The sequence below is a fragment of the Drosophila erecta genome, unplaced genomic scaffold (assembly GCF_003286155.1).
Source record: "Drosophila erecta strain 14021-0224.00,06,07 unplaced genomic scaffold, DereRS2 tig00000000-arrow-pilon, whole genome shotgun sequence".
Classification (NCBI taxonomy): domain Eukaryota; kingdom Metazoa; phylum Arthropoda; class Insecta; order Diptera; family Drosophilidae; genus Drosophila; species Drosophila erecta.
The window spans coordinates 14114791-14252371 of NW_020825194.1; the positions used below are offsets into that span (position 1 = coordinate 14114791).

Genomic DNA, 137581 nt, shown 5'->3' on the forward strand with positions numbered 1-137581 from the left:
AACAGAAATTGATCAGATTTGTACATAGCGACATTTAAATACAACTACATACACGTAATTAAAATATTACTACAGTCTAAGCATAAGCAACCCCCAAGCCCACTCAGAGCCCCTGAAAAGGACATTCTGGCCATGGCCAGGACGATATTCACTCACAGCCTTACTGCATTGAAAATGCTCGCACTGCGATTTCCGTTAGGAGGGAAAAAAGAAGGAGTAGGGGATTGAGATAGGAGGTGTGCCAAACCCGAATCGGTATATATATCAAGCAGATCCCCTTTGGCAAGCCCACACACGCACAAAACACTGAAAAGCAAATCAGTCAAACTAACACGTAGGGTACATACTCCATGATAAATCAAAGCAACTCTATTCGTAACTTCAACTTCAGAGTAAACATAAGTTAGTTAAACATCCTTGGTTTGGAAAACATCTGATCACAAGACAGAAAGGACGAAGAAAAATGAAAAACACATAAATTTGCAGTTTTGGTATACATGAAAATGAAAAATTAAACGAAAAATCTTTTTAACGATGAAATATTTCCAAAAAAAGGAAACAATTGCGTTTTTTTAGTAGCAAGCGCGATTCTCAAAATTCCCAGCAACTTTTGGCCAAAAATCGAGTCACCGAACAATAAACAAAAACCGTTTGGATGTAAAATTTTTATCACTTATTTGGCGTAGGAAGAATCAGACAGGAGAGTGTAGAAGAGGAGTGTATGAAGATTAAGACGTGGTTCATCCAAGTGAACCACATCTTTATTTAAAACAAACTGCAATAGAGCAGCACACAGTGCGTATACTTTCGGCATGCACTGTGTACCTGCACCAATGGACTTAGTTAAACAATCAAAATTACTGCAATTATTGCAAAAGCAACCAGTATTACTAACAGTTTTCAGTTGATCAATCAGATATCAATTTACGCATCCTTATTTGTGAAGTTTATGAAGAAGAGGTTAAAACTTTTGGCTTATGACGTAACCCCAACTTTTCGGCCGCAATGAACATTGCCCATGGAAATTCCAAATTCGAATTGATATATATACAACAACATCAAAAAGCACATGAGAAAGTATAAAAATATAAAGAAAATGTTGCATAAACCCCTAAACAAATCGATAACCGAATAAAAACAACGATAACGATAAACAAATACCTTAGTAACCGATAAAAGTGAAGCAAGGGAGAATGAGAATTTGCAATTAAGTTTTAACAGCCAACAATAGCCAGGGAAACATACACAACTCGTATGTGATATTTTTAAGTTAATCTCTCACAGTTTTCCACAACCACAATAAATATTTTTACTCAAATATACAAAGCGAAAAAGCATAGAAAACAAAAAAGCAAACCAAAATCGAAATATGAAGGAGACAACAACAAGCCCAATTAGAAGCGACAATACATAAGAAATAAAGATTGGTATTAACAACAGCACAAAGCACTTCCAGCAGCAACTTTTTTTGGGTTGCCTACACATATCAAAGATAAATACGCTATATATACATATGGAGCGATAGGAGAGAGATATTTCTTTTTGTTGAGTCCTTAAGCCATCCTGAGTTCAAATTTTACACTGAATATAACTGAATATTTACCCATGATCGAATACAAATATAAATATATATACATATAAACCAATACCAAAACTAATCCATAAGTGTTTATAGTTGAATTTTGACAGGAGAGAAACAGCGGGAGAATCAGATTTTATGCCACAGTTTCATTTGCAATAGTCGAGCGTGCCACGCACGAACCGGGATAATTTATAGTACAATACAATGCAACAAGCAGACAAACAAACAAATAAACAATTAAGCAACAGCAACCAATAACTTTTTATAAAACGATTTATATTTTTATACTCAAACGAAATCAATCAACAACAACCGCAGCAATAGCCAATTAGCCAAATAAGCCAAAACTTTTAGTTCGTTCACCGAGATTTTCAGTTAACAATTAACGACAACAGCAACAATTATGTTTTCATTTACGAATCAGCAATCGAGCCGATCTGAGTGTCCCATTAGATCCCAACCCAGATGTGATATATCCGATCCCTGGTGCAGCCGAGCACGCCACACAAGAAATTGCCAATAGAGGTGCAGTCCAGATACTGCCACTGAAAATATTTCAAGACGAAGCCCCGAAGAAGATGCCTGCCTGCTGAACCCGAGGGAACCGAAACCAGAGGAGTAGCCACAATCAAAACTTTATGCATATCGTGCTTGGCCCGTCCAGGATCAGGATATATCTCAGCTGCCGACGGGGCAATCAGCCAAATGGGAGCCATACTCAGATCACGACTCACATAGACAACAAGAATAAGTGATAAAAACCCTTTGTTTCATAATTCTCTTACGAGCAGGCCCAAATGGGTCAGAAAACTTTGCGTGCGTTTAACTGGTACCGTTCCTGGTAACACAAAACTAAATCAAAAGTATATACAAGTACAATTGTATATCGCATATCTGGGGGACGTGCAACGCGCTGCGAAACGAACTGCAAAACTACTTTGGTTTACTCTCACACAATAAAGCAAACAGTTACAGATACAGATGCACTTGCAGATGCAGCAGCAATAAACAGGTGAAAATTGACAAATCGCAACTCGAGACGGGGGTCGGACATGGCCCCCAGACAATAGCCCAGCAATATTATTATTATTTCCCACTCGGCGTCCTTTGTAATCCTTCGAGGATTAAAGGTGCGCCACCAGCCGTCGTCAACTGAAGTACAACCAAAACGAAATCGCACCCATTGGCACCACCAAGAAGCAAGCAGCCGCTGCATTAGTCCCCACAAAGATAAACACAAAAACTAATTAAGTAATTTACCAGGAAAGGGGCCAGACGTTTGTCAAAATTCTACACGAAATTTTATGTAAAACAACTGTAGGAGCAAACGAAAAACGCAATTCCAACGAGCCAACGAAAGAGCTAAATAAACGATTTTCAGTTTCAAGTTTTTCCTTCTCGGCCATCGATCCAGGTTTCGATCGATCGCCCATCCTATAATTTAATCGAGATAAAGGCGTGCCACGGGGCGTGGCATGTGTACAATATGTAAAGTAATTAAAACGTAAACCATGTAAACGAAGGCGATAAGCGAACAAATGAAACAACAATATTTATACAGAGACTGCAAACAAATGTGATCAGATATTTTATAATATATAAGTTTACAGAGCAATCGACAGGCATTATCGACTAGCTATAGCCGATGCTACCGATCAAATCAAAAGCGAAGAACAGCGATAGCTACAAACACAGCAACAGCAACCACAGTAGGCGTTAAGGTAACCGTTAGCTAACCGTAACCCTAACCGTAACGAAACGAGAGCCGTAAACGTAAGCAACCGATAAACAAAAAAGTATTTATAATGATATTTTTTACAATAGCATATACAACTAAATATAGCAAAACGACAAACAAACCGAGCGGGAGCCGCAGCTGTCGAAAGTACCCCAAACCAACCCTTAACCCATACCCTGTAATCCCTTTAAGCCGCGTTTATCCCGGATGTCGAAGCTGCGGCCTCCACGCGCAACAGTTGCCTTTCACAGAAACAATTTACCGATTAAGTTACCAATAGTGAAATAGACAAGCCAAAACGGCGATCGCGCCCTCGCATAAACCCAGCAAAGGGGGCGTGGCGCCGCCAGTTTTTCCAGCCAGTTTTCAGTTAAACATTTCCTCAGTTCGTTCGAGTACAACAACAACAAAGGAAGAGGGTAGAGCAAAGTTCTTAAGTTCACGGTTCATACAAAGATTATACTTAGTTTTCGGAAGGAGTGGAGGAAAGTAGAGGAGGAGCAAGGAGCGAGGAGCAATGAAAGCGGAGACAGTGAAGCGTCGAAAAATAAGTCTTAGGATGGGGTAACCAGTAATACACAGCAAAACACATGTATAAAACAATCATATATATGTGACCAATTTGTTTCGATTTAGTGAGTAGAGTTCTTCAGTTGGATCAACCAAGTTTGACAGCATTTTCAGCCTGAGTTCAGCGATTCAAGCGTTATGGGAAATTGAACAATACTTGAGTTCTGAACAATAGTGCCGGTAACATTTATACGATAAGTGAAACTATATAAATAGACATATATATAAAATACATACTCTAGACGTCGTAATCCGTATTTCAGCATAGCTAACAAATGTTCTAAATGTACACTGAGTAATGAAAAACCGGAACCCAAGCAACAAACAAAAAAAGTAAATTAATAAATGAAGAGAAATCGAGCGAGTGAGAAAGGTAGAGGGTATTCGCCTGCGCAGCATTTTCATAGCGGAACATGCAGATCGAATATTACCTGGTATTGGCCGAGTGACCCCACAAAACTCCCTTAAACACCCAAGTAGCCCCGCCCCCCCACCACACGAACAACACTCAACCACATTACGATCCACAACCTTATAAATATATATAACTTATTACTTATATAAGGAAATAAACTCAAAGCAAGCAAAACAAAATAATAATAAAATACAAATACAAGATAATGGTAGTTGCTATTTTAAATATGTATTACAAAACCAACAAAAATACAAAAAAAAAAAACAAAGAAAACCAAACCAAATAAAACCGAATGTCAGTCGAAATAAAATGATCTTCAGCGCAAGCAGCAAAAGTCTCTAGTAAATGTTAAGCAGGAACCAAAAGCCAACCTAAGCAACAACAGCAGCAGCAGAAACCGATTCAGAAGCAAAAGCAGAGCAAAGCAAAAGCAACAGCAAATCAGTCAGACACACCTATATATTACCTTAATATATATACGCAGTTTGTTCCAAGCCAAAATCAGTACGAGAAACTATATGATATTTGTATGCTTTTTTACTCACACCATATAAGCCAAGTGGAAATTGGGACAGATCGGCCGGAGCTGTTCGCCAGGATACTCCGCCGCCTTTAGGTTTAATTTACGCACTCAGATACACGCAGACACAGAGCACAATCGAAAAAAAGAAAAACAGAGATACTACGAAATTGAATGTCAGCATAGGTATAATCGTAACAAGAATCAACTAAAAATTATACTCATAGTTTAGCAGTCGCCGTAATTGATTTATATTTTGTCAGCCACACGAAGCAGAATCAAGCCGACAGACGAGACGAACTCAACTAAGCTAGATACAGATACAGATACAAAGAATATCCAAAAGCTACATTAAATAGAACTCATCAGCAGCCACCTAAAACAGAACAACAATCACAGTAACTACAACAACTTAATGCCGTTCAGCCACCACCACCAACAACAACAACAGCAGCAACACCAATCGAGGAGGATCAGTTCACAGATGCAGCAGCTTACTTATAGTTTTTCAGAATAATAAAGATACATACATACTTATAGCCAAGCCCAGCCCAAAAAAAGGAACTCCACACCACAATCAAAAGCAGCACAGGTACAGATTTCAGAGCAGGATCAGAGGAGGATGAGGAAACATTTCAATCAAGTGGTAGCATTTCAAAGAACGTTTTAACATTTCGGCTTAGAAATATGTAGAGAAAAATTAAAACTTTCGGCTCAAAAGCAACGCGCTGCATTTTGCAAAAGAAAACCAACAAGAATGAGAATTCTTGCAAGTACGCAAGACTAAACGAACACCTAAATAAAGTAAACCACTCTCGGCTAAGACTTTGGCGTGAATTTTGGAAAATAAATGAAGAAAAACTCAGACGAACGTTGATACAGACGTAGATTCAGATTGCGACATCAAAAGGATATAAAACCAAATGTGACCAAAGACGCGGTGCAAGTGGCCCAGTAGTTTTCCAGATACTTTCAAAACTCGCAGACCCACAAAAAAAAATCATGTTTAGGTGTAAGTGTAAAATTATATATAAACGTATTTCGGTAATGTTCCTAATAAACATATGACACACATTCGCTCACAGGCAGACGTGTGCGCATATATGGATATGCAAAAAGGATATATGTGCGGATAAATTGCAGTTTCGGCCACACAGTAAAAATTCAGCATTTAACAGTTTGGCAAGTAAATTAGCGGGTATAACACAAACTAGGAAACAAAAATTGGTCCGCGAGCTTGATTTAGCTGGCAAAAACTATAAAAGACTGGGCTGCTTGCACAAAACATTAGAAGATGAAATAAGAAATTACCTTAATTGTTTACAGGCAGCATTTTATGAGAAGATTACCTTCAGATCAGTTGGATAATCTTATTTCCCGTTGAAAAGTGGACAACATCAGTGCTTTTCAATCAATGACAACGCGTTCAAAAGCCCAAAAACGAATAAAGAAATCATGCAAGTACGAAACAAATCACGAAATGAACTAAATTAAAAACCTCTCGGCCATGTTTGGATAATTCTCTCTCGGTGTAAACATTCAGGACAAATTTACAAAAAAAAACAAAAAAAAAACAAAAACCAAAAAGAAAAGAAAAACTTTAGGATTAAAAAAAAGGGAAAAATACGAATTCAAAATCCAAAAATTATACGCAAAATTACTGCATTTTGGAACACAAAATTACGTAACAAAAACTTAAGATGTAAGCGAAAGCAGCATAGAGTTGTATTTCGGAAAGCAGTAGACGAAGCAGGGAAGTAAGCAGTAGAGAAAGCAGCCTAAAATCAGAACGGGAAAATGGAAAACTTTGAAAGAAATTTTGAAAACGTGTTGGAAAAATATCAGAAAAAGTACAAGCTTATTTTAAGCACCTTCGCGCCTTATCTTTAAGAACGTAAATAAATCGATGCAAAATGAGAAAAAGTAACCAAACAAAGCGATAACAAAACACAAACTTAAATTAACATAAATTTAATACGAAAACATTGTACATTTAGAAAATACGAGCAAAATTGAGCAAAGTTTCGATACATCTCCGGGTAGTTAACCTTATCTAAGCTTAAGTTCGATTCGATCCGGCTAAATTCGGGCTCGGATACTGCAGAAAGCAACTTTAGTTTCCACTCAGTTCGGGTCTTATGAAAAACCAGTCCTAAATTGTATACACAAGCAAGGAAAGGATTATACGAAAAAGCAGTACATGAAAAAGCTGAAAAGAACATGACTAGTCGACAACCAAGGCACTGGCAGGAACTCATTGGAAAAATCAGTTCCGGTCCTAGCTGACAATTGAAACCGAATAAACAACAAACAAAATTCCAAAACATTGCAGCAGCAGACTTCAAAATTATAAAAAGATAAATAAAAAAGCCAACCAAATTAACTAAATTCATAACTGCGGTTCGGAGCACATAGGAAAAGTGTATGAAAGGTATGATAAAAATAAAAATCCAAAAAGCTAAAGCGAAGATTGAAAGAAAAAGTAAACTTTTGTGTTCCCCAAATCTCTGTAAATGTTTAGATGTATGAAAGAAAACCAGTCGACGACACTACTTGAGTTAGGTTTTGGTGGGGCTGAGACCGACTTCAAAATAAGATGTGTATGTAAAAAAAAACTAAAATGAATACTATAAAGGTAACGCTATGAATCCTAACCCCATTGCCCGAGATTAATTTTAGAACTTGATATGTATCTATACCTTATCCGCAATCCACCAGCTTACATTCGTGTATGTAACCCCATTTCATTATTTTGAGATTTGCCAAAGATCGATCGAGTATGGTTCCTTTTACGCTCTAGAGTTCCTTCCCCAAAGAACCACATTCAGACAGATTCGTTGTGATGTATGCACCGGGCCAAGGAGTGGCCAGTTCTCAAGCCTCGAAAATAAACCCAAACTGCCCGGCCCGGTAGCCAGAACACCGGCACTCGGGGGGTCGGGCAACTCCAGGACATCCAGATCCGTTTCGCACCATAGCACTCAAGGCAATACAAACAACCAGCGGCTAGAGAGAAGCAAAATGAAAAGAAAAGCAGAAGACAAGGCAAAGGACAAGTTTCGAACCAAGGATTTCGGTAACATTTCGAACGCAACTTTCGGCAGAGTTTCGAACAACTTTGGATTAGGCTTTTGTTGTTAATTTGTTTTTTTGCGACCACGTCTCCATAGCACTCGAGCAACATGCAATATGCAAGAGCAACATGCAACAGCAACACACAACACAGGCAGCAAGCAGCAAGCGGCAACGTGATACGAGAGTTGAGCAAGTGAAAAGCAATTTTTGAAATGGGGCCACAACGTCCGATCTAAAGTGCCTTCAAGTAACAATGAAAACAAAAGAAAACAAAAAGAAAATACCAAAACTAAAAACTGTTAATTTTTTATGTAACTAAAACCGACGCGGAGGAAGAAATTATAACAAAAAAATTGTATAAAGAAATTAATCGTGTAAAAAGTATAAAAAATTTAAACAAAAACTAAGCGATGACGATGGTGAACGCGAAAGCGGAAACGAAAACGTAAAAGAAGAGAAAAGGGCTCCAAATAGACCGGAAAGCAAGCAAAAACCAAAACTGCTCCATTTCTTGGCCTGGTCACACTATCTCTCCGAAGGAACTCACGCATGTTGGTTGAAAAAAGCAGAGGAAAATCGATCGCAAATCTCAAAAAACCTATGTCAAACATTTACTTTCGTATCCTTCCCTAGCAAAAAGTTGTAATTGACTACCTAATTAAGCGAAAAAATATGTATGTATTTAGTTTTAGTATGTAAGCGAATGGAAATTCACATAAAACTCGATTTAGACGAACATTATGTATGGGAAAATTAATGATTTAGACTAGCGAAAGCAGCAACAAAGGTTTGGATATAGACAACACGAGTATACCCCCTATACCCCATACATACGCCTATAGCGCTGAGTTGCTCCTCTATCAATGTACTTAAAACCACATGAACACAGCCACACTGACACTTGCATGTACTATGCTACATTTAATTTAGATTTAGATGCGAATAACTAAGTATTCAACTCAAAGTTAAGCGAAGAACGATGCGAGATGAACTGGGAACGGCATACTGAAGAGGTGGCAATTAGGTATAGAGCGAACTATATTTAAGGACTCGGAACTAGCGACTCTCAGAAAAAAAGAAAACGTGAGTGCGCAGCGACACAGGATCGCAGATAAACTATAAGACTTTCCAGAAACGAAGGGGAAAACCTGCCGTTTCCCACTTTTGTGCTTTTTCCTACCCCTAACACACTGCAGACACACACACAGGAGATCTTGAGTTGGCAGCATCGTAATTGTTTCTTTAGTCGACGATGGGAACGAACTAGCAAAAATTAGCAAAATTTAAAATTGATTATGTATCACACAGCACACAACACACCTCCCACTCATTCACACACACACACGCATGCACACCCTCACACACACACTCACCCAGATACTCCATGTATATAAGTATGTATATTCCTTTGAGCTGAACATTGTATAACCGAACGATTACGATACCACACACACACATGGAAAAACCAAAACCTAAATCATCAGAAAACAAGGACACACCTAGGTGTGTAAAGGGTTCTTTGCTTACAACTTTTCAAACGAATTAAACCGTTTCGGCCAACCTTTAGGATTGACAAAAGATCGACTTGAGGAACACATCCCCGCCCACTCTGCTCCGAAATTTAATGAGTGGGGGGCGGGAGAATGCATCGTTTCGGTTGATGGATGCAAACGATCAAAAATGTATTGGCCCCAGGCCAAATGAAACCAAATCGAGCCAAGAAATTGATTTATGTTCAATTAAGCAAGCAAAAACATCAAGCGAAAATTGTGAAATATAGAAAAATAAAAACTTTCAGTTAAAATACAACAATAGACCGGAATGATTTCCAAGCAATAGTACAAACAACTTTAGAGATAACTTTTATAATGTAATTGTAAACTAAGTGGTGGAAGGCGAGCTCCGGAAAATGAAAAAGGCGGGGATAAATGCCAAACTAAAGTAATCCTCGAAAATCTGAAAAAATCTGGAGCGATGTGAGAATTAAATAGGAGGAAAACCCCGCGAATGCATAAACGATTTACCCTAATTTATACTCAGTTGAAATTTTAACACACATTGATTTGCAATTTGATTAGTGCGAAGTAAGCGAAATTGAAGGCTATCAGAAGCCGATGACATTTTCGAAATTCCAACTTGACATACGAGCATGCAATGCCGCAGGACCTTCCCTTCCCCAGAAGCTGGAGGTCAAGTAAAACGATTGAATCAAGTCACTTCACACGCAGTTTAAATTTATAAGAATATGTACTAACAATAGGAAACGTCTCCCAATTTACCGATTTCCCGATTTACCAACACGCCCAGTGTCCCCTTGCCCCAAAACTCAAACACTACTATTTACCACAATATGAAAGAATGCAAAGAAAAGAAAACCAAAAGTATTGGAAAAATAAAATCAAGCAAAGCAAACAAAGCAAACATATATGAATGTAATACGCGGTGAAAACATAAAAAGTTGGGAAACGAGAAAATTTCACAATCGACTATGTCGCGTATACACTTACGATAGTACGATATACTAACTTTATATGATTAACTAACTCATTTCGAATGAACCATAGCGATATATGTATAAGCCACGTTTTGGTTTCGGTTTCGATTTCGGTTCCGTTTTATACTTTGGTTTGGTGTACACTTTTGGAAACTTCGGAAACGCATTTCAGGCCAACAAATTGAAAATAAAATAACCATTTTGGACCAGTTTTGTTCCCGCTAAATCGGATAAATCGCTCAAAATTGTACATTAAGCGCAAAACAAAAATTGCAATTATATGATTAAAAGACCCGAAAAACGGAAAATCGAAATTTGGATTTACATTTAGAGAATGCATTTAGCGCAAAGCAAAAGCAAATGACACCACACCACACAACACCATCACCACACAAAATGAATGAAAATATGTATGAGATAAATTCAATATTTCGGATATAAGCGAATATAATAACATACAAATTTATATTTATGCAAGCGAAAAAATCGAAAGACATCATACTAAAAATGTGTAATGGAAAGGAAATTGTAAAACAAGAGGAAAACACTAAACTACAATATGACATTTTTAATCGAAAAAAAACAAAACTTATTTTATTGAAAAATTATGTAAAATTTACTAAGAAAAAATACAAAAAAACACACAATAAAACTATATTGTTTATTTTCATCTTTAAAAATAAAGTTTTAAAATCGTATAAAAATAGTAAATGCATTGTTTTATCTTGGCAAAGTGAATGGTAAGTATGGCAAGAATTTTGTCATTTATACGTCAAAGTACTTACTATAAAGTAAACTAAAGTAAAGGTAGAAGTTTAAGAAAGATTTCTTTGTGCAACATGTCGTATGAGTAATTTTATGGCTACTTTGAAAATAAAATACTCCGGCAATCGGTGGTATTTTTCAGTATTTTTATAGTTGCCATACCGATTTATACATTCTACATTGGACTTATCGATTTTCCAATTGATCGAGGATGGACCATCGCTAGTGTATTGAACAGCAACAGAAACAGCTGTTCGTACATTACGCAAAGGTTTTTTTCACATTTGTTTATTAAAAATGTCGCTGCTGGGCGCCTTTGCCAGGTAAGTGCATGCACCTGGTCCTTGAATACGCAATCGCTTACTCTCCGCCTGCCTTCTGTCTCAGGATGGGTCTGCAGAGCAAAGGCGGCGTCGCCGGTGTCGCTGTTGCACGCTGCCTCCACACGACTCCTGTTCTCTGCGCGGAGCCCCTGAAGAAAAAGAAGAAGTTGGATCCGCAGATTGTCAAACAGCGCGAGGATCGCAAGAAGAAGAAGATAGAAAAGCAGATTCGCCGGCTGGAGAAGAATGCCCGCCAACTGAAACCCGTGGAGGAATTAGAGGTTCCACTGGAGCTCATCGATGAAAAGAAGTAGGTTTTTATATGGGTTACCCTCTTTAGACTGAGATGTAATGCTATCCTATCCTCCAGCAAACGGCAGAGGAAGCTAGCCCCGGTCTCCAGCGCTCAGTTGGTGGAACGTGCCCTCCTCAAGAAACAGTGGGCGCACTACAAGCATGACGAGCGCGTAGCAGACTTCCAGATTATCGACCGGCTGGTTCAGGCACAAAACAGGGCACTGGCGGAACTCCGGCGAGAGTCCGAGGAGCTCTACCAGGCGGCCATCGAAATCGATCCCCAGCTGCTGCCCGTCGCTATGAAAGGACCCGTTGCCACGCCCCCCATTAAGGATTACGTTAGTCCCGATGGCGACTACCTGCACCAATCCATGAAGTGGGAGGTCAAGTGAGGTGTGCGAGAGCCGGATGTTAAAGATTTGAAATAAACTGAACTCTAAATTCAAAATTTTTTTAATACACCTTACTCTCAATGAAATGAATTCGCCGTTTATTCAGTTTAGATGCCTTTTCAGAATATCCTTAATGGTACTTTCCCCAAAAAAAGAAAAAAAGTCAACTTTTGGGGCGGCAGTAGCCAAATTAAAATATTAGATTCCTCCGGAATAGGCACCTCTTTTGTCAACTTGATGCGTTGTGTTGCGGTTTTATTGTTATCAGTGGAGAGCAAGAATAAGCCAGTTGGAATTGCCTGCCGAGCCCTTGCGGTGTACTGTCGAAATAAATAATACGCGAGAGACGCAGCAGTGTCTGCTACCAATGTTTATATTGGGATTGGGATACGGGAGTGGCTTTTTAGGATGGAGTAGGGGCGGTTGTCTTGGCAGCGGCCTGCCGCTTTTTCACGCCCCAGTTGTATACCCGCGCCATATTTACCTCCGTAGTTGTGGTTTGATCTCTGAAAGATGAACATAGACAATAAATAAAGAGAACACTTAAATAGGATAACAGTACTCGAACTAACCTCAGAAAGTCTTGATCGTGCTCCACGGACTTCAGGTTGCCCACGGCCGATGTGATGTTCTGCCGAAGCAGAGCCTCCGCCTCGTCCAGCGGATACTCAAGCATCACGCTGGCCCCCAGCCAGAGGTAGACTGTTTTTGTGGGCGGCACCAGTGTCTTGATAAACACCTGGTCGCTGAGCAGGAATTGCGTCTCGCGCTCTTCGTCCTCCTTGCGAAGCACATTGACCATTTCCAGGGAGCGCTCCAGGTCCGGAATTTGGGACTTCAGCTTACGACGCCGCGCCTCCAGGTTGTACGCCATGAATCGGTACTTGCCGTGCTGCTCGTCCAGTCGCTGGAGCACCTTCTCGCAGTTTTCGTTCTCCGGCTGCGCCATGAACGAGTCGATCTCCTCCTGCAATTGAAAAAGGAAGCCTCCAGTGTCCAGCTGCAGGTGCACGCTTGTAGGTTAGGACCACTCACCAGGAACACGGCCTCCGGGATGCCGGCGAAGGTTTTCTGGTTTTCCGGTAATTTGGGCATTTCCACCGAGTCCATTATGCCAGTCATCCTGATGCCTTTAATCGTGCCGTCTGCAATTGCAATTTAATTTCCAGGAGGTCAGCCTGCCGCTGTAAAATTCGATGAGTCAAAATTGCGATGGAACAATGGATTGAAAAGCTCTTATCGATAGGTGGACAACTTATAAAAAAACTAAATTAAGCTATATTATAAGCCGCTTATAAAAAACGGTGTTCACACTTGGACAAGGATAAACATTATATAATAGCTAAATAAGCTTAAATAATTTTAGAATCCGATCGTTAATGTCATCTCTAGCTTAATCGATAACAACAGAATAACTCGCAGCGTCGATAAACGCGCCCGCTTGTGAAATTAGCGGAAAATTAGATCTTCAGCCATCTGAAATTGCCGCAGAATGAGCACCTGGAATCCAGAGAACGATGTGGACCTTCTGTCCGGTTCGGAGGACGAAGAGGAAGTGTCCATGAAGAGAGACTACCATGGGCGCGAGGCCATTCTCTTCGTTTTGGACGCCAATCTACAGACAGCCGGAGTGGAGCGCTTGTTGGAGGCACTGAACATCATCCGAACGGCCTTTATATCCGGAATGCTTGTCAATGACAAGGACCTTATCGGACTCATCTTCGCCAACACCAAGCACAGTCCGCCGCCGTTGGAATCCAGTGCCTTGGACAACATCGTAATGCCGGATAACTGCGCGGTGTTCCTGCCCCTGCGGCAGCTCACCAAACCCATTGTAGAGCACTATCTGGAGTTCATGGGCGGAGTGGAGACACAGTTTGCCGATGTGTATGGCTTGGCGGAGCCCGATGGCTGCGGACGGTTTGACCTTATGATCCGGCTGTGCATCGAGATGCTGGAGAAGTGTGGCAAGAAGCTAAACAACGCCAAGATTGCCTACCTCACGGACGTTAGTAGTCCTCATCCATCTAGTAGCAATCACTTCCAGGCTGCCCTGCAAAAGGCCAGCGATCTGGAGGGCAAGGAGTTCGAGTTTCATGTCATTCCCATGGTCGATGACTTTGACTACGAGCCCTTTTACAAGGAGTTCATCACGCTGTCAAGAGGTAAGTCCTCGAACTACAATTTTTCAGTAATTTCTTAAGGTTTTCAATATGCGAAGTCGTTCCCCTCATTGGCGTTCAATTTTCGCCTGTAAGGTTTTAAGACTCCGCAGAACAATTATAAGCAATCATTCACCCGCGTCCAAGTGAAGCTCAATTGGTTCGTGGTTTTGGATTTGCTTACAAGATTTTTACTTTTAATAAATAACAAGATACAATCAAAGACACTAGAATAATAAGATGCGTAACGCCATACGATTTTTTTGCACACGATTTTTTCGGGCTGGCTCCAGGCTCTGTCGAATTTTTGTTCGAGATTTGTATACGAATAAACATAAAAATATATATCCCTTTCAGTGTAGGGTAATCAATTTCTTTACAATAATTTTATATTGTATTTTAAAATTTTTTAAAAATTTAAAATTTTAAAATAAATATTATAACATTTCAAACACTTGTATGAATAACATTTGCCCGGTTATTTGTTCAAGAGGGATGACAATTTGATCTTGCACATTAAGAACACATACACTACACTTACACTTACACTTACACCGGTAAGAGAGATTACTTGAACTATTTTGCGACTCTAAATTAGAAGACGTGCCTTACAGTCTTCACTAGAACTAGTTGGGAATTATAGGGCTGCAAGAAAATATGTTTCCTAAACAAATATTAAAAGCGGCAATAACTATGTGTTCCGACAGTAAGTTAAACATTCTTCAGGTTTTATTTAAGACAATTTTTACTACTTTGTGCAAGTAACACAAACATACATACACACATACATATATACAGGCATACATACATACATACATGAATGCATACATACATACATACATGAATGCATACATACATACATACATGAATGCATACATACATACATGAATGCATACATACATACATACATGAATACATACATACATACATACATACATGAATGCATACATACATACATACATGAATGCATACATACATACATACACTACACCAAATATATATTTATATGAATACCAAAAAATACATATATTACAGATAATTAATAATAAAAATCTTTATATGTAAACGGTAGCTGATTCGAGCGGCGATTTTAGCTAAAGAATATTAAAACTTCTTTAAAAAAAAATAATAGCCACCAAAAAAGTGGCTGCATAGTGCAAAACCAATGTATGGCCGTTACGCATCTTATTATTCTAGTGTCTTTGATACAATGCTATAGTCAAGTTCCCCGACTATCAGACACCCGTTACTCAGCTAGTAGAAGTGCAAACGAGAAATTTCAACATTTTCTGAAATATCAGTAAAAATTGGGGAACAAAATTTAAAAAAAAAAGATTTCTAAATTTAAATGCAGATTTTTAGAGAATCGCGCCAGAAACATTTAGAGATATATTTAGATATTTAGAGACTTATAAAAGAAATTAAAAAAAATAGATTTCTAAATTTGAATGCAGATTTTTAGAGAATTGCACCAAAAACATTAAGAAGTATATCACTTAAAAATCCGATTAAGATAACTTGAGTTATGGAGTTTAGAACTTCAACCTTGGGACATTTTTTAATTTTTTTGAATTTCTATTCTACATCATACATCAGAAAAATTACAAAAAAAATTAAAAAAATTGATTTCTAAATTTGAATGCAGATTTTTAGAGAATTTCCCCAGAAACATTTAGAGGTATGCCACTTCAAAATCAGATAAAAATAAGCTGAGGTTTGGAGCTTAGAACTTCAGCCTTGGGATACTTTATATGGTCGGAAATGCTTCCTTCTGCCTGTTACATACTTTTCAACGAATTTAGTATATACTTTTACTCTACGAGTAACGGGTATAAAAATATAGCAATCTTAACATTAGTTAACATTTAATGAGACATATTTTTCAGCCATCGAACTTGACGCCTTTCAGGTGCCAGATGCCCAGATGCTGCGAGAGATCCTGGCCGATCGCAAGCTGAAGCAGGACTTCCTTCGCCGATGCCTGGGCCACTTCAGTTTTTACTTGGGCCCCAATCTATCCATGTCCGTACAGTACTACAATTACTTTCAACGACGTGCCTATCCGCGCAAAGTGCAAATTCTGCGAAGGGACAACAGTGTGGTGCGCACCAAGCGGGTGATTACGGTGCAAAAGCAGAAGGACGATGGGTCGCAGGATATCGAGCACGAGTATCAGATTAAGGTAACGGGCGGTTGGTATAGTTGCAACGTGGGCGAGAAGAACCTGCGCATCAGCACGGATCTGTTGAACAGGGTGCGCAATCTGCACAAACCTCAAATGATGCTGCTGGGCTTCAAGCACCGATCCTCCCTTCCAGAAGTGAGCTACAGCAAGCCCTCGAACTTCATGTATCCCGACGATCAGAGCATCATCGGATCGAAGCGTTTATTCCGGGCTTTGTGGGAGCGATGCTTGGCGCGGGACAAGATTGTCATATGCCTGTTCATGTGTAAGCGCAAGTCCATACCGCGCTATGTGGCTCTTGTACCAGTAGAGGCGCCTGATAAAGAGGAGGAGAAGAGCTATCGCTCACTGCTCTGCGGTGATGGATTCAAGATTGTCTACTTGCCGGAGGCCAAGCACATCCGACACATAGATATGCAGGACTGGAACAATACGGAAAACACTGCTAACGACAAGAAAGTCGAGTTTTTCCAAAAGATCATCAAGAAGCTGCGCGTTGACTACCAGCCCAATCTCATCAACGACCCAAGTCTGGACGCCCTGCAGGCAAATCTTCTGGCCCTTTCCCTGGACTTTTCGACGGATACCAATGGCCTTGATAATCTGCTGGACACCTCACAGCAGGACAAGCGCATTGAAAAGCTTCTGCCAGATTATGAGATGTTCGCTGCGGAAGCGGAACCTCCCAAAAAGCGAGCAGCAAAGTCCACCACAACAGGAGCGAGCGCTCCTAAAATGGTCAAGATCGACGATGAGAACCTCAAGGAATACGAATTCGTAAAGGGCCTAATCAAGGAGGAAGCTCTGGCGAGTTGCACGGCCGCCCAGCTTCAGTTTATTCTGCAGCACCACTTCGATGTTACAATGCCCAAGTCGTCAACGAAGCCAAAACTGGTGGCCAAAATCGAAGAACTACAAATGTAGTTAATTGATTCCATGCTATAAAGTGATAAATCTTTACCAATCTACTTGTACATACCATTAGTAAACATAGGATTGCTATTAGTTAAGAATGTTCTGTTGAACGAATTGTTAATTAAATTAATTGTTAACCAACATAAAAATATTTATAAAATAAATAAAATGTTTATGGAAAAAGATTTGAAAGAGAAAAATTCGTAAAAATGTTTTTACTTAGCAGGCTTATCACTTTTTGAAAATAGCTAAGAATACTGTTTAAAAATCGATTACTCGCCAATCAAAACATTGTCGTCACTAGATTTGCACGAAGCAGTGTTGCGAAACGCATGTTGACGACATGTGATAGCGCCGCGCCGGCTTCTTTTGTGCGAAATTTGACATTGCGAATTAATTTATTTCGAACCACTGCTGCAGAATGTCGCTGCAATTCCAAAACGACTGCGGGGACTCCGTGAAGCAAGCTATCATCGAGGAGCTGCAGAACCTCCTCAGCTCGGACACAAGAATCCTGCAGCAGGCGGAGAAAAGGACTAAGCAGCTGGAGTACACAGAAGGTGATTTGGCGGGCAGCCAGAGTGGTGTGGCTTGGGCGCGGTTCACATGTAGCCACATTTTAACCATCTCATTAATTTGCAGGCTATGGCGTTTACCTGTCCGAGATCATTATGAACCAGGCGCACGAGCTGCCACTTCGTCAAATCGCGATCGTAATGCTCACTCGCTACGTGGAGAACCACTGGACGGACGACGAAGATGTCAAAGGAAAAGCCAACGGCTGCATGGCCAGCGAACAGGCAAAGCGAACCATACGTAACATTCTGCCCAACGGACTGTACGATCCCAACTCCAAAATACGCTCCTCGGTCGCGCATACCATCTCCACCATAGCTGCCACGGATTATCCACATGGTTGGGCGGAGCTGTTCGATATAATTGTCAAATGTCTGGGCGGCAACGAGGACTCCATACACGGTGCCATGCAGGTACTGCAGGATTTCAGCTACGACGTGGAGCAGATCAAAGAACTTGGTCCAGTAGTCATACCCGAAGTCTATCGCATCTTTGACTCGGAGCAGAACTACTCTATCAAAACAAGAGTATCGGCTATCCGCATCCTGAAGCCACTTTTCGCTTCCATTGCAACTCTGATCACCAACAAAGATGAGCAGAGCACCATGATGAGCTCCATTTTGACAAATTTCATGGACAAGCTTATGCATTACCTGAGCATGAACAGCGGTGCCGGTTCCAGTTTCCTTCTTCGCTCGGAAATCATTAAGGGTGGGCTTTATTACGTCTTTCCTGAACGTAAACTAAACTTGATTATCTTCTTTAGTGTTCACCCATTTGGTCAACGAGATGCCAAAGTACATCAACCCCTTTATGGACCGTGTTCTGCCTATAGTTTGGCAGCTACTCACCCAAATAGCCGAGACTTACGTTAAAGTGTCGGTGAACCAGACTGAGACAAATCCCCTGGCTAGCGGCGACAGTGAGGAGGATGACGAGCAGACCAATTTCCAAACGCTGATCATCCAGATCCTTGAGTTCATCAATTGCATACTGGCGTGCAACAAGCTACGCGGCAGCATCAAAAATGTGCTGGCCGACCTTATATACATAACCATTGTTTACATTCAGCTGAGCGAGGAGCAGTTGGAGGACTGGCAAGATGATCCGGAGAAGTTTGTGGATGATGAGGATGATGGAGGTGTGGAGCTCACGGTGCGCATGTGCGGCCGCGATGTCCTCCTGGTGAGTGAGAAAACACTTTCCTCCAGACGTCATCATCACATTAATATATCTTTCTAGGCTATTAACGACGAATTCGGAGCCAACGCGATTCAGCCATTGCAAGAGGCATTGGGCAGACACTTTAGTGTTGCCGAGGCAGAAAAAGCAGCCAACAATCCCAACTGGTGGAAGATACAGGAGGCCTGCATGGATGCCGTTCACGCTTTCCGCGATGTCATCCTTGGCGGCGACTCTACGTTTGACCTCCTCAACTACTTGACCATTGTTCGAAACTTGCTTGTGCACCAAGAATCTCCGCCACTTGTTGGTCGTGCCCTGTGGACTTTGAGCATCTACTCTAAGTCGGACCTATACAATCCACAAATGTTGACCGAGATCCTTGATGTTACGCTATGCAGCCTCTCTCCGGAGAAGTCACACATCCTAAGAATCAGCGCAGTGCGCACCCTGAATGGATTCCTGCAGGCGAACGAAACAATCGAAGGAGAGAAGCGAACCTTGTTGGTTTCAATACTGCCGGGTTTTCTAGAGGGAATTATGGCTTTAGTGCCGGGCTGTAGGGCAACAGTTTTAGCCCTGCTTATGGAAGCCCTGACTTTTATGGTTAAAGTAAGTGATTAAAATGCATTAATTGTCTGGATATCTAACCAAATTATCTTTAACTTCAGTTCGATGCTGAGTTTGCTTTTGCTAGCCAGGCAAAGATTACGCCCTTGGCCATTGCTGTATTCCTAAAATACACTGAAGATCCTTATGTGCTCGAAACTGTCCAGGATCTTATCAAAGCTCTTTGTCAACGCAAGGAGTGCCTAGAACCGCTACAGGAGAAGTTTATTCCAACTATCGTGAGCATCCTGGGGTTGACAGGGGCGGCTTCCACGGAAAAGCAAGATATTGCCTTAGACGTCCTCAACACAATCGTCCGCTACACGGAGCCTCCGCTGAACAGTACCCTGCTAGAGACAGCCTTTCCTGCGATAATAAACTGCGTTTTACACACGGACGACCATGCTGTCATGGTAGCCGGCGGAGAGTGCCTGCGCAGCTTTATTAATGTCTCCCCGGAGCAAATCTGCAGCTACAAGAACGGCGAGGGCATCAACTGCATCATGCAGGTTGTGGCCACTGTACTACTGAATCCGATGAACAGCGAAATGACGGCGGCTGGCCAAATTGGACGCCTCGTCATCACTATTATCACCAAGATGGGAAGCATGCTCGGACAAAATGTGGACATGCTCCTGAAGGCTGTGATAAGCAAAATGCAGAACCTCGAGTGCCTGAAAGTAATCATGAATCTTGTTTTAATCTTTGCTCATTTGTTCCTAACACAAATGGACGCCGTGCTCAACTTTCTTTCCACCGTTCCCGGACCCAACGGAGAGCCAGCAATGCAGTTTGTTCTCACCAACTGGCTCTCCCGCCAGAACTCCTTTTTTGGCAACTATGAGCGAAAGGTAAGTGAACTTGAAATTCCAAACTTTCCTTTTTTACCTTTTGATTTCTACAGGTCACCACCATGGCTCTGTGCAAGCTGTTTGAATATGGTGTGGCCACTCAGGACAACCGTTTGACCACAATAACATTCAAAGAATTGGTGGACGACCCCACCGATACGCGCAGACGTACTCGCTCCGTGGCGGCTACAACCCAGAAGTGGGTAACAATTCCGGCGCTCGTCAAGATCTTTAAGGTTTTGATCTCTGAGTACCAGCACTTTCAAGAGAGCAAGGCCGACGAACCTCTTACGGACAGCGAAGAGGACGTCGATGATGAGGATGCGAATTCGTCCAAGCCGCGTTACATCTCCGATCTGTTCGAGGCAGACGAGGATAACGCCGATGACGAACAACTGTTGCAGGAGCTGCTTAAGGAGACCAACTACCAGGGCGACATAGCCGACAACCTGCAGAAGTTCCTTACTACCTTCACGCAAAACGAACACTTTCCCACTTTTTATGAACACCTCACTGAGGGTGAACGCGTAATCCTGCTCAGCAAGGTCCAGCAGAAGTAGGATGTAGTTCGGGAACCGCTCTTTTTGTGTATTGTACGTAAAATCGTGTTATTCATATTTATGTATTGTTGCTAACTCTTGAAATGAATATACATTTATATACATATTTTATTAAGAAGCCAGTTTTGAGTGAAGAAGAAAGTTAATAACAAAAACATGAAATTATTAGTGGGTAGTTTATGAGGCCTCAAGACATTAAACCTGTTTGCCTAACTTTAAAAATATCATTAAGAAATCCAAGTGCTTGCTTATAAAAAATCAAAAAATTTAGTTATATATTTTGAACTTCTAACATAGCAATATGGATCGAAATCGGTTGGGTTAAAATGGAAACGTTTACCCAGCTTTAGATTCAGCTGTAGCCAACTATGATTCGGTTCGCTTGATCATAAGGCCACCTCGTCGTTACGGAGCTTGTGCTGCAGTGGAATGTCGGGCCTGTAGGCATCCTGTATGATATGATATGAGTGAACTATTCGGCAAGTTCCATTTCACTCACCATGTGCTTCTCTGAGCTAAAAGCAAAGAACTTTCGTATGCAGGGCGTGAGTAGCACTGGATCCACTTTGTTGGGATTGTTTTTGCCAAATACAAAGGTGCCCAGCAGTGCCACGATTATCGTAATGGAGGCACCAAAAGTGGTGTACCACATGTACGAGATGCGATAGAGCGGAAAAATGTCCCTGTAGGTTTGGAGAGTGATAGGAAGTGCTCTAGTATGTGGATATTTCGTTCTTACTCTGCAGACGCTCCCAGATGAGTTGTGTTGGCCAGACTGGTGGTCATATTAAAGCTGTAGTCGCACTGCTCCACGTTTAGCGGCTTCGTGTTGTAAGTAATGGCTCCAGAGGCGATGGCCCACTGTGCATTAAGACTCACCCAGGACATGGCTATTACTCCCATAATTCCGCCCACCAAGGCGCTCTGAAAAAGGATGAATGAGATATAGATCCGCAAAATCCATTGGGTTATATGATATCACATTTCCATTGATCCAAGGCAAGAAGAGACCGATAGTAAAGATGCCAAACAGTGGACCGTTCGTGATCGCCTCCAGACTCATGGTCAGCTGGAGGACAGTGCCCATGTGCTCCACCACGTAGACCAGGCACACGCAGAGAACCCCTACTCCGACGACCACCAGCCGCATGATCCAGTTGATTGCGGAGCTGGAGAGCGGCTTCTTCACGTACGGCTTAACGAAGTCCTCCAGCACCACTGCGGACATGGAGTTGAGGCAGGTGGAGAGGGAACTCAGAGCGGCACTGAAGACGCCGGCAATGAAGAGGCCGGTCATGCCCGGAAGCTCACCCAGAGTCTTCATCACAAAGAGAGGCAGGAGCTGATCTCGGGCCTTTGCCAGCTGGAATCGAACGGATACTCCATTGGTTAAAGCAGGGGACTGATGACTGACCTTACCTTGGTGGTCAGGGGATCACAGTTCTGGTAAGTGGCGTAGATCAGCAGACCATTGTAGCCACAGAGCGCCATTAGGATAAGCACACCGGCGCAGAAGATGCAGAGCGCCTTCCTGGCATCGCCGAGCGACGGAAGTGACAGATACCTTTGGATCATATTTTGTGATACAGCGTTGGTCTGCGTCCAGTAGACGATCCCTCCGAAAAACAGGCACCAGAACGTGTGGCGCACAGTTGGATCGATGCTGAGGCTATAGGTATGAAACAAAAGCACAAAAGGATTCCCAATTTGACAACATGAACTATTATAGACTTACTCTGGTACCTCCAGGCGATCACTGTTCCAAGCCCGCTCCAGAACCACTCCGGCTCCTCCAATGTCGCGGGTGCCCTTTATTGCCACCAGGCATAGTGCACCCAGCATGGATATGGCTTGCACCACATCCGTCCAGACCACTGCCTTCAATCCGCCCAGACTCGTGTAAAAGACGCAGATGATGCACACGATCGGCGTGATCGTGTGTACTCCAATTCCCGTCACCTGGTTGAAGGCTAACGCCGGAACATAGATTACAATGGGCAGATAGGCCACCTGTAGGATTAATGGGTCATCAATAAAGTTCAAGTGTATAGAAACTATTTAGGTAAATAATTTATCCCCGAACAAAAGCAGTAGCAGATAAGTGAATAATGGTCTCGCCATCTCTGGCATATACTCACGTTCATTATGGCAAACATCACGGATCCGTAAAGGCGTAACCTCCGATCGAAGCGAACCTCCAGATACTGACCAGATATAATACAAAAAATAACTTGGCCATTATTATAATGTCCTTAAATAAAACTCACCTCGTATGTGGAGGTGATGTTTAGATCGTGAAATACGGGGAGATAGAAGACACCCATAACCACGCCCATGCCGATGACGCCGCAGGATACGTAAAGGTACTGGATGCCATAGGAGTACACCTCCGTGGGAAGGCCAAGCAGCGTGATCCCGGACACAAAGCTGGCCACCAATGAGAAGGCGATGGGAATGACCAACATCTTTCGCCCTCCCAACATGTAATCGTCCTCGGATACGGACTTGTTCATGAACCCAAAGTATATGCCGATGCCGATGCAGAGCAGGAACATCGAAACGAAGGCCACATAGTCTGGCCAGGCGAAGCGCTGCAGCTCGCCCAGCACCTCCTCGATGTTCGACATGGTTTCCAGCTACGTTTGTGGTCTGTTCCGGCCGCTGGATGGGATGGATGGATGTCCGACTCTCAGGTCGGTCGGTGGCTCACTGAGCCCAGATTTGGGTGCCTCTGCTTAGGCGGCTGTGATTCAATTCAATTCCGCTCAATTATCAATTGTGGGGTAATTTAGTTTTGGAGGGGCACGGGGCTGCGACTATCTTTAGTTAAGTCGGCGGTCGGGAGAATTACTACACCTCCGTCTCTCAGTTCCGGGAACGTTCCATTGATCATCGCTCCACTTGGCACTGGCACAATTCCCACTGGGATCCTCACAGATCCCCTTGTAGACAATTATGTCACTGTCACCCAGTACGCAAACTGATCTTTCAAAAAATCGCCAAGAGCACTGGCGTCGCACCTCAATCTCGATCTCGGCACCAATCACAGCCAAATCCCGGAGGTTGCACCACGGATCGGCATTGCCCACCGCCGGAGCCGGAAGTGTAACGCCTAATTTATACTGATGTTGCACAAGAACTGATAGGGAGCCATGCGCCCACACGAGGCTTACCACGTATATAGTCATTCACAGAACCACCTGGCAGAGAGCCAGGAGATCGGTCGTGAGGTTCGGAGTGGGATGTGGGATCAAGTGCAAGATCACCGGCAAATCGATGGGAGCTATTATCGAAGCACTAAAAAAAAACAGAACATTCGACAAAGTATTTTAGGGCGAAGAAATGAAAGATTATATAAAAGAGCAATTTTTTAAGTTTGGTAGTACAACACACATAATATCTTAAAGTATGAAATTTATTTTAAGACATGTTAGTAAAGTATTATTGAATTCTTTAAAACATTTTTTAAAAAAGTACTTAACTACATTGATGCTGTAAATGTTAACTCCTGGTTTCGCTCAGTGCGGTTGTCCCTCAACTTGAACGCATTTGCATCAATCTCCCAGAGAATTTCATTCATTTCGAATCGCCGGCCTGCAGTTCGCTCTTCAGAATCCAAGAGGCGGCTCTCAACGCGATGGCCACCACCACTGAGTTGGGGTTTCCCGAGATCGGACGGGGCAGAACTTGTAAAAATAGTCCAAAAATGTAATTATTAATAAGTTTAGACAATTTGCATGTGAATCACTAACTTTCATTATTTGCGATTATGATGAAATTTAAATTATGAGTGGAATGAAGTGGAAATAATTAGGACCTACCGCTAGCATCCACTACCCGCACATTGGATACCCCTTGTAGCCTGCGAAGAAAATGTTTCATTTTATCAATGCTTACATTTATGTGCAAGCGGGAATACTTTTACCTTAACTGCGAGTCCACGACGGTGCCGAGGGCGCACGTTCCACCCGGATGATGGGATCCCAAGCCAACGTGCCGCATCAGACACTCCAAGTAGTTATCCGATGGACGGTTGTTGAAGAAATCCCGCTCGAAGGGACCGAAGTTGGAGCACTCCTGCACGCGCGGCCAATGGATGCGTGGATGCAGTGGAGCAAAGGCAGTCGAGTTGACCAGCTGAAATGGAACCTAACTCAACAACGGGCTTAAAGAAATATTGAACAACTTACCTCGACCGCATTTCGAATGGCGGAGATGGTGCAGGCTACATCCTCTTTGCTGCTAAGATAGTTGGGATCTATCAGGGGATTTCTCCGCATGTGTCGGTTAAGGAGTCCCACAGATCCGCGCGACTTTGGCTGCAGGCAGCTTGAAATGACCACGAATCCCTCCTGGGAGGCATTGTAATAGCGTGGAAATAGCGCCCGGAATGCTGGGCCCTTGAAATTTGATATTGACATCAGAGCAGACTCGTCGATGGCACCAGCTCCAAAGAAGGTAATGCCGTAGGGCTGTGATCCTCCATAGCTGGCCACATTTCCCAGTACTCCAAAGTTTCCCAAGGGTCCAGAGCCCGAGCTGAGATAGTTAATCAAGGTCATGGGATTCAAGAGGTTATTTTGGTTCAGTGTGGGCCCAGTGACTCCCATTGATACGAAAAGTGGTAGATTAAAGTGGTCGTGCAGGTTTTGGCCCACCAAAGGCAAACTATGCTGAACGGGAATACCCATTTTCTTCAGCGTGGATACGTCTCCGATTCCAGATGCCATCAGGAGCTGAGGAGTTTGGTACGCTCCGGCGCACAGGACTAACTCTCTTCTAATCTCAATGCTGAATTCTTTCTCCCTGTTCTCCTCGTCCTTAATCCCCACGAGAATCGAGGTGGCTTGGAGGAACGGGCTTGGGGAAAGTTGAATCCGTTTCACCAAAGCATCGGGCAGCAGGCGCAGATTGGAGTGATGGATTACCCGGTTAAGGAACTGTTGTACCACAGAATGACGCATGCCATTCCTTATATTATACAAAGAGCGTCGAAAGATCCAATCCTTGTGGGCTAACTGCGCCTGCGCTTCGTCCAATGCTTCAGTTAATTTGGAGTAGTGACGGGGAATTTCGAGCATATCTGGGTTCTTGGGCTTGGCGGCTGACATGAAGGATCTCATTTGGGCCCAGCTCCAATCGCTAAGATTGTGAAGATCCCGCCAGGATTCGAAATCCGGTCCGTGACCATCGAAGTGCAGCATGTAGTTTAGATTGGCGGATCCACCCAGTCCTTTGCCCCTCGGGAGGCACTGCCTCCGTTCGATGAGACCTTTGGAGGAGTGTTTCTGTGGCACAGAAAGGAACGACCAGTCATTGATGCCTTTCTGTTGAAAGGTGGTTAGCAAAGGAATCCGACTTAGGAGGCCGAACTGACCACCGGCCTCGATGAGCAGAACACTCCCATTGCTGTTCTTGGCCAGCAGCGAGGTGAGTGTGCTTCCTCCAGTTCCAGCACCCACTGCATGCGATGCAAATTACACAATTTATACCACATAAGTTAGATAATAATGTAACTTCTAGATATATCCACACTAACCACTCACCAATCACATAGTCAAATGCAAAGTGCCGCTCCTCTGGTGCCAAGACATTGGGTACGGAGTTCTTCAGCAGAGTGCCGGCCAGGACAACAATGATGGAGAGAAATCCTATTACAATCCCCGCCAAAACCAGGATCCCTGCAAGGACAAACCCGCCAGATGCAGTTGTTTACAATACTTGGAAGCTTACTTTGGAATTTCAGGCCCATGCTGTTCCCTGCGATGACGAAATCTAACTAGTTAGAAAGCGAGAACCGACTGCCGTGGACTTGGTCTAATCCAATTAAAGCCTTTAGGGGGTGAGATTTTGTTTGGCGCCAAATTTGAATACAGTGCACATCGGATAGAGATGAGCTGTTCGCGAAAAATGGTCGTTCAGTGATGCGTATCTTTGAATGGTTGAAAATAGATTACCGTAAAATCTAGGTAATCTTTCCACATCTATATGGATTCTAAATTATTTGTTTTTACGTTTTGCATTGCTAAAATACTTTATTTCATTGACTTAAGCTTGATTTTGTTCGGTATAATTAAAGTGTCTAACAAAATCATATTCAGCAAATTAATCCAAATCAACACCAAATTTCGGCTATTCTACGTAAACATTTTATTTACTAAAGAAAACCCTTATTTTTAATATGCTTTTCCCCACCTGCTTTTCTAGCCCGTTTTCCGCAAAATCTAGCCAACTCCACTTCGATTTTCGGATTGCTATCGGTTTGTTCTCATCACTGGCTAGGCAACCGTAAGCCACCTAAATTCTTTGTTTTTGCATTCGACTGCTCCGGAGATCGACGGAGTCGGATTAATTGATCGACTTCAAGCTCTGCGAGATAATATGCAGGCCTCCCTTATCAGTCACCAGTGGAAGCCTGAAGCCAGAACAGCTGCTAGTCGGTCAGCAGTGGAAACAAAAGGCGAGCTGTAACAATAGATCCAGATAATCAGCAGCGGAAGATCACTTGGCAGAGAGACCAAAATCAGAACAGCGAAGTCCGAACAATGAACTCGCATTAGTACCAGTAAATCAGCCGAGCTCAGAAGAAAGTTGCACTCCCGAGGAGCCACAGGTGTCCCGCAATGGACGACCAGCAGGAGGAGAATATGCAGCAGCTTCTAAATTTGTTGCCCAAGGATCAGCGGCAGATCTTTGAGGTGAGCTGAGAAAACCAGCAGACACCCACTTACTTTGATATGAACTTTTTACAGATCTTTATCCAGTGGCTGCATGGCAAATTATCCGGGCCCATTCATTCCCATCAGAACGCCCTGCTAACTGTGCTTCAGGCGTCGCCCTATCCCGCTCTGCAATTGCTGCAGTTTCTACACGAACGGTCCAAGCTGCACATTGGCCAAATAATTTCCACCTTGCTTCGACAGCTTCTAGATAGCGATGTTTCATCGCCGCGTTCTCTTTGTGTGCTGGCCAATTTTCCAGCCAGCGTTTTGGAGGCGGCTACACTTCGTCAGAAATTGATGACTCGTCTTGTGGTTGATTCCGTAACCAGTGAGCACCTAATGCTGGCAATGTTAGCGCGCAGCGATGGAGAACTTCTGGATGATCTGCTGCATGAGCAGCAACGGAACATGCAGGCGCAGTTTAGTGAGGCGGCGCCCACTAAACTTTTGGTGCTGTGGCTGGCTCTCAACCAAAGGGAGCACTTTGTGGCCAACGTGTGCCAACATCTGAAGGACTTTCAGTGTTTCCAGGATGCCACATTGAGGAACAACCTGCTTATCCTGCGACTCGCCAATGAATTTGCTCTCGGCACACAAACTTTGGACGAGCTTGGATGCCTGGAAAAATTCCTAGCGGAATTTGATGTCAGCGCTGTTCCTGAGGAATTGCAGGAAGTGCACCGCTTTTTCTATGCTGACTTTCAACGCCTGTCTACTTTGCTCAATTTCCTGCGTCCGCGGGAGGTAAGCAAAACGCTAAGAGTGGATGCGCTTCTGCGGGCGCCGGGCGTGCTGCCTTTGATCCATGAAAATGGCATTACTTTCGAGCACCAAGAGCTACACCGTTTACTGGAGGATACTTACAAATGGCAACAGCTGACCCCTGCACTAAAGTGTCACCACCAGCAGGAAGTCGAGATTCTAAGCTACTACACCGCTCTCTGTCATGTGTACAATGTGGTTCTCGACCAAGGCGAACAAACGACGAAGACCAAGCTGGTACAGCTCTCCATGCAGTTAAGGCAACTGCATCAATTGGGCGCCTTATGCTCTCTGCTGGAGGACATCTTCCTATTGGTTTTTCTACGTTGGGAACAGCTTGAGCCGAACACTCAGAGGAAAAGGGAAGATGACGAGAATGACGAGGAAGATGATGAACAGTACGTCGATGACGACGTTGCCTTGACACCGCGACCAACCGCTGTTCACAGCCAGCGCACCCGCTATGGATTCATCTGCCGCTCTGCTTCGCTGCACGCACTGTTTACCTTCCTCAAGGCGTTTGTCACCAAAAAACTTCATTCACAAGATTATAAGTGCGCCCCGGAGCATCAAGGCAGATTTCAGCGTCTGGTGGATGCTATTAGCGAAGCTCTTTGGAAGCTGGGAGTTTTGCAAAAGATAGAGCAGTCACTGCTGAAGTCGGCGCCATCGATCAGCTGCCTACTAGAGCCTGATCAGCTGCTCCAGTTGGTTCAACTACATAGCACAGCCAAGGAGAAAGCCTCCAGCGACGACGAAAGCCGGGAACGCAGCAACCACGCATCCAGCCTTAACCGGAGGAAGGCTCGAAGGCAGCGCCGTGCGGTCAGCTTTAGTGGAGGGGTAGCTGGCAAAGCATCCGTGGATGGAGGCCTCACTATGGAGCAGCTGCGGGCACAAGCAAAGTTACGTAGTGGCAGTGACAGCAGGAAAAATTCTTGTGTTACCTCGCTATGTGAGCGGTCCATCATCCCCAAAATGCTTAGCACGCCAGAACAATTGGCCATCATGGCGCTGGCCCTGAAGAATTTTAACGATGTCAAGCAGATCATCGAGGTGAGTGGCTAGAAATCTTGTATAAAATATTTTGTGCGCGCATATTGAGACTTATTAATTATTGATTATTGGATTAATCAACAATACCATTTTTATTTAGTAACGAAATAAAATGTTTTTTTTTTTCAGACGTTTCATCTGGAGCAGAGCCAATTAAACCGTGAGCTACATTTCATGGAACAGCAGCAGCTGGTGAAGCAGAAGCTGTCTGCTATCTACGCCAATTATCAGATTTTAGAGGGGCAGCAGGCCAATTCTGGGGAGACCACCGTTGAGCAAATCAAAGGCGTGGCGGCCAAGGGTTTTGAGTTGTCCAAGATCATCAGCGTTGTGGACAACTTTGCGCAGGCTCAGCGTCTTCAGCAAAGCCCGGAGCTAAAAGCGCTTATCCAGCGACACAATTCAAGCGCACAACAGGGATTCCTACAGCAGTTCGAGGAGCGCAATCTGAACGCTCTAATCATATGCGATCTTATTGTGAACCTGGGATTCAATCGGGAAATCACAAGCAACCTCTTATTGGTCATTCGACGCCAACAGCAGCAGAAGAAGGGCAGCGATGAGGTGTCAAGCTCGCCTGGTTCGTCCGAGCTCGGAGCCATGAATCTCCTGCAGAATCTCTGTGAGTGCATGCGTTTGCTGGAGCGATCTGGTCAGCAGGCTGCGCTTAATGAGTTGCTCTCTCTAAAGAGTTATCCACTGAGGCCGGCAGTCTTGGCTCTGCAACTTCAACGGGAGGCTGCGTTTCAAACGCTCTACCAAAAGGATCCATCCGAATACTCGCATGGACAGGAGCTGCGTTCCAACGCTAGTCAGTTCCAACAGCTCCGTTCGCGCCATAACTACTACGCCCGCTTCTGCACATATGTCCAACAACTAGCCCGCCTCTTGCAGCTCAGGGATCCCAACCTGGAGTACCACACTACTCAGCTGCTTCGCAACGATCCCTACGAAGTCATTGGCGAACTGATCTACGAGTGTGGCATAACACCCTTGGAGATCGAGGCAAGTGTTTCGGCACTACACCTTAATCTCGTTCACGTGATTGCTCTAAACATTTGCCCCCAACTGAGCGAGGAACCCACAAAAAGATTACCACGTTTTGTGGCTCCGCAAAAGCAGGAATCTATTCACAACTATATTTCGCAACAGAACCAGTTGTTGGCTCAAGTATTGCTGGCCATACAGCTAGGAAGTCTTCCCGATGGTGAAGCGGGACTCAACTTCTCCTTTCTGGGTCAGCTAATTCATCTGCCTGAGGTGGCGGTTTTGGCCTCCATGCACGACGGAAACCGTGTGCTGGCCGCATTGAACCCATACAAGCTGGAAAATGCACATTTGGACCAGTTGGTGACGGATCAGGAACAACTCTTGCAGATTCTTCTCATTGGAATAGGTGGACAATCAGGTAGCCTTAACCAAACTATATTCTCTTTCCACCTCTTTAACCTTTCGTTTCTTTTAGATTCCCCAAAGCGGCTTAAGTCACGGATTGACCAACTTATTGGTGATCTTATTGAAAAGGATCCGCGAAATATACATCTCGTGGTCCACATGGGCAATATCGGACAGCGAGCACAGCTGCTCAAGGAGCACTTCACGCGCATTCCAAGCAGTCAGCAGGCCAAAGAGCTAATAGAACGAACCCTCCAGCACCGCTCGGCGGCTAAGGCAATTCCCCCCACCCTGCGCAGTGAGCTGGAGCACTCGCTGTCTGACATCACCATATACGCCAGAGTTTCGGCTCTGCTGAAATTCGAGAGCTGGCCACAGGCCTATGACTTTGGACGTCAGACGCCGAATGTGATCTTCGAGCAGTTGCTGCAGAGACGGCGATTTGGCCTCTGCTTGGAGTGGAGTAAGGTGGTTTATCTTGCTGGATCCGCGGGACAGCAGCGGGTGTGCTTGCTAACCCTGTTGGATGCTCTCTTGGAACTGAGGGATGGCGAGGAGCTGGATGAGTCCCTTCTGGGAATTGTGGAGATGTTTCCACCGAACCCATTGGTGAATTTCCTGGATACACATAAGGATAAGTTTAGGTCGCTGCCGCTTCTGCAGTGGGTAATTGACTACCTGGAGGGTCACGCCCGTGATCCGCGACTCTACAGGAACTATCAGCTATCCCTTGAGTTCCTACGACAAATGAATGCCACTGAGCGGTCTCAATTTTGGAAATTACTCCGACATCCCTTGCTCATTGTAGAGCAGTTAGTGATGAATGCTCGCTTTGAATTGCTGGGAAAGCTTCTAGATGCGGCTCGTTCCAAGTTGCTGAAAGAGAGACCATTAGGTCCATGTCCGTATTGTTTTGAGAAAACGGGCCATGTCTACGATGTCCAGTCTAATGCAGGTTTAGGAAGTGAAGCAGGACAAACACCCTCAAAGTTACGATTTCAACTGGGACAAACAACATCGGAAGCTTTTATTTTGCTAAACTTTAACTCCTACCAGCAGGATCACTTTGTGGGCCAGGATTGCTTGGATCTGTTACTACGAATTTATGCTAGCAAAGCTCTGGACTACCATGTGGCAAATGTACGTGCGGCATCTGAACCGAGTTCTCTCGGCACAGATGTGCATAACTCACTAGACTCGCTTTGTGGTGCGTTCGTGATGCCCAAGCAAGCACCCAACCGGCAGCAGTGGACGCGGGACGAGGAGGCCAGCCATTGCATGTGCTGTCGGCGAGCAGCCTTCACCATGCTGATGCGGCGACATCATTGCCGTAGGTGTGGGCGGGTAGTGTGCTATGCCTGCTCCACCCATCGAATACGCATCCCAGAGCTTTACGACGAGTTGGAGGTGCGTATCTGCAACGATTGTGCGAACAGCACTGCTGCTAAAGACCAAGGAGATGGTACTTCTAGTGAGCGAAGTGCTACCTCCGGACTAGGATCGAAGTCTTCTGGACGGCGTGATTCCTGTAAATGGCAGCTAAGTGGGATTATTACACACGATAAATTGCTGCGCGAGGAGTTCTCCTATGAACACGCTCCCAGTGTGGCCCTAAGTTTGTCCATACTTCGCAATCATGTCGAGCAGCGCAGCTGCGTTGATTTGCTGCTATTTCACTGCCGCAAACTGGAAAAGCTAATCGTGCCCAATCCAGAGGTGGACTACGGTTTGTTGGCCAAGATGATAAACTGTCTGGCTTTCGCCGCAAAGGTTGGTTGTCCGTCCATAACTAAAAATATTTATTTATATTTATGTACATATGCTAGGTTCGTGGTGCACCAGGAGAGCTAGAAAACATTCGTGAGCATTCGGAAATTATTATGTCAGTGGTGCAGCAGGGCTGTGAGTCGCTGATCCCAACCGGACCACTCAACAACCACAATCTGCGCAAGCTGGCAGACGCTTTGGTGGAAGCGGAACACTGGACTTTAGCACTGGAGGTGCATCTGAAGTGTGGTTTCGCCACCACCGGCGTAATGGCGGCCCACGGACTGGCATGCCTTCGTGCCGGTTGCTATGATGCAGGTAAAATCATTCCATTACAGTTCTAACACCCCAAATAAATTTGACTCGTTTATAGCCCGCGAAAAGTTTGCTCATTGCATGACTCGCCTCTCAAGTGAGCAACTGAATAGCAGCATCTGTAAGAACATGTTTGGAGTAGCTTCTACGGAGGCAGTGCTCTTGCCCAGGAAGCGGCCACAGCGCGGGCCAGCACTTCTTCAAGAAATCCTACAGTTGATAGCCGCAATTCCCCAGTTTCAACCACAACCGGAGACTCTTCACCGAGCCTCGCTTATTCGTAGTTCCAATTCTTCGCTGGCCTCACTCTTCACACGACGTCGAGAGCCCTACGTTCAGCAACGTCCGCTCCAGGAACCGGCTTTAAACATCATGAACGCGCTGGCTGGACTTAAGAACTTAGCAAAGGGACACTATGGTTGTCAAATGCCAGTTAGTGAGGAAAGTCGTCGGCAGGAGCGCGGCTTTGAGGAATCACTGCACTATGTACTTACCTATGGCAGTCACGGCGATATTCTCACCTTTCTGATGCGTCGTGAAGAGCTGAGGGCAGCACTTCGCTACTGGCAGCACCAGCAGTTGGACGCGGATCTCTTCATCCATCACATTTTCTCTCCGCAATTGGCCAACGGCGGTCTAAACGTTTTGATGGACGAACTGCAACAGCTCGACGACGCTCAATTCACTGCCTGGCGCCTGCCGTTGCTGCAGACCTGTCGCCATCTGGAGCAGCAGCAGCAGCTCAGTTCGCTGTACCAACTGCAGCTGCTGCTAAAGGATCCCATCCGGGCCAGCATGACGTGTGTGAAGTTCTACGCCTTACAGTGCGAGAACTTTCAAAAGCTGCATGCCAACGCCCAGCACTTGCTCGCGGCCCTTAGGCATCTTCAGGGAGAGCTGGATATGTCGGAGTGGGAGCACATGCAACGACAGCAGGGTCGCAGAAACAGTGTAAGTAGCACAACAAGCGTTCGAGGTGCCTGCTTCGCCATGCAAATGGATGCCAGAGCTCTCAATGGACACATCAATACCATCCGGCGACAGTTGGAGGTGGCAAAGTTCTTGGACAAGTGTGAGCGAGAGCAAGCGCAAGATGAGCCACTAAAAACTATACAAACCCTTAAGCAGGTACTGTCTTGAATTATGTGTAACCCAACGTTTACTAATACCAAGCTTCCCCTCCACAAAGATTCGACTAGAGTCCAGTCGAGGAACTCTGCCGACTCTGTTTGAAGGCGCCGCAGATCGCATACAAATTTGCATTCTGATCCTTATGTGCGGCAAGAACATAGACGAAGGTTTTGGGCTGGCTTATGGGTAAGCATATTTATAGCAAAAATAAGTCCACAATCCTAGTTAAAATTGTTTTAATTTTCCGAAATGCTTAGCATCATGCAGGACTACAAGCTGGCTGCAATAAAGGTGTTTGGAGCCACTGCTAAGTACCTGTCTAGAAATCAGCGTTTGGGTGAGGTAGAGCGCCTGCTGGACTGCATAGGAAGCAACAACGGCGGAGGCATTTTCACGGAGTCCGATGAAATACTCTCGATTGCCATAAATGCTGCTGTGCACAGCAGTGCTCCTGAGACAAAGCAGATGCTGGATCGGTTGATCAAACGCATCGGCAGCGTGGAGCTGCGGGTCTCCTCCTACATCTACATTGGGCAGCTTAAATCCGCCTATCTGCTGGCCAACAAGCACGAGCGATTGGCGGATATCCGGCGAATTCTGCGGCAGGCCGAGCTTACCGGTCAGGTTCACATCAAGAAACTGTGCGAGATGAAGCTCCAGCTCAGCGCCCCTCCAACGCCTCTGTGATATCCCAACCTTCCTGCAATAACATATTATTAACCCCTAGTTTCTGGGGTTTCACTAGCTGTGATAAACACCAAATGATGAATTCCTTTTTTGGAACCACCTGCATTCTAAAATACCGTTACATTTATAAGCGAATTCAAGCTCAATTTAATTGAGAATTGAATAAAATACTTTATTCAGAATTAGAATTCATCATTTGTGTATTCACCTAGTGAGGACCCAAGTTGTTTTGTAACTGGTCTAGCATAGATAATTTGTTTTTATAATTTAACATATATGTAGATCAATTTTAATCTTTCCAAAGGGCCAGCAAGTATTCCACCCTACAGCTCAAAAAGACTCTCCCAGCAATTAACCAAATTATATTATTGATTGTACTATATTTTATATTTATTATGTTTTTATATTATACTGTTATATGTTTATCTCGCAGAAAGGCGCGCGCTATTTTTGAATTATTTGGGCGACTATCAACACTACATGTGATCAATTTACCAGCACTGCGATAGACCGAATTAAGTTGTAAATAAATATAAAAATCAAGCAATGCGGGCGGTTATACAAAGGGTTAAGGCGGCCAAAGTGACGGGTATGCAGGATCAAGTAGTTTCTATTTTTGCAAAAGACTTACACAGCTTCCCTAGTGCTGGATGAGCTGGTGTCCTCCATTGGACCAGGTCTGTGCGTGCTGGTGGGGATCAAGGCCACCGATACCGCCAGGGATGTTGAGTATCTGTAGGTAAATTCCACTCTGGTGATAACCAGCCTAGTTCTAGACCACCTAACACCGCTCACCGTTTAAGTGTCCGGAAAATCTTGGCGCTCCGTTTGTTCGAGGAGGAGGGCAAGCGTTGGCAGAAGTCCGTCAAGGATCTGAACCTAGAACTGCTGTGCGTCTCGCAGTTTACATTGTATCACCGTCTTAAGGGCAACAAACCTGACTTCTCGGCTGCCATGAAGGGCGACGAGGCGCAGAAGCTGTACAATCACTTCTTGGATCAACTGGGTCAATCCTACAATAGCAGCAAGATTAAAGGTGGGTCATAGCAACAATCCAGCTGGTCTAACTCTTGTCTTGGTCTTAACTATTGTTAATCCCACTTACTCTAACAGATGGCAAGTTCGGAGCATACATGCAGGTGTATATAGAAAACGACGGACCCGTTACCATTAATTTGGAGTCTCCCGAGCAAAAGGATACTGACAGGGAAGTGGACAAGTGATTCGCAAATATAGAACGGCTATAGACAACATTTATGTACCACGGGGTTTTTATTTAGTGTATTTTTTAGCAGCAACTTAAACCTAGAAAAAATCAGCGTACTCGTCCTTAGGCTTCTAACATCTCCAGATCCTCGATTCCCATTCCCTCCTCGAGCTTCTTCTCGAGTTCGCGTGCATCCACGTAGGTGATCTTCTCCTCGGGCAGATCCTCTTCCATGAGGGCGGCCTCTTCCGCCGCCTCCTTGGCACGTCGTTCCTTGAGCCCGGCGGCTGGAGAGCGAATCAAGGACATGTTGCGCTGCACATCCTTGACGTCCATCTGTATCTCGATCTGGCGACCCTTGCGCAGACGCTCCATGACGAAGTGGCTGGTGCGTTTCTCCTTAATCTCCGTCACCCTCTTGATGGCCTCCAGCGCCTTCTGCCAGGTCTCGCGGCTGTATTTGATGGGCACGTTACGGCGCTTCTCGAACTCGAAACTGGGATCGATGGCCAGCTCCTTGCCGGCGGCTTTGCGGTGCGCCTTCGTCCATCCAACCTTGCGGGGATTCTTCTTTCGCTTAAAGGCCTTGTGGCACTTGCCTCGACAGAATTTGAAGATCTACGACGGAAAAAGGTGAATCAATATAAACATCCAAGCACAGTCAACAGGAAATTGATCGGTTTACCTTGCAGTCATTTCGCACGAAATTTACCCCGTGGCCTGGGTATATCTTGCTGGAGCAAAAAAAGCACGTTTCAATGCGCATTTTCGCAAATTACGACGAATAATTTGCGAAAAAAACAAAGGCGCAAACAGCTAGCACGTGTGCAGCTGAAGAAGAAGAAAGTTGAAAATATATCGGTAGCCAGCAGTGTTACCAGAGAGTCACTGCTTATCGATACCACTAGACATGTCGATACCACATGGAAATAGCTAGAAGTGGACAAAAATTTGAATATCCAAGAATAATAACAAGAACTACTGATTAGTACGTTTAAAATATGAAAACTACAGTCACAGGACAGGAATACTCAGATGTATTGTTCCCTTGAAATTAAATTATTTCAATTTCAATTACCCTCGGTCTTTGTGAAAATTATGTTGTTCCCAATATGTTTACATTAATTTAATCGAAATCGTTGCCTTTGCTAACCATCCAGTTCGCATCAGCTGTTGCGCCAGCTGATCTCCCGCTGCCGCGCTGGTCACACCGCTAGCATCCAAACAAACCGAGCAGACCCAGAAAATCGGACACATCACCGAGAACGAGATCTTGCTGACGTGCGACCAGATGCAGAGCCCTGCCTTCGCGTACCGGGAACAAGCAGAACACTCGCCGCGCGCCATGTACATGCGCGACTGGCGGTCGGCACTGCGGACGCCCACGTACCGGATCGGGAATCGGACGGTGCGCTTCAACTATCACTTCGCCCTGCTGATTGTTTGTGCCGTCGTACTCGTCCTGCTCTTCTATTTTGCGCGCCAGGGATCGCACTCCTCCTATGACGGTTACTGGCTGCGGCGGAGCTCTACGGATGCCCGGAGTCTGGAAAATGGAGCGGTGGTCCATGCATACAATGCCACATATCCGCTTACACCGCCTATGGGGCTGCGTGGCGGTGTCATAAATTACCGGATAGCCATGATTGCCGACCTGGACACAAACTCCAAGGTGACCAAAAGCGATGGCAGCAGTACGTGGCGTAGCTACCTGAAGAAGGGCTACCTTACCTACACGATGGCCAGGTCGGAGATCCAGATTAGCTGGGACGACGGTGCGCCTGCAGCCCTGGAATCAGCATTTGCTCTTAAGGGCCGCGGAATGGAGCTCTCGGAGCTGGTCACCTTCAACGGGCGCCTACTCAGCTTCGACGACCGCACGGGTTTGGTATACGAGATTGTGAATGACAAGCCCATCCCTTGGGTGATCCTGCTGGATGGAGATGGACACAGTGCCAAGGGCTTCAAGGCCGAATGGGCAACAGTGAAACAGCAAACGCTATATGTGGGCTCCATGGGTAAGGAGTGGACGACAAGTGCGGGCGATTTCGAGAACAACAACCCAATGTACGTAAAGGCCATTACTCCGTCCGGAGAGGTGAGGTCGCTGAACTGGGTGGACAACTACAAGCAGTTGCGCCTGCAGTCGATGCAAATATCCTGGCCGGGCTACATGATTCACGAGAGTGGAACCTGGTCAGATGAAAGGCAACGCTGGTTTTTCCTGCCTAGGCGATGTTCTAAAGAGAAGTAGGTATGAGTGACAGCCTTCAAATCCCTCACTTATCTATCTATTTTTAAAAGATACAACGAAACCAAGGACGAGCATATGGGTTGCAACGTTCTGGTCTCCGCCGACGAAAGCTTCACCAACGTTGAGACTGTACGGCTCGATCCTGAAAACACAACGCCCACGCACGGCTTCTCCAGCTTTAAGTTCTTGCCCGGCACCGATGACTCAATAATCGTGGCTCTTAAGTCGGAGGAGCTGAATGGCAAGACGGCCACCTTTATCACAGCCTTTGATATTACAGGCAAGACGCTGCTGCCCGAGATGCGGATCGAGACGGATTACAAGTATGAGGGATTCGAGTTTATTTAGCTCGCCATTCCACGCCCCCACACTCCACTCTACTTCAATCCAGGTGCTTCAGTTTTAAGCGTGTACATAATGTATTATTGTCCCATATGGTAAGCTTTATATTTATAGTCACCTAGATTAGTCCAGAGATGCTCATCTGCCTCATGAACCGTGACTCCTTAACCCGTCTTGTACCATAGCACAAATCAAATTTTAGTTTATTTTTATTGAAATTGAAATATAAAACGTACAAAGCCGGTGGCAAACTCAGAAATGTCCTGCATCATATTTCTTTAACCTTTGCATCCACCCCGGCCACTGCAAGATCGGCTTTATCGACGCGTCCTTCGCTGGCGCGAACCTCCAGTCGATCGGCGTTGTGGTTGACATTCCAGAGTTCGGGAAGGAAGCGCGGTTGCATGGTGTGCAGAAAGTGCTCCCGCCACAAGCGCTCCAGCTCCACAAGGCCGCCGAAATTATCGCGATATTGCTGCACCACCCGCTCGCCGTGCTGACAGTAGTCGGTGTTCTCCACACGGTATTCCACATCGGCTGCTTGCCGCAGGAGCTCTTCTGTGATGGCCGTTTGATTGGTGTAATAGTCGAGGAGAGTTTGCTGCATTTCAGCCTTTTTAACAGCGGGTATTTTCGCGCCATGGTATAGTAGGGCCTTGCCAGCAGATTGGACCCGTCTGTAAGTGAAGGTAAATAATAAAAAAGGGTTCAGACTAAGAGGAACATTATCATTAGTTCAATGAGCTAGGGTAGCATTAGGGTAGACACCTCTAAAAATAATAATGCTCGTATCATTATCAGAAATGTCTGGGAAGTAAGGTGATACAAAATATGTCTAGAAAGATAACTGATAAAACATTCTACATGCTTTTAATTTCAATGCTTTTAACTAAGTTAAAGAACAGAAATACTGATAAGGGTCGGAAAAGTACTTACTTGAGCTGCGGATCATCGCGGTACTTGACGGATCCGTCTTCATGCTTAAAAGGAGCTTCACACTCGGCGGCCAGTTTGCTACGAACACGCAGATCCGAAATGTTACTCAGCTGGTGGCATGTGGGGCACAGGAGCAGCACATCGTGGGAGGTATGAGATTTCATGACTATCGGGAAGTGCTTCCTGTATTCCCGCGGTACTACGTTCTTCCGAATGTAGGCATCCCGGTCACCGCACACCACGCACTGGTTTTCCTTGGGTGTCTGGTAGTAGCGGCCCACATCTGCCACCGCGCGACCCGCTGGTTCGAAGTTAAGGCGCACGGTAAAGGGCTCTTCGCTTATACGCGTGCCCAGATCTTGACTGAGATACCAGGACGCCTTGCGCCTGTCAATGGTGCACAGGAGTTCGCCGTCGGGCGCCTGCAGCAGGCAGTTGTCGTAGAAATCCTTAGTTCTGGTAGTCATTTGCCGGTACGGTTGCTTCTTGGGCAGCCATTTATTGCCTTTTGATTCGGTCGAGCCCTTGGAACGGGTCACTCCACCGCTGGTCGGGCTGAGTGAGAAACCTTTCGTAAAGTCTACGTCGAGGAAGGGTTCGAATTTGTTGCGCAAGCTATGGCTCCGTTGCCAGAAGTATTTTGGCTGCAGATCCCTGCACAGTTTCTGATAAATGGCTACCGCCATAAGTGCATCGTTGGCAGCATAATCAAGCTGTTTTGGCTCCAAATTCTTGGCCTCCCAGTTCGAGCAGGCCAGGCGCCAGTGCTTGTCCAGTGTGAAGTTCAGATGAGTCTTGGAAAGCTTTCCCAGTCCCTCGGGCTTGTGGCCTGCCATTACGCAAAGGAAGCGCAGATCCAATGTGCTGGCCACGCCCACTCCGTAGTCATGAGAAAGTTTGACGGCATCCTCCTGTGGTGCCACGCCCACTTTGATCACGTCATCGTCTTCGAGAAGGTCCCGCAGGTCCTTGGGTATTTGTTTCATATGGCAAAGGCGAAATAAGGCACATAGACCCCGATGGGAGCTCAATTGGAGCAAGGCCACTGGCCTGCGGCTGCTGCCCACGGTGATCCACTCGCAGTCGAATCCAAGGACTTTAAAAGTCTGGCAGTGACTAAAGGGCAGAATGTGAATTTCCATTGTTGTGAAATAAAAGTGTATTCTACTTACTTCTTCAGTTCATTTAAAACCCATTGCATGGCAGGATCCTGGACGGAGTTGACCACTTCTATGTGTCGCTGGGGCACTAGACTGCCGGAGGACCACACGCGACGCAGTGGACCCAGCAGCCTCTGCCTGTGCCGCACCAGGACGTATACCAAGCCCACTCCTGCGGCCAGAATCGCCCATTTTCTGTTGGTGGCGACTGCCGATTCCCGAGTCATTGTTTTCCTTTCGGAGTTCAGCAGCTGATCGACTGGCCTGCCAACTTAGCTTTTCACAACTTGTAAAGCCGGTCTAAAAAAGTAGGTGCAATATTTATAACAGTAATTTGAATGTGCTACGCCCCAATTAATAAAATATTTAAATTTAAATGTTAATAAACTTTTAAAACAACAATTTTGTAAACCTTTCAAATTTAGTAAAGTAAATCGAAATAAAACCGTTAGACCTGTCCCACTGCTTAAAAGGGTGGCAGTACTGGCTGGACTGAGGAAGTTCGGGCTGGCAACTCTGGTCCACAGGGTTTTCCGAAATCTCCGTTCGCAAAAAGGTTTAAAATGTTTAATTAAACGCAGTCTGGGCGTGAATAATGATGAATAAAACTCAGTGAAACGGGCGGCGGGGAAACAATGTGCAAGTGAAACCTGCGGAAAAGGCGGCAGCAGACAGCGACACAGCGCGTAAATAAGGAAGGCAGGCGAAAAGAATCGATTTTTCAGTGCAGGTGGGCCACCGATACACACACTTGCATACATATTGATGCAAATCCTTTTGCAGGATGCTGAAACTTTGAAGGAATTCAGACACTGTAGAGAAGACACCCCCAGAATGCCGGAAAACCTGGAGCTGCAGCAGTTCCAGGAGGGCGCCCCGCCCCCAGATCCCGCCCCCCGTTGGCTGGAGCGCCTGCAGTATCGATTGGGCGCCGACTGTCCTTACTTGGGCATCTTGCTGGCCACGCTTTCATCGCTGTTTTTCTCCCTGTGCTCGGTGATTGTGAAGGGACTGGTGGACGTGAACCCCATGGAGCTGGCCTCGTTTCGATTCGTTGGAGTCCTGTTGCCGACACTACCCATCCTGATATACACCCGACAGCCAGTGTTTCCGGAGGGCAAACGGGTGATACTGCTGCTGCGCTGCTTCATGGGCACAACGGGTCTGATGCTCAGCTTCTATGCCTTCCGACACATGCCCCTGGCGGATGCGAGTGTCATCATCTTCTCCACGCCCGTTTTCGTGGCCATTTTTGCGCGAGCCTTCCTTAAGGAGCCGTGCACACTGTTCAACGTGCTGACCATCAACATGACATTGCTCGGTGTGGTCCTGATCACGCGGCCACCCTTTGTATTCGGCGACACCGCGGAGAGTGAGGATGTCGCTGGGAAGACGTACGACATCTGGGGACCTGTGGCCGCCATATCATCCACACTCTTCGGAGCCAATGTGTACATCCTGCTGCGGGCGCTTAAGAACCTGCACTTCTCCGTAATTATGACGAATTTCGGTGCTATCGCTCTGGTCTACACTCTGATCGTTTGCGGATCCATTGGAGCTGTGTGCTGGCCAAGCTGCGGACGGGATCGCTGGCTGGTTGTTGTACTGGGCATGTTCAGCTTCCTGGGCCAGATCCTGCTCACTCTATCCTTGCAGATCGAGCAGGCCGGACCAGTGGCCATTGCTCGCTGCGCCGACATCGTCTTCGCCTTCGTCTGGCAGATGCTCTTCTTCGGGGAGACTCCCACCGCGTACTCGCTGGTGGGTGCCGTGATGGTGATGGGATCCGTAGTTCTGACGGCCCTGAAAAAGTGGGCAGGTACCCTGCCACGCGAGTCTTCGCTGAGGAAGCGATTCAGGCTCATCCTGCTGGAATAAAGTGGTTCCAGAGTGTTTCTAACTGAAGAAGTTCGCGGTTTCTCCCCGTCTTGTCATCGTTCTCACCCAATCCCGGCCAGCATCAGAGGCCGGCAAACAACCCAGTTCATTCATCGTAGACTCTACTTATATCAAGGCTCAGATCGTAGTTTAATCAAAATATATAAGAAGGGACGCGTGATATCCACTCCACTCATAAGTAAATACTCGTAGTGCGTGTTTAGTTTAGCCAATTTCGCCGATTTGTTGTTTTGTACATTGTTATACATGCTTAAAATACGATAATAAATACAACTTATGAGTAAAATAAAAACCAGTTATAATTTGAATTTCAACTCCGCGCTTTTCTGGGTAATTGTTTCTGACGTTACAGGCGCTACATTCTACGCGCTTAATACACGGCAAGTTTCAACAAAATTGTTGTATATATTTCATACATAATTATACAAAAATTAAATGAAAAATGATTCATCAAATTTAAAATCTACAGCAGGACCACATCCTACATTACATTGTAAATAATCAGGGACATGTAGAATGGAGACGGCGCGAAATCGATACATCGATTGCAAAATCAATTTTACTTCCACCACTAGTTTTTCGTTTGTTTGTTTATTATTGTTTATGTTTATATTCTCGAAGCACACACACTCGAAAAAAACAGAGCAAGGAACGGAAACAGAAACGGAAGACAAGCTGAAGGACTAAAAGCCCAAATCGGCAATAACCGCGTCCAGTTCGTCCTGCAGATTGGTGGCCCGCGATCGCACCTGCACAATTTGATCCTGCAAATTGTCGACGTTCGCCTGGAGCAGCACATTGCACTTCTTCATCGCCGCGAACCGGCTCTCGTGCTTCTTCACCCGCGGCTCCACATTCGCCTTCTTCGCGGAGTTGGGCGAGTCCTGCGGGATATAGTACAGGTGAGCTGGCTGAATAGTTTACAATACGCGGTGCTAACTCACCTCTGGCTCGGACTCGCTGCCCGTCTCCGCTTCACTTTCCTCCGATTCCGACTCCTCGGACTCGTCGTCAGATTCCTCCTCCTCTTCGCTGGCGTGCTCTTCCTCGGCCTCCTCCTCGTCCTCGTCCTTCTCCTCACCGTCCACATCGTCTTCGTCCAGCTTCATGGAGGCAGCCATCTTCTGCACCTCCTTCTCCAACTTCTTGAACTTCTTGTTCTCCTCCCTGGCATTAAGAGGTAATCCCAGCTTAAAACCAGCTAATATTTCAATTTGCCACGCCTTGTACTCACTTGAGGATCCCCTGGTTCTTCTTCATGGCTTGCTTGAGGGCGTCCTTCTCCTTCTTTGCCGCCTCCTCCTTGACCTTCAGTTTGGTGAGCTTGCTGCGCAGGATCTTTAGCTCCTTGCCGGAGCGACGCTCCCTGCGCTCCACCTTCTTCTCCTCCGGCTCATCAGGATCGCTTTCGCTGACTTCAGGCTCCAGCTCCGGCGAGCTATCCCTTCCGAAGTTGGCGTCGCTGGGTCGACGCGATCCGTCCAGCGATCCACCTCCCTGCATACGCAATGGAGCCAAAACGGAAAACGGGAAAGAAGATCGTACATACACAGAATGGATTAGTGAGGGCATCCTCGAGCGGGGCCTGACTTTACCTGGTGCCGTGCTGCATGGTAGTGGTCGTAGTGGAAGCAATCGTCGTAGTCGTCGTCGTCGTAAGCAAAGCAATTACTAATGTGCGGTCTGTTAGTGCTTGGTGTCGCCTTTGCAAGAGAGCGTGAACGGGTTAATCGGTTAGTTGCTGCGGAGTGCAAGAGCAAAGGGAAGGATTCCAGAGGGAAGGATTTGGGACCGGACGTGTCCCAGACGGGTCATAACACCGCTTGGGTCTGGGCGGAAGCTAGAAGCGGGAGTCTTTCATGCAGCATGCGTCCGGCAGTTGGAGTTTAAGGTCGTCTACGCACGAGATTTTTTATTTTCTTTAGAAATTCTAATTTTTTGTTCTGATTAAGATTACATATTTGAATGTTAAACATGGCATATCTGCTTAAAGAGCTTTTTCCTAGAAACTTGATTTTGTTTTGCTGGGAAATGTGTATCAGCAAACGTTAGCATAGGTAAGGGATGAACCCTCTATACTTTGAAAATTATGGCTTCCGAAATGAAATACAATTTTCAAATTTAATTTTTCGGTTGCCATTGTCAATAATTTTAATATTCATCTTGGCATGTTACACCAAGCTGTATGCTGCATTCAATCAGATTTCTGGGTTTTTTAATTGGATTTTAGGATTCGTATGCAAACCGTATTTAAGCAGGTGTTTAAGCACGAAGAAGTACGTTTTTGGGGAAAAACCAGGAGTACCCCAGGTAATGCATTCCCAGACCCATCCCGCGTTTGTGTCAAGTGTTGTCAGCTGATCTGTTTCTCTGGCTACAGTGGCTACTAGGGACAACTAACAAGGGATCTAAGGCGGAGTCTACTGATTGCGGTGGCTTCGTTAGCTGCTCCCGTCTACTTGCCGCCCTCAGCGGACGCAACGAGCCGACGCCGGCGACACTAAAAACAAGAAAGAAGGACTAGCTTCCGAGTCCGATGCTTGGCATACCCATGTAGATAGTTAGGTTAAACTGTACACGAATATTGAACTTAAATGGTTGTAATCCGATATCCTAGTCTCAACTGACAACACTTTGAGCAGCATCCCAAAACCATAGTGCCAAACCCGATCTCTAATCGGACTTACCTGTAGAGCTGCTGCCAACTTGCGCTCGAGCAACTGAATCTGGCGGCGCTGCTCCTCGATCTCCGTCTTGGCCTCCACCAGCTGCTCGGCGGTACTCTGATAGTTTTGCTCCACCTCCTTGGACACCTTGCGTGCGTCCTCCACTTCGCGCTTTAGGGAGTTTACGTATGTCTGTTCGGCGGTGGGCGTGGGATCCATGGTGGCCACAATCACATTGGATCCGTACTCGAGATTCTTTTCGCGTGATTTCTCGCGTTCCAGTTCGGTCTCCAGGGTGCGGATTTTGGCCAGCAGCTTCTTGTTCTCGCGATCCTGGGCCTCGCGGTTGCGCAATTCCAGAGCCAGCATTTGTTTGGTGCTCTGCAGATCGTCGCGGATCTTGTCGATGTCGTCCAGCTCGTCGGGACTCTCCTCGTCGATGGACATGGCCGATACGATGCTGGGCCGTGATCCTCCGGCTCCCAAGGCCGTGGCACTGCCCGGTCCGAGCGCATGGCTGCTGGGCGCCTCGCTGAGCATGTTGATCTTGGACTGCGACTTCTGTAGCTGCTCCTCGATGGTCATCTGTCGGCGGAACTTGCGCAGACCGTCCAGCACCGGCTTGCTGCGATCGTTGGTCTTGGTTGGCTTCAACTTGATGCCGCCCTGGATCTGCTTGAGCAGCTTGTTGTGCGAGTTGCCCTTCTCCGTCTCGTAGATGAACTTGTCGTCCAATTTGGTTATCGACTTGCACGTCAGGATGGGCTGAGATCTAAAGAGATTTGAATGGTTATTATAGAACATTTCTAACGATTTTTGTTTGCATTTTTGTGCAGAGCTATCCATGTACTATCCTGTTAGTTGGTTGCTAAAACGTCTGCGCAAATATTTTAACCCACCCAGTTATAAATTAAACTTTAAGTAAAAGTCATTAACATTCGACGGATGAAGTGGCGTTAGCACAGTAAATTGCTCAAGGCACTTCTGTGGTTTTAAATAACTTCAGTTTTCATTCCATTTTTAATTATCGGAAGTATTGCACTCGGTAATTACTGCACAGCACGCGGACACCACTCACCTATCGTTGCAGGCCACATGGCGCAGCTTCTTGCCGCTTTCCACCTCCTTCATCATCTCGGACCAGTCGGGGCGCCTTCGGGGTCGAGTCCTGCGAATCGAAGCGAATCGGAATTATGGCCATCCTGTGCCTTGAAGGGAAAAGCTATCCCGATGCAGGATATTTGGAGCTGCAGGGGCTGCAGGAGGTCAGGGGTCAGTCGTCGGGCCTTCCACTCACCTGAGCTTCTCGAGGGTCTCCTTCTGTGTGCTGCTGAGCACTCTCTTCTCACCGGGGGCTAGGGGCGGGGGCGGCGGTGGCGGAGCCTTGGGCACCAGCGAGGGCAGCGGCGGCGGGGCGGGAACTGCAACAATAAAACACGGAATGCACCCAAGTGGGTGGCGGTTATTCCCTGCCGGATGATGGGTGGGGCACTCGCTGCAAGTGGTGCAAGTGGGCGCGAGGTTTGGTCGTTGGGCATTAGAGCAAATCGCCGGGCTGCGCTGCGTGCACTCGCGGTTATTAAATATAATTTTAATTTAATGAGTTTGCAATTTGTGTCAGTTGTTTGTTGTTCTTTCGGCTCCCGCGGGGAGCTACCCCAGTATTTAGCAGTGCTTTGCGAGCAAAGTTGCTCCATACATATCAATACAGGACAAAGAGAATGGATGGGGTTACACTCCAAACATTAATGGTTATTTATACCTTTTCGGGTTTCCTAAATGGTTCTGTCTCTACCAATTCCCCAACTGTTTTGGTTAGAATCTATTTTCAAGTTTTCAGCTACTCTTTTAGAAAAATAGGAGACATTAAATCGCTTGAATGCCAGTCTTAGGCACTTTTAACATTTTCTTGACAAGACCAATGACTCAAACTATTTTGTCTACTGGATTATACTCGTACATTTTAAGGAATATATTTTAAGAATTGCCAAGTGTTTTGGAAAATGTCAGTTTATCATTTCCGCTTTCAGCTAAACACAATATGAAAAGAAAAGGCTTATAGTCTGTTTATCTGAAGTTTCGCCTGGTGTAGGGGCACCTAATAGGGTGGGAGCCTAGACACATGGCTGTCTCTGTCGGAAGTTGCAGCAGAGATTGAAAAGTTAGTGCCTGCCTCCGCTTCGGCCTCCGCCTCCGCCCCCGCACCCGCACCCGCCTCCGCCTCGTCCCGGTTCTAGTCCTCCTCCCCCGACACTGTCTTGTCCTGGAACGTGGACCTGGCTTTGATGGTGTTTTATTGCCTTAACACCATTCAATTCGGCTCACTGGGGGCGGACAGTGGTGGCACCAAGGCGGGTGGCACAAAAACTTTGATTGCATTTTTTACTTTGTCGGGTTTCGCTCGACTGGCTGCCGCACTCACTAGCCTGGGTTTTAAGTTAGTTTAAACTCTTCTGGCCGGGACCTTTTTCCGCCTTCACTTTATTCCTTGTTCGTGTTCGTCTTGGTGTTCTGTTAACGAGGCCAATTAGGATTGGCAGTGTGTGCGAGACCCCTTGCAGCCAGCTGTTTCTAATAAATTTCCGCTTAAATTGTTGGCCTAACAATCTTCACTTGGCGAGGCATTTCCTCTGATCCGGCGACCTCCTACCGCTCGCAAGCGGAGGACGTCTTCGCTACTTGGCCCCGTAATTAACAATTGAAAAAGTTGGCCAGTTTCGATTTCTTCCTAACTCACACACAGGCGTGCATCAAAATGATTTTCTTTCATAATTTTTTATCAAATGCTTTGCATTCCTTCATGCTTTTCCTTTCGGCTTGTTGTTCAAAAGTGTAAAAGTCAAACAACAAAAAGATGAGGAAAACAATGAAGGCACCACCAAGTGATGAAAAGCTGACAAATCTGTTAATTAGCTTTGTTTGAGTGAGTCTTGGCAGGAAGCAGGGGCAGAAGATTGGATGCTTTTGGGTGGATGGGTGTGTTACCAAGGCCACCCCGTGCTTTATCCTTTGTCTAAGCTACGGTTCAGTCTGCCTTCTCCTTTTTCGGTTTTTCGGTTTCTCGGTTGCGCCTGGCTGGATCTGCACTTAATCTTTAAGTGGTTGGCTGCCTTTTGCGGTGCATTAGTATCCGAAATACTTTCCGAAACCCCCTCAATCTGAGTGAAAAAGAGGTGGATAACGTGGCAAAACTGGAGAGGTAATGAAACTAATCCGAACTCGTGTTACTTTGCTGAATAAAATCAGAGCAAAGAACCAACTTGATTATTGTCTAGAGGTGCTTTACCTCAAGCTACCGATCCTGCTGCTGCTCATGAATTTTCCCCAATTCCATTCCCCCTATGTCTGCATGTTAATGAACTGTTTCTGGGGGGGCTCTGATTAAAATACGTGGTCAACTTTTGGACAGCCAATTGAGGACGCGTTTAGTGAGTTGCGCTCAATTCGGTTTAGTAATTTATGGACAAAAGCTCTCCCTTTAACCACTAAACCCGCCTTCGAACCCCTGGCAGTTATCCTAAATCAGTGGCAAACAAAAGTGGAAGCGGGCAAGAAACAAAAGAAAGCACAACAACATCACGCGAAGTGAAACGAGGGAAGGGTGCTGGGCAGATAAAAGTCTTCATTCATTCATGTCGACAAAATTATTTCTTATTTAAATAAAAAGCAAGCACTGCCACGACTGAAGATGAAGAGCAGGAGGTCCTGGTTCTCGGAGCTCCGAGTTGAGGCTACCCACTTAATATACCGCAAAGCCCGCACTTACGACGTCGCAGAATGAATAGCGGGGTATGTAAACATAAATTTTGCGAGCTCACTCTCGGTGTTGCATGGCAGTGTGGCACCCTCCTCATAAAGCCCCGTCCTGGCTCATTGTGTTATCATCAGCGGAATATTCTATGCATGCACAAATGTTGCCGTTGTCATTGAATCAACCCGGAGTGTGGAGTGCCGAGTCTTCAAAAACCCCAACTAACTGGAGTGGGAGAAAAAAATCTGCTGCTGCTGCTGCTGCTGCTGCTACAGGGTACTGGTTCCTGGTTACTGCTTGCTGGTGCTGGTTACTGAGAAGTGGAGTCCTGGTCATGGACTGCTGCCAGCCGCCCGATGAGTGACTTCCCAGCTTCAGTGCCTCCCAGCTTCCAGGCTGTGCTCATTCATTGTCTGCCGGGGCATGATGAAGCACCGCTCAGCCAGCTCATATATTTCATGGCGCAGAATGGTAGAGAGTCGTTCCCCTAAAGCTCCTCCGTATGATTAGCGTTTCTGCCTTGGCCAGAACGCTGTGCGAAGGGGCTGACAGGGATTACATGGGGCTTTTTGTAAACTATTTGGAGCCCGATTAGCTCGGAAATGATTCTGTTGTTTCACCATAAAATTCTAAGCGTTTCTCTATTATTTTACCTCAATGCAAAAACCATTTTCCTCCTTCCTATGTGGATTTTACCTATAGAATATTGGAAATCGCTTAGGTTTCAAACTCTATAATGTTTTTCTAAAATATAATCTGCTCAAGTTTGTTGATTTCGATTTTAAAACATAGTTTCACTTCTAAGGATTCCTAATCCAAAGATATTTTGTAGCATTTGAGTAATATAAGCTGTAAGCTCTTTATAAATTAGATATCATATTATCTCAGAGCTTGCTTAGTTTATGGAATACTTTTGCTGTTTCCGCTAGGCGGTAATCTTCATTTAATTTCCTTTGTGCCTCCGGAGACGAGCCTTAAGTCCAATTAGAAAATTCAATTTCAATTTGAATTTATTGTGGCGTCGTTTGGGGGACACTAATCCAATTATGCAGTCAACCATTTCATTGTCGCCCAGTATAATTATGGCCAACAGCAATTGGCCAATATTAGCAAGTGTGTGTGTGTGTGTGTGTGCCACTGAGCTTTGAACCATTTCCTTTTACGTCATTTTGACCACGCTATATCTAAATTTGAAAGAGCCTAATCATCTTTTATGCTTCGCTGGGTGGGCCACACACAGAAAACCCAAAATGAAAATCACCCTCACCTATTGAATGTCGACGTTTCTAATGACAAGCAGACCCTAGCCTGCACCACCACCACCAGCCATCAACCACCCACCCACCTTATCACCCATCGCTTGACCCTGGAAAACCACGCGACGAAGAAACAAAAAGGAGGGCTAAGAGTTTTCCAAAAACAAAAAAAAGAAGAAGGAAATATGGGGCGCAGCCGTTACATGTCTCGCATCTACAGAGGGATACATAGAGATGAGGCTCATTTAAATAAAAGAAAATATTTCTCGTCCTGCCGCTTTTTGTCCTTTGAAGACATTCGAGCCCCTTAAGAGGGGAACTTGCGGCCAGCGCCGTCTTTTATTTCGTTTTGTTTTTTAGTGGCGGATATTTGAATATAAATGGCGCATTTAGTTAGACTCTATCAAGCTCATTCCCATATATCTTTGGCTGCTTTCGGCTCGTCCCCCACATACCGCTCTCCAGGATTCAGTTCCAATTCGAGTCCGAGTTGGCTTTTATCATTCGATAGTTGCGAGTTTTTTGGGGCAGGAATCTTAAGAGACCAGCACGCTGGCCGGCCGTGTCCTTGTGCCTGCTCACCATTCCTCATCTGGCTTTAAAACATTCCATTTTATGTTGTAGTTTTGACAGAATGAGCAATAATTATGAATTTTGTCTTAGACCATAAAAAAGAACCCACTCCACTTCGGACCCTTCCTCTCAAGACTTCACCCGAACACATTAAATAAATGTTTCGCCCTCCTTTCCTTGTGTCCTTCTGTACTGCTCCCTTTTTTGTTATTTTTTTCTGTTTGATAGGGTGACAGCTTTAAAAAGGACGAACGATGCTCTGTTTTATTTTTGGCGGACATCGTTTTTTGGTCATTTTATTTAGTGACCTCTTTGGCCAGTCTCCGCCTCTTCGATCCTTTTGTTTGTCGGTCAAGATTAGGAGGCATTTGCGGTCACGTTATTGCCCACTGATTAGGTCGGGGACAACGGCAAGTTAACTGCCTCACACGTAGCCGTAGCCGTTGCCGTAGCGGTGGCCATAGCCCTTTCACCCAACCCAGTTCCCCCAGATCTTAACGAGCTTTTCACTTCATTTTAGTTGCCTGCCCCAGGGGAAAACTGGAGGCCTGGCCCACGGACAGGCTTTCTGCAATTCAATTTTGAGGCCAGGTGACAGCACGCTTATGCAACATTTGGTTGTTTTGTTTTTTGAATGTCTTGCCCCTGCCGCTTTGCCGCCAATTGAGCCCAGCCTCGCGGCAGGAAAGTCCATTACAGAATTACAACCTTCTCGAGTTGAGTGTGTGGCAATAAATACGGAATTAGAGAACATTTGCTCCGGCATACCTTTGTGCTGTTATGTTGAATGCCCTTTCGAACGAGCGGATGGATCCTCCCCGGAAAACGAGATGGTTGCCCAAATAAAACCCACTCGGAACTGCAGTCAGGCAGGGAAACACTTTGCGCCTCTTTCGGCTCAATGCACAACACTCACTAAAATTTAATAAATAAAAAATGATATTTATATTGCTTTATAGCCTTGTTTTTCCCACTGTTCCTCCGTTGTGCTCGTCCCTTGTCTGTGTGCGCTTTGTGGTTTTTGTTTGGGGCGAAACATTTTGATGAAATATTTTTTACACATTCATTTCAAGTATATAAATTCCCATATTCCTATACGAGTATGCGCCTTCTGCATACAGACACTAGCATATCGTATATTTTCCTGCGTTTTTATAAATGAGCGGACAGCAATGGTTGTGAGCGACAGGTTACAGACATTGATGGCAGCGTGAAGCTGTATCGCCCGTTGGAAATTAAATCTTACAATGGACATTGATATCTTGATCAAACTAGATCCAATGTTTTTGCCCAAGTGCTCACCGCTTTAAATTGTTGTGCTCGCCATAAAAACATTGCTCGAAAGCTATCCCTTTTAAAAAGCATCTCACTTTCAGCAGATAAAAAATTAATATTGAAGTGCGTCGCCTTTCATGGGGTATACGTAATTTTTTCCTGAATTGTATTTATGAAACAAAAGATAACTTGAATGCAAGCCATATCTTTTGTGTAATTACAAAAACACATTTTTAACAAAATGTAAATGAGATATTTGGTTCATAGTACTTTTATAGCTATGTGAAATAATATGAAGATATGTATATAACTCATACGCCCCGTACAACCCCTCTATTTTTGTTATCCTAAATGTTACCCCTATGCAAAATATGTACCAGCAAAAAATGTAACTGTGATACATTTAGTCTTTTAGAAATATTCTCACGATCCCATCACCAATGCAAATTTTTTTTTTCGCACATATCGCTCATCCGCCGTGGTGACGCATTATTTGTTTTGTTTGCTGCTCCCCTCCCTAGTGGCCTTGCCTTTTGGCCAGGGCCGACGAAAATCGAAAAGGCAGCAGCAAGCGCAAAAATATAAAATATATATCACCACAGCCGTCCCCAATGTAAATTAAACATTTCTGGTTAGAAATTAGACATTAAAGAAGCAGGGGCAGAAATTTACAGCGCTTGTTGAGTCGATCCATTCGCAGAGGTTAATCGGGTTAATCCAGTCGGGCATCGGGTTAGGTTCCATCACTGGAGTTGGCTCTGGATCCGGATCGGATTGAATCGGATCGGACAACTTACCGCTCTTGATGCTCGGCTCGCGCTTAATGGACGCTTTGCGTAGGGTCTTGGTCGTGAACTCGGGCTTGGGATCCTCTTTTGGCTCCTTGAGGAGCTCATCGATCTTGGGTACCTTCTTGAGCACGGGCCGGATTTTGGCCAGGTCGTCGGTGCTCTTGCTGGGCAAAGGCTTCTCCTCGCGCTTGACATGCCGCAGCTTGGGCTTCTCCAATTTAAAGCGGCGCCGCCGGTCGCGCTCCTCCTCCGTTTCGCCCTCCTCGGCCTCGTCGTCGTCCTCGGTGGCCATCTTTTTCAATGACTTATCCCGCTTGACCACCACGCTGCGTAATTTGGGTTTCTCCACGGTAAAACGTTGGCTCAACTCACTTTCCGGTTCCGGTTTCTTGTTGACGGTGGTGGGTCGCAGTTGAGCCGCCTTCTTCACGTGCTCGGGCACCTTCTCGTCCACGGTGGTGTCCTCTTCCTCCTCGCTCTCCTCCTCTTCGGACTCGCTCTCCTCTTCGCTCTCCTCCTCCTCAGACTCGGTCTCCTCTTCGGTCTCTTCCTCCTCTTCGCTCTCTTCTTCTTCGGAGGAGGATTCGGGTGGTGGTGTCGGCTCCTTCTTCTTTTTAAGCACTGAAGTGGTGGCTACTGGCTTCTTGGTCCCCACGGTGGGCGCCACCTTCTTGACTGGCTCCGGTGCTTTCTTGGTATTTACAGGTTCCGGTGTCTTCTTGGCCACCGTTGTGCTTGTGGCCAGTGATGATTTCTTTACAGGCTCTGTCGCCTTCTTGGCCGGTTCAGGAGTCGTGGTTTTCTTCGCGGCTGCCGTGGTGGTAGCAGTTACTTTTGGCTTGGTTGCAGTGGACTTTTCTCCATTTTCCTTGGTCGCCGGAGCGGCGGTCGTTGTCGTCGCTGTTTTCTTCGCCCACGGTGTGGCATTGGGCTTTGTGGTGCTGCTGGTGGCAGTGGTGCCGCCGTCGTCCTTCACCCATGGCGGACGGAATGTGGTGCGTCCGCCGGGCGCACTGCTTGCACTGCTTGTCCCCGCACGGGGCGTCACAAACGGCATTGTAGTCGCTTGAACTGCTTGCTGTCCTCCGGACTATTCTAGACTATTCCCTCTGGTGGTTTTTTTTTTTCCGGTGTTATTGCTGTTAAATTCTCCAGGGCCCGATGTCGTCGCCCGTCTGTTCGCACACTCTTTTTTAAATAATTTGCCGTGGATTCTTTGCTTGTTTTCTTGCTTCTCTTGGCGTTGCTGCTGATGAAAACACAAAACTTTGCACATTAGCACCGTCGGGGGAAGTTGTTTGAAAAAGTTCTTTCATTCAGATTTTCCGTGTTTTTTTCCGTTTATTTTTCTATTTGTTTTTGGAATTTTTTTTTTTTTTGCTTCGCCTTGATAATTCTATTTTACGCGTATTTCTTTTCTAATAGATTTTTATGTATTTTTTTCGTCGCGAATTTGTTGCTGGGAATTTTATTCGTGGTCCGCTGCCGACGATGAGCAACAGCTGTTTGAGATACTTTCAATCCGATTCAATTCATTTCAATTCGTGTATATTTGGGTATGTTTCATTTCGAATTTTATTTTTAACTGAATGCGCTCATTAGCTTGGCTAGCTCTTGTTCTTGTTTATGTCGCTGTTTCTACTAAGAGACAGAATGTAGGCCTTTGTGTCATAGTCATGGACAGGGACATTCATGGATGCCGAATGAGATGGAAATAGGACTGCCGAGAGGATGCGGGGAAGTCGGCATTGGGGACCGGGACAAATGCATCAACAAATCCCAACTGAGTGGAATGCTTTTGCAGGCTCTCGCAAAAACGCCTACAGTTGCAGCCAAATGTCTACATACGGGGTATATTTATAGTAATCGATCATAAACCTAAAGATACTAAGGTTTCCGTATGGGCTTTCAACTTGTCAAACTATATATGTACACGTACATATATAAAATTTTTAAACAAGAACATTAATATGCAAATACTTTGGGAATGTTTACTTTCCAGGAAAGTATAATATACGGAACTATTCAACAAGCATATTGTACCATTTGCTGGCGATTTCAAATATTTATTTCATATGAAAACCAATTATGATAGAATGAAAAATGTGAACATATAAAGTGAATTTTAAATCAATTACTCATGGTCGAGAAAAGTTAAACCTTAACTTTATGCTGATAAAGTAAAGTGCAGAAGATGGAAACTATTTCCTTTTGCTAAGTTTTCTTTGCTTCGCGATTTTCTTTTCCCTATGTATATATAATGACCTCATTCCTGCGAAAATTGTAAACAACAATTTGAAACTTTTCCTGTTATAATTGGGCAAAAGGATAGCAATTCCTCTCGTTGGCCTCTGCAACATTCTGTGACCACTATTATGTTGGCCGCCATTGTGCTGCGTGAATGTCCAGCTAAACGCCTGCGTATGTGTGTGTCCGTCCGTCCGTCCGTACATATGCACTCCAATAAACAGCACAAACAAGAACAAGAACTAGAACAACAACAGCAATAGCAACAGCAACAACAACGGCGGTGGATGGGAATAGAGCAGCAAAAACAATAACAGAAACGATTTGCTCTGCCACTGGCTGCGATATGTAAAAGGCGAAAATATTTAATTTTAGGTTCTTTGTGCCCGCCGAGAGTGGAAAAAGTGGAAAAAAAAGTGAAAGATTCTGGCGGTGAGAGGAGCGCCCAATTGGGAGAGACAAAACGGAACCAAATCGAAAGAATAAAAGGAAACATATATATCTCTGGCGCTTTCGTCTTTCGGCTCTTTTTTCCATACACTTTGTTTTGTTTTTATTCAACTGGCTCGTTTCACAAAGTAGACAGAAAAACGTACACAAAACTGGCTGTACGGAGAAAAAAAAGGCCAAAAATTTGGGATAGAAGGGGCTCTCGGGGGTCAGAATGAAATCCGAATACGTTTCATTCCATTGCCATTCCATGGCCTGGTCCAAAACCAGCCAACACCCCCCTTCAGCGAAAAACATCCCTCCTCCACCATTCCCCATATTCATTTCCATTCCACTCGTTTGGGGCGATTGCAAATTTTTTGGCCAGAGCGACGAACACTTTCTCGGTCTTTCCTGCATGGAGGCGTTAATTAAACATGACATGCAAATAAAAATTATACTTAGAAATACAGTCAGCCTTCCCAGTGGAGGCATTGCAAGAATAACCGGCAAATGTATTTTTTGCAACCGTTTCCTTGATGTCTATCTGCCTGTTTCATTTTGCTTTAAATGCATTTTAAATGGTTTCCACTCGCAGCTTTAGTGATGCTTATCGATTACTAATTGGGAATGGTTGGCAATTAAATCAGATCCATTAACCATTGAAATGCACACGAACCAAGGGAAATTATAGGGATGTACGACTGTATCTCAGAAATGGCAGAGGATTCCAGAAGAGAGTAAAGGAGAGGGCGAAACAAAAATGCAATTTCAATTAAAATTGTTAATGAGACTGGCTAATTTGACGCGGACTAAAAAGTTGCGCGGAACTGTGCTCGGAATGGCAACTAACAGCTAATTCCCGGCCATATTTCATCCTAAGATTGCCTGTCAACAAAAGCGCTACAAAATATCGGACGGGATATTTTGGGAACTGGCCATTCATAACGCCCCTCCATAGAGATTTATTAGATCGATTGGCCAGTGACAAGAGCTGGGCAACGCGCTTTCGCAAGCTCTGCGCATTTCGCCGCCCAAATGTACACGAATCTGTGGCGATGCTATATTTTTGGATATTTCACGGATTTTTAAAATTTTTCGGATTTTTATTATGTGTATTAATTGGTTCATTCGCTCGCTGCAGTTTGCGTGGCGCGCTCGCGTCGTTGTACTATATATTGCGCAGATATATATCTTTGGATGTTGTATATCTCTTTGAACTGTACGTGTGTGCTGGTTGGGTCAGACACCCGCACACCACCACAACCGCAAGCACACACCCACACACACACACACACCCGTACACACACTGCCACGGACTCTGGGAGTGAATTTTCAGCAGCGAAGGCAGCAGTGCCTATGACGGCGTTTCAAAAACTAAATTCATACATTTTCCAACGGCACGGCGATGGGTGAAAAATTTGAAAATTTTCCCGCTCGCTCTTCGAATTCCGCTCTCTTGGGATTTCGCTCATTATCTCTTCGTTTCGGTGAGCACAAAATGAAGTGAAATGAAAATTTTGTTGACCGACAGAGGCATATTTTTAGCATCTTTTTCCGATTTCGGCACGGGATATGGGGGTACGGGTATGGGGGTATGGGGGTGCCTTGGCGGATTCGATTGACCTTATGGCAGGTGCAGTTCAATGGAATTATTAATAGCCGGCTATGTGGCCCACACCCCAAGGATACCTCACGGCCCACAACCCCATCGATATCCGCTCATTAGGCGCCTCTTATCAGGCTCCGCGCATTCAATGGACCACAATTACGCAAGTTTCTCGGGCGGCGTGGGCGTCGCAGCTAATTTCAGAGGGAGTGGGTGGGTGGTGCGTCTTACCCTGTGATAAAAACCACTCGTCTAGAAAGTCCAAACCCATTAGTGCTTCTGTTCGATGGTCCGTTCTGTCCCAAATGCGTTACTTCTCTCCGTATCGCTTTCAATATTTACATTGTCTACCAAGTGGTTGCTTCCCCGTTTCACTCGTGTGTGCTTGACATTTTGGGGGAGCAGCGCAATCGATCGATCGATCTTTTGATCGGTGCGTATCTGTAAACTTGCACCACTTGGTGGCATATCGATTGGACTAGGGCTAGACTACGTAATGGATGATAAAGAACTGATAGTCCGTGAGTAAGCATCTTATCAACGGAATAATATATATTGCATTTGCATATGCAGTTTCAAAAGGAGTGCCTCGGGCTAACAAATTGAATTTGCATAGCAGTGGAAGCGCCGTCAATGAAAAGATTTACTGAGTTACTGCCGCCGAAATCAATCAAATAGCTCCAGCCGAGCGAAAACAAATGATTAAAGCTTATACCACTGCCGCAAATATTTATTTAACGTGCAATGTAGGTTATCAATGGCATGTTTTCAAATTTTTTATACACATCTGCGCGAAAGCACGCCACTAATTGTTTTGCCCTGTCAGCATCAGCCGAAAAGTATGCCACATTGAACGGCACATGCCACATTCCGGCGCACACAAAATAAACGGGCCATTGCGCTTTTTTGCTGTCCATTTTTTCCGTCCATCTAACAGCATTTCGGCAATATTAATTATATATTTATTTATTTCGCATAATACATCGCATATGTTGGGGGACTTTAAAAAGCGGCTTTAAATGCGCTTTGCGCTCTGCGCTCTGGGTTGGAATGCCAATATGCGACTTCCCCTGGGGCCTTATTAATTCATCAGTTGCTCCTAGATTGGTTGGTTCGTCCGCATGTGAGGATTGGGGCTTTTGGACCCCTAACCACTCCGCATCACCCGCGCGGCGAGTCAATGTCAAATGGCTGGAAAAAACCTTTCGACATGGCGGGGTCGCCGACATCCGACATTTTCAGCGCCGCGTGTCGACCAAAAACTTCTGCCATCGAAATCGAATTTGACACAAATTAATTGCTATTTGATTTGACAAGTGCGAACGCGGGCAGGGGGTCGATTGTGTGGACACAAGGAGCAACAGCGGGGGTTATGTTTAAGTGTTATCATCTAGAAATTGCTTTATTTGTGAAATGTTAGAAGAGACATCTAATGAATACTGAATGAACTCCTTGGCGTTGTGCGGGGAGCCGAGCTCGTTGTGGCTTCTCTTAAACTCTTAAGCTTTGCGAGGGCGATGAGCGTCTCCACCCACCCACCGTTGGCCCACTAGACCTTGGGCGCAGCTGGCGGGGATTTGGGCGGCGTTTGTTGTGTTGCCGCCTGTGGATGGACGTGGGGCTCGACCGGCGCCTTCGTACTGCTAACGCCTTCGGTGTCGTTTATGTGGGTAAAGTGCGGCCAGCTGGAGATCTCGGCAAACAGGCGGCCCCCAGGACACTCGGTATCCCGCACCTGTCGGTGGCCCAGCAGCTTGTAGGCGGGGTCAATGTAGCCCTTGAACACCCCGAAGGCGATCAGGTCCTTGGCCGCATCCAGCATCTGCTTGGGCGGAAGTTCAGCTGAAAGGAAAATAGAGATGGAGAAGTAATTAGTACAGAGTTAGGGAAAACGAAAACAAGGTTCATTAAAAGCCTAATGAGGAGAGTCCAATTCTTAAAGTTTCCAGGGCTTAAACTTCTGAAACGGTGGTAAAAGTTAAGAGCTTCTATAACTTACTTCTCCAATCTCCGATCAGCACGATGCCCACGCTCCTGTCATTGTACTTCGGCGCATGAGCTCCGATGACATTGAATCCCCTGCCTGCGTAGATCATGCCATCGCCGCCGATGCCAAAGCTATATCCGATATCGTTCCAACCGCGCTCCAGCTGGTGGAAGTCCTGCATGTCCCGCATGCTCTTCATGCAGTCCGGAGTGGAGTAGCACACGGCTGGCATGTACGAGTGGTGGATGATCACGTAGGGCGCGGGTCCTTGAAAGTGCTCCACGGACTTGGGCAGGCGGGCACCCCAGTCGGATCGGGACAGAAGCCGGGCGGTGCCCAGATTCGCCTGCTGCATGTGCTGACTATAGCCTGAAAAGGAAGATACAGTCAGCACGGATTAGTGGGGTTGTCACTACTTGGCACAAAAACTATATGTTCGTTGGCAAAAACACACAGTCAGTCAATTCACTGTAATTTTGAGCAGCTTTTGGGTACATCCCACATGGAAAATTTGGATTTTAAATTGTGTTTTGCGTGTGAGCTGTTTGTTTACATTTATTCTCGTGAATTTCTTAGCGTGGCGCAAACAAGTTCAATTTCAACTTTTGCCATGGTTTATGTCTGGGCCCGAAAACTCTGCCACTTCCAAGACAGTCGGCATTTGTCGGCCATAATTGCAAAAGGGGGGCGTGTGTACTGGGGAGGGGCAGGCAGTCGTGTGGTCTGCGGCTCCGCCGCCATACATCGCTCACATTCCATTGATAAATGATAGTAAGACTGGGATGCGTACTCGGATGCGGATTCGGATTCGGTTCGGATTCCCCACGAGGCGCTGCTGTCTGCGGATTTCGGCGGCGGTAACTGCGGTGGCTGCGGTTCCGACGACCCACGATTCTCAACTGACGCTCGCCGGCTCCACAGCTCCCCAATGACGCTGAAAATCCCCGTTACGGGCTGAAAAACAAGTTGCCGATCGGCTCCGATTGCCAATAGCGATCGTCATCAGTTGTCGCTGAGCGCGAACCAAATATGCTAAAATGCTGCTGTGATAGGTGATTTTTATTTGATTTCTCATCCATACATATGTATGGATATGGATATATTTGCTTGCCATTCCCTGGCTAAAGTTGGGTATATCGGTTTCTAGTGGAAAGAACTATACTTCTATCCAACCAAAAATAGGCTGCTATATAGTAGGTATTTTACCTTTTCAAATATAAATATGTGCGTGCAACTAGTCTCAAAAAAATGCATTTTATTTTAAAATGTTGGTAAATATTTACCAACGCTTTGGTAGCAAACGTAAATATTTACGCAGGCCAACGCAAAACTGTGCGCTGTGTTTGTTTACAAAAATCGCTGATGATATGCAGATAAATGTCTCTATTTGGCAGTAGGGCATCCTCGATTCGTGTTGGCCGGCGCCACATCACCGTGACTCAGCTAGAAGCGCTCAATGTGAAATGCTTTAAAGCCAAATGGCAGAGGAAGTGGCCGAGTCGCCGAATCGCAACAGGTGCTACCAGTCTATGGGTATCATCTATCAATGGCGTGAGCTTGTGGCCGTTGACACTGCGGAATGTAGAAAAGGCTGGAACCCAGTTCCGTTTGACCCTGATTCCCCCCGATCCATCGTGAGTCATAAATGCAAATTCAGACTCCAATCCGAAAACTATTTCATTCAAGTCTTACTGCATGCATGCTGCCTTAGCTGGCAAACATGGGCAAGCAAACGAGGAAGCAAAGTTCGAGGACTGCCATGTTTGCCGGCGTCTGCCAAAACTTCTCCGGCCACGCCCACAGCGGCCATACGCCCACAGCATTTATATGCATACGGAAAACTTGGCGGAGAAAGTGTGAGTGAGTGGGCCGCTGGCAACGGCGGAAAAGCGAAGGCGACGGAAACAGGAGGCGCAGCACTTGACTAAGTTAATAGCGGCAGTTTCTAATTAAAATTTACGGGCAGCGAAAGCTGTGTGGGCACACAGTTGTCGTCAACATAATAGCATCCGGTTGAATTACACTAATGGGTGTGTGACAAAAGGATCTAGCATAAGTGTTTCAAGTTTAATTCTGATACTATGACTGCATCAACCGTTTATATGTGGGTTATTTCAAAGATAAAATCACAATAAACAAATTGTATTGGATACTATTAGCTTGGCCTTTTGTAGACATCAAATGGGTTAATCAAATTAGCAAAGTGCTAATAAATGTTTGGCTATTACAGTATATAAATAAAAGCATGTGCGCTGTGTTAACATCCAAAAATAGGCAAGTTTCCTCAGGTGCCGAAGTAAATATTAATAACAATAGCTGGCCATTTACTTAAAAAAAAAACATTTTATGTTTTGAAAACTCTCAATTGAAATTTACATTTCCATAGCAACAATTGTGAGGATATCGAGTGTGCGGTTCTATGTGTGCGTGGCGTGTCGCGCCCGCAGCTTGGCACCTATCGGAGGTCCTGGATCCAGGATGCTGAGTCCTGGCTCCTGGGTCCTGGACTTCATTGGCGGCACGTGCTTGAATAATAAACAGAGCAGGAGTACTGAAACGCGGGATGTGAGGGGACTTCCAAATCGTCGGCTGTTTAATTTATGCTGCTTAGTTTTTAGTGTGTGTGTAACATGTTAATTACATTTATATTTACAGCCGAGCACGATGAACTCGAAATCAGCCCGCCCCCTAATTGTTGTCCTAATTACGCGGCCTAATAAAGTAAACACACTAAACCCGTTGGCCTAATCAATGTTGCAAAATTTGTGGCACCAATTTGGGCCACATTCACACCACCCCACCAGACACCAGAAAGCCAAACTAGCGCCTCAAAAAGTAATTTCGCTGGCGAAGGCGCAAAGTTCTTTGATAATATTCGATTAATCCCGGCGACGGTTTATCGGGCTCGTTGCGCTGCTGATTAAATTCTCGCATAATTGAAGTATTTAAATTACCAGCGAATAATTAGAGTGGCAGGAATTACTCACACTCACACTCACAGTGGCACTCAAACTCACATTCGCACTCACACCGACTGGTGGAATACAGTGGTCCCTTGGGTAATTGTTTGTTTTTAATCAGGCAAAGCACATAATAGAGACATTTCAATATTATTATGTTGACGATGCCGAAGAGGCCGACAGTCTGCCATTAAACAAATATCCGTGCAGCCATATACATACATTGTACATTGTTTCGGGGAATGTGCGAAATTAAGTCACGCTCGATTACAACAAAATTGAAAAATCAAGAGGCAAAAAAGCGACCGATACTACCCGTTCAACGTGAAAACAAAAAGTACCCGGAGCAACAAACAGAAAAAATTGCACAATAAAACCAGAAAAGAGCGAAAAAGCAACAAAACCAGAAAAGAAAGCACAGGTTCTGGCTAAAAAAAACCGAATACCTGATTCCCTTTTCATTAATGTACTTAGTATTTACTCTCTAGGTGTTTGCTAACCATTTTTATCTGATGTCCTAGATTGAATTTACTATTTTAAAACATGGAATGCGATTTTTTAAAATCAACCGTTTCTGATCATATTGTTATTATAGTATTATTATAATATTTTTCTATTCTTCAAAATTGCATGACGTATTTTCATTCACCTTCGAGAAATTAGCACATTACGTGCTTACTTTTCGCTTTGGACATGAACGCGGGGAATACTTTGAATTTGTTTTTTTAAGTTTTTAAAATTGTTTGCTGCTCATGTGATTTTAGCTCTCATTAATATTGTTTTTTCAGTGCATGAAAGCCGAAATTTTTTTTTTTGCTAAATAGCGACATTAAGCCGACGAACTTGATAAGCGACTCTCGTTGTCGGTTAGGGTGCGCTTATAATTATGAATATTAAAATCAAAAAACCATTTCACTCGCTCGCTGGCTGTCAGGCCGTAAATGACAATTTTGTTAAATGTCAGTAATTAATTGAAACAAAAAATCACATATCTGACAGCGAGCGAGGTGTGCATACATTGTATATGGAGCACCTATCACTGCATATATTATCTCTGGGCTATCAGTGCTCAGCTGACGCAGATTGCAGTTGCTTGGCGCTCAGGAATTCAAAGAAACCATTCTAATAGCCCCACATTCCGAATTCCGGGTACTATCTGAACATTTAGTGTTTTCAGGGGCATGGCGATAAGGAAAAGACTCCCTAACACCCGCACTCACCCATCATCGATAGCAGAACTAATCCCAGTGCTGTCATGTTGCTGCTTTTGGTTGCGAATTTTGCGAAGTTGCTGTTGCTGCTGTTGCGAAGATGTTGCTGCTGTTGCGAAGTAGCTGCTGCTGCTGCTGCTGCCAAGTTGCTGCTGCAATTCAGCTGCTTAGGAACTGTGACTTGGATTTAGGAACTTTTGTGTCGACTGCTAGTCACTGTCGCTCGATTGCTATTTGTTGCTTGGCTTGTTTTTTTCTTTGTTTGTTTGCTTGTTGGTTTGTTGGCTTGTTGGTTTGGTTTGTTTGCTGGCTGCTGGCTGGCTGCTACCGTTCGCTTTGTGGCAAGAGTTGTGCGAAATTTCGACAGTGTGTGAAGGTCAGACTTTGGTGCGGCAGCGCTCACATAGCGGCGTTATGCTTCGTATCAAGCGTATAAAGCGCGAATGTTGGCCAGCATAAGGGCGGGCCAGAGTTTATAGAAAATTTCATACACCGAATTCGCACCGCTGCTGCTGCCGCTGCTGCTGCTGTCGGCGTCGCTGCTTCCGTTGCTGTTACTGTGGCCGCTGCCGCTGCCGTTGGAGCAATGCCAAACAAATGGCTAATCGCATCGAACTTGCGGCCCCAACGCTCTCGCCGTTCGCTCTTTGATTTCGTTTTCGCTCGGAGTGAGCAAAAGCTCACTTTTGGCCGCCTCTGCCTGCCGTCGCTGCCGCGGTTACCGCCGCTGTCGCCGTCGACGCCGCAGCTGAGTTTGATAAAGCTGTTATCAGACGCCGAGTTGCGCTAAGGTCACGCTGTCGCCTTTAGGGAAATTTAATACGGGGATCGAAAAAGCACTTCGTGCGCGGTGAATTACCCATGCCTCCGCGAATTCATTGGCCCCATTCAAGCGCATTTCACCTCCTCCGATCGCCGGTACTTTTTCCAATCCGAAGGGTTCTTTTCAAGCTCTGTGGCTACGCGGGCTATCACACGTGTCACTGTGAGTCGGCTTTCCAAATTACAGATACGAGTGCAGAGAGAGAAAATATTTGCACTAGACAAACAGTACAACAAGTATTCGTTTTATACAGTCAATCGTTTTCACTTAAACTAAGCGCATTTAGGTCTGATCAGTTTGCATTGAGTGATTACTGTGCATTATTCATGTGTGAACTTATTTAAAAATCATTACTTCGCTACGCGTGCACGAAATGATTACACTTTGGCCCAACACTTAGATAACCAATTAGGGTTAATCACTGAAAACGTTGCATAGACTATAGGGCAAAACTCACGCCTCGCAATCACAACTTCCGACAAGCGTGAGTGATTACCAATTTCAACTGTTAGATGACCGTGATACGGATCGCTGATCAGACGGATCTGAATGGCACTCCATACATCTACATTTACGTCCATACATCCATACACATTCAAGCAGTTCAATATCGGTCATTCTCGAAGGTCGCCGCTGATAAGAACCCTCTATCGAGGGCATCAGCCATGGGGAACTTTTTTTGAGCAACTCTGAAAACTGTAGTTCTACAAATATTCACTCAGCTGCAAACTGATCTTAGCATTTGCCAATGGCAAAGGTTATGATATTTCTGAAACTCCCTGTGGCGATTTTTTATTGTCACTGTTATTTGCCAAATATGGAATCTGTGAGTCATTCGCGGTTTTAACCATCTCTTTTTTAAAATGGTAATATTTTGTTTTTGACCACACATCTGGGGTTTTACTTCTTGTGCTTTGATAAATGAATGAACAATTTCCATAGCTGGAGGTGGCAGTGTATTGTTAAATATATTTCGCAGTCAGGAAATTTGGATAGTGCCATCCAAAAAAGCAAAGTCACGAAATAGAGTTGAAACAACGGCTGACAGCTCGCAGATGTGATATTTCTTCTTCCGAAATTCCTTATTTGAAATGCAAATTTAAAAAACACTGTACATCAGTACAGTAGGTGGTCTCTTAATTAAATAGTTTCAGAATGTAGTTTCAAATGTTAATAGTGCAAATTGTAAATATTTTTGTTCTTATAGCCAAAATCCCAAATAAAGGCATTTTAGAATCGTTTCAATGGCTTGGACTTACTTTGTTTTCTTCCTTTTAAGGAAGGTATGATTTTAGTTTTTCGGTTCCTGAACTCGAAACCGTGACTTTTCTGTGACTTTTGGTGACAGCATCACAGCCATCGTCGTTCTCTGTGTCATTTGCTTTCTTTGACCACCGCCACCGGACATACTCTTTTATAATTTATATTTGTGTGATTTACTTTTTTGTTGTATTTTCGCATCGGGGATGCCCCTCGGTGGGATCGCTTTGAATTTTTTGGGGGAAGTCCGCTGCAAATGCGGCTGGTACTAAATTGCTTTAGTCAAAGTGCCGAGATCGGATGGATAGACAAATTAACATCGTTTTATTTTCCGTCGTCGATTTATGGCGAACAAGCACATTCCATCTTCATCTTCATCTCGATCTCAATCTGAATTAGTTTTGTTTTTTATTTTGTTTTTGTTTTGCGTTTTGTGTTGTGAGAGCGTGCACACAGGTTTTTCAAGTCGAAAATTTCGGGGGATAACCGCCAGATGCGTTCTGGCGCCTCGTCCAAAGGAAGTCCAAATCACCGGTCTCATTTTCTCCACCTCTGTTGTCTTATTTTATTTGCTGTTTATACTGGCGGCAAGGTAAACACGCAGACCACAACACACCACACCACCGCCCCCATAAGCATTCGATATTTAATACACTTCAAAAAGGGGAAATTTCTCAAACGCTCTTGGAAATTGTTGGATAGTTTGAGCAGCCAAATAGTTGTGGCGCTACTTACCCCAACTTGTGGCCAGCTGTTGCTGCTGCAAATGCTCTGTGTTCATAAGAATTGCCGGGGAAGTTGTGCCAGAAGTGGATACGGATCCAGACACCTTGTCGCCCATGTTGTGTGCCAATGTCTTTGACGCTAACTGAAATGAAGTCCGAAGTTCCAATGGACATAGCTCAGAAGTTTTCTATGTCCGCTGCCAACGGCGGCCTTTGATTGGGTCTGGTAATCTTGAGTTGCTCTTCCTTTCTCGAGAGGTCCACCACTTGGAACTTCATAATCCCGCAGCTTAAATCAAAGCATACGTACTTTTTGGGGGTACAACATTCATTTTCATGTGCATGGGCGTCAATTTCATGAGCCCATCCAGGCGGATACATCGCTAATAAAGATATTTTTACGAGCCAGGTGTGCAAATCAGATAAACACACAGCGCAAAATGATTATTTTTGTATATTGTATCTTAGAGCGTATTTCTGAAATCATTAGTACGAGGCTTGTTTGTTTAGAAAGGGAATCGAAATGCATAACTTAAAAAAAACCCCAAATAAATCGGGAATATAATTAAAGTGCGATAAAAATCAAATATTATGAGTTTGAAAACCCCCGGATAGAGCAAGGCGCATTCGACTTTCGCCAGCTGGAAGTGCTGACCATCGTGCTCATAACTTACCATTCGACTGGCTGCTCGCTAATCTCACATCTTATCAGGGTATTAAGTGCCGCTCACTAACTACGCCTTGGCACGCTCACCCACTGAAAAATGCCGAGGGGGCAAAAATCACACGCAAAATCACAGGGCTTCTTTTATTTGCCCCAACCCCCCATCACCAGGTGGTGGGGTATTCACCCAGGTAAGCATTATCGGGCCAGAAGCTTTACACTCTCGCACATTAGACAAATAAACGGGTGTCTCTGCGCTTGTGTGTATTACAATTAACAAAAGTAATTGCACTCGCTTGGGAATCCCCGGGGCCACAATGAAAACTCTTTGATGGGTTAGCCATGCAAGAGTCTATCTACACGACGCGCAAAGTACAACACTATAATTTCCACTCGGATACTGGCCCTATCTGTTTTCAATATTTCATTTTCACTATCGGCGTAATCGTAGTCGTAATAAATGGCTCCCAGGCCAACTGAATATCAGGCAATAATGAGAAGTAGTAATTTAATGATATGAATTCAGAGGGTCGGGTTCTTTTTTCCTTGTCATTCAAGATAACATAGGGGTTTTTTACTTTAACGTGCCCTAGCCGACAAAACTGACCTTATTTAATTTTGACATCAGATTTGAACTTATTGGTGTGACTTTTGATCATGATTGCATATACTACATGGCTTTTTTAAGAGTGCACACTCATTTCGACGTGTATATGCCAACACCCCCAATTGAAATCTTCGGCTGTGCGAACAATTCATCAGATGTCGCCATATCATTGCCTGTGCTGATTAGTTACGCCTTGCTGGTTGGCAGGGAAACGCGTCCCCCAAAAATGGGGGACTCCATGGGGTGGGGAGCGGGCGAAGGATACTGGTGCTGGTATCCTTGTAGCGGCACGCACATGCCATATATTAGGACGCATAAAATGACAAACGACTCGCGAGGCGCGTAAATTGAAAACTCGCTGAGCCTGTGCGAGATTGCCAGTGGAAAGGATCCCGGAGGGGGCGACTGGTTGAATTTGGGGTATTGGGGGCCTTGGGGGTCTTAAATGGCGGGGTGGTGGCGGGGAATTTGGATTTCGGCGACTTTTTGGCTGTTTGTTATTGCTGCCTGAGCTGTCTCACTCGCTTGCTGGCTGTCGGCCAAAACTTTGCCAAAGTATTCAAATTAAAATTTCAATTAAGGAAGTGAATTTGTGTGTGCCGAAAGTGTATTAAGTCTATACAGCGGTGGCATCTTGGCATTTCACTGCTTCTGTATTCCACGTGTGCCTCTCCTGCCACGCCCCTTTCAAACGCCCACTTCTGAAAACCGAACTGAACTGAGTTGAACCACAGTGAACAGATCCCATACAGCTGAAGCTGTACCGCCTACAAACAGCGTCGTCGCCTGTTGTTTGATTTATTGCCAAAGTTTGTCGTCTGTCATATGACATAAGGAGTACTTTGTTGGAATATTTTACATTTTACGCGCCCCCAGCTCCCTCATCCACCCCATCCCCCCACCCCTTACCCATGCACCTTGTCTGCTGACATTTTCGATTGAATTCGGAATGAGAACGAAAGAGGCTTTGATCGGGCCTCTGTGGGCATTATTAATAATGCAATCAATTTGTAAACAATTTGGCATATATCAATGCGCTTCGTGCTGGCCATAAATCTTTGGGAAATTAGCTCAGTCACTCTGCCCCTGCTGCCGCGAACTTTTGCACTTAAAAATATTGCCAGCTAGTGTTTCGCGTAAATAAAGTTTCGTGGCTTTGCGGGTTGAGACATTTTAAAAGTGGCCATAAATCACCAAGGCTGTTTGGCTGAAATATAGATGGCAGCTATCTACAATTTAGACACTATACATAGCTAATCAGAAGATATTATTTAGTAGAGTGTTTAAGTCCTTGCACTATGATTGTAGCAAGTTAACAAGGCCAAGTATATTTACGATTTTTTTGAAACTAAGCTTTATGGCATGTTAAATACTATTTGGGATCGTTGTGGGCAAAGACTCAACCCGTTTTAAATTGTTATTTCTTCGCTGTATTTTGAACCACAAGAACCACATATTTCGCTGGTATTTTCCAAGTACATTTTGCGAGTGTGGTCATTTGCAATCCCGCCCCTCTGACAGATTGCTGGGCCGCCCTCTTGATGGATTGGCGGCTGGTTCTGGCCTGGAAATATTCCGGGAGCAGGGTCATGGCAGCAGGCCCAGCTAGTTGGGAGTGTGGACAGGGGGCGGTTCCCAACTGATTTTGCCATATTTCTGCGTTTTGGGTGCTCCACTGCCTGCTGCTGCTATGCTGCTGCTTTGGCAGTTAGTGACAGCTGCGGTGATGGCTGCAGTTTGGAGGAAAAAAAAAGAAACCAGAAATGGAGAGCCGGGAAAACCATAACGCTTGTTCGGTTGGCAGCCATGCATTTCCTAGTAACGCGATGAGAATGGGGTAGCAGGCCTTTGACTGACCGAAGAATGGTATTTCTTTGGCGCTGTTTGCCCGAATATCTGTTATCCGATGGACGTAGTAGGCAGCTCACAAAAATATAAGTCAACAAGAAAGAGAAAATGCCACTCGTACAGTAAACTTCCAGCCTTCAGATTCCAGTATCTGCGGCGTGGTGGCAATACATATATCTTCTTTACAAAGGTAAGTTCAGAGTTCAACATCATCCAGCTAATTGAATGAAGTTGCCCCATGAAGTGTGTGTCCAGCTGAGATTCTTTCACTTGCGCAAGAGAAATCGCAAATGGAGGTTTCCACTTCCGCCGTCACTTGTTCCCTGTTCCAATCTTATTGCCTGGCTCGCCTTGGCCCCAATTTAAAAGTTTATGAACTTGTCAGCCAACTGGCGCCTCCACTCAGTCGCTCATCCCTCTCTTTTCGTTCTCTTTTTTGTGTTTCGGCAGGAGGAAGAAGGACCAAGGGCCAAGGATGTCGGGGCGACTCAACCAGCAGCACGCGGCGTATGCGCATCGCATGGAGCAGGAGAACAACCGGGTGCAGGCCACACAGGCGGTGAACAGCTACTACACTCACTGGGGTAAGGTCACATCGCGCTTCGAGAACTGGACCAACAAGGAGTACTACGAGAAGGCGGACCAACAGCTGCAATCTCGTCGCGATCTGCAGGAGAAGCAGGCGGCCCTCAATGAGCGTCGGTCCAGACTTCGCCAGCTTTTGGCCTCAGAGAGCGAGGAGTACAACAACGAGATGGAGCGACGTCGCCGCCCGCGGGAACCCGGTGGTGGAGACCTCCAGATGCTTGGTCGGGTTAACCAGTCGCTCAAGGAGCAGGAGCAACTACGGCGCAAACTCGAAATGGAGGCCAAATTGTATGGCCGCTGGCGTCATGGCGTGGACGATGAAAAGCTGCTCTACCAGTCGAAGTCGGACAACGAGGTTCTGGCCAAGCTCAACTGGTTGGACCGCCAGATCGAGAGTCAGCAGCAGCGCGAGGAGCAGCAAGCTCTGGCCGCGGAGAGGCAGCTGCTGTTGCAGCAGGAGATCAGTCGAACGGAGCAGGCTCAAAAGGAGCGCCAACAGATCCAGGAGCAACAGTTGCGAGAACTGCGTGCTCTGCAGGAATCCCACATGTCGGAGCTTCGTCTGCGACAGCAGGAGGCCGATAAGTTGAAGGAGGAGGAACACCACTTCCAGCTCTTCTTGGGGGAACTGGACAAGGAGCGGGAACTGCTGGAGGAGAGCAGTGCTCTGGTGCTTAAACAAGTCGATTCCGGACACGCGTACAACCTCAAGAAGATTAAGGTGTTCATCCGGCAGCGTAGTGAGACCAGTCGCAAGCAGATCTCCCTGTGCATCAACATGTTGCAACGCATGTCCAAGTATGTGGTCAAGAGGGAGGAGCTAAAGACCCTGCTGGACAAGTACCGCTCTCAGTTGGAGAACGAGGAACTAGCCTGCACCCAGATAGAAGCCATGTACGAGTCGGAGGCCAAGTACAACCTACAACGCTGTGAGGAGAACTGGCGGGAACAGCACTTGCAGCGCTACGGGGAGCTAAGCAAGTTCATTGACCAGGAGAAGGATTGCCTGGGCGCCTTGCTCCAGGAGAATGTGAGCCAGCAGCAGTCATTGGTGGAACTGCGCAGTCAGCATCTTACTGGGATCGAGCAGGCCAACAAACAGCTGGAGCAACTTAGCCAGGAGCAGGCCGAACAGGTAGCTGTACCATCGCTAACCAATCTCAAGGAGGTGGAATCACGATCTTCAGTTTCCGAGGCTTCCGTGGGGGAGAATCTGCTGCCCAAGGTGAGCGATTCCTTCTCCAACCTGAACCTGGATGTGTGGAAGGATCTGCCCCCAGCTCGCAGCGAAGTCGACATGCAGCGCCTGAACAAAACCCGCTCCCTCAGCGTGGTCACCTCGCAGACAGCCGCTCCTCCGAAGTTCGCACGCAAGCGTGTGGCCTGGACCTAACACTTGCAACCTATATCATCATCGTCGTCGTTCCAGTTTAAATTTCAATGGTATTATTAGACATATTGCTAGTTTAGTCCCAGTTTAGCAATAGTTTAACTTCTTGTGTAACCCCCCTCACACTTTACCCGCAATCCACTTCATTTCAATACACTCCAGCCCGATGAATACCACTCCGCCCAAGCGAACACCACTCTGTGCACTTGTAGTTGATAAGGCTGATATGTAGGCGCTCCCCCCGAGATGGGGGCAATAAATCACTCAATTTGTGGCCCAGCAGGAAGTAAGGCTTTAATTATTGTCAAGTGTAAAGCGGACCCAGGAAGGGTTTTCCAGCCAGCGGGTAGCTACCACATATGTGGTTTTGCTTGTACTGTGCTAACTCAAATAACATATTCATGGGGTAAGTACAAATATTGTGGTTGGAAAGAATTGGCTGGGGAGACAATAAGCCAAAATAACAAGCCGCTTAGTGGAATTCATCTAGGGAAGTACATGTGATGGGCGTGTCAGTGCAGGGTGTTCGGATTTCAAATTGTCCAATTATGGCACACACAACTCCCTCGCTCCAGATGCGATTAGCATTCAATCGAAATTAATATTTGTAGATTCAGGCAAGTCCCTGGACAGTTTCCGGTGGAAAGGCACTTGCAGAACACGAGGTGGAGTAGTACGGTTACACATACACATTATTTAATGCATGTTATTCATCATCTATTTGAATAGATTGCCGACACTCGCCCAATCTTCATTCCATCAGCCGTAAGCTGCTCCTAATGGCCAAAATGCTCGCAAATGATGATGAATACGTTTCAATTACTCCACTCGAACTCTCCACCATCAGATGCAGAGTCGCAATCTGAATCTGAATCTAAATGGGAATCGGGAGTAGTGAGCGCAATATTCTTGGAACGATATTTCAATATCATTTGATTACTGCCTGAGCCAGTTTTCAAGCCGGTCTGTTCGTTCATGAAATATTGGTAATTGATATCTGCATTTGTTTTCGGCCAAAGTCATGTCATTGAATGGCGCTTCACTCGATTTAATGGCTATAAAAGCCAGGTATAACAAGATGAGGCCACGTGCATAAAGGGGTTTTGCATGTGCATACATACATATATGTAGATGGAGGAAAATATGCGAAGCGCATCGCAGCGCCTTTGATTAAATTTCTTTGAGTGTTTGGGGCACACAAAATGCAATTTCATTTGCACTAATGGCTGGCGTCGCTGCCTCTGTCGGCTGCACTTCCGCTGCCAGCAACAATGCAGCGCCGCAGCAGCGGGGCAAACTGGGCAAAAAACTGCAAAGGAGAGCGAAAAAACAACAAAACGAGCGAAAAAAGATTGTTAAATTGAATTAAAACCAACAGCGGGAACGTTGGGTGGTGGTCGGTGGTGGTGCAGTGGGTGGCTGTTTGCCGCCAGCGGCGGCCAAGCGGAAGGTATATCATGATGCGAAGAATTGCATGCCGCTCCGAAGCAGAAGCAGCAGAAGAAGCAGCAGCAAAAAGCCTTCACCTTCTTTAATGGTGTTACTGCCACGGTGGCCATTACCAACTCTTTGGGCCATCTGCACAAGGTTTGTTCAAGCAATAAACGGAATTTGAAGGCTTGTTCTGCCAACCACCCACCCATCCACTAAGAAGCCCACAAAAGATTACAATGTTTGTCGGGCGGGAAAGAGAACTGAAACTATTATTTTTCGCCAGAGCCTTTAAAAGGGGTAACAACCTAGTTTAAAACAAGATAAATTGCTATAATCGAGTTCCCCGACTATCAGATACCCGTTAATTGCGCCACTTCAAAATCCAATTAAGATAAGTTGAGTTATGGAGTTTAGAACTTTAGCCTTTGGACATTTCATAATTTTTTTGAATTTCCACAACATCAAAACATCAGAAAAATTACAAAAAAAATTTAAAAAAAAATAGATTTCTAAATTTGAATGCAGATTTTTAGAGAAACGCCAGAAACATTTAGAGGTATGCCACTTCAAAATCTGATTAAGATAGGTTGAGTTATGGACAGGGCCAGTTCGACACGGCTATTATAATATATTATATATATGTAGAATATATATACTTTATATGGTCGGAAACTCCTGTTACATACTTTTGAACGAATCTAGTATACCCTTTTACTCTTCGAGTAACGGGTATAATTAAATTGTATCCAGGAAGGCAATCACTTTGAAGTTTCTAAAGTCTAGATTGCTATGACGATTTTTACACAAAATCAAAGGACTGTGAGCAACCGCATTAACTTAAAGTAATAATGTTGAATAATTATTAATTGAATAATGAATTGATTGTCCCACCGCGATTATTAATTAAAGCGCAATTAAAATAAATATATCTTTTGCTTTGCAATGTAAATATCATACTTATTTCAGCCACTTTTTAATTGCGTTGCATAGAGTTACCTATTACACTTTAATTTGCTAAATTATAAAGCTTATTTGCGACCTTTTAAGTAATTAGACACTCATCAAAATAAAGAATGTCTGGAATCCAGTAAGCAAATATATACTTTCAACTAAAAAAAATGTTTTCTTTCTAAATAAATGGATACTAATTGAGGATTAATAATTAAATTCTATACTATTTAATTTGTTTCGTGTAAACTGTGTGCGCTTCCCTCTTATGTGCTGAACTTATTGCAGCAATTATCATACCATAATAAACGATGATGATAACATAAATAAATAAGCCAAAATTCCGGTATTTGTTAATTTCATCATTCGCATTGTCAAACTATCAGTCAGTCAGTTAGCCCGGGAGGCAGTCATTCATTTGTGCTGTCAGTCAGGTTGTCATATCAACAGTATCTAAATTCGCACAATCAAGTTATTTGCTTTGGCAGCAGAGTGTATGTGGACTAGGCAACTAGCTGGCTTTTCAGCGACTGCCACAGGGCCGCACGTGGAAATGTGCGTGGAAATTCGGGGGAAATTTCCGCATCAAAGAGTTTGCGTGCGCTGGATTTCTGGCAACGTGTTGCCGTCAACGGATTACGGACTGATTACAACAGGTGCGGATTGACTGGGAATGGGCAACATACATACTCGTACATCCTCTCTCTTGGGTGGCATAATCTGTCAGCCAACTGTCCTTTAAACAAGATTAACATCGGATCCGAAAGCGGATGCGAGTGCGGATGGGGATGAGGATGGCAAGGAGCACTTGGGCCGCAAAGAAGCAATAATGCGATGAAGTCGACGCGTGCCAACGTCTGACACATCCCACATCCACATTCAGATCCACACAAACCGGCGACTCAGGATTCAGGACTCAGACAGAGAGACTCGGGCTCAGACGCACAGGGCCTTTTCATCCGGGCGACATTTACGTCAACAATTCAGCAAACAATTGGCAAATGTGGCCATAAAAGCATGACAGTTTTCACTGCCATAGTCGCTGTCCTTAACACCAAAATGCCGGCTCACCTCCCTCGCAAACCTCCTGCTGCTCTCGCTACTTTGAAATGCACAAAGCGGAAACGGAAGCGGATGCGGAAATACATGTATATATGCATGCATGTGTGTGTGTATGTGTGTGTGTGTGGGTGTGTGTTGTTGCTGGAGCTGCAACTTGTTGTATTTTCTGCCTGCTGCCAGTCATTTGTCTGCCCGCCTGCCTGTCCATTTGTACCACCGTGCGAGTGATGGCCGGGGCCAAAAGCCAACATGTCGCCAACAGACTAAGCCCGGCCCGGCCACACATAATGTTGGCTAAGCCTTCAGTCAATTGCATTCAAATAAGCGACCGACACAAGAAGAGGGAGAGGGGCCGCGCAGTGTGGGAAAAACGTCGAATGGGTTCTGGGATGGGCGAGGTGGCTGGGGGAAAATGGTTGGAAAATGCGCTTTCCTGGCCCCCGTTTACATATGCAGGGCTTTTGGCTTTCAGCTTTCAGCTCTCAGGCGGCAGCTCAGGAACTCTGGAATGTTCAATTTCACCCATGGCCAAGCTCCGGCATCGTTTCATGTATCACTTTATGGCAGTGGTTGGGGATTGCGTTTAAAGTTTAAACAACGTTTGTATTATCTGTTCGGCACTCGGTAGTCGGTAGTTGGATGGCAGTAGCCATGGTTGGCACACTTCAATGCCACTCCCAATCCCAATCCCAACCGCCAACAGTTTGCTTCATTACTCTCCACTCCCACCCCACTTTTCATTTCCACTTCCACTGCTCCGGTACCCGACCATGGGATTTCCCTGTTTTTAAGCATGCAAAAAATGCTGCGTAAATATGCCAGCAAAAAATTAAAACAAAAAAAGGAAAAACAACAGCGGCAGCCACAACAATAGCAGCGGCATCAGCGGTGTTCGTGTGAACCGCAGCAGCAACAGCAACAGCAACTCAAATCGGATGTTTTTGCTCTTTATGGTGCTGGTGTAACATACTTGCCATTACACACATCTACATGTGTAATTCAGTTTCAGTTTCATAACTAAAAAACCATAAAACAAAATTGTGTACACACCGCCCCGCCCAAACTACGGAATCCCACAGCTGAGTGAGCCACTGAGTGAGCGATCCCAAAACCAAAGCAATCCACGCTCCAACCACCCACGCACCCAGCCATAAAACCACCCACTCAAACACACTGAGCAAAACAGACATGAATGTGGAATTGCCAATGTTAACTCTCGAATCAGATCGTTTAAATGCGAGTGGTAATTTCAATGGGCTTGTCTTTTTTCTGTTGTGTTGTGTTCATAACATACGTGTATTTAAATAGTACCTATTTTCACTTTCTCAATTGCGAACTTTTTCCGAGTGTAGGCAATATCTAGCAAATTATTAGCCTTATATTACAGCTTCCGAAACTACGTTACATTTTTTAGTTTTCGCCGTGTAGTCGAGCGCCCACAGCAAAACAAACAGTGAGGATGAAGAGGCAGCATGGCAATGCAGGGATAATCAGAAGCGTCGACTGAGCGGCTACAGTGGAGATTAGCTAAATGAAAAGCCCTCGAAAGGCAGCTCATGCGCGTGCAAAGAGGGCGCAAGTTTGTTCTGCGGCCGAACTTCCCCGCAGCCACAAAAGGCCAACGCGAATGCAGCACTAACAATGGCAACCTTTCAGTTTCGGCCATGGCTATTCTGAAATTACCTACATACACACAGAAAATCTTCAATTTGATACCATTTCTCTCAGTGAAAATGAATGACTTAGCCGCTGACAAAGACCACGCTCGCATTCGTATTAGTCACACGTGATTAGACACGAAGGGCGATTAAATCATTTGATAAGGGCCCTGGGAACCATGTGAAATGAAAACCCAAATGCCGTAATCTTTATTGAGTTGTACTCAAATATTTAACAGCACAGGTATTATCTAGCACTCATTTGTTTTCCCATATATGCACTGCTTTAGAATCGAAGGACAAATAGAGACCTCAAACCCAAAATTAAAAAAAAAAAAATATGCGCAAACTCAGTAATCTTTATTGACTGGCACACAAAACTGTTGAGCTGAATTTAAATATTTATTTATGTAGATAAAATGCGTTAGGTCAATGTGTGCATTTCCAAATTGAAGAACAATTAGTATGCATGATTTGTTTTGGGTAATGAAGCCGAAATTTAAATAATATCCACAGATTTCCACTCGCTAATGCACTTTTTGATGAAAGTGGATGAGGCAAATAAATATACCTTTTTTTTTATACCTTTTTACCAGGAAACCGAATGGTCAGGCCCATTAACTAAGTGTAGTCATTTTGATTAGAGTCCTGCTCACTGACTGCGGCTTGTAAGTGGAGCCATTCGCTACTTTGCACTAATCTGCTCGCTCATGGCTGAGTTTGCATTTAGGCTGTCTCCACTGTCGCCACACTACAGCTTTAAAGTTTGTGCAAAAAATTAGAATTCATTTGCAGGGACGCAGCACTCGAAATGGCCGGGCAAGTGGTGAGCAAACACACAACCGAACTGAGACCATAAAGTACATAAAACTGCCCAGCAACAAATGCGACTGCAAACACAACAGCACACACACACACACACACACACCCATTCACACACAAGCGTATATATGGACCTCTCATTCGGTTATTTCGCATTCAGAAAATGGCACTAATTATACAGTTATACAGTTATATGCGGCTTGAAGCGCCGCTGGGTTGCCACATTTTTGGCCACGCTTCCTGCTTGCCATTATCTGCCACCCGGCATCCTGCAGCCACGTCTATAGTGTCGCCATCGCCATCGCCATCGCCATTGCCATCTCCATTCCATCTGAACCCAGCTGTGAACCTCTGGCTCCCTCACCTCTGGAACCTCACCTGCAACGGTAATTAACGTTCTCGAACGGAACCGACGACTTGAAGCGCTGCTCTGACACAGGTGCCACGCCTCCACTCCCCATACCTCCACGCCTCCGTGACGCCCACTTTTGGCCAAGTCAGAGTCGCAGTCCATTGGCAGTGGCATGCCAGTCGCAGCTGCAACACCTGCAGACAAACGACAGCGCCGAAGGACGCGGTGCACAGGACGTATACGTAACTTTTGTAATTAAAAGCATCGCACTGCACCAGCAGCAGCAGCAGCAACAGTGGAGCGACAGAGCGGCGGCGGCGGCAGCGGCAGCGCCGCGGCAGAGCTGTGGCGACAACAATGCACTCATGCAAAAAGCTGCAGCTGCAGCAGTGGCGACGACGACGGCGGCGGCGGCTGACGGGGCCAGCAGCTGCCTCATAGTTACTCGCCAACAAAAGGACAGAGCACTAGGAGCAGGAGAAGCAGGAGCTGGAGCGGCTGGGGGAGGAGGATCTGCCCCGAAGGGACTCCAGAAGGGGCAAACAAAGCTTGGAGGAGCGCACAATAGTTTTTTGGTCCTGGGGTCGCCGTTTGCCAAGTGGGTTGCGGCAAGTCGCACTCTCCACTCTCCACACTCAAAACTAAAACGTTCCTCAAGTGCTACAAATTCCAGCAGGGTAGAAATGGTATAAATGGCACAGATTCTCTTAAACGCAGGTTGATTTCATTTGTCTATTATGAGCTAAGTTAATTACTATACCCTAAGAGTAATACATAAAATTACTCACAATAACCTGGAGATATCATTTACCTTTGGTTGCATACCATACCACATGTAGCTTTAATGTTATACATTTGCCATCAGAACACGCCGTTTTCCCTGCGATATCGATTTTCTCCGAGTGCAGTGCATTTGTAATAGGCGCTGGGTTGGCGGAAGGCGGCAGGGATGAAAGTGGGTCCTAAATGCGGTCGCGGTTGCCAGTGACTCGCTGTTCTTGGAGGCATCTTAGCGGGTTGGCCTGGCCGCAGTAGGCGGATGCATCCGCAGCAGAAGACGAGCCGGGTGACACACAGAAACTAGAACTAAAGCTGGATAAAATGGCAACAGCAAAGAGCAGCTGGCATGCCATCGCTCATTTGCTAAATCAGAATCCTGGTCTCGGTGGCCCAATTTCACAGAGTGCCGCCAAGGGAGCCACCTGAACACCTGGTTCCGGCGAGATGATGATCAGCTGCCCGGCTCTTGCCACTCCATTCGAAGATGCATATCTGGATGCGAAAGCCAGATCTCCATGGGAGACATTCGGCTGGGGTTCGCACAAGTTATGGCAGCATTTAGCCTGGGGGTTAAACCCTGTGGCCGGATGGCCGGAAGGCCGGTGGAGCTCGAACTCTATCATTTAGTCGCATCTCTCGTCATTGTTTTTCATGGGCCTGGATAGTTGTCACTGGGCCTGGCTTGGAGCTGTACAGGACTGTACAAGGATGGCCTGCGGGTGCGTGGTCCTGCATAAAAAATGGCCAAGTTTAATTGATAAAGTTTCTCGGTTGGTGCCATGACGCCGCATTAAGCCACGTTGTCCTTTTTGAGGTTGGGGGCTAAGGGGAAAGACCTCACAGCTGCGTTGGGAAAAAAACTGTTTGTTCAGCTTCAACTTTAAGCGTTTACGTGTGTATCCTGTCGCATGTCCTTTGCTCTGGCTGCGTACTGATTCCCACGTCGCTCGTTTGCTCAATCGCAGCCAACTACTTTCTGGGCCCATATGGCTGTGCATGCTGGGCGAAAATAATTAGAGAATTATTTGATCTGCACATATTTCCATAAGTCATATGACTAGTTTATAAATTTATAAAAATATTAGGAATGTTTAGTATTTTGAAAAAAATGGGTGGGGGTTAAGTTAAGTACTTATATTAGAATACTAAACTAATATTTGTATTCCCACCATATGATTCTGACTTTCTGCCTATTAAGTTGCGTTATTTTTTATTACCTATTTGTTTGTATTCCCTCTCTTACTAGTCTCTCCCGTTTCTCTACGTGTCCTGATCCAGGGAACATGTCCTTCAGTCCCAACTCGTGTGATTTTCCCCTTAACCGGACGAGGCAATCAATGCAAAACAAAAAATTTCACTCCATCACTTCATCGCCGACACACAAATGTATAAGTTTGCGCTGGCTGCCCTGCGGCTCGCACACGTGGTGTCTTCGTCATCAGGTTGCTCCACGGAAGCAGTCCCGGGAGCCTGTCGTGGATGTGGATATGTGGATGCGTGGATGCCTCGCCTGGTCACGTCCTGTTTGGCCGAGCTTTTATTAAAAACGCTATGCAGAGCACATTACAAGTTAATAATTCCCGTGCCGATCTGTCGAGATGTTCGCACACGGACATTCATGGCGGTGGGGCCACGACCAAGCTGGTGGCATATGCCACACATTCGTCGTGTTGCTGAAATATTTTGCCCCTTGGCCAGGCGCAACATGAATCGAATAATTTTTATTATTCCCACGCCCACGAAAGGACAGTTTCCTCGTCCATCTGCTGGGTGAAACGGGCTTTCATCCATCCGGGCCCGGCATCCAGAACTCGCCCTACCAAATTGAGCAGCCAAAAACCCGCATCCGCATGGAATCCCTCTCGGAACGAACGAATAATGGTGTTTGTGTTCGAAAATACATTTATTTGAGGGCGTTGCCAGGGATTACGAGGGGCGGCAGTGGGAGTGGCAGTGGCAGCGGGTGTGGGTATGATGGGTGTGGGCATCCGTATGCCCTTTGCTCTGCGGCTGCGGCAGCGGCAGCGGCAGCGGCAGTTGACACAAATTGTCAGTTCATCAACGCCTACCGGGCGTATGCGTGATGTGGCAGTGGAAGAATTGAGGAAACGGCAGCAGCAGCAGCAGCAGCAGCAGCAGCAGCCGCAGCCGCTGGCAAACGAGCTTCGTTAGCCAACTGGGCCAACGGGGCGGATGGTGCGTATAAATCCTGCACGTTTAACCATAACCGAATCGAAGCTAAACGAGCACTACTCCCGCCCCCTTGATGCGGCCATGGCAAGTCCATTGTTGGCCATATCAGTTTGGTCGTTGCTTTTGTTGGCAATGTCATTGTTATTAACTTTTTATGGCTTATTACATAAGCAGCGCAAAGCCGTCTGACAACGCATACGTGACAAATCCCAACGAAGGGCCGCAAGTCTTGTGTATCACTAATTAAATATATAAAGCGAATGCTGGCCATAAATAAAACAATAAAAATCCAGCTGATTGCCCCGATAAATGCTAGCCCCAAAGTTGGGACGAAACCTAGAAGCGAAATCGAATCTCAACCTTTCGAACCCTTGACCTGGCTAAATCCCTATCAATCGGCCGGATTTGAATCCAATTCCCAGAACAATTAGTTCCGTCAGCTCCGAAAGAAAAAACCCAAACCGGAAGAGGGATTTTCGCACGCCGAATCAATTGACAAAAGGTATTAAAAGTTTCGCAGCTGAGGCGGAAAAAGTTCCTGCTCGTGCCGAAATCAGAGCAAATGCTAAACAGCAATTCCCCGACTTTGTGCCCCATTAAATGGCAAACCAATATGGGGCGCGGGAGGGGCCAGACGAGAGTCCATATCGTAAATTGTGCGAGACGCAAAATGAGATACGTAGTTCGCATACCAAAGGATTTGTAAGTAAAACATTTCTGATTAGCTGCCTGCCGGGAGGTCCTTCTATTTGCCTGTGTCTCTGTGTGTGCGTGTGTGTATGTATGTTTGTGGGTGTGTTTGTTTCGATGCCCACTGGCTATTTCTATTTGATGTCCTGTGCTGACCCCGCTGCGGTTTCTCGAAGGATCCCCTTCCATTTGCTGTGGCCAAGTTCGTTTTAGCCGACACTAGAAGTGCGCAAGCATAATAAAATCAAGATACAGATACGATTTTGGGAGGGGCGGGGCGTTGAGTCCGATGAATCCGGATCCGGAGATCCGGAGATCCAGAGACCCCGAGCAAACTGGACGGGGACTTGGTTTTCGCCTCTGTCTCTGCCACTAATTGAACTTGTGTGAACGTATTAAGGCTTATGTGTGCGCCAGTGTTTGTGTCTGGGTGAGCTTGAATCCTCTGCAGCAACTTGGAACTCGCAACGCCTGGCAGTGCTTAGGATGAATAAAAATATTGTGTTAACTTTGGAACAACTCTCGGTTGATATAACAGCCTGAGGGTGGGCGTGGCAAGTGCCGAGTGTCGCCCCCCGCCCCCTTCCACTCTAAGTGTATTTGTTTCATTTGCCCTGAATGCTAATGATGGGAAAATTTGCGAATTTGCGCCAGGCAAAGACGATGGCTGGCTTGCCGGCTGGATCGAAGTCAGCTTTTGACTACAAGACTGTCACTGAGTCGCAGACTGAAATGCTAATGATGTAAAAAGCTTTGCCAAAGCTGAAACAAACGACAGCCGTTTTGGGGGGGAAACGCTGTCTCGAAATGAGGAAACTGACTTAACTTAATTGAAGTTGCTGATGGCTTGGCCCCCACCAACTCCTCCTGCTCATCCCAATACTGCCCTCCATTACTACCCTATTTGGGGGCCAGGCCAACTCCGATCGGAAGCTCGCTCGAAGTGATTTCGTAATTAATGAATTAGTGGGGCTCTGCGTTAGTGGTTATCCCTGGCCATGGCCAGAACACTTACCACTTGCCCGGAGTTACACGGTTGCCCGAGTTCCTGGGGTTGAACAAGTTTGCTGAACTGATTACAAACGAAACTTGCCTGGCTAGCTGGATGGCTCGCTGGCTGGCTGGCTATTTCATTATCGTGCTAAGAGCTCATTGATGAGCTGCCCCTCCGCAGACGCTCGTTGAAAACACTTGCCGTCTGAGTTATGATTTCATTAGAATCTATCTTAATGCCCCACCCGCGGCACCTTGCATAATAACTCATTATGGCAGCTGCATTTAGCCGGCTTTAATCGGTTTTATCATCAGTTGCTTGGCTGGCTGCATTCCGCTCTGTGGCTCTCCTGTGTCTGCGAATGTAGAGCATTTCCGGCTCGTTAGCTTCACTGTACTGTTCTTTGGTGTGCTGTGCTTAGCTGTACTATGCTGCACTGTAGGTGTACGTGTACTGGCCATGCGGGCCTCTGCCTGTGGTCCTGCTCCACGTCCTGTTCCGTGTCCTTACGGCTACTGCTGGCTCCTACCGACTGCCGCAGACAATGCTCCATTAGCATGCAGCATATTTTAATTAGCCAAATAAATTCACCATCCCTCCTGGCCAAGTTGACTAAAGCCAAAGCTCTCTCTCTGGTCCAGCCTCTCCCTTGGCCAGGATTTATTGGAGCAAAGAAGCAGCATTAAGAGCTGAACAAGTCAGAGGGAAGTGTTTGGCGACTTGAGAATACCTTCTTAAATACAATATGGTAGATGTATACACATAACTTGTTTTGCCCCAAGAGAATCCGTTTTAGTTATATTAAATTTATAAAAATGTACGAGTATGTAACATTAGAGCCTCATGAGCGAGCTCTCATTTAATTTTAGTTCGTTCATTTTAATGAACATAAACTCGAATGCAGCCCATCGACCACTTCAATTACCGAAATTTCGATATTGGAAATGTAAAACACAATTGTTTTATTCATATCCGTAATATATTATGTTAATGTGGCTGCCAGTTACATGCGCCATTATGAATGCCATATACCATATACCCAAGGACACAGCTCGTAACGGGTATGAAAAGTATACAAAACACGTCGGACTCCCTGGCGCCTGTTTAATTTCACTTAACGTTTAACCTGCTGCCATTAATCGAGCGCAATTAACGCGCCTTTAATGGCAACTTTGGCCGGCATCGCAATCAGTTGGCTCACACACACACATAGACTGGCTGGCACACACTGTAAACACATCCGCACATACATGCATATTTAATTAGGGAAGTCAACGCTCAGTGCTCAAAGAAGGTTAACTGGAAAAGGGACGCGGGGGACGGGTGGAGGTGGTCAGGAGGCACCAATGCGTCGCTTGATAAATAGCCAATAATTCTTACGCAGCCGTGGCTTCGGAACTCCGCCACTCCTTACTCAACCACCCACTTCAGCCACCGCCCAGCCACTGAAGCACCCAACCACTGAACCACCCAACCACCCAACCACCCACTGAACCGCTGGGCAAGCGCTCCAGGCTCGTTGAGAACGAAATAAATTGCCGGCATGGCATCTAACCTTGAGCGTGTGTTGTGGCTATTATCATTCGTAATTTGCAGCAATTAGTTGGGGCTCAAAAATTCTAAAGCAAACTTTGTCGGGAAACAACAACAGCCAGAAAAACAACAACAGCCGCGGGGCGGGGTGGGGGGCGGGGCAGTAACTAGGATTGAAGCCAGCGCCCACGTGCTCCTGGCCGGAACCCAAAGTCCCGGCAGAAGGCAAAAAACAAACAGCGGCAAAAAAGAATTTATTGAGCTGGGACCAGCTTACATATTTATAAGGCACATTAAATTAATTTACGCATGTTTGTGCCTCTCCAGGCGGCAAGGCCAAATTGGCCAGGTGGTCGGGGCACGGAGCGCTGTTTACAATGACCACCGCCCGGGGAGGGGGGCAGCTCAGTGGCCATTGATGGGGTCTGATGCTCCCGGGACATCTGAGACGCCCCCCTAAACCTCAAGCACTCAAAGCGCCAAAGTGCAATTGAATTGGTAATTACGGTGTTGGTTGGAAAGCAATGCTCACGTAATTTGAGAGTATTTGATTCGCCAGTTGACGAAAACTAGTAGTGCCGCTCTTAGTGTGCGTTTCATTCGGTAGCTGTGGATGAAACTAGTTTTCAATTTCAAAAGTGGAAAATTACTGCTCTCCTTTGAATGCCGGCGAGTATTAGCTCCCTTTAAGGGATGTCAAAGTAATCAGTGGCATCCGCACCACCCACGAGTCCAAGTTGGTGCCACTGCAACTCGCCCATTCGAGTGTCGCCAACATATCGATTTAGCCAATCAGTAACAGCCATCTTGTTTCCCATTCAAGAGGATGTCAAGGGGATTTCGCCATCGTGCAGTCCGTTTCCCTTTAGCCAGGAGCTTTAATCTCTGCCGGAGTGCCTTTGGTATGGAAAATGCAATATGTACGAGTGTGTGTGTGCTCGCATAAAATCAATACAAGATGATAGCCTAATTCATGCATTCATGGCATTTTGTTGAACGTTCCCCCACGCAGTGTCCTTCCTCGCAAGGACACACACACAACACTTATAACAAACAGCCAGACCAACAACAATTAGTTCTATTGATGGAAGCAATGCCATAACACATATGTCCCAGCATAAATAATAGATTCGAAGCCGCCACCGCACCACATTCACATTTTACCATTGTTGCCAACCCACTGGAGGCACAGATGTACACTTGGAAAGTTTTTCCTGCATTCCGAATCCATTTCACACTCCCACACCAGCACACTCGCACACCAGCACACTCGCACAACTCAAGCCGAAGGCAAATGGTGTGCGACTTATGCTGATCCGTATGCCACTTCCACTGCCACTTTTCCGGCGAACGGAGTGCGGGCGGGTCTTGGCCCGGTCCCCTTGTGTTAGATAAATTGCAGTTTAAACCTACTTACATGCATGTGCTGGCCCCACCCCCAAATGCTACCAACTGCAGAATGGGTCCAAACCCCGAAACCGAGACTGGGTCCACGATTGCCATAAACATTTTGGGCGCAGTCAGCAAAAGGAATGTTTCCAGGGGCACGGAGTTCGCTCCCTGCACTCTGCAAAAAGACCGCAAAATCAATTTTTAATTGGCAAATGTTCCGACAAACAAGTTTTGTGCAGTGTGGTGTAAAAAATGCACTACATATATGCGCCTAATTGTGCTACCGTTCCAAATTGTGATATTAATATTAAATGCGCTGTTGTTCTAAACAAAATTAATTTCTGCAATTAATTGGCCTAAATCATTTTGACTAGCCAATATTCGATTTTGAGTAATTAACTTAGATGTACGTTCAATATAAATAATGCAAAACGTGATTATTTGATAAAAGTTTTAGAGGCTTATTGAAACCAACTTTTTTAAGCCCCAACACAATCGCCCCAAATCCCTAAGCTAACTATTTTTTTAAGCGTAGAGCTGGTTAAATGAAATGGGCTGCAAGCGCTGCCAATGTTGCATGCCACATGTGAATGCACTTCCCCACCTCTGTGCCATTTTTTTGACTGCCTGCCAAGCTAAAATTGGAATAGACTCCGGCTTAGTGTGCTGGCATTGTACGAGTAAGCGGCTCAATATATTTTTAATATACTTAGCTGGTTGGCGACATTGTGCCTTGCGGTGGGGAGACGGGGGCAAAGCGGAAAATCGGCAAATCGGGGGCAGACAGTCAATTGGAAGCTACAGCTACAGCGATGGCGGTAAAAGTTAATACGATTTAACCGGCTCAGAGGCCGCAGACAACGAGCAGCTGAAATATGTAAAATATGCTCGAACTACGCCACTCTGAGTGGGCCCAAAAATATGTATTAGGCCACTTGGCTGCGGCTGCCACTCGAGGGCGGGGCTCAGATTTGTTGAGCTCATTCGCTTCATGAATAATTTGCGCCACAGCGTCGGCATCCCGAGGGCCCTTTGCACCCACCCTGCACCCTGATCCCTCGACCCGGGGATCCGCATTCCCATTCCCATGCCCAGCCACATCCTCCCGCCCAGGGGGCTAAACAATAAACAAATGGGCAAAAACATATGCAAAGAGTTTTCGCCTAGGAGCAGCGTATTCAAATAGAGTTGACAGATAGAGTGACAAGTGGAGGCGTGGGTGGGTGGCCGGGGGCATCGATGGCGTCATCGGGCGGAGGCCTGAGTCCTTGGAGTCCTCGGCGTCCTCACAGTTAGCAAGTCATCTAGTCATCTAGCCATCAGGCGCCTCCGAACAGCAAACAAATGGTCTCAGGTCGCAGCGCGATAAAAACGTGTGAAAAGGCATTTGGCAAAGGCCGTAACCTCATTCCCATTCCCATTGCCATCCCTATCCTCATCCCCAGCGGCATCCTCATCCGCAGCCTCTTCCTCATCTCGGGACTGACATCCTGCGTCGTCCCGGTCCATCTCACTTCACCTTTGGCAAATGATAGTTTTTATCGCTCTGACCCCGGGACTCGAGTGTTTTTCGGTGCGATGAGTTATGGTAGCTGCAACCAAAAGGCTTTTGCAAGCGAAAAAACAACAAGCAGCAAGGAGCTGGCGAGAAGGTGTATATGTGGCGTCCACACATGACCATCGGCATCAGCAACGCCATCACCAGCCCCCATTTTCACCATCAACATCCGTCTTTGGCTGCTCCACACAGCTTTGCCGCTCTTCGAGGGACAAACGTGCGCTCAATCCATCACTTGGCTGTCATTGCCGTCTTGGCCAGCATCCTGGTACTTGGTCGTCACTATCCGCCATCATCCGGCATCCCAGCCAGCTCAGCATCCCCAGCCCCACACCATCCCATCATCCATCCTGGCTGCAGATAATGTTTATTGGCCTGCTAGCTGGTTAATTTTAATGCCGCACACAGCCTGATTTATGGCCCGGCGCTGGACAATTGAAGGTCCTTGCCAATGGCAATACAATAAACTGCACTTGCCGCTCCCGGTCCCGATCCCGCTGCCGCTGCCGCTGCCGCTGCCGCCGTCTCATTAAGTGGCCATCCCGCAGAAGGGCAACATAAAAAACTCGTTTACCTGCATTAAGCGAAACACTCAGCAGACGGTTCAGGCATAAAGGAAATGTGACAGCTTCTGTGGAGCAGCAATGGTTGATTCTTTGTGCTGGTGGCTGTGGGTGGATGGTTGGCTTGGTTGGTCATGCTGCTCCCGTGGAATCCCAGACAGATGCCACAAGTGCCCCACTGCTAGCACGTGAAGGGGAAAAGCTGGCATCCTGGCAACGCCGAAGCCAAGCTTCTGTTCGCCGCCTTTGTGTCCTTTACCACGCCCCCTGCAGCGCAGAGCCGAAAATGCAAATCAGCTGTAAGGCGGGGCACGCTAAAGGGCGTAGGGGGAATTGCCCATTGCCAAGTGGGGGCATGCCACCCAGTAGGAACCAGCCAAGCCCCACAGCCTCCATGTAATTGCGCGCACTTGCCGGTTAATGGGGACGACAGGAGCAATCTCAAAAGAAATGTATGAAATTTGTATGGGCCAAGGCGGGCAAAAGTGCAGTACCCCATAAAATAAAAGGAGCAGCATCCTCAGGGATGGAATTCTATTTATTCTTGGTCCTTCTGAATATCACCCTTGCAAGGTGGATGCCACGGCAGCTCCTGAACGTGTGCTATGATTTCGCAATTTTAATGAAGTGAATCATTTTATGAAAGAAAATTATGAAGGTTAGTATAGGACAAGCTGTGCTATGATTCTAAAAGTTATAAAAGTGAAAGCCCGGAAACTTACTATTTATGGTAATAACTTTTACAGGTTTGAGGTATAAATATCACACTTTTAACCTCTGTTTCCAACCCATGTAATGATGTTTCTGTCTTTACATACCCTTACCTTTCAGGCCACTACATATTTGGGCACTAATGCGGATAAGGTAAGCAATTTCAATCTTCTTAGGTGACCGATTGCCTTTGGCAAAGTCTTTCACTCGAGCCCAGATTGATTATCCATTTTGGTCATTCCTGTCCTGGCCAAGGAAAAGCTTCCATTTCCACATCGCCTGCTCCTTTTGTAGCAAGGTTTTCAGGAATCGGTGGACCTCCTGGTGCATTGTTTGCTGTGAATTATCCAGCCCTGGCTTTGTTTTCCAAGCCAGTCGACTTAACTCATCTCGAGTGGAGGCATCTCGTCACCTGCTCCGCTCCTTCGTTCACCACGGATGTGCTTCGGAATTATGCGTCAAATGCTCTACTTCAGCTCAGACCGCCATGTCATCGCATCCAAACCCTTCCAAGCCCGGGCTGCCGCCGCTCCTCTTATCACTCGACCCCTCTGCCGCTCAGATGCCATTGTTATTGTTGCCGTTCGGTGCAGGTTAAACGTTGCGTATGCGTGATTTACATGCGCTTTGTTTGGTCTTCCCCTTTGCTGCGGTTCATGTTATTGTTATCGTTTTCGCTCGGCCAAAGCCAAAGCCATATCCTTAGCTAAAGTCGGAGAACTGGAGCCTGTCAACTGTGAACTGTAACAAAAATTAGCAGTACACAAACACGGTGTTCGGCATGGCAGCAGTGCACAGAGCGAAATTCTAGTAGCTGGCAAGCCAAAAACTAAATGATCAGTTTGTTTCTGTAAGCAGATAAATATCTCTTGGTTGCCCTTCTCACCTTATGGAACCTATTCAGCATAGAAAGGAAAACAAATGCTTCTTTAACTTTAAATCAATGAAATCAAACCCTTTTGCATACGATATTTCGCTTATCGATGTTATTTTGCCTTGAAATGTTAAACAAAAACCAACACTAAATGGATGACCATCCATTCTAATTAAATCAGTTCTCAATTTTAATTAAATCAATCCAGGCAAATATATGTATACATATATTTATGGTTTTTATGCAATGTTTCACATATTACCTTTGGTGCAAATGTGGTGAATACCGAATTACCCCTATATCGGACTTGTTCTATTTCCTAATTAAAAAACCAGCATGTTTTCTTCCTGTGCATGTGTGTATGTGATGTGTGTCAGTATGTGTGTGTGCCTCACATTAGCCAATTATGCAGACGACGCTATAACGTGGCCAAGAGCCAGCAGTCAAGGCAACCAAGAGCAGTCAACCAGCCAAGCGACTGACTGCGAATATACCGAGCCGCTTTATGCCTTTTGTTGCCGTGTATCAACTCGGCAATTTGTAAGCAATTTACGTGGCACGAGCTAATTAACTCGCCATATTTTCTATGCCTACACAGTTTCAATGAGCCGGGCTAAGCCACCGCCGCACCACCGAATCACATTATCATCAGACAACATCTTCGCCTGTTTTTGGTGACCCACTGACTCGGTGACAAAGTTCCCTGTTGGCCCAGTGACTTGGCTTGGCCAAGAGAGCGGCATATCGATAGAGAGAGAGAGCTGGCTAAGAGAGCGCGCTAAGAGAGCGAGTGTCCTTTTTCCGACGTGGGAGAAAGTGCCTGCAACATTTAAGTAAGTTGGCAACATGTTGCCGGCCCTTTCAATTATCTATGCGATAGAAAATTAAAATAATGAACAGTGGCTCACACACACACACACACACACACACGGGCAAGCACACACACCTCACTGCACATGTGTGTGCGCCATTCAAATAGGTTAGGAAAATATGTAAATGCTGCTGGCATACCGTATATGGCAAATATATGGAATATGCGAGCGTGCGACCACCTATAGATGTATGGATGCGAGTGGCAAGTGGGCGAGGAAATTGCGGCATTTACGTGGCGGGCCAAGGACTCGTCTCTGTCTCTGCTTTTCCGCTTTTCTTCACGTCGCGTCTCGTCTCCGCTCCGCTCTGCTCTGCTCAGCTGAGCTCTTCTCGGTTTTTTGAAGTTTTCGCCTCATGCCTCATCGAGCACTCCCCTCCCCAACTGCGCCTTCAAACTCATTTTCAGTCACACCCCCCTCGGCAAGGACACCCAAAATAAACATAATCTGAGCCGGGGTGTGTGCATGGAAATGCTAAAAGCGTCTGCCGGCAACAAAACCAAGAACAACGTGGCACATTATTTAATCAAGCGAAGAAATTGAATAGGCCCTTAAAACTTTTACCCGAGGCACTTAACCCCCAGTGAAAATGGGAATTGACGACATCACCAGCCAGCCAGCCAACTTGAAGAATTCCAACCCAAAAAAGCCAATGTCAAAGCCCAAAAAATAAAAGGGGACATCCAACAAGTCCAATACGCACCCAGAAAGATCCAAAAATGTCAAATCCCCTGGCCAGACGAGCAGAAAAATGAGCTGATAAGAGAATTTCATGCAAAATTGGTAAGCCAACAACCTGATTACTTAATTGCCAGTTTTGCGGGCCCAACTTCTACACGGTGTGTCTGGTAGTCATAAATTTTACAGCTCGAAGATGTCGCTGCAAATGGAGCATAAAGTGTTTGCGTGAGCTGTGACCTGATAGTCGGGAACGGAGGGGAGAGCCCTGATTTGTGGGTGGAGGATGATGGGTGAATTGCGTCAGGACATTTGACAAGGGTCGTTGAGAGCATCAGACATCAAGAAATGCTGTGAAATGCATGGAAATGCTGGAGAACTCTGAAGCGTGGCTTTTAATTGCATAAAAATGCCTCATATCGCATAACCACTCTACTGGGAAACATCACATATTCAGTGGAGCTAAATACCCGTTGCAATTATGGGCTATACGCTTTTAAATAGATCTGAAATATCGAATTTTCAGCCCCAACCATTAGGCCAATTGAATTGGACTCTCATTTTCGGAATTCGCAAATGCCCCAAGTGATTTTTTGGAATCCTACTGGTTATGGATAGGTTTTCCCGGCTGCAAACTTAATTTTAATTCTCACGCTTTACCCCACTGCCATTACAGCGAAGCCCCTTGTCAGAGGTCGGAGTTTAGGACCGTGGGGAATGGAAAGTGGAAGCTTGCGAATCCTGGGACATGGGCGGGAACAACGGGGCGCCGGAGTCCCGGCCCTTGGCTGACCATTTCCACGGCTTCCGTTCGACTCGCTGGCTCACTCGAATTGCTATTTGATTTCAGCATTGATTTATGAGCGTGTCCGGTTCACGTAGACCCCGTACATAGCCTGTGAAGTCCACATGCCCGGCCATATTCGCATCCGCATCCGAATCCGCAGTTGTGTTCGTGTCCGTGTTGCGCTGCCTCTGGCAGATTTGCCTTCGCAGTACGCTCAGTTGAGCTGGCGACTGGCAGCTGATTGCCCAAAGTCAGTAAATTAAAGTTCATTCAGCAGCTCAAAAAGGTTCGAGGGATCGATTTCTGGTAGCTGGTTCCTGGCTCCTGGTTCTGGCTTTGACGCACATCTGTAATTTATTCGCTGGCAAAAACCACAAAAGCAAAATAGATATTTATTAACATATAAATTATGCATGTGATTGGCCTCAACGGGCAACATGATACGGATAGCCGAGATGTGAAGTGAGTTGAGTTGGTATAGGGTTGGGGTCTGGACAGCAGGTTCGATGATTAATGGTTTGCCTGGTGGCGGCCATTTAAAGCCAACTGCTAATTTTCGATTTTAAATTTTGCAGCGAACGTGTCCTGCCCCTCCCTTCGCTAAAAATACCCTTTTATGTCCTTAAACTTTTCCATCGGAGCGGAGATAAAGTAAAGGCGAGGATAGTTCTGCCTGTCACATAAATCGGATCAATAAATGATGATATTATGCTACCGCAGGGACACATTCAGCTGCCACACTGCCACAGAGACATTTACAGTGAGAAAAGTAAGAACAAAGGGAGTTTTAAATGAATAATTTACAATAATATATATATATTGCATGTTATGCCGCTTTAAATAAATGAGAAATTAGTTTTTATACATAAATATAAATTGGAATTTTCCTTTAATGTGTTAAAAGTCCAACCATTAACAACGAATAAGATTTATTAAAGTTTGTCTTATACTCATTTAACACCCCAAAATCTGAAAGCAGCACCTGATTTTTCCCGGTGCAGGGGATCCCGAGACTGCTGCCAAGTTGTAGGTGGCAACACATTAAGATAAAGTGACAACGCCTCCATGGAGCACAGTGGACGTCGAGGATGCGCGAGGATGGCCCAGTGGATGCAGAAAAGGGGTAGCTGAGGGCGAGGGGCGGATCGAGATGACGGTGGAGATGGAGGTGCCTGATGGGGGCTGGGTGCTGCTGTTCTGAAGGACAAACAGAAATCAGGCGGCAAACATCAAGAGAAGCGGCAATGGTTGGGGTACACAAATGAATTGTATACACGTCCCGCTTCGCGATGGAGCGCAAGTGTGTAAGTGCGAGTGTGTGCATGTGCGTGTGTATGTGAGTGTGAGGCGGATAAGCTTTTATTTTCGCTTGGCATTTTATGCGCATCACGCATACGCACTGTTACACACAGTCGAACGTACTGAGATGCCAGCAGATAGCAGCAGATAGCATAGATGTGTGCTCCGAAAACACAGCGACATGCACAAACGCAAACAGTCCCTCGCTTCGTCGTCAAAGGACGTAGGGGAGCGGGGGCGAAGGCGGGGGCGGTGGCAAGGGTTCTGGCTATAATGACATTTAGCTTTTGAAACAATGTAAACAGCAGCAGCAGCGAAAACAACGTCGAAGTTCAAAGTTGGCTCTTGCTGTAGGCCGCCGAAAGTTGCCCTAAGTACCAAGGCACACACACTCGCTGGCAAAACGAGAGGATGCAGGAGTCGGAGGCATAGACGATGGAGGCTTCTAAGGACTCATCCATGACAAAGGAGCCTGAGTTGTGTGCTATGGAATTTTGCATGAGCCGCCAGCCACCGCAAATAGTGAAGGGATACACACGCACCCTCCATCTCCCACCATCACAAACTGCCCAGGTAAACTGTCAAGTTAAGCCTTGTGAGGGGCCATAAATTGCCACAGGAGGTGGAGTTGGAACTAGTGAAACCGACAAGACGCTGACATTAACTAGGCCAGATATTGAGACAGCTCCGAAACGGATATGAGGCGCCCAAACCACGAGGCCATTCCTCACGCAATCGGACAACCACCTGCAAAGAGGCCTCTGCCACCATCCCAGATCTCAGGTCCCAGCTCCAAGCTGCCTGAGCGGGTCAAGTTCCATTGCTGGCTTTGATTAAGTGCGGCGATAACAGGGAGAAATCGTTATCCGGGGATGAGGCAGGGTATGCGGGGCACTTGGGGCACTGAGCCGGAGTTATTGTTGGGCAAATTGATGCTTTCACGTGCAGATGGATGGCCGCAGCCGAGGCCTTTATGTATACTTATAGGGCTATATTGCAGGCACTCTCCATTGTTCGCGCCGAGTATTCAAATGACATATTATATAACATTGTGAAAACATTTACGCTCGCTTGTAAATATTTCAATTTATTTAATGCCACCCAGAACCACCGAGTGGGTATCTTTTATGTGCATCTAGTCTAGCTGGCCTGCACACCGCGCACCGCACTCCGCATGAAGAAGGCATAAAGAATGGCCCGCCATAATCATATGCCAATAAAAAGTCGGTTAACAGGGACTCAGTTTCGGTCTTAGCACGGTTTTAGGGTTTTAGGTCCAGGTTGGGGATTGGGATGGCGACTGGGACTGGGACTGGGACACGTTATCATTATGCGCTACATCGCTTACACATGCGACCATGCCAGAGTAAATGGAAGGGCCAAGGCTTGGGGCTTTATAATACATTCAATTCATGGCCAGAACAAATGATGTGGAAATGTAAAATAGATGCCCGTCCAGGCAAGATGCCGCACAAACACACTCACGGCCAGACAAACTGGCGCAGCATGTGGCAGCCAATGCACAGGAGAAAAAAACCAATAAAGTTTTTAGTACGGAATAAAAATGCACCACTTTGCAGTGGAGTTTGGCTATTGCCAAAACATTTACGAATTGCAAATTGGAAATAAAATGACGATCTTCTTTGCTAACCAGGTAAAAATAATACCTAACTAAAGATAATAAACTATATACATATATCATAGTAAATAGCCGAAACATACTCAGTAGTATAAGTATGTAATAGAAATGTGCCAAGGAATAGAAGGAAATTTTCTTTGAGAATTTTGTAGTGTCTAAAAGACCAGTAGACTGCCAAACTTTCTTCCGCCTAATCGCAAGGAATATACGAGCTGTAAACGTTTTGCTGGTCCCAAATCTTTATTGCAATCATTCCTTTTTCTGTCTGTAGTATTCAGCCGGAGCGATAGCCATACAACATAATGGTGGGATAATCGCCGCCGACACATGCACACTTCAAATGTCAGTGGATTGCCAATTGCCCAAACCCTGTCACGTTCCGTATGCCCGGTCTGATGTCTACGTTGATGGCCAGCCGGATAGGATCGAATCGGATCAGTTCGAAGCGGCAGTCGAGTGGGGGGCAGGACTTCATTAGCTGCAACGGCAGCGTTTAATTTTTATGCTCATGTGCCTAAATGCAATCCCAAGCCGGGAGTCCCAAGTTTGCCAGTGCTCGCTTTTATGGCTTCGAAACCTTAACGAGCTCTAATTGAACTGAGGGGGGCCGTATCGAAAGGGTTGTGCAACTTTGAAAGCCACGAGCTGTTGGCAGTGTAATTGGCTAACTGTTATTGTTAAATGGAAAATGCCGGCGAGCAGACAGCAGACCGAAATCTGTTGGAAAATCGAGCAAGGATGAACCAATTCCATGGAAAGAAAAAGGACAAGCCAATGACAAGCGCAAGGTGACTGGAAGAACCGAGCATCGGGTAATCAAAATTAAGTCAAAATAACCGAAACATGACAGACAGGAAAGATGTTTACCCGGCCGAAGCGGGCAGCAGTTTCCTTTTGGCAGCATCACTCATACGCCGTGTGGCACTGGGAAAATGCGAAACTTACACGCATGTGTACGCCCGTGTGGGCGTAGCAACTGTCATTAACTGCCTCCTGCTAATGAAACGAAATCTCCTTCACGACATAATCTCATTATACTTATATATGTGTCCTCGCATATAAATAAATTCGCCCGATATGATGTGTTCGGCAATGGCAATCAAAGAGGTGTGGGTCGAGCCACATGCTCCGTGCATTGTTATGACTGCCTGGGCTATTAATTGTGCTTAGTTCGGTGGTGCGCACTTAGTGTCCCGGCACTTTGTTAATCGCATGATGGAGAGCTGGCCAGATGGGAGCCAGGAGTAGTCCTGATAAGACAGACAGGATGTGCCCCGATGTGCGTATTTGCTCGGTGTCTTCATGTTTCACATATTTCAGGCATTTATGGCCTGGTATTTGCCAGGCATTTGCCTGGTGCTAAACTCTTCCGGCTTCGCACTATTCACATCCCACAGCCCCCTTTCAGCTGACCTATGAACTAGATTTCAATTAAAAGTGCAGACACCGGGGAGGGGCGCTGAAGATTGCAGGATGCAGGACACTGAACGCTGGCCGTAGAACACAGGCTCTGGTGGGCTTTTTGTGGCATTTACTTAGCATTTACTTTTGTTTAAAACTATAACATGCAAGCAAGTTTCATAAATCACGGCTCTAAGCCGGCCAAAGTGAAAAATCGTAGCCCCAATTTTAATTAAAAGCGTGCAAAACACGATACCCTGCTTTATTCACACACAAGCACACTCTCTCACACACACTCACACACACTGACACACATACACTCACACACTTATACACCAAGTCGTACACAATGTTTTCCAAGGAAAGCCTGCAAAGCCTTGCCTGAATAATGATTGAAAAACAAGGCAAGACTGAGGCTTCCCCCCACCTTTCCACACCTCCTGGCCAACGAGTTGTATAAACTGAAGAATGAAGTTTGTTTAAAATAATTTGCAGGCTGTCCAGGCTTATACCCCGTCTTGAACTCCATCCCCCAAAAAACCCAGCGCCGCCGAGGAATCCTTTCCAGCTCAGGGCCAACGCCTCCGCATTGTTTACTTATTTGCAGAGCCCATTTGTTGCCGGGGTACGTGAGACCCAGCCGGGCTCGCCCCAAAACCCCCTTTCTCTTGACGGCGGCGACGAAAGTCTTTAATTTCTGGCCAATACCAACGGCAATGGCTACGGCAATGGCTACGGCAATGCCAACGATGCCAAAAGCTTTTCAAAGCCACCGAAACGGGGGCGTTAACAAGCGCCAGAGACAAAACTTGCCGTTTATTTCCAACTACAACACGGCTAGATAAAGACACACAGACAGATGCACTGGCAAAAATAGGCATGTTTTTCAAACGACATTCATCTACTGATAATGTCTCTTGCTCTAGTGTCACATATGAAGATGCCGTGATAAGGTTAATAAGAAATGTGTTTAGGAAAACATTCTTAAATTACATATATTTAATATATTATTTAAAGCAATTTCTGTTCTCTGTGTATATGTATTTGGGTAAGAACAAGGGGGCGTGGATCATAGTGGGCGGTGGAAGTGGGCAAAACGCTTTGAATCCTCTGCAGCCGCAGGGTATCAAGAGATTAGTTCTTGCACTTGAGCAAATATGCAAGGATCCCAAGTTTGTATTCTCCTAATGAGTCGTCTCCAGTTGGACAATGGGATGGATGGATCGGGGAAGTGGGGCAAGTAGCGGAGACCTGATTTGAAAAGCATTCCACCTGAAGGTGTGTTGCTATTCGAGCAGTTACAAATCCTCAATTTCTCATGTTGATTTAAAGGCAACATTTACAAACACGTTTTGAACCAAATAATTAGGAAAACAAGTTAATTGACTTAGAGAAGAATAAGCAAACTCTCATTAAGTCGACTTTAATGAATATAATATGATATGAGGGCTGATAATTGGATGTGGGCTATAGGGTACACCCCAATTCGAGTGTATCCGATGGACTTTCCAGCCTCTGCGGTGCAGATAAGTATGCCTAAGCACAAGTTGATATCGAGGTATGCGTGCCGCCATAGTCATGGCCTAATAGCGTTTTGATACCCGCACATAAACAACAATGGCGCAACAACAACGGCCGTGGAGCAGCGGCAATGAGAGAGCAACGACAATAAAATGCAAAAGAGCCAGCCGCCCACAAACGCTGCCCCCCACCCCCATCCAACCACCAGCCACCCATCTACCCCATCACCCCCTTGGCGCCACTGGAGAGGTAATCCCAACCTGATGCTGTCTGTTTTGTAGTGTCTGCGCCTGTGGCCTTCATCAGCGCGAGCTGAGCGGAGCGGGTTAATAGCGAGCGATGGCAGGGGGATAGGGGGATGGGGTGAAGGGGGGATGGACCAGGGGCTGGCGCAGTGGGGATTCCCGGGGATATAGCCACCCACAGCAACAATACTTTACGCACTCTTTTTGCCGATTACTGGGGGAATTACTTTTCATTTAAGGCCTTATTATTATCACAGTTGAAATACTTAATTGTTTTCCCCAGCATTTCTATTGCTGCTTTGCTCAAGGAATATAATTATAAAGCTATGCACATACATAAGGTTTACAAAAGCACAATAAATTCAATGAAAGCCCAGAATATTTTTCCTTTCTGAACAAATTCTTTGTCTATTTTGTTGAATACAATTAATATCTGATTGCTTTGCAGCAAGGCCATCTAAAAATACGTCATGTTAAGGGCTTTTGCCAGAAATAGACTCAAATATGCAGACATCCCTTATACAGATTACAATTCTATAATAACTCTGTTTTTCCAATGAAAACCCCCTCAAAATTGAATCATCCTTTGCCACTGAGGTGCGGGTAGAAGCCAAGCATTTTGGATTACGTAAAAGTAGGCACTTATTATGCTGGCAAGCACAGCGAGTTGCGATTTATTGTTTGACGTTAGCAGCCGCGTGTTGCCGCCGCTTTGAGGTCACGGCTTCGGCTCCTACTCCTGCTCCTGCTCCTGTTCCTGCTCCCGCTCCTGCTCCGCACCGATCCCCTCGAGCTCCGTTCGCTACTCCGGGCTTAGCACAAATGTTGATCTAATCCAGAGAACCAGTGACGGAGGAGGAGACGGAGACGGAGACGGAGACAGACAAACAACACATGACGTGACCGTGCCGGATGCGGATGTGGATGCGGATACGGATACGGGTGCGGATGTTGGGGCGGAGCCATGACTACGCCAAATGGCAAAACAAACTCGAACTGCGGCTCCGTTTCCGCATTTCGAGGTTGAGTTGCGGCCCTGACGAATTGCACCGCCTGCCTGCAGTCGGAAAAGACGGGAGAAGCCAGGAAAGAGGAAAGGCGAAAGGCCGGGAAAATGCGGAAAAAGGGGCCGCGGCGGTACACGCGCGTTAAGTGGTGCAGTCAGGCGTAGAAGTTTGCGAGCCAATCTGCGGAGCTCCGTTAACGCATTCGCACATCCATTCCCGTCTAGCCGCACTCCCATCCATTTTACTGCGTTTCATGGCGGGGATCTGGCAGAGAAATCCATTTCACACCATCTCCTCCAGACCGCCGCAGAAACGTTGTGAGATATTACCCAAATGACCTTTCATCTGGTCCCTGAAATGGCATTTCAATCAATTCATGGGCCCCACAAAATGGCTGAAAATAACACGAACATGGGGCCGATGCCGACCACTTAATGTCACAATAAAAATGTAACTAACCATGAAAATTACATGTTTCCCAGCAATTTGGCATTTTGACATCCTTCGTCTGACGTCTGCATATGACCTTCTGCCCCCTAAAAACCCCATTTCCCATTTACCCATTTTACCCATTTCTTGTCCAACCCGAAAACCCAGCAGGAACCCATCGTTCCGTTCCTCTGTGATGTTTGTCCTTTGAGTTGAACCAAGCCGAGTCTAGTTCGTTGAGTTGTGATCATGGGATGGGATGTCCAGCGGATGGGGTCAGGTCAAATATGAAATGGGTGGGAAAATGTGGGTGGGAAGATGTGGGTGGGAAAATCGAGGATGTGGCACAACCAATATTTATCAACAACGTAACGTTCGTGTTCGGCTCACGGACAAACTTCTTAAAACTGTTTTTTGCCGCTAGTCGGTTGCTTCGATTGCCGGTGTAGAATTATAGAAAAAATCAAATAAAACACAAATAAAGCAGAAAAACTGAACAAAGTGTGATGGGAAAAATAAAAATTGAGCTGGCAAAATCAAGCGCAATTCCTAGCAATAAAATTGACTTTTTTATTTTGTTTGTTGGCAGCCAAAATGAAAGTACTGCCGCTTATTCATACATGTCCCTTTATATATATATATATATGTATTTGGGGGTATATATATGTATTTATATATATATATATAGACCGATGTGACCAATACCTAAACCATACACATTATATAATGTATAAATGCGAAAGTTGTCAACGTTTACATTCTTGGGTCGGTTTTCTGGTGCTCGGTGAGCTCGCTTTGTGTGTGCTTTCTATTTTTATTTTTCCGTTTTTCCAACTACGTTTTTCACTTCAGCTTTGCATCGCAATTCGAGTGGAAAATTGACATATGTTTACTTTGTTGCTATTGCTGTTGCCGCTCCTGGTTTTCCCCTGTCCGGTTGTTGTTGCCAAAGTTTTCCTCCGCTCCTACAATCGGCCATTTGCTGAAAGTCGAGCATCATTAGATTGGTGCGCTGTTAGCATTTGAGATTCTGCAACGAGAGGTACTTAAAACTGAATGTGCAGATCCCTCTGGCTTGGAATCATGACCGTTCGAATACTCTAAGCTTAAGTGATAATTATGGCTTTTAAATCGGTGGAGTCTTAGCAGGGCCTCTCAAAATATTCATTTTTAAACATCCGTTTCCCTGTTTAAAGTTGGTTCCTAACCTTAACGCATTATGTTTATATTGAATGTACTGTTCTTGCGTGTTCCCATTTCCGAGTTTGCAGTTTATGATAGTCAAAACTGCAAGTTTCTTATTAGCTTTTCAATACCTTAATGTGGTCTCTGATTGATTGTGTTAAATCTGAGAGTTTCATAATAAAAACCTATTTGTTTGGAGAATTCCAGCAGCTGGCTGGTATGCATATGAATAAGCTTTTAATTTTATATCAGTTACTCACAGATCCGGCTTCAGCTTTCTCCTTTCCAGACGGCGCTTAACTGCCTTTGTAGCTCCACAAAGTGAATCATTGAATCCGCAGCCCCAACTTCGGATCCATCTCAGGCTCCACTCCATGTGCTGCAGCTGGCTTCGAGGTCAGGGTTAATGTTAATCCCTCTCCGGCTGGATTACAGCGCATTCTGCATTCCCTTTCAGTGCGTGCTCAACTACGTCTTCATCCGTATCTGCATCCGCCTCCGGATCCGCATCCGCATCCGTATCCGGATCCGCAGCCTCAGCACTGCTGTCTCGCTGTTTGAGCAGCTATAAAAAATAAAATTAAATTATTGAAGCATTTTATTACATATTTGTGCTGTCTTCTGCCGCATTTCGCCGCCCCTTCGCCTTTCTGCTGCTTTTGTATAGCCTTTCACTGCTTTCACTGCCATCGCCTGAGCATATTTATTAAGCTGAACACTATTGAGAGAAGCCCATCACGATAGTTGCTCCGCAACGGAGGAAATTGCGAATGGGTAAAGTCATAGGGGCTGAGGGTTAGTATCAACAATTGGATATCTGTGTTTGTCGGCACTGGGTTAAATTGCCCATTGAAAGGCCGCCGGGGGCAAACAATCGTAGATGCTTTTGCCGTAGTTGCAGTTGCAACTACCAAGGCCATCGAGTGCTGCAGTGTCAGCTCACCGATTACACTAGGCAACACAGGAATACGAGTATGTGTACTAATATCGAACATGCATAGACCTAATATCCAAATATTAATTACAAAATAATACGAATATTATCTTAAAAATGCATTCGATACATTATGCAGTTTATGAAACAGATATACCGAGTAAAAATGTATTTATTAAGAGAATACAAAATGTTTTATAAATGAGTCAAGATACAAATTGCTTTTGCACCCCACAAAATAAACTTTTAATGCAACAGATTTAATAGTTTTTCGCATATCAACACACATACCCGAGAAATTGTTATAAAAAGTTCTTGGAAACATTTTCTTTTTGAATAAAGCATGCCTCAGTTTTTGTTTGATTTGTCACGCAATCGGAATTCAGATGTATGACTGTATATATGTATATGAAATATGAATAATATACAAATATGATGAGTCGGAAAAACGGATTGGCCCGTTAGCTAGTGCTGCTATTATCCAGAGGCGAAGGGAGTGGAGAGGGGGTCGAACTGATGGCAGAAAGTTGCAAAGTTGCCGAAGGCTGAAAAACGAAAGCCCATAAATGATTAATGGCCAAAGTTGCATTCGCATTTTGATGGCCCAAACACTTTTCATAATTTCAAGCGTTCGAAATTAGTCAGCTCTTTTCGGTCGAGATGCATCCGCGTCCGCAGCCTTCCCCATTTCAAATGCACATTAATGGCCATTTATAACCATTTTTGGCTGCCAGCTCTCCAAACAGTCCAACCAACTGCCATTGCAAATGAAGTGTAAAGGAGATAGGTGCCGGAAAGAAAGGATTGCCGGGTTCCAGGGTTCCTGGGATCCTGCGTTTCTGGTCAAAATTAGAATCGATATGAATGCAATGCTGCTGCTCAAGTTGCCAACCAGGAGCGACATGAGCCAATTTACATAACCCAGAACAACAAATAGTTACAAATTGAAAACTTTTGTCTGCCAAGATTGTAAGCGATTGTCTAGCTTCCCACACCCCTCCCCCCACTTGTGTCACCAGCCCTACAGTTCTCCAGTTGCCATTGTTATAATCAAAGTAGTAGCTGAATAACAAGAAAAACAGCAACTGCGACTGACAGCCACCGAATGAAAGAGATACGTTCGCCGAGATACGAAAGAGCAAGAGCAATGTGTACGATGAGATTGGATGATGGCAGCCAGAACGAAAAAGTATCGACAAGTTTGACGCTTTATGGCATTGTTTAGTGGCGCACATTTCGCCAAAAAACGTTTTTCAACTTTCACACAATTGCGCCATTTGTGCCGCGTCTTCCAGATGGTGGGGGCATCCGAATACCCCTAAAAATAGCTATAGATTCACCCATGCTGGCTGTATAGCGAATAGAGAATGGCATGGAATCAAAGGGGCGGGTGCGGAACAGTCGACACAAATCTGCTGACGGAAGCTCCGGTTGGCCCACAGTGCTTTTTATACGGAAAACGTGCAGAAAGTTTGAGTGCCAGCTTAGGAGCTGCTGGCAAAAAGTTATAAAACAGTAGATAATAAAATAATAAAATATATGTATTTGAATTGTAACCGACGCGTCCCCACACACACACTCCCACACTCACACACTCGCAAAGTTTTTCTTTCAGGCGATAAAATTACATGTCAAATTGAATGTAACCTGCTATTTGTGCGCATTATGGTGGCTATAATTAAACCCCCGATGGCTGAAGAGAAATCGCCACACGATGGCTGGTCAATCATGGGTTTATGTGATGGCTTAAACTTTCTGCACTGAATCGGAATTGAAATTGGCATCGGATCTTGCCGGGGAAATGAGTTCCGGCGCCTGGCGGATGAGCTCAGCTTCAGTTTCAGACCAGATACCAGATGCGGATATGGTTAAAACAGCCATTTATATATGTGGTGTTAGCATTAAAGAGTCGGGAAATGCTATCATGAGTTATGGGATTATCGCTCCCCTCCGCAAAAATAATATTTAAATATTACTTTTCACCAAAGCGCGCCAAATCCTATAAATCAAACGAAAGTCACCGACTGAAAGAGATCTAGATAGAAAAGTTTCGAAGCGCAAGTTTCGAGCGAGGAACAACAAGAGAGACGCCTCAAATAAATTTGCAAGAATTGAGCAAACTTTAGAGGATTGCGATTTGTTTTCCATGAAAATGGGCAAATGCTAAATGGAAAATTGAAAATTGAAAATGAGAACCTGACTAGGGGTAAAGTCACCTCGTTATGTCTATGTCCTCCGCCGAATTGCGAATCCCTACAAGCGTTGAGTGCTTGGCTAAGCCGAATCAATGCGATTTTTATGCTAATACAATCAATCGGTCTAATCGAATCAAACGTTTTGACAGCCCAACGGCCTCAAATGGAGCGTTTTGGGGCTTGTCCTAGGTTTTGTCTTTTGTCCCGACGAATAAACTATCTGGGACACAACAAGTACGCAATATGCATAAAACTTTATATGGCCTTTAAATCGCTCCTGTGCGCTGGGTTATCACCCTCATTCGCCACCCCTTTTTCCCATAGCATCTGCTCCAAATCCCCACCCACCCACATCTCCATATCCATATCCATCCCCATTCCCATCCCATCATATCCCATCCCATTTGGCTGCTTACTTCGCCTGTTAACTCAAGCGTCACAAATGCCGGAAATCGAATACAATTTGTAATTCTGATGAACAGTTGAGCAAAACTTAAGCATCGTCTGTCCCGCCTGCTGTTACTGTTGCTGTTGTACTGCTACTCCCGTAACGCTTGTTACTCCTCCGATGAGTATGACCATGGCCATTGTTGATTCTACTGGTGATTCGGATTCTTATTGTCCTGGCTTTCCTCTTTCCTGCAACTACTTTTGGCATATTTGGCCGGCTTTCACCTAGCTTTCGCCAGACATTCTTTATCCTCTGGATCCGCCTTACTGCGAAGCTAAATTTGTATCTGTATCTGTAGCTCTCCGTTTGGTTTGGCTTCCATTTCGTTATCGAGTCCTTGGCAATCGCCATGTAATGCCAAATTGGGCGACATCGTTTTATGCTTTGTTTTTGCTTCTCGGGTACGTGGACCAGGGGATGCGATGTGTCTACAGGTTCACTCATCAGTTGGCGCTCTGTTAAATTTCGCACACGTAGCAGCATAAAAATTGACACCGATAATTCGAGTCGCAGTGCCAGTGTGTAGTCAGCGGTACGTATACGCGATATAAACACGCACACGCCCCGAAAACATACATCATGTCGGAAAATTTGTCGGTCTAGCATGGCGCACAGGGTGGGGTGGGAAAGGTGTGGGGCCACAGGATGCGGGATGGAGAGGAAGCTCCCTTGGAGGGCGATATGTCGCGTCGCTGTTTACACAAACAAAGTTATCAATTTTACACACGACAGTCGCCCACCCCCCGCACCCGCACCCGCACCCACACCCATCCGCACACCCATACCCGTTTCCCCAGCACGGCGTTTCCCAGCGGAAGGGCTTCCCAAAGTGGTTGGGATAAGGAGCAGCCAGGAAGGAGCAGCGAATGGCAGCGTTTCCATCAATTCTGTATGCAATCAATGTCCAAATCGAAGACGCAAAGCGGCGAAACCCCACAGTCATAACAAATACAGCGAGGATTCCCTATAGCGCACGAGCATGGAGTTCTATTCAAACATGAAATTAGCGTTCTGTTGCATTCATTTTAAACCATCATAGAAAGTTCTTGCCCTCTTGACTGGGGAGTAGTAGAAAAGTTGGAATAACACCATCATAAAAAACGCATTTCAAACTTTATAGTCTCCAAACAGACAGCATGTAAAAGCCATTGAGTTATCACTGTTTGTGAAAAGAAGACTACACAGAGTGGTACTTGTCGTTCCACTCCAGAAGTTTCAGCGAAAGTGATCCTTTCAACGGTCTGCTTTGAAATATTGAATTTAACATATTAAAGCATTCTTTTCGAGGCATCCGGCATCGGATCAAAAGTTATCGTGGCGTGGCCCACAACCACACTTTAAGCGCCTTACATTCTTGCAACAATTTCTGGCGACTTTACCCCTAAATATGTACTCGTATAGTAAACATTTTTCATAATTTTGCACCCCTATTCACCGAAAACCAGCGATGAAAACAGAATTCACTTTGGGCTAAAGGAGAATGATGGAGGGGCTGGCAAAATGTCGCCGCTTGTTAAATTTAAGGAATGTTTGGCTTGTTAGTGTAAAATAATATGAGCGACGTGGGTGGTCTATCCCAAGTCAGGCGTTCACCCGCTCGTCCTGTTGTCTATTTGATTCGCCAGGACATGCTGAGACAGGAGTAGGTGAGGAAGTCGGAGCACCCGACGCGACGGAGAAAGAATTCCACTCAAATTGCATTTATTGGAGAAATATTTATAATAACTTGGAAATTCAATTTCCAAAGAAAATATGCTAAACGGATTTGAGGGGGTACTGCAGTCGACGAGGGTGTGTGAAAGGAAGAAGGACTTTCCGAGGTGAGCATGCCAGTCTGCATGTGTGTGTGTGTGTATTCCAGTGGCTTTTCTCGTGTCAATGGCTCGTGTGTCGCCTGTCTGTGTGCGTGCAGAGAGATATGTTAGAAAATTAAAATCGACCATATGTTGCCTCATCGATTTTGATAAGTCGCCCAACGGCAGCGCAGCAACATGGGGCGGGCAGTAGTGGGGAGCAGCAGCAGCAGCAGCAGCAACAGCAGCACCATGGCCGCTTCATATCCGTTTCCGCTTTGACACAATGGGCGCACAATGCGTGGCACTCGAGTGCTGTGTGTGGGTGTGTGGGAGTTTGGGAGTGTGTGTGGTAGTCTGTTGCTGCCACTGCCACTTTCAATTGCAAAAAGCTGGCTTAAAAAGGCGCCTTGTCATGCATGAGTTTTCCGCCTTCTATTATTGATGTTGTTTTGTGTTTTGTGTCATCATTGCTGGTGCTGCTCCATTGTTGCTCCTTTTTTTGTCGCCGATCTGCTGCTGTCTGCCGGTTGCGTGACACAAATCAAACGCACCCTACTAAATATTTCATAAGCACATTCAGCCACGCACCTCCAATGAACTTAAAGGACATGGAGGAGCAGGCCTTAACCCGCCGATGCCCCCCATCACGATGGCTTACCATTCAATTTGGATCCAATAAATGTTGCTGCAACATGTTGATGCTGCGCCGGCGCAAGGACACTGTTGCTCCCGCTGCTCCTGGAGATTTGCATATTGTTGGAGGTTTCGCAGTAGCAGCTCCGTTCAGTTGTTTACCGCGCCTCAAGCCACACACACGCAACGAGCGCTGACAAACCGGAAACTCGGGGAACCCGTGAACTGCGTTCCGTGACCCGTGAACTGCTACCCGTGACTCTGGGAATCGCTAGCCGTGACTCGTGTTCGGCCTGCTCGGCTGGCTCTCGTATCTCGTATCTCGTATCTGGCGTCTCAATCGGAATCGGAATCGGAATTGGAATTGGAATCGCGTCATTTGAGTGACTGATTTTGCGAATTGCTGGCGCTGGTGTGACGGAGTGTGGGGATGAGTGCTACTTACGTAGCGTAAGGACTGTTACGTAAGCCACAGACCTGCCCCGCGGAAAAGGACACAAACGCAACGCGCTCGAATGCGTTACGTTGCGCATGAGATGGCGGCACGCAGTTCGCGCTACATTTACTCCGACCACGGCCACCGAATCTAGTCCGCTCTTAGCAAAAGGTAGCTTCTCATTTGCCCCAGTACCCCGTTTCCCCATTTAGCACCACGTCCCTGTCGAATATAATTAAGTGTATTATCGGAACGTGACCAGAGCGAAATTGCTGCCTGCGGGCGAGGCAAAGGCTCCTGCTCTTCCTCAACCGCTGGCCAGAAGCAATTGAATGGACAGCTTAGTGTGTAATGAAGAAATTACCAAAAGCTCGAATCCGACCACCCCACTTCCAGGATCCTTCTAACGACCCAACAGCCCCCATTCCCCACCCCCTGCCAAACACTCGCAAGGACATCTTCATCTCGTGCTTGTCCTGTGGGCGTCATGGTGATTGAAAACTCGACCGCACTGCGGTCTTGTCATCAGTTTAAATGAATGTGCTGCGGTTTCCGGAGCACCGATAAGACGGAGCCCAGAGCCTAATCCCTTTCAGTTATTGTTTCTGCACAATTGTGGGCCACAAAGTGGGCGGGGCTGGTGGCGAGTATCCTTCATCTTCATCTTTTGTTTGTTGCCTTTCGAGTCGAGTCGGTTCGAGTTGAATTGAGTTGAGTCGAGTCGAGTCGAGTTCCGCGATTGCCATCATTTATTTTAATTACTTTTCTGTTGGCGCTCTACCCATTTTGCTCCTGCTCTTCGCCGTTGGTCCTTCGTCCGTCGTCCTGGCTGCAGTTATAAGTAATTCGAGAGCCCCACAAATTGCGCATGAAATGTTGGTGGAATACTTTATGGCGCTGCTCGTGATCATGGGATTAACCGCTCCAGTCGACAAGCAGAGCCGGAGCAGCAGCCAATACTTCGGTGAGTACGGATTTAAATCTAATCAGACAACACTCAAAGGGTTAAGCCAAACGGGGACTGGGCACTCGCATCAGAAATGGCATAATAAATGAGAATGGCAAAGCGGATGGTATTGGGTATCGGAAAAGGAATCTGATTCGAAAGTGGGAATCGCGGAGCGCGAAGCAATTCCAATTAGATTGAAGGATATGGCGGGGATTACACTGGGCCACTGATCTCGCAGTGGAGGCTCTTTAATACTCCGCCTTTAAAGCGGGGTTAAATGAACATTTATTTTTAGAGCAATTAATGAAATTAAAAAACCAAAGGGCTTTTTCCTTTTTCTTCCCTTTCGCCTTTTCGCAATGTTTGATAAAAAAAAGTAATACTTTTGCTTCACAATTATCTTAAGTGCTATACAAAGAAAAGCTCACAAAATCATTTGGCAAATGAATAAGTTTGAAAAAAAGGGTTTTTTTTAATTTTCATAGAATTATTACTTCGTGAATTCGTACCAGCATTATTTCATGTTTCTCAAATCCCCTAACACATATTTGGCTATTAAATTACACTTATGGAAAGTAACTTTTCCGGTTATCTATTTTTTCACACATATGTTTTTCATTAAAAAGTTACCTGGGTAAATGGTTTATTCAATTAAACACTGCTAACTTTTAATGTGGTTCAGCAAAAAGTTAAATTCCGCTTCGCTGTTGCACCGGCAGAAAGCACGGTCCCTAATGGATAACTGATCTCTAAAAGGGATCTGAATTTGGTAATCTGCACTCCCAGCTGTCAGGAATTGTTTATGATCCCATCTATTTCGCATCTCTCCACTGCGAGTGAGTTTGAAGCGGGACCAGGAGCAGCTGCAATTGCTCATTTGTAATTTATGGCACCTGAACTCAGTTTAGGGCCCGCTTGGGGAACTGCAGCTCGGGATGATGGGTATATGGAGATAGAAGAGGAGAAGGAGGTTGTGGTCCTTGTTGAGGTCCTGTAGAGGCGTTAGCCATGGCCACTGAAGCTGCGGTTGCGGTTCGACCCGGCAATTTTCCAACTTACCACCCCGCCGCACTTTGTATGTAAATACGCAACTTTTATTAAAAATTTTTATGTTGTTACATATTTCCTGCCGTTGTGCGGGAACGTGTGTGTGTGTGTTTGGGTAAGGAAGTTTTTTTTATTTTGTGGCCAGCATAAAAAGCAATTTCAGCTCAAGTGCCTTGGCCAAGCAAAAGCAAAAGCAAATGCGAAAGCTAAAGCATGGACATAGTCGTAGCCCGCGGCTGGGGAGCAACAGTTTCAATTAAGTGTTTAACGTCATTTTATTGCTTGATATTTGATAGCTAAATTGGCCCAACCACACTCGCAAACAATATGGATCCTGGCCTATAAATCAATGTGTGTTTATCCACTCCACATCCACATCCGCATTCACATATCCACATAACCAATCGAGTAGTACCAGTCCATCCACAGTTCACGCACAGCTGTATTTGTGTTTGTATTTGTTTAGGCACTCATGGATTATTAGCGCATTAGTTGGCTAATACATCGCCATTTGGGCGGCGGAGCTGCAGCACCAATAGCACCAATAGCACCACCACCCACATAAATCACTTGTCCGCCCAGCGATGTATCATAAACGTGGGAAGGGCTTCGAAGGGGTACATGCTTAAGCTCCGGCATAAATTAAGCACAAATACTCGTTAATCAAATGAATGCTGATTGCCAGCTGAGGCATTCCCGCCAGCTGATTGAGCCGCCCAATCGACCATCCATCTGTCCGTCCGTCCGTCCGTCCGTCTGTCCGCCTATCCGCCCGTCTGCATATCTATCCGTTCATCTATCTATCTGCCAGTCTGAGTGTCTGGCTGTCTATCTATCCGACGCTTCCTATGTCCATCTGTATATCTGCCTTCTGGGCCTCGGCACTTGGAATGCACTTGAATACGTTTAGATTGACGTCAGATACAACTGGTGGAATGAACTACCCAGGGGATGTTTAATGGGCAGATTGTAAAAGCAAGCTTTTATGTACTAACAAGATATTTGCATAGATTCTGAATCCGCTGGGGTAACTTTGACCGTTTACTACGGTATTCATATCTTTGGTTTCTTAAATCATATTCAATGGTATTTACCGCATTTATGTACATAAATATAATCCTTTAACTGTTCCGCAGGTCACCTGGCCGCCGCCGAGGAATTGTCCAACCTGATACCAGATAATTACGATGCCATCGATCCCGTGTTCGACAACTCCACCGATCGGGAGATTATTGCCGCTTTGGGCACCACAGCCCGTCTCCACTGCCGTGTGCGCCACTTGGGCGACCGGGCGGTGTCCTGGATCCGGCAACGGGATCTCCACATCCTGACCATCGGCATCATGACCTACACAAACGATCAGCGCTTCCTGGCGCGGCACATTGACAACTCCGACGAGTGGGTGCTCAAGATCGTTTCGGTGCAGCAGAGGGATGCGGGCGTCTACGAGTGCCAGGTGTCCACGGAGCCCAAGATCAGTCTGGCCTACAAGCTGGTCGTCGTGAGTAAGTATCCTTCACTAGGGATCGCTACCTGAACTTTTATAGAAAAAGTAATGCCTCTTGAACTGCGGAATTTGTACTTTTACCCTAAAACCACCTAAAATGAATTTTTCCAATACTTACTGACAATCGAAGGGCCTAAAATATTTCTGTGTTGGTATGTACATACCACTAAACGTTTCAAATCCGTTAAAATCCGCTTAAAATTGTACAATTGGCGAACCCTTTCATGACCCATCATAATTATTCAATTGAAATTCAGCCCGGAGTGCCAGTTTTATTGCTCCCCTTTGAATCTCAATCGATTGACGGTCTTGTAGGACCATGTAAACGTTGCTTACATCTCCCTTTAGACAGCAGCCCAAGGGCGCAAAGAGCTGGGATTACTTTGACAAATTAGTTTATCAAACACCCCATCAAGCGACAAACTAGGATGGGTACGGAGCTGTGAATAAGAATGGTGCATGGGGCATGGGGCAAGGGGCATGAATCCACCCAATAGGCAACTTGTTGACATACCCATTAATCGAAATCGGCGCCGCTCTTTGACAGCCTCCAAGGCCCAGATCCTGGCCAACCGCGAGCTGTTCATCCAGAGTGGCAGCGACATCAATCTGACGTGCATCGCACCCCAGGCTCCTGGACCCTACACGCACATGCTGTGGCACAAGGACACGGAGCTGGTTAGCGACTCCGCGCGGGGGGGCATCCGCGTGGTGTCCGAGCAGCAGATGAAGACCAGCAACCTGGTGATATCGCGAGTCCTGCACACGGACTCAGGCAACTACACCTGCTCCGCGGACAATTCGAGTGAGTCCATAGAATGAGTCTAGAACGCCCTGTTATATTAAGGACACTAGGTATGTGATTAAAGTGCATGTCGGAAATTAAATTGAAATCCAATTAGCCGAAGATGAAACTGTCAGTTTTACAACACAAGTTCGATTTCATTAAATACTTAATTACATTTGAAACATGCCACCAACTGACTCGTATTAAATATTTACACGTGCACATGACTAACGATAAGTTGTTTCACATATAAATATCGTAGATTAACCATCAAATATTGAAAATCAAATTAATGCAATTGTTTATTTATTTATGTGTATACAATGTGATCAGTTGCAATGTAAAACATACAAACTTCGGTTTATCCATAGCTACAAGGCATAAAGTTAATAGTGGCCTAATGCATATGTAAAATGGCTTAAACTCAATTACGAAATTTTATTCAAATATAGGAGTGTACATTTATTATTGTTATTTATTCAATGAGATAACATTTTATACAAATAGCTGGTATTATAATAGCTAGTGACTATATTAATACTTTTGCAAGAGGAACTCCCACTATGCATTCAAATAATTGTTTTAGCTTGTTTTCGTGCCGCGTAAGACAGCTTTAATATTTAAATTCATCCCTTTAATAAGCAACGACTTAAAATATTTATTTTACAATTTTCTAACCCCCGTTTGCCACCTTTTCCCAACAGATTCTGACAGCGTCTTTGTGCATATCATTAAAAGTGAGCAGCACGCGGCCATGCAGCACGAGCTGGGCTCGAGGCTGGTCCTGCCCCCCCTGCCCCTGCTGCTCCTGGCGGTCCTGCTGGTCGTCCTGCTGGCCCCCACCAACCTCCAGCCCCGCACACCTCCCTCAACCCGCTAAGCCGAGCCGAGCCAAAGACGAGCGGCAACTTATGTTCGATGTCTGGAGCCTTGGGAGCCGGGTAAGTTGGTGATTTTTAATGCCGCCATCAGCTCAGGAGTCGTAGTCATCATCTCGTTACAGGCCACGCCCCCCGTCACAGTCCCCGCCCACATTGGAGGAGTCCGGGAGAAATTTTGCTGGATGCGGAGGTTAACGACGTCGATGTCGCGTTGTCTTGTAAATATGTAAATCGAGTTTTTGTTTACGTTTGTGTTTGCGTTTTGTGGCTCAGTCTCTAAGTATTTTTATACGTAATTAAGTAAATGGGTCGAGAGTGCATATGTGCTGGCTATATAGTCATCTTGGCTATGTGGCGAATAAGACAGATACATTATGCACACACGATCGTATACCTAGAGATACCAAAGCGAGCAATCGAATCCGAATCTGAATCGAATCTGAATCGAATCCGTAACGAATGTAAATAAATGTTTAATCTTAATAATAGATAGGCGAGATCTAGATTAATTATGATGAATCGGTTGCAATTTAATTTTCCCGTCCAATGATTGATGGCAATATGAATGTGGACGTCTCCCCACAGCGAATTCAATTCCGCCTCTGACATCCTGCGACCCGGATTATGGCGCTTAATTGCCGGGGCTGTGCGTTGAGAGTGCCAGCGGTAATTGAAATACGATAAGGTCAGGTCGGGTGATCAGTAAATACTTTGCTACCCCCCTTTTCCGGGAACAACATCAAAGCCGGAACACTTTCACTTTTTTGGGAAGCGAAGGGAAAGTGCGATGACAGGTGTGCCTGGAGCAGGGTAATTGAAACATTTGAGGCGTGCATAATTCACACTCCACGACGGCAATTACAGCTGAAGTTCTCGGACAAAGTTTGTTGCCACAATGGGATATCTTGGCAATAAGTACCTGAATGCAGGGACTCCCGTGACAATTCCAAGTGCTTCAAAGGCGCCGCCAAGCAGACAGCACAATGAGTAATGGCTGGGTAAGAAGGACTCGCAAGGATGGAACACGCCGCATAACGCATCTCCTTATTGCCAAGTGTTCGCTGAATTTTGCATAAGGTGGTGGTAATTGAAATAAAAGACGTTCCCAGCCGCTAATGGGTCTGCACGCAAGGACTGCTGGTGGCTCCGGCGAGAAGATGGCACATCCTCGCAACCGCACAGCCTGGAGCCCAAAGCCGAAAGTAGGCTAGCATCCATCAGAATCCTGCGAAAAGGAGAGGGTTTAAAATCGGGGAAAGAAGGGCGGAGTAGCTGGGTACATGGGCGTGAGCATGTCGTGGTGCCTCTTTTCTTTTCCCCCCGGCATTTCGCAAATCTTTGGGGAATCTTACGTATCTAAAACACGCGCAGCCTGACAGCCACAGTCCCAGTGCCAGGACTTAGTACTCACCCTTCACCGGATTCCGCAACATGACCCCTTCGGTAGGCCGCTTCTCGGGTTCAGCCCAATGAATTGCAAGAGCTGAGCCCGGCCGAGCGTCCGGTCGATGGAAGGATCCTTGGGCCGGTTGTTGTGGTGCTGTTGCTGCTGCCGCTTCACCTTCACTCATAAATTGTACAACGAGAAATAAATCAAACCCAGCCTCGACTCCGGACGATGCTGCTGCTCCTGCTGCTCCTGCTGCTCCTGCTGCCTGAGACGCTGTCAGTAACAAATCATGCTCAGGGCTGCAGCCCAGTAGGAGCCACCGCCTCTGGCATGCCCGTAGTCGTTTTCGGAGCCGTATCCGAGTATCCGTAGCTCTTGGCGCTGCCTTAACCGGAGTCATTGCTTGTAGACTTGTTTACGGGCTTAATACGCTGCGTTGGGCAACAACGGCACTGCCGTGCTAAAGGATAGCCGCAGGGTAGCATTGCGACTACGGGATACCCACCTCTTGCGATGTTTGCAGTTGGACTTCCGAGGTACAGCCTCTGGTATTTATTTCCGATGAAAATCTCTTATTAAAGAAATCAGGCACAAGGTAAGTATAAAGATAAGCTTAAACGAAAAGCACACATACTTCTCACCTGTTAAAGACTATATTCCGGAACGGTGAATATTAAATGTATCTCTATCTGGGACTGGTCAAAATACCTTTTTACCACTGAATCAATCACTGTGAAGGCCAATAGAAATACCTCTACAGTACTGAATCAATCAAGATCCAGGACATTGTCACCGCCTTGTCATACTAAAGACACAACATACATACATAGTTTTCTCGTGATAAATTCCTTTAATGCATTGTCACCTTGCAGTCTGCCGCCTTCCATTATATTCCGATTCCAATTAGGCCAAATTGTATGGCTTCCGATGTTCTTGAAAGTTGGAAACTATGACCTTAGTATCGTGGATCTAATTAGACTGAAAGTATTTCTAGAGTTATCTTGAATAAAGAAAATCAATGGATCAATCATAATTAATTTCAGTTCTCGAGGCTAAGTAATAATATATATCCCTCGAAGTGCCGAAAACAGTAAGCCGCCTTATGTGGCGAGGTAGCAGGTAGGAAAAGTGCGTATACGCCCTGTGTTCGTCTTTTCTGCCGTGGTGTTGGTATTGGTGCGTATGCGTGTGTGTGTGTGTGAATGCGTCATCAGAAGCAGAAGCAATGAGGGACAGGAAGAATGAGGGGCGGGCAGGAGCCTAGAATCAACAGCAGGAGCAGATTCGGAACCAGAATCGTCAGCGGGCGGAAGTGCGGAAGTGCTGGCTGTGCGAACACGACGACGACAACGACAACTGGGACAGGCGGAAAGGGCGCAGGAGGGAGCGAGAGAGCTGCTGGAGCGACAAGGACAGAGTGTTGAGAAACTACGGGGCGTAGACGCGCCGGAAAACATTTAATTACTAATGAGTTTTCCATGCAGAAGCTCGCAGAGGAGAACTCTTTAAAAACGTGGCGAAAAGTGGCACGGAACTAGGGATTTTTAATTTGCTAATTAGCTAAATAACAGCAGAGCCCCAAATTTGATTGATTAGATGAGGAAGCAAAACGACAATCAATTATTTTGCCAGCATTTAGCAATTGATTATCAGGTATTAGGGCCTGACAAGCCACATTGTTCTTGGCCCAAAATATCCTCGAGCTCTACATCCAACTGGCATGCATAACTTATGACCAAGAACGAGAAAGGAAAGCACACACTGCGAAGTTTGTCCAAAACAATGACATCTTTCGACAGCATTTAAAAGGCCTTAGTCATCGTTAGTCCGGACTTGGCATCTTCCCGGAATAAGCAAGGAACAAGGGGATAAAGTTTATCTTTCGATATTATTATTGGGGCATAACTCTGTCGGCCATAAATCAAATTAGAAGCCCGTTGACACTTGGAAACACATAAGAAATGCAAAAGATTCTATTAAATATTCAACTGATGACTGGAGCCACACAGTGAGCAGCAGGAAACTAGAGCAAACAGCCAAGTAATTGAATTATCAAATACCCAGCAGCCTGCCCGGTAACCAGCTGGCCACCCAATCGGTATACCCCTTTGTGCAGCAAATCGAGGGTGTGCACTGGGGCCTAAGAAAACATTTATCATGCGATTTAAGTTGGCCACGACTTTTGCACAAGGGAGATTTAAGTGATTTGCTGACTAGCTTTAAAATCAAAGTGCGGATAATGAATGGCCCGGCTGGTTATAGCAGTCCTCTTGGTCTTGGTCGAGTTCTTGTTCCACTGGCCCGGCTCTATTTGATTTAGCCAGCCCCAAAAATGTTTGTTTTCGGCTCAATTTAAGTTCTGTGCTGTAGCAGTGCACAAAAGTGCAATGTGCAAAGTGCCAGGCATTTTGCGGCAATTGCCAGAGAATGGCATCGAATCACATGGCCTAGGGCTGTCATTCCTTGCATGCGACACGCGATTGTTCCCGCTAACTGCTTTTCTGCTTTTCTGGTTCACGGCAGCTGGTTTCGGAGTAGCTGGTGTCGGACCATGTAGCTTAATCTGCAAACAAAATCGTTTGATCCATATCATCAAAGCGGATGGAGCAATAGAGGGGGCTTGGGTCAGATGAGGTGGAAACGTGTTGTAACTGACAGAGCGGGGCCAAAAAGCAACTGCACGGAGCACTCGCTCTACACAATTGCCGCCCGGCAAGAGGTTAATTTCCCCCAGGAAGCGCCCCAGCTCAATGGCCTTAAAGCGGGAATAAAATAGCGCCGGCTAAGTAAACTCTCACATTAGCACAAAGCCAATCCCGAAACTGGACTAAAAACCAGTTAGGAACGCCCTTTTATAAGCGGCGGGCAAACAGACCATCAGATACCGAGTACTTAGACGGCGCAGTATTCCATTTCCTTTTTTCTCAAAAATAGCTCATTTGAAATTATATGGATGAACCAAAACAGAAACTGCAAGCAGATTTATCTATATATATTAACTAGTATTAATTATATTATATTATATTCAGAGGCATTTTTGAAAAGATTTATAATAAGCTACAAATTAAAAAGTAGAGTTCAATTCTATAAATATTTTGTTTAATTATATTTTCCGTTTTTGCTCATAATCTTTCTGATAATTTATGCATCTCTTGATATACATATTTTCAACGCAATGAAGAATTTTCTATTCACAGGCCTTTTAGGCGTGAAACTCTTGACATAAAAGGCCTTTTCAGCCCGAACATTAGTAATCTTATTTACGATAGCGAGTCTACCCTCCAGATCTACGCATACTGGGTAAAAAGGCGGACTTGTGCGGGCCCACCTGCTTGGCAGGCCTCCAGTTGCAGCCTCTGCTCCGTGCGGCTGGCAAGCCGAACAATGTGAAATTACCGCCCTGAAATATAGACACCCGCTGAGATTTTATAGCAGTCAACTTTGAATTATTAAATATGTATTTCCAGCCACGCCAAAACCAGAGACTCAATCTCCATCAGCGGCGGAAGTGAAAGGAGGACCCACAGGAGCAGAAAATGGAGCAAAGAAGAACAAGGAGAAGTGCTAGCGTGCGTTGAGTTCAAATTCGAAGGGATTTTCAGGGACATTTGGTGTGGTTCATTTGGCTGGGGATGTTTTAGCACTGGGAAATAGAAAAGGTCCTGCGGAGCTTAGCTATAAAAAGATACCATAACTAAGCAGAGCTTTGCACAGCTTTAAGCTCGAAATGGAAAGCTCCGAAGCTCAGGATAAAGTCAAGTTGGGATTTAAATAATTTAGACCTTGACGGCTAATCAAAGCTTTGCGTGATGCCGCCGCATAATGAGTTCCAGTCAGACGCGGCTGTGACATCCCTCCGCTGATGGAGCCCCATACCGTAAACAAGCGAGCCAAATACCCCCGCACCCAGCAGCTCCACATTTGCCGAGAGACAAATGACGGACCATTAGGCAGTTATTGCCCCACCGCCTGCCAGTCAAAGCGGCAAGCACATTAGCAGCTTCCTGTGCACAGCCTGCTAATAAATATACACCTCAACGTCACTTCTCAGCCGGCTGCTCTGCCTGCTGCTCTGCCGGCTGCTCTGCTTCTTGCCACCCACTTCCGCATCCTGTTTCTCGGTTCCTCTCCCGCAATTCACATGCATATTCATAAGCTTGGGGCGGAAGGCGGCTGGGGTAAAAATATTTTCATAAACATAAATTCTCATTTCTGTTGCATTTCCTCGATCGCCTTTTGCCCTGTTTTGCACACTTTCGGCCCTTTTATCTCTTTCGCCCCTACGTAATTTCTTTCGCTTGGCCTGCCCCCAAGCTGCACTGGGAGAAACCCCTCGTATTCTGGTCTGGATTTCCCTTAATTATCGGAATTACACATTGAATACGAGCTGCTTTATGCAAATATCCCTCCCAAACCCCACAATAGCTGTTGCTTTCGACTAATCTTCTTCCATTAGGTGCAGTTTGGCCGAGCTGATGTGTGTGTGTTAGTGCTCTTAGGTTCTTACACTCATGTTTGCTTGATTGTATTTGATTCGCATTTAAATTAAAATTGAATTTCCAGCTTGCAAGTATGTATACGAGCACACATTCCACTCATATTTTTGTGTACAACTGGGCTCAGGCAAATAGTTTGCATGCAAAGTCGCCTTTTTGTTCAATATTTAAATTGAATTTCAACCCAATTTCGTTAGCCCCGTGTAATGGGTCCAGTATTTTTAATCAATATTCCAATCTCTTTTATCTGGGACTAGAAAGCTTTATGCGTTGTAAGCTTCAACATTCATGTGTTATATATTTAATAACAAAATGTTTGGCTTTTAAGCATATGCATATATTGCGTATACGCCATGTGCGCCATTGAATGTGAACCCTAATGAGAATTGTAATAATGCATGATGAGCTGTGTCAAAATCTAGGACAAATTATCAATTAAATGATTTATGAGGCCATGACCCCTTTGAACTGATTAATATATCACTTTGATGAAGGCAACTTTTATGCAAAATATGGTAAATGATGGATATATCCTTTAAAATCCACTTGTTTGCCCAAAGCAATAAAAGGCTCTTCATGACATGGCTCTTAACACTTATGGAAACCACCAAAAGATAATAGCCACTGCTTTATTTAACTACCATTGAGCTTTCGGCACCTCATGTGCTAAAATGTTGACCGCACTTGTTCAAATACGAGCACGTGTACACCAAGCAGCCACCTTTGCGCTCCTCTTTTGTCCAGTGCATGTAAGCTTTGGCTTGGAAGTTGTTCCAGCTCGTGATGATGTTGCTGTTGCTGCTGCTGCTGCTGTTGCTACTGCTGCTGCGGCTCCGATTCTCCGGCGCTTTTTCATTTGCAGCTCGGGCTTCTCCGGCTTTCTGCTTGTGCTCCTGCCGCTTTTCCTTCATCGTCCTGGCTTCCATTTTTTCCTTTTAAGTTTGTACAGTTCGCACGCATCGGTCCGTAAATTTATGCATTTGGCTAGGCGAGCGTAATAAACAAGACCTTCAACCGACGTCGTCGACATCGTCCTTTCTGCTCTCTCTCTGCCGGCTCAATGTCCTTTTTGTACCGCTGCCTGCTGTCCGTTGTCCGTTGCCTGTTACTTTGCGTTGCCACTGTCGCTGCTGCTGCTGCGTGTTGCTGCTGCGTCCGCTGTCGTAGCTTCGTTTGGTCACTTCCATTGCCGGCTGCCAGACTTTTATTTTTATGCGTAGATATTAAATGTGTTTCCTGGCACTTTATTTTGCCGTTGCTGTTGTTGCTGGCGTATTGTGCCATTTTACACCAACGCAATGCTGGCACATTGGCACAAATGTGCGGATATCACTAGGAAAAAAGGGGGAATACGAAATTCTAAATACGAAATACTGAATGGAAAACGGCAAACACAAGCCACAAAAAAGTGAGGCAAATCGCTTTATATCCAGGCTCGGCGCGCATAAATAGGCAAAAGGCAAAGCCAACGACTTGGGAGCATTTTTCGGCAGCAAGTCATGGCCGCATTTCTATGTAAAAAGTGCGCACATAAAACTTTGCCAATTTCAATAACAACATTTCATTTTCAGTTCTCAGTTTTGCCATTTTGCCGCTTTCATGGCAATCCCCCTTCTTCCTTGGGCCAAAAAAAAAGCGAGAAACACTCATTGGGGAGCTTGGCTTTGAGAGAAGGCCTCGAGAACTGCAAGCTGAGAACTGCGAACTGCGAGCTGAGAATCGAGAACTTGGTGCCAGTGTGCGTACGGCTGCTTCTGCTTCCTCTTCCTGCTGCAGTGGCACGCCCCCTGAACATTGCGCCCACTCCGGAGAACTGCGTTTCGCTGCCTGGTTATTTCCCTCTTATTATATTCTTCTCTTTTTTTATATTTTTTGCCCGACACCACAATGCGCGACTGGTGAAAGGAAATTCATAAAAATGTTAATTTTTCCGGCGGAAATATAATTTATGTAAAGCGCAGTGGGCAACCATGGGGGAATCCCCGCCAGATTCCGATTCCGTTGCTGCAACTGCGACTGCGACTGCAACTGTAGTCGGTGGTTCAGCGGTGTTGATTGCGGTGTCGTGGATTGGATTGCGATCGGGAATGCAGCTTAATATGCCTGAAAGTACATATATCCGGTGGAAATAACAAAAACCGAATGAAATACCTCCAAATGGATGCAGGTCAGCGAGTGGTGAGCAAAATAACAAATTGGAAATCAGCTAAAGAACGCAAAACACAACAATTGCCGCAAAGTGAAAAAGCCAACTGTGCTTGTCCCTTTTCCCGCCAATTGGCAGAGGAGCGCCAGCAATTTGCATAATTCGACGTGTTTTTTGCAGAGGGTGCACGAAAAAACATACACACGCGACTGCCGCGCCCACTGTGCATCTAATTAATGCCGTGCCGCCCTCATTTATCCCATGGCCATGGAATGGCTCATGGCTCAAACAAAAAAGCAGTAAATGGGAATGAAAATGAAAAACGGTGAAATCCCCGACTTAGCTGGGCTCCGAGCTAGGAACCGAATCCTGGCCCGAATCCGAGCCAGGCTGTCATGTGTTGGGGTCATTGTTAGCATTGCGGCAGTATTTCCAAGTTTCTCCATGACCATTAATCTTGGCAAGAAGGTAATTGCTTAGCAATTACCCTTTGCAGCAGCCAGTCCCCCGCCCCCACTGCCCCACTCCCCAACTCGCTAACTCCCCAGCTCCTCGGACTCCAACTCCTGGCTGTCATCAAAATACAGAGAGACAAAATCTTTTCTAGGATTTGGGTGAACCACTCTGGAATACAGCTCTTTATCTTTTGAAGTGGCACTCTAGAGTCCAATATTCAAATATCATGTTCGATTCAAATATTGATGGTGCATTTCGATGCGAGCATTTTTGCGGCTTGAGCGTTTTCCACATGTTTCATTGCGGTCAATAAAATGGCACTGAGCGTCGAGGATGCAAGGATTAATTGGTTGTTTTATTGTTTAAACGGATTATCTTATTGATTGGATCTCGGTTTCGGAAGTTTATGGCAAATAGAAATTTAGCATCATACCATTTTACAATTGCTATACATCCTGCATAAGGATATGACGAACACTTTACTCACGAATCTGCAAAAAAAATGTAGTTGCTAGTTTAATATCCGTCTGGGCACTCGACGTGTTTTTGTTTGATAACTTTTCCTACTTTTTATAAACCTTCTGAAATCGTTGGACTTAAAAAGTGTTTTATATAAAAAGGTACTCATCGTGAGTCTTTAGTGCCACCAGGAGGTGGACTCAAACTTTGCACTTTTCTTCTCGGTGCACTTGCAAATTTATCTGAGTCCGTCCGCTGGGACTCTTTATATCTCCGGCGTTTCTCCCAGCCAGCTCCCCGTGCCCCTTGCCCTCGGGCCCTTGTTCTGTGGTTACATTTCAGCGGAAGTCCCACGCAACGCCACCGGCAACAGCTGCACTCTCACTTTGCCCCTGCCACCCACGCCCCACTTGCACCATCGCCATTACATTAATACCTGGTAGTCGTGAAGTGCAGGGGTATATGTGTGCATGCCAATGAAGAATATGTACTATGTATTTCTGGATAACAGCTGAATAAATTCCTGGATTTCAAAGTCCGGACAAGCACTAAAATGCTGAACAAAATTACTTGACTATCTACCACCTGAAAGATGGTTTAAGCGTTTGGCATACAAGCTGCACACTTGAAATAAGAATCTATAGATAGTAAATAGAAATAAGCAGTAAATAAAACCTTAAATATGTATGTAATATATGTACAGGGTTATACATAAATGCAACAGTTGCTTTAAATGAACGCAGCCAAGTCTTTCAAATGCTGCCCTCGTAAGTAGGCAACACTTTTTGAAAGTTAGAAAGCTGGGCACTAAGTAGATGCAATTCGGTATACAGGACTTTATTCCTTCTGTTTGTGCCCTGCTGGTGTCATATTCTCTACGTACGACAATATCGGTACATAACACGACCCGCGTAGAGGATCCTGCCACTCCTGCTGCACTGCATCTCCTTTTGCCATTCCTGCCCACTGGCTCCCGATTTCACTCGCAACTGCAACTCGCTGGCTGCAAGTATGCATGTGGATGTGAATCTGGATGAGGATGTGGATGTGGCTGTAGATGTGGCTGTAGATGTGGCTGTGTACGTGGATGTGGATGTGGATGTGGCCCCGAAACGTGGCCCCGTCATGCTGCGCCTGCATTGTGTTAATGCTTTTTGTTAAGCAACAAGGAGCAGCGGCAACAATGTGCGATGGGCGGGAAGGGCGCAAAGGGCAGCGGTGGAGAAGGCGACTGTGACGGTGAGGGGAGGGAGGGAGCTTCATTGTGCAGTTTTGCAGCGTGTGTCGCTTTTTGCAAATGTTTGCCGCACACAAACACACACAAACGGCACACGCACACACACACACACACACAAAACATCAGCAGCAGCAACAAGAACTACAACAATAACGGCATTAGCGACTGTCGAGCGGAGGGGCGACGAGAAAGGGGCGTGGCTGTTGGGCCAGCACTTGAAGGATACTTTAAAATTAGGAGCAGCGTAAACGAAAATGCTGCAGCCTATGCATGCATTTGTCCCCTTTTCTACTTTTATTTCGTTCTGTGTCCTGCAACACGAAGGTGAATGGGGTGAATGAACTCTGAATAAACGGAACCACAAATGGACCACTTCGACTGGGCAAACCGCCGAAAATTGCACCACTTTACATGATCGCTCAACCACTGCAGCCGTTTCTCGTCCACTGGTTCTTAAAGAAATGGAAAACCACACAATATTGCTGAGCCCCGATATAACGGGCATTAAGTGTTTTAAATAGGGATATATATTACAGAAAGCAAATTTTATTTTTCAAGCAATTAAAATTACATGAAAAAGCTCAAACAAGCTGCATACTTAATACCCTCTTCTCACAGCCCAGTGATTATTTTTTCGGGATATACCTGTATACAATATTTTACATGCAAGAAAAAATGAAAAAAATCACTCAATTGTTTAAAAAATATGATCAACAATTAAAATGGGCAAATAACAAAGTATAATTTTATTAATAACAAACTAAATGGCTACTTAAAAATCAATGCATAACACGGATTATCGATTCCGCTTAGCATAATTAAATCACTGACATACTTAATACCTTTTGGCAAAACAAAGGGCATAAGTGCCAACAGGCCTAATAAAATCTCTGATTAATAATATCAAGCTTCTTCAAAATATAGTTAGTAAGCTCAACAACTGCCTTCTGTTTAAGCATCCAATTAAGTAGTTGACAAAACTATTTGCATGAAAGAAAATCCCTCAAATATATCCATTTACTAAACATCCAAAACACTTCAATGGAAAATCATGTGAATCAATCAATGAGGAAGCTGCTTAGCACGAAGGACGTGTATGTTTTGCCAAAGGAATTAGGCCAATTAGCAAGTAAACTGTCAATTATTTGGTAGCTCCGGCTTTTAGTCACAGTTTTAGACTAAAAATAGCCGCAGCTGCTGTGGCGATTAAAGTTTGCAATTAATGCGAGCGAAATAAAAAGCAAGTGCCTGGACGATGGTCGCAAAGATAAGCTCTACAATTGTGCACTTTTTGTTGGCTCTGCGAAATGGCCGACATTTTGGCCGTCTTTGTTGGCAGATAGTTGCGGCGATAAAGGCTGGCTGTATCTGCCACTGCTGCCTGAATGGCCTCAAACACTCATTCGCAGAACCCCTAATGGAACCCCTTCACATAGAGACCCATAGAACCTCACGCAAACAGTTTGTTCAAACTTGGAACACAACTCAAACTGGGCAACTCAAATAAGAATCTGCAAGGTATTTACCTAAACTCCAACTCAAACTCCATCTCGAACTGGAACTGAAACTGAAGCTGAAGCTGAAACTGAAGCCAGACTCTAAAGTCCCCGAAACCCCCCTGGGGAAAAGTTTGCTGCCACCTATGTGAATGTTTGGTCCATTGTTGTTGCTGCCACCCAGCGACAACTTGCAATTTTCCAATAAGAGCAGAGGCGAAGGTAACGCCGAAAAATTGTTCAAGCACAAACAACGCACGTTATAATATTATAAAACGGAAGGCAGCGGCAACTTACTCAAGCGATAAAGTCAGAATGTGAGGCAGGGGGCATTTCTGGAGGGGATTTCTCTGTTGGGGGTTCTGCGGACCCATCAAGAAGTAAAACAGCTGCTCTTTGGACACAATCCTGGTTCTGGTTCTGCTTTTGCTTTTGCTTTTGCTCCTGGCCTGACCTGGCCTGGCAACAAATCGTTGAAATAAATGAAGCGCACTGGGCGAAATCAGCCAAAGTTTTCCACAATTTTTCTTCACTTTTGCAGTTCGTGAAGTCCTTGCCGTCGTGCCTCTTGGCCGCAAGTCCTTTCCACAAGTTTTTCACTGCGACATTTTCGGATTTTGGGCTAACGCTTAGGCCACTCCTGCCCCTGATTGCTTCTCACACGCCCATTGTTGACTTACAAATTTAGGATGCTGTGCGCCAAAAAGTTTGTTTTGAATTGTAAGTAATTTCTGATACCTCACCTCGAGATGTCCACGTGTGCGAATGGGAATAGATGGGGCGGCCTGCTTCTTGGAAAGCAGGTTGAGTGTGTTTGTGTGTGTGTGTGGGGGGGCGAGTGGAGCACACTTAGATTCACTCAATTAAAGTCCGGGCTCAACCACCGGGGAATCCCTGATGCCCTGATACCGCTATACCCCTATACCCCATCCACCACACAACCGCCATTCTCAGCACTTTGTCTCATAAATTTGTGCATAACTGTCAAAAGCAATTGCCCTTAGCCTTTGCGGCAGTTTAAACTTGGATGATATATTTGTATATGAAGTAAATACATGCGACACACATCCACACCATTACGCCCACACACACACACACCCACACCCACACACACCCATCAGCGAGGGTGGGTCGAGAAATTGCAACAAGGTAGGGGTTGCAATGAATATTTGATCCCTGGCCGGATGACCACAAACTAAATTTTCCCAATTTCCACGTGGTTTTTTGTTTGGCCATCGACATGCTTTGTTTGGCCGTTTCCGCTGTTGCGAAAAAAAAACTTTCCACCTCCATTTGGCAAAATAGGGAATTTAATTTGCATCCATTTTTAAACGATTTAGTCGAGCGCACATGCTGAAATTGGCATAAATTGATGGAAGTTCACTTCGCTGGTCGAAAGTTGGCAAATAAATGTATTATTACTCAGCTGTAGAGGGGGTTGCTACTGGCTTACGCTGAATTATGGATTTGAATTATATTTTGCATTGAGCGGAAACCAAAAAATCCTAATAATATTGAATGTTCTTTCTATTACATACACGTATGTGAGATATAAGAAGGCCTGACAATGAATTGCAAAGTGTTTTCTTTTACTTAGATGTAGCATTCGAGGTACCATTCAGAGTATATCCTATATCACTTTTCAATATCCCATATCCTACTTATTTACTCAACTCCCACTTCAAACCCAACTCCTTTTTCTTGAGCTTTCCAACTTATCAGCTAGTAATGACCCTGGCCAATATCCTTTTTGCTCGCAGGATAACCCGCAACTCCTGTATCCGCCCCCTCAGATAGTAATGCAAATCGGCGTATTGTGCCCTGACAATAGCAGATGCCGTGACATTGTTGTCGCTCTCCGCTCGCTCTATTGTGCGGTTCGCCAGCAGGACTGCTCTTGGAATGACAATGGCAATGGAATATGCAGTGGGTGGTTGGGTGGTGGGTGGTTGTATGGTGGGTGGTTGAGGTGTGTGCCTGTGTCATTGGTGTCATGGTGTCATTGTCGGTGTGAGCTCGTATGTGTGTGTGTGTGTGTGCGTGGGGCCACTCAACACGCCAGTCAATTTATACTAATTGTAAGTGTCACATACATTTGTCAAATTTTAAGTTATGGTTCCTACTTCGCCCTGTCCTGCGGTCCTGTGGTTGTCCTGCGGCTCCCTTTCTGGTTTTTGTTGCTGGTTTTTGTTGCTGTCAATGTTGCTCGTTCTGCTGCTGCTGCTGTTTCTGCCATGAAAAATTGTTTATTGTAATCTGTTGTCCAAGTATATTTGACACCGAAGCGGCGGCCAAGTAGAAGTCGTCGCGCTGAAGTGTCGGAAAAATGAAATTTCCTTAAATGCTTCGCAGCTGTTCTGCAGCGACCAACTTCAGCCATTCGAGTCGAGTAAAGTGGCAAAAATTACAGTGGGAAACAAGTTCTGTAAGCTGCTTAGCTGCAAGTTGTGATTAGCACACAGAATTTCGCCTATTTTCGCCTTCCTTGCCCCTTCACAGCTTGCGGCTTTCAAAGCGCGTCCTTCATTAGAGTAAAAAAGTAAACACTTTTTTTTAGGGGGTTTTGGGGGGAATTCGAGGAAAAAATCACTCACTCCCGACAGCGAAAAAGCTAAGAAAATGAAATGAATTTGCGGAAAACCGAACAACACATGCACTGAGAAAAGCTGAGGTTGGGGAAAGAGATAGGGAATGATGGGTAGACAGAGAAAACAAATCGTCGAGATTCCTTATTGAACAAGAATTTGCCAAGCTGTGCGACACGAATATGTGTGTGTATGTGTGTGTGAGCGTGCTTGTGGCACAACAGAAGGCCAAATGAAATCAGAAAATATATATATTAACAAATCAATAAAATATTTTGAATTCTTGCCCCAGTCAGCAGAGCAAGATTTGTGTGCTGCCAGGCAGCGTTTCTGGCAGGGATTAAAAGTATTTCCATACTAAATAGTTCACAGATATTCGGCATTCAATCCTTTTTAATTGAGTTCGTTTTCCGCCCGAATACGCCGTCAAATAGTTGGTAAAAGTTGGCAAATCAAATATTCGTCAGGTATCCGCCGCCGCAAAATCGATTTCATTTTGAAAATTCAAAATGAAAAACGGGGTGTGAAAAGTGGCTGAAATCGGATCCAGTCCCATATTGAAATTGAAATATCTGAAAATTGGCATAAGTTTTCAATATCAATCCGCTGGAGATTTAATTTTTTTTATCTCGTTTTAAATCCTATGGATGTAGCAAAAGCATTGAATGCAAATCGGTCGATTTAATTACAGCTGGATTGGAAATATATGTGATCCATTTGGTAAAGAAATTCCGGACATCTTTTTATACATAATTGAAATAAAAAACCTGTGCTTTTGTTAAAAGCCAACAAGTTTATTCTGACCAGGCAAAATGTATTATTTTAATCACAAGTTTGTAGGGTATCAATGGATCATTTTAGACTTTAGGAGGCGTGTACAATCTGTGTCAAATACAATATTAATTGTTTTTAAGCAAGCATTTCCAGCAAACATTTTGGTTATTAAAATTAGAAAGAGTATTGAATTACCACCTTTCCCTGGTAAACTGTATGAAAACACAACAATTATCTCTCTCATTATGTAAAATGTAATCATATGTGTTTAAGCCCTTTCCATTGTTTCAATTTATACACCTAACACCGTTAACTTCACTTGATTAATTAATTTTTCAACAAATTGATTATGCAAACAAGCTTAATCGCATTATGTGGCTATACTCTTCCAATGCAAAACTTTTTCCAAATGGTTTAAATTTCAATTTTACCAACTGATAATTAGTAATTAAGTCTTAAAATCTGGTTGAATATCGAAGATAAGTGAAGAATCCGCAACAGTTCTCATTTTCTATTGATTCAATATTTCGACCAATATCTTACAATCTGCAAAGTAGTATTTCTTAGAGCGTACAATCCCCACTCGTTGGTATCGAACTCGGACCGAAATCACAAGAGGATCAGCTTGTCATTAATCTACTTTTCATTTTCGTCCAACTCCAGCTACTTTTCCCTGCGGCAGAGTATAAGCTTTACACATTTTTCCTATTTATTTTCCATTTTTTCGGTGGATGACTGGATGAGTGGGTGGGTGGCTGGTCGGTGGTGGATGGCTGACGGTTGGTGGCTGCAGTGGGTATTTGGGCATTTTGCCACCACCCCACCTCGCCTACCCCCTGGCGCTGCCCGGGAAAATTTAAATGTTTTTAGTTAAAGCGGATTAAAAGTTCGCTGCATGCCGCACATACATAACCCATGCCCAGTGGCAAGCATCCCAACCGCCCCCAAGCACCAGGACACCCAGCCTCCCGCCGCCCGGCTCTTCCGCCCATCGCAGCATGCAGAGCTCCTCGTAACCATGTGGCCTACTTTGGCCCGAGCTCTGGCAGCTAACCCCATGCATAATTAACGTGGCGTGGCCCTGGTTGGCCTGCCACATCTCTTACAGCTCCTCCGGCTCCGGATCCGCTGGTGCCTCCAGTCAGTGGCCCATGCCTCATGCTCCATGCCGCATGAAAAGCAGGCGCAGGGCATAGGATCTACGCACATCGAATTGAAATTTTTGGGGCTAGAGCTGAGAAATTGATGGCCACTGCCGAGGCGTCTATTTTATTGGCATGGCATAAATTATGACACGAGAAAACTTGTAAGCCCGTGCCACAATTTTTGATTGTCTTCGCTGGAGGAGCAGAGCAAAAGGGAAGTAGATGCGAGAACTTTCCAAGAAGACCTATAAATTGCTGGTCTTTCAATTGAAAATTAAATAGTGCCTGGGATTATATATCCGGCTGGCAAGGATACTGGCCGCTCAGATAGGGGGAAATGCGAAAGCGACAGCGACAGGACAGCTGCCTGATTTAAAGGATATGCGCGTATAACTTGCATTTACAATTGATTTTAAAATCTCCAACAAAAGCCACTGTCAACAGTCGGCGCCGCAAATGCACTGCAAGAATACACGTATATCCAAAGTAGATGTGAGCCCCATTTTTTAAATGAAAGTTGAAAATATATATCAATATTTATTAATGCAGTCGATGCGCCAAAATAGTTATTAGTTATTGACAAGTAGGATAATCTTCTAAATGTGCCTATTATGTATTTATACATTTTATGTGGATTATGTGGATTTAGAGGACTAAAACAGATTTAAATCGATTTTAAGCGATGGAATATGCATCTGTATTGTTTATTTTGTGTTAAGCACCAACGGATTCAATTGGTTTTAAAGTAAATTAATACTATTAGCATTGGTTAATTGCTTTCACAATGGGGTTACGCCTACTTAACATACAAGTATATGGCATTTTATTTAATGTAGCCGTAGTAATGAGGTTATTGTGCTCTAAGGTAGTCAAGAATATATCTAAGCACTCTATTTTCCAAATGGAACCCACTAATCAAGATTTTTTGGAAATTCTATTATTTTTATCTAAAAGCGAATCCACTTTAAAGTGCGGGGTCTTATGGGTGTTCTCGATTTGCTGAGAATAACGTTGATTTATTTATGGCATTTTTCGTAGTGTGGCTTCTCTGCCGGGCAGCATTGTCGCATTGTCATTTGGCAACGTATCTCCATCAGTTCCCCCGCCCACCGTCCACCGTCCTCCGCCTCTGCCACGCCCATTCCAATGAATGCACTCACACACGGGCTCTTGATTGTTGTGTGTGTGTGTGTGTGTGTGTGTGTGTGTGTATGTAAGCAAACGAACACAGTGAAACCCATTCGAACACAAAGTGTGAAAGGCATTGCGGACCGGCGATGAAAGGGTGATAGTGGGTGGTGGCAGGTTGCAATGTGGGGCGGCGAGCTCAGGTTGGCTGCTAACGGTAACAGTTTTCAATAAATACTTTTGCCTACGTGTCTGTCCGCTTTTCCTGTCTCCCTGACTATCCATGTGTGCCGGATTGCCGCGAGTGTGAGTGTGAGTGTGAGCAATGCACAAAAGTTTTTGCTCACTTTGCCTGTTGTTATGCACCGCTTATACCCTGCCACCAAATCGGGGGATAGCGATCGGATCGAAACGAGCTATAGACTGATTCGATATACGGTATTTAAGTGAATGGACAGCACAAACAATTTCACGATGAGTTTAACGAAACAATCAGTGTGTGGCTAAAGTTTCAATGCAGTAATATCTACGTAACGTAATACTTTATTACTCAATAGGTATCAGATTATTGATTGAGCATACTAAAGCATATTTTATAATACTTGAATACATACTAAAACGGGCGGACATGTGGTTCGTACTTTAAACAGATATCCACTATAAACAGGTTTCTTCCCACACACCCACCATTAACCCCTCTAGTTAAATATTAATGAAGGCAACCCTGCCATTTCGGGGATTTATCCTTAAATATACGAGCAAGCCAACCTTCGCAAGAGATTAACTAATTGCCGGATAGACGATTAATCCTCAACGAGCTTCTAGGGCATTAAAGCTTCGATTTAGCATCGGAATAAATCCGCCATCAGCCATCCGCTTCCTGCTGTTTTTTTAGTTTTCCGCTTTCCTTATACTTTTTTTCATTGTTTTTTTGACTGCTCATTTCCATGACGCGCAGTTGGCATTGTGTAGAGGCGTGGTCGAATTGGGGCGGTAGATGGGCGACAAGGAGGCGGTGGGCGCGGGGCGTGGCGTGTGCTGAAAACTTTGCGCTTTGTAATTGTGTAATTATGGGAAATTAAAACTGTTGGCAAAACTTTCTGCACACGTGGGGCGGCTGAACGAGTGCGAGTTCCGGGAGAGTGGGCGGGGCTGGGCGGTGCGAAATACAGAAAGGAAACTGGTGGGGGGTAAGTGGGGTTTTTTGGAAGGAGATCTGGGGCTTAGGGGAGGTGGAGGCAAAAAGTGTGCATAGATAGTTTCGCCGTGTGGCAATCGATAAATGTTTTGCATTGCAGTTGCAACTTCAGCTGATTCGGTTACTGATTCGGTTTCAGTTTCCGTTTCTGGATTTCTTCTGGGGTTTCCCAACCAACCCCACTAACCCTTCCACACCGCCGCCCCCTCTGGGTTCAGTATTTATGCAACTGTTTTCAATGAGTGAGCGATTTATGTTAAGTACACATGTTCTCATTGGATTTTCCGAGCCAGAGGGAAACAGAAAAATGAAAAGGGGTGTTGAGGTGGGGATGGAAATGGAAATGGAAAAGGAAGGATGGCTAGCAACACGCATACAGAGCCGCACATAAAAGACATCTGCAGAAAATGAGTGTCGCAAACACGCAAACAGATACAAGGACATTCGAGACGAACCCGGTGTGTGTGTATGTGTGTGTGCATGTATATGTGTGTGTAAGCCCCATAACAATAAAAATTTATTTTCAACTTTTTATCTTGCCCCGCAACCCTTGTTCCTCATTTCTGGTCCTGTCCTGCACCTCCTCCTTTTCCATTTCCATTTCCTTCTGCTTCTGCTTTTGCTCTTGCTACTGCTTCTCGTTCTGTCCTGGCCATCGTTATGTGCATACGTATACGTATTATTATAACGCATTCGCCTAGGTGTACCAGCTAGCAAGCGGTGGAGATTCGTCGGTGGTGCGCAATTTGTGTGGACCGCCCAGCCATTCCGTTTACCACCCCACCGCCCCTCCCGCCCTTGCCCTCACCGCTTCGGTTACCGCCTTGGCTAACTGTTTTCTGCTTGCTGCCTTGAACACGTACACATCGAAATGTGGGTGCTTTTCTATATATATATGTGTGTGTGTGTCGGTCGCACAGAAAGAAAAAAAGCCGGCAGACAATTGAATTCGATAGGAATTTATGGCCTACGATTTGTTAAACAAAGTACTTTGCGAAAACCCAAAATCAATGCCTTTACCTGATGCCAATGAACATATTTTAAAGGAGCACACAGAATAGATAAAGGACGAGCCATAGAAACATGAAAATGCGAAGGTTTTTTTTTACAATCCGATTGTCCTGTCAAATATTTTGCCATCATTCCTCATCAACTGGCACATTTACTTCAAATCTCCGAGTCGTTTCTTGAGAAATTGGAATTACAACGAAGTTGTTTTGGAAACTTAAGAGGTTTTACATATTAATGAAGTTCCACTTCAACGTTACTCTGAAAAATGTAATTCCCACGAATATGCCTTACGTGAAATACAATTGGTCATGTAACTGTGTCATTTATGGTAATTGTACCCAATTAGACCCAATTATTTTAATTACTAGAGACTTGTAATAATGTATAATGAATGAAGTACAAGTAATGATAGCAATTTGATCCCATTATGTAGTGACTCTCTTCGTAGCGCTAGTGCACAGTGTTAAGTTAACGAACGTAATCGTTTATAATTTAATATGTTCATCAAGGTGGCAGACCTGAGACGCCTTAACTCGAACTTTCAATTCTTCCACTTCTATGAACCGAACAATTTCACCGATGGTTGATTCTGAAGCTGCTGCACCTATAGAGGTACAAAAAGATTGGAATTTTTTCTGTGTGTTTGTGTACGATTCGCCTGCAGCCACAGGAGTGGCAAAAGCAGAGCATCAGGACATGGTCGAGAAGGAAATGAAAGGTGGAACGAGCAGCTACACCAGCAGGACTATCAAATTGTATTTGTAGCCAATACAAATGAGCATACGGCAGGCCATTTACCAAAAAGCAGCCGCTCCCTTAAGCACCCCCACCCATTACTGCTCATCATCCTGGGGCCTGGGGCCAAATTCGGGTCCCGAAACCATCTTGCTCCACATTCTGTTGCACTGGGGGGCCAGAAACTGCCTGTCTTATGTGTCGAATGAAATGAAGCGATTCGTGCTGCCAGTTAACCCATTAACGACGACACCTCCAGCTCTACCCTCCAACTCTTAACTGCGTAGGTCACCACCCACTCCCCACCCCCCACCAGCCACCAACCAGACACACTCTCTTCTAATGGAATAACTGTGATAATGCCCTGGTTACTGCCACACACCCACACAGACGCACACACATACGCACCCACAAGGAGTCACCCGCAGGTAATATTCGGCTTTTTACACGCTCATCAGGAAATGAACAATGTGGAAGCCAAATGAACCGAAGCCAAACGAAGTCAGTAAACTAGCAGGGAACTACATAGAAATTTGGCTCAAATATAGTGCCTTTTGATTCCTTCGTTTATTGAAATGGAACGTGGAAATGGTCTTCGGTTATGACTGGCACAACTGCCAGATGGCGCAGTTAAAAGAGCATCAAAAACTGAGTTGATGGCAACCACATAAATGCTGTGGAATCCCTTGTGTTGCCCAGTCAACAGTGAGTCTTCCACAAAAGAACAAAGTTCAAGCCTTTTCTACAGAAATCACTCACTTTGAAGCAATGTCTACATCCATTTATTGTTGTTTAATTAACCTTAAGCGAGGATGCTCAAATGAAGTGATGTAAATAAAGTGTAAATACATTGATTGCAAATATTTAAGTGCAATTTATAAGGTAAATATCGATTGTACATATTTAAAATGCTCATGTGTATATATGTACAAAAATGGCCTCCGATTTTTCACAATTTGCGCCAATTTTATTGCTTCCAATACATAGTACATGCAAAATGTTTGCTGATTTCATGACGATTGCATAACTCGATTTTCTGGCCTCTTGTTCGTTCATATTTCTACATTGTTTTTATTTGGTGGATTCAAATGTCTATTCTTCGTATTCTTGTTTCTATTTGAGTGTTCGCTTCCGGTCCGGACATTTTAATGTTCAACACACATTTGTAAGGGGGACAGCTGGAGGGTAAGGATAATTAAATGGTTATGCTCCAAAAGGGTACTCATAAAAGTTCCCAATTTAGTTCATGTTCCATGCGTGTTCAACTGTGTGAAAAACTATGGCAAAAGACCGAAAGGGATTTTTAAAATGGACTAAAAAATGTATAATTACTAAACTGTATATGTAAAGCGCATATGGTAGCTACATATTCTATATGAATGGAATGCCGGCTATTTTCAATTTAAAGCAAGGAACTGAGGCAGAATATTGCCAGGGATTTAAAGTGAGGAATTTTTTGGCCAAAAGTGTGTGTAAAACCCAGTCAAATTAATCGACTGAGTCAGTTGGTTTTAGTACTGTCTTGCCTTGATTGCGCCACGTGCTCTTGCATATTCAACCGGAATTCGGCAATGCATTGCCAACTTGCCACATGCAACTTGCAACTTGCAGCTGGCAGCTTGCCGTTTGCCATTCTTGAATAATTAACCGAATCCTGATGGTCCTCGAATGGGCAATCAGCTGGCATGGCATCTAATCCTGTTTGCGTCGGCATTAGGGGGTTAAGCCCCCTACTAGATACAAAAATTCAATTGCTCCCAGCGACGCAACGCAATAGCAGCTGTCAAAGCTTTAAGCGACAACCTTCGTTATTTCCAGCATTCCACTCAATCTCTTGTTGAGTTTACCCCCATTCCTAGTCACCAGGATCTCCACGCGAAAAACCCCCGCACTATTTTCCCTTAGGTTTTCATGCTTCTTTACTCCCATTCGTCATCAGAGTCGTCGTCATCGCATCTTCTGCAGCGGCAGTAGTTCCTGAAAATTGCAGCAATGTTGCATGTCAGCTTACAAGCGCACTTTTTATTGTAATGTCGCATTATAACTACGCTGATGCTCCAGTCGCAGCACTTTGGTTCCTTCTGTTTTTTTTTTTTTGAAGAAGACAATTTGACATAGCTCTCTAATTGGCAGCTGCAGTAGAAGGCAACCGATGGCAAAGAGGATCTCGGAATGCTGGTGGAGCACCAGCACCCAAATCAGCATCAAATCTGGCATCCGGCGAAATGGGTTGAATTTTAAAGACCCTCACAGTTTTGGGCCATAAATTTCTTGATGGCTTTTTAGCCGCTAACGCTAACGCTCATGCTGCCATTGCCATTGCCGGTGGCCTATTATTATTATTATTATCGGTCCGGGCACCTGGCCATAGTCATAGCTCGGGCTTTATGGTCTTGGACAATTTTCTGGCCACACGGATTTCCCGCACACACACACACACAATTGGGTGGTCGCTGGGCGGTTGAGTGGCCAATACACGTAGACAGGCTTACGCATGCCGCAATAATCCATGGCATAAACATTGGCAAATCCGTTTGCGTTTTGTACAAACATGGCTAAAACGTATTGGCAACAAAATTGGTCCAAAGCCGAGGCACAATGAGCCGAGTCAACAGAAAGAGTCGGGCGATTATTTTGGCACGTGGATGCGTTTGTTAGCATTAAGTCATAAAAACGTGCTACCCCAAAATGAGAGAAAAAGAGTCGGTACCAAAAAGGGGTTCACTGGGTTACTAGATTTGGCATGGAGGGAATGGGATCTAGGGGGTTCCAGATTTGGGGCCTGGGAATAAGCGACGACGATTTTTCGGTATGGAGCATCGAGTATTTTGTATTAAATTCCGTAAGCTGAAGGAGCTTCTCCAACTGCTATTGTCAGTCTGTTTATCGTTTTGAGCTGAGAAGTCTCTAGCTCTCGCTTTCTGTATCTATGCACTGAAACAAAAGTATAAATGACTACATGTATCTGGAATGACACTACCAATATTGCAAAAAACACAAGTAACAATAGTATATATATAAATATATATGTACATATATATATAGTGATATATATGTGAAACATGAATGGCATATCGTATTATTTAACTATTTTCATTTTAATGAATATCATATATCGGACACATTAGGCAAATTGAGTTGAAATTGCCATATACCAATTGCTTGTAATGAAAATATAAATATGTTACGTACTGATAGTTAACAATTCCTTGAGGGTTAATATGTAATATGTAACAAAATATGTAATATTTACTCGACGTGTAGAAAGATGTGAGAGGGGGAGGTGGGGGAATGTTGGGGCTCTTGGGGGTAACATGAGCAGTCCAAAGCACAGAAAGGAAGAGCCAAGGGAAGAGGGTGGTGAGCTACTGCGGAACACAATAGAACGCTTTGGGCCAATTGTTGGGACAAACAGACATTGCTGGCCATTCCACCTGCATTCCCTCAAACCCACATCCCCCACTACCCACCGGAACGACCGCCCCCTCTCCACAAGTGGCTGCTTTGCTATGCTGGTCGAAAGCCCCCATCCCCCCGCCCCATTTTGTGCAGCGACTGGTGCCTTTGTTTTGCTTTGAAAGTCTCAGCAATTTTGTGGTTCCTTTGTCTTGACTTCGGTCCATTCATTGACAGTTCCTAATGCAATCTCACCTTGTGCTTCAGCACTTTATAAAGTTATCCTTGGATCTTAATAGCGCGGAGGGGGGATGGTGGATCCACGGGATGGATAATACCTGCTTGTGGGCCAATTATTGGCTAAATATAATGGAGACATCCGATAAACCGATTGCCCCAAAGCGCCAGTCGAAACATTTTCCACTCGATTGATCTGCTGTCAGAAGCAATATGGAAAGCCAACGGAATTAAGCCGATATCGTTCCCGTTAACAGCCGCCACACCCACACACACACGCACACATACTCGTGCCCCCTTCGAGCTAAACAAATATTTGATTGGGCCCAAAAGATGGGGGCCTGTGCTCCACCATCTTTTGTTTACCTGGGCACATCGATAAATGTATCTATGCAAATGCGGATTTGGATCATAAATCATCCAAGTCTTAGGCGGCATCGAAGGGAATCGAAGGGGTATGAGGATAAGGGGGCGAAGTGGGCAAGTGGGCAGAAATTGAGATATTATCCCCGAAAGTTTTGTGCTTAATTCATTTGTAATTTCTGTGGGGAAGGGATTGGGATTATCTGATTGTGCTTGATTCGCTTAATCCGTTGCTAACTGCTGTGGCAACTTTCGGAACTTTCGGGTGCATCCTGTGCGTACTTTCCATGCAATTGGCTGCAGCAATTTCACTTGGCTTTTACTCCCCCGCCCCTCTTTTAAGGGCCCCCATCGCCACCCCCGTTATCCCCTTAAACCCCATTTCCGACACTTCGCTCTCCATTTTCCCGCGCCGTCCCGTTCGCACGCACACGCACACACACAAACACAAACACCCACACATCCGATTAGCAATTTCCATGCACTTGAGAGATTTCATTAGCCACTGTCGTTGTTGTTTGTGCTGTTGTTGCTGTCGCTTTCCATTTGCCATGACGTGCCTGGCTGGTTTTCCTTCTTTGATTTTCCCAACTTACACACAGCACAGGGAAAAATCAAATTTTTCAACGATTTAATTCCATCATTTTTCACCGCTGTCCCGGCGCTTTTGTTTGCCAAATTATAGTTCAGGGGTGAAAGGTGGATTAGAAGAGTTATGGTAGGCCAACAAGTTTATAGTTAAACAAATACATGCACATTTCTAGTACCAACTACAGAAAGTTATCAATAACATCTGCATATGAACGCATATACTTGAACATAATCCCATTTGGGCTTTAATCGTTTGATAAAATATAGATAATATGAAATGTATTTACTAGATACTTTTGACAAGGGTCTGTCAGCTAAAATCGCTCTGTTTTTTTCTGTGTTCCAGTGGTTTTTCTCTACGCACTCTGGCTTCCTATCGCACTTGAGCACTTTCCATGCATTTAAACAATTTTCCTGGTATATTTCAATTTCCATTTTACAAATGTTTTTTCTTCGCCCACCACCCACCGCCCAACGCCCGCTGCGTCTTCAATGCGTTTGTTGTTGTCAAAAATGTTGATGAAAATTTCATAAATTTATTTGCTGCTTTTCTCCAACTTCCTCTTGCTGCTGCCATTACTTGGCCCAGTTGTTGTTGCCCTGCATTCGTTCGTGCGCTTCTGAGCCATTAACTACACCACTCGTTCGCTTTTGAGCCAAAAGCACCCGGATCGGGGTACAAAGGGGGCTGCAAAGTGAATGTGGAGGCGTATGCGGATGCGGAGGCGGATGCTTAGGGGAGCTAGTCGAGGGGGCTAGTCAAGTTGCACATATCGTAAAATATTTAACGCTTTTAAGAGTCCTTCGGAACTGGCCAGGTAAGTTGTTACGCTCTCGGTGCGTAAGTCATTTTCATCCGCTTACCAGACGGTTGGCCATTTGTCTACGTCTTTCCACTTGGTGCCTGCATTTCGTATTGAATTTTTCACTGAACACACTCTTGCACTTGGACAAAAATGGTTGGCTAACATGGCTTTTCCTTCCGATTGCA

The 137581-nt window shown here is 45.4% G+C and overlaps 18 protein-coding genes across 32 annotated transcripts; 11 read left to right on the forward strand and 7 right to left on the reverse strand.

Moving 5' to 3' along the window:
- Positions 1–11347: 11347 nt before the first annotated feature.
- LOC6553925 (39S ribosomal protein L40, mitochondrial) lies at positions 11348–12236 on the forward strand. Its single transcript, XM_001980536.3, has 3 exons — positions 11348–11482; positions 11547–11792; positions 11853–12236. Exons 1-3 carry the CDS (start codon positions 11457–11459, stop codon positions 12169–12171), a joined length of 591 nt encoding a protein of 196 aa, XP_001980572.1. The 5' UTR covers positions 11348–11456; the 3' UTR covers positions 12172–12236.
- Positions 12237–12248: 12 nt separating this feature from the next.
- On the reverse strand, positions 12249–13415 carry LOC6553924 (prefoldin subunit 3). The gene is made up of 3 exons (XM_001980535.3): positions 13207–13415; positions 12744–13138; positions 12249–12677 (listed from the first exon to the last, which is right to left on the reverse strand). The coding sequence occupies exons 1-3, from the start codon at positions 13291–13293 to the stop codon at positions 12575–12577; spliced, it is 585 nt and encodes a 194-aa protein (XP_001980571.1). The 5' UTR covers positions 13294–13415; the 3' UTR covers positions 12249–12574.
- Positions 13416–13554: 139 nt separating this feature from the next.
- LOC6553923 (ATP-dependent DNA helicase 2 subunit 1) lies at positions 13555–17601 on the forward strand. 2 transcript variants are annotated; one of them, XM_015154585.2, is made up of 3 exons: positions 13555–14336; positions 16220–16282; positions 16384–16573. In XM_015154585.2, the coding sequence occupies exons 1-3, from the start codon at positions 13664–13666 to the stop codon at positions 16512–16514; spliced, it is 867 nt and encodes a 288-aa protein (XP_015010071.1). In that variant the 5' UTR covers positions 13555–13663; the 3' UTR covers positions 16515–16573. The 2 variants fall into 2 exon arrangements, with proteins under 2 accessions (XP_015010071.1, XP_001980570.1); XM_001980534.3 differs by having other exon boundaries at positions 16220–17601.
- Positions 17602–17683: 82 nt separating this feature from the next.
- LOC6553922 (importin-9) lies at positions 17684–21322 on the forward strand. Its single transcript, XM_001980533.2, has 6 exons — positions 17684–17993; positions 18076–18720; positions 18776–19194; positions 19252–19803; positions 19863–20651; positions 20705–21322. Exons 1-6 carry the CDS (start codon positions 17855–17857, stop codon positions 21209–21211), a joined length of 3051 nt encoding a protein of 1016 aa, XP_001980569.1. The 5' UTR covers positions 17684–17854; the 3' UTR covers positions 21212–21322.
- Positions 21323–21459: 137 nt separating this feature from the next.
- Positions 21460–24103, reverse strand: LOC6553921 (sodium-coupled monocarboxylate transporter 2). Its single transcript, XM_001980532.3, has 8 exons — positions 23479–24103; positions 23350–23415; positions 22947–23221; positions 22631–22880; positions 22194–22574; positions 21951–22135; positions 21711–21894; positions 21460–21660 (listed from the first exon to the last, which is right to left on the reverse strand). Exons 1-8 carry the CDS (start codon positions 23836–23838, stop codon positions 21598–21600), a joined length of 1764 nt encoding a protein of 587 aa, XP_001980568.1. The 5' UTR covers positions 23839–24103; the 3' UTR covers positions 21460–21597.
- A 260-nt stretch (positions 24104–24363) lies between these two features.
- Positions 24364–24544, forward strand: LOC113563741. The gene is given in 2 exon segments (XM_026975963.1): positions 24364–24450; positions 24452–24544. Coding segments are annotated over 2 exon segments (180 nt in total).
- Positions 24545–24605: 61 nt separating this feature from the next.
- On the reverse strand, positions 24606–27205 carry LOC6553920 (neither inactivation nor afterpotential protein G). Its single transcript, XM_001980531.3, has 7 exons — positions 27169–27205; positions 26945–27108; positions 26758–26892; positions 25402–26672; positions 25137–25348; positions 25033–25073; positions 24606–24897 (listed from the first exon to the last, which is right to left on the reverse strand). Exons 2-7 carry the CDS (start codon positions 26961–26963, stop codon positions 24788–24790), a joined length of 1788 nt encoding a protein of 595 aa, XP_001980567.1. The 5' UTR covers positions 26964–27108; positions 27169–27205; the 3' UTR covers positions 24606–24787.
- A 247-nt stretch (positions 27206–27452) lies between these two features.
- Positions 27453–35433, forward strand: LOC6553919 (zinc finger FYVE domain-containing protein 26 homolog). The gene is made up of 8 exons (XM_001980530.3): positions 27453–27909; positions 27964–29751; positions 29881–31159; positions 31217–32916; positions 32973–33231; positions 33287–34356; positions 34418–34545; positions 34617–35433. The coding sequence occupies exons 1-8, from the start codon at positions 27835–27837 to the stop codon at positions 35044–35046; spliced, it is 6729 nt and encodes a 2242-aa protein (XP_001980566.1). The 5' UTR covers positions 27453–27834; the 3' UTR covers positions 35047–35433.
- Positions 35434–35504: 71 nt separating this feature from the next.
- LOC6553861 (D-aminoacyl-tRNA deacylase) lies at positions 35505–36299 on the forward strand. 2 transcript variants are annotated; one of them, XM_001980529.3, is made up of 4 exons: positions 35505–35635; positions 35691–35781; positions 35850–36082; positions 36160–36299. In XM_001980529.3, the coding sequence occupies exons 1-4, from the start codon at positions 35593–35595 to the stop codon at positions 36267–36269; spliced, it is 477 nt and encodes a 158-aa protein (XP_001980565.1). In that variant the 5' UTR covers positions 35505–35592; the 3' UTR covers positions 36270–36299. The 2 variants fall into 2 exon arrangements, with proteins under 2 accessions (XP_001980565.1, XP_015010073.1); XM_015154587.2 differs by having other exon boundaries at positions 35545–35635; positions 35691–35785.
- LOC6553860 (probable ribosome biogenesis protein RLP24) lies at positions 36300–37139 on the reverse strand. Its single transcript, XM_001980528.3, has 2 exons — positions 36939–37139; positions 36300–36871 (listed from the first exon to the last, which is right to left on the reverse strand). Exons 1-2 carry the CDS (start codon positions 37017–37019, stop codon positions 36377–36379), a joined length of 576 nt encoding a protein of 191 aa, XP_001980564.1. The 5' UTR covers positions 37020–37139; the 3' UTR covers positions 36300–36376.
- Positions 37140–37324: 185 nt separating this feature from the next.
- Positions 37325–39108, forward strand: LOC6553859 (apyrase). Its single transcript, XM_001980527.3, has 2 exons — positions 37325–38503; positions 38558–39108. Exons 1-2 carry the CDS (start codon positions 37545–37547, stop codon positions 38853–38855), a joined length of 1257 nt encoding a protein of 418 aa, XP_001980563.1. The 5' UTR covers positions 37325–37544; the 3' UTR covers positions 38856–39108.
- LOC6553858 (exonuclease 3'-5' domain-containing protein 2) lies at positions 39050–41322 on the reverse strand. The gene is made up of 3 exons (XM_001980526.3): positions 40958–41322; positions 39786–40901; positions 39050–39526 (listed from the first exon to the last, which is right to left on the reverse strand). Exons 1-3 carry the CDS (start codon positions 41170–41172, stop codon positions 39118–39120), a joined length of 1740 nt encoding a protein of 579 aa, XP_001980562.1. The 5' UTR covers positions 41173–41322; the 3' UTR covers positions 39050–39117.
- A 90-nt stretch (positions 41323–41412) lies between these two features.
- LOC6553857 (solute carrier family 35 member G1) lies at positions 41413–43124 on the forward strand. The gene is made up of 2 exons (XM_001980525.3): positions 41413–41675; positions 41729–43124. The coding sequence occupies exon 2, from the start codon at positions 41780–41782 to the stop codon at positions 42821–42823; it is 1044 nt and encodes a 347-aa protein (XP_001980561.1). The 5' UTR covers positions 41413–41675; positions 41729–41779; the 3' UTR covers positions 42824–43124.
- A 97-nt stretch (positions 43125–43221) lies between these two features.
- Positions 43222–57217, reverse strand: LOC6553856 (glutamic acid-rich protein). 9 transcript variants are annotated; one of them, XM_001980524.3, is made up of 9 exons: positions 57141–57211; positions 53163–54638; positions 46808–46931; positions 46589–46678; positions 45532–46282; positions 44440–44547; positions 44079–44341; positions 43789–44011; positions 43509–43728 (listed from the first exon to the last, which is right to left on the reverse strand). In XM_001980524.3, the coding sequence occupies exons 2-9, from the start codon at positions 54211–54213 to the stop codon at positions 43528–43530; spliced, it is 2811 nt and encodes a 936-aa protein (XP_001980560.1). In that variant the 5' UTR covers positions 54214–54638; positions 57141–57211; the 3' UTR covers positions 43509–43527. The 9 variants fall into 9 exon arrangements, with proteins under 9 accessions (XP_015009924.1, XP_026832052.1, XP_026832055.1 ...); XM_015154438.2 differs by lacking the exon at positions 44440–44547 and having other exon boundaries at positions 43222–43728; positions 53163–54402; positions 57153–57217; XM_026976251.1 differs by lacking the exon at positions 44440–44547 and having other exon boundaries at positions 43222–43728; positions 53163–54402; positions 57141–57212.
- Positions 43431–71783, forward strand: LOC6553854 (trichohyalin). 3 transcript variants are annotated; one of them, XM_015154588.2, is made up of 2 exons: positions 43431–43746; positions 69977–71783. In XM_015154588.2, the coding sequence occupies exon 2, from the start codon at positions 70002–70004 to the stop codon at positions 71505–71507; it is 1506 nt and encodes a 501-aa protein (XP_015010074.1). In that variant the 5' UTR covers positions 43431–43746; positions 69977–70001; the 3' UTR covers positions 71508–71783. The 3 variants fall into 3 exon arrangements, 2 of the variants coding, with proteins under 2 accessions (XP_015010074.1, XP_001980558.1); XR_003407622.1 differs by lacking the exon at positions 69977–71783 and adding an exon at positions 62084–62794 and having other exon boundaries at positions 43680–43746; XM_001980522.3 differs by lacking the exon at positions 43431–43746 and adding an exon at positions 69585–69716.
- LOC6553855 (peptidoglycan-recognition protein LB) lies at positions 58814–64170 on the reverse strand. Of its 2 annotated transcripts, none has more exons than XM_001980523.3 (3): positions 63609–64170; positions 59441–59797; positions 58814–59283 (listed from the first exon to the last, which is right to left on the reverse strand). In XM_001980523.3, exons 1-3 carry the CDS (start codon positions 63643–63645, stop codon positions 58991–58993), a joined length of 687 nt encoding a protein of 228 aa, XP_001980559.2. In that variant the 5' UTR covers positions 63646–64170; the 3' UTR covers positions 58814–58990. The 2 variants fall into 2 exon arrangements, with proteins under 2 accessions (XP_001980559.2, XP_026832058.1); XM_026976257.1 differs by lacking the exon at positions 63609–64170 and adding an exon at positions 60219–60337.
- LOC113563763 lies at positions 60722–61711 on the forward strand. Its single transcript, XM_026976258.1, has 2 exons — positions 60722–61062; positions 61140–61711. Exons 1-2 carry the CDS (start codon positions 60907–60909, stop codon positions 61290–61292), a joined length of 309 nt encoding a protein of 102 aa, XP_026832059.1. The 5' UTR covers positions 60722–60906; the 3' UTR covers positions 61293–61711.
- Positions 71784–106290: 34507 nt separating the features above from the next.
- LOC6554066 (zwei Ig domain protein zig-8) lies at positions 106291–112182 on the forward strand. Of its 2 annotated transcripts, none has more exons than XM_026979492.1 (6): positions 106291–106747; positions 107412–107540; positions 109709–110077; positions 110627–110884; positions 111571–111807; positions 111853–112182. In XM_026979492.1, exons 1-5 carry the CDS (start codon positions 106672–106674, stop codon positions 111744–111746), a joined length of 1008 nt encoding a protein of 335 aa, XP_026835293.1. In that variant the 5' UTR covers positions 106291–106671; the 3' UTR covers positions 111747–111807; positions 111853–112182. The 2 variants fall into 2 exon arrangements, with proteins under 2 accessions (XP_026835293.1, XP_001980555.1); XM_001980519.3 differs by having other exon boundaries at positions 111870–112182.
- Positions 112183–137581: the final 25399 nt, after the last annotated feature.

Bases quoted from the DNA above. Each gene is read 5' to 3' on its own strand.
- LOC6553855 (XM_001980523.3), bottom strand. From the start codon at position 63,645: ATGACAGCACTGGGATTAGTTCTGCTATCGATGATGG. The intron at 59,798-63,608 runs GTGAGTGCGGGT...CTTCCTTTTCAG, and splicing joins AGTTCTGCTATCGATGATGG to GCTATAGTCAGCACATGCAG. The intron at 59,284-59,440 runs GTAAGTTATAGA...TTTTCCTTTCAG, and splicing joins GCTGATCGGAGATTGGAGAA to CTGAACTTCCGCCCAAGCAG.
- LOC6554066 (XM_026979492.1), top strand. From the start codon at position 106,672: ATGAGATGGCGGCACGCAGTTCGCGCTACATTTACTCCGACCACGGCC. The intron at 106,748-107,411 runs GTAGCTTCTCAT...TCCTGGCTGCAG, and splicing joins TAGTCCGCTCTTAGCAAAAG to TTATAAGTAATTCGAGAGCC. The intron at 107,541-109,708 runs GTGAGTACGGAT...ACTGTTCCGCAG, and splicing joins GAGCAGCAGCCAATACTTCG to GTCACCTGGCCGCCGCCGAG.
- LOC6553861 (XM_001980529.3), top strand. From the start codon at position 35,593: ATGCGGGCGGTTATACAAAGGGTTAAGGCGGCCAAAGTGACGG. The intron at 35,636-35,690 runs GTATGCAGGATC...CAGCTTCCCTAG, and splicing joins TAAGGCGGCCAAAGTGACGG to TGCTGGATGAGCTGGTGTCC. The intron at 36,083-36,159 runs GTGGGTCATAGC...TTACTCTAACAG, and splicing joins CAATAGCAGCAAGATTAAAG to ATGGCAAGTTCGGAGCATAC.
- LOC6553921 (XM_001980532.3), bottom strand. From the start codon at position 23,838: ATGTCGAACATCGAGGAGGTGCTGGGCGAGCTGCAGCGCTTCGCCTGG. The intron at 22,575-22,630 runs GTAAGGTCAGTC...GTTCGATTCCAG, and splicing joins GTGATCCCCTGACCACCAAG to CTGGCAAAGGCCCGAGATCA. The intron at 21,661-21,710 runs GTGAGTGAAATG...CATATCATACAG, and splicing joins TTAGCTCAGAGAAGCACATG to GATGCCTACAGGCCCGACAT.
- LOC6553923 (XM_001980534.3), top strand. From the start codon at position 13,664: ATGAGCACCTGGAATCCAGAGAACGATGTGGACCTTCTGTCCGGTTCG. The intron at 14,337-16,219 runs GTAAGTCCTCGA...CATATTTTTCAG, and splicing joins GTTCATCACGCTGTCAAGAG to CCATCGAACTTGACGCCTTT.
- LOC6553856 (XM_001980524.3), bottom strand. From the start codon at position 54,213: ATGCCGTTTGTGACGCCCCGTGCGGGGACAAGCAGTGCAAGCAGTGCG. The intron at 46,283-46,588 runs GTGAGTGGTGTC...AAATCTCTTTAG, and splicing joins CATGTGGCCTGCAACGATAG to ATCTCAGCCCATCCTGACGT. The intron at 44,548-45,531 runs GTAAGTCCGATT...TCTCTTGCAAAG, and splicing joins AGTTGGCAGCAGCTCTACAG to GCGACACCAAGCACTAACAG.
- LOC6553858 (XM_001980526.3), bottom strand. From the start codon at position 41,172: ATGACTCGGGAATCGGCAGTCGCCACCAACAGAAAATGGGCGATTCTG. The intron at 40,902-40,957 runs GTAAGTAGAATA...TCTGCCCTTTAG, and splicing joins GTTTTAAATGAACTGAAGAA to TCACTGCCAGACTTTTAAAG. The intron at 39,527-39,785 runs GTAAGTACTTTT...CTTCACTTACAG, and splicing joins CGCGATGATCCGCAGCTCAA to ACGGGTCCAATCTGCTGGCA.
- LOC6553919 (XM_001980530.3), top strand. From the start codon at position 27,835: ATGGACGACCAGCAGGAGGAGAATATGCAGCAGCTTCTAAATTTGTTG. The intron at 27,910-27,963 runs GTGAGCTGAGAA...AACTTTTTACAG, and splicing joins ATCAGCGGCAGATCTTTGAG to ATCTTTATCCAGTGGCTGCA. The intron at 33,232-33,286 runs GTAAAATCATTC...ACTCGTTTATAG, and splicing joins TGCCGGTTGCTATGATGCAG to CCCGCGAAAAGTTTGCTCAT.
- LOC6553859 (XM_001980527.3), top strand. From the start codon at position 37,545: ATGCAGAGCCCTGCCTTCGCGTACCGGGAACAAGCAGAACACTCGCCG. The intron at 38,504-38,557 runs GTAGGTATGAGT...TATTTTTAAAAG, and splicing joins AGGCGATGTTCTAAAGAGAA to ATACAACGAAACCAAGGACG.
- LOC6553857 (XM_001980525.3), top strand. From the start codon at position 41,780: ATGCCGGAAAACCTGGAGCTGCAGCAGTTCCAGGAGGGCGCCCCGCCC.
- LOC6553854 (XM_015154588.2), top strand. From the start codon at position 70,002: ATGTCGGGGCGACTCAACCAGCAGCACGCGGCGTATGCGCATCGCATG.
- LOC6553860 (XM_001980528.3), bottom strand. From the start codon at position 37,019: ATGCGCATTGAAACGTGCTTTTTTTGCTCCAGCAAGATATACCCAGGC. The intron at 36,872-36,938 runs GTAAACCGATCA...TTTCCGTCGTAG, and splicing joins TCGTGCGAAATGACTGCAAG to ATCTTCAAATTCTGTCGAGG.
- LOC6553925 (XM_001980536.3), top strand. From the start codon at position 11,457: ATGTCGCTGCTGGGCGCCTTTGCCAG. The intron at 11,483-11,546 runs GTAAGTGCATGC...CTTCTGTCTCAG, and splicing joins CTGCTGGGCGCCTTTGCCAG to GATGGGTCTGCAGAGCAAAG. The intron at 11,793-11,852 runs GTAGGTTTTTAT...CCTATCCTCCAG, and splicing joins GAGCTCATCGATGAAAAGAA to CAAACGGCAGAGGAAGCTAG.
- LOC6553924 (XM_001980535.3), bottom strand. From the start codon at position 13,293: ATGACTGGCATAATGGACTCGGTGGAAATGCCCAAATTACCGGAAAAC. The intron at 13,139-13,206 runs GTGAGTGGTCCT...TTTCAATTGCAG, and splicing joins TCCCGGAGGCCGTGTTCCTG to GAGGAGATCGACTCGTTCAT. The intron at 12,678-12,743 runs GTTAGTTCGAGT...TTCATCTTTCAG, and splicing joins CACGATCAAGACTTTCTGAG to AGATCAAACCACAACTACGG.
- LOC6553920 (XM_001980531.3), bottom strand. The intron at 25,074-25,136 runs GTAAAAGTATTC...TTTTCTTCGCAG, and splicing joins GTCGTGGACTCGCAGTTAAG to GCTACAAGGGGTATCCAATG. The intron at 24,898-25,032 runs GTAGGTCCTAAT...TATTTTTACAAG, and splicing joins GCGGGTAGTGGATGCTAGCG to TTCTGCCCCGTCCGATCTCG.
- LOC6553922 (XM_001980533.2), top strand. From the start codon at position 17,855: ATGTCGCTGCAATTCCAAAACGACTGCGGGGACTCCGTGAAGCAAGCT. The intron at 18,721-18,775 runs GTGGGCTTTATT...TATCTTCTTTAG, and splicing joins TCGCTCGGAAATCATTAAGG to TGTTCACCCATTTGGTCAAC. The intron at 19,804-19,862 runs GTAAGTGATTAA...CTTTAACTTCAG, and splicing joins CCCTGACTTTTATGGTTAAA to TTCGATGCTGAGTTTGCTTT.
- LOC113563763 (XM_026976258.1), top strand. From the start codon at position 60,907: ATGGCAGAGGAAGTGGCCGAGTCGCCGAATCGCAACAGGTGCTACCAG. The intron at 61,063-61,139 runs GTGAGTCATAAA...ATGCTGCCTTAG, and splicing joins CTGATTCCCCCCGATCCATC to CTGGCAAACATGGGCAAGCA.